The sequence below is a fragment of the Lagenorhynchus albirostris genome, chromosome 2, assembly GCF_949774975.1.
Source record: "Lagenorhynchus albirostris chromosome 2, mLagAlb1.1, whole genome shotgun sequence".
Classification (NCBI taxonomy): Eukaryota; Metazoa; Chordata; class Mammalia; order Artiodactyla; family Delphinidae; genus Lagenorhynchus; species Lagenorhynchus albirostris.
In genome coordinates this window covers 57,659,024-57,803,202 of record NC_083096.1, presented here as the reverse complement: position 1 = coordinate 57,803,202, position 144,179 = coordinate 57,659,024, and the positions used below count along the sequence as shown (strand labels likewise).

The window sequence follows — 144,179 nt, the reverse complement described above, 5'->3', positions numbered from 1 at the left end:
ATTTATACAGTTGTGCAGTGATCATTACAATCACCCAAAAAGTTCATTTGTGCCCATTTGCACCTATTTGTTCCCACCCCTACATGAGACAACTAATCTGATGTTGTTATTGAACCTAAATTTTGCACAGCAAAGCCAATCTACTGACGCAGGATTGTGGTGAAGGAAAGCACAACGTTATTGCAGGGGACCAAGCAAGGAGGGGCTTTTGTACCCAGGAGGGTCCCAAAGGGTCCTGCTCAGTTTCGATATCTGCCTCCACAGTTTTCTCTTTTTTAGAAATTTCATAAAAATAGAATCATATACTATATAGACTTTTGTGTCTGGCTTATTTCATTTAGCACAATGTTTTTGAGATTCATCAATGTCATTGTAGTTTTGAAACAGGAAGGAAGGGGCAGGGGACAACCTTTAAAAGAATGACATAGCCCAAGGACACAACATAAACTGATTAGAACCAAATAGGTCCAAGATGGCAGATGAGTCAACTTCCACTAGACCTTGAGCCTCAGTACACACTCATTGTAACACATCAGCAAGCTAAATGACTCACCCACAGGTGCCATGACAGTTCCAAGGCCAAACACAAAGGTCAAAAAGTGAGCCCAATTCCTGGAAATCCCCGTCCCTTCCCCAAAATAGCTGGAACATTCCTCCCACTCATTAGCCTATGAAATGACCTACCCCTATAAAAACTGACAACCCCATACCCTGGTTTCACTCTCACCTTCTGAGATGGCTAACACTCTGTGGAGTGTGTTTCTCTCTAAATAAATCCACTTCTTTTTTTTTCATATTTTTCTTATTTATTTATTTATTTTTAGCTGTGTTGGGTCTTCTTTGCTGGGCACAGGCTCTCTCTAGTTGCAGCAAGCAGGGGCTACTCTTCGTTGTTGTGCACGGGCTTCTCATTGCAGTAGCTTCTGTTGTTGCAGAGCACAGACTCTAGGCACGAGGGCTTCAGTAGTTGTGGCTCACAGGCTCTAGAGCGCAGGCTCAGTAGTTGTGGTGCACAGGCTTAGTTGCTCCACGGTATGTGGGATCTTCCCAGACCAGGGCTCGAACCCGTGTCCCTTGCATTGGAAGGCAGATTCTTAACAACTGCACCACCACAGAAGTCCAATAAATCCACTTCTTACCTATAACTTTGTCTCTCACTGAATTCATTCTGCAATGAGACATCAAGAACCTGAGCTGTATTAAGTCCTGAGACCAGGTGTGTGATCTCAATTAAAAGATCGTGGGTTCGAGCTTCCCTGGTTGCGCACTGGTTGAGAGTCCGCCTGCCGATGCGGGGGACACGGGTTACTGCCCCGGTCCGGGAGGATCCCACATGCCGCGGAGCAGCTGGGCCCGTGGGCCATGGCCGCTGAGCCTGCGCGTCCGGAGCCTGTGTTCCGCAACGGGAGAAGCCACAACAGTGAGAGGCCCGCGTACCGCAAAAAAAAAAAGGATCGTGGGTTCAAGTCCTAATCTGAGTTACAGTTTCTGTTTGTTCCTTTTTATTGCTGAGTAGCACTTGAAGGTGTGCATATAACACACATGTATCCATTCACCAGTCAATGGACATTTGGATTGTTTTCAGGTGGTGTCTATTATGAATATGGATGCTATTAACATTCATCTACAAGTCTTGGTGTGGACATTGTTTTATTTCTCTGGGGTAGAGAAGTGGAATTGCAAGGCCCTATGGTAAGTTCCTGTTTAACTGCAAAGTTCCTGTTAAAGAAACTGCAAAGTGGCTGTGTGATTTTACATTCCCACTAGAAATACATGAGACTTCCAGTTTCTATATACCCTCATCAATACTTGTTATTGTCTGATGAAATAAAATCCATATTTTATAGCAAGATGAGAAAATTTTAAACATAAAATTTTTCTTTGCCATTTCAGCCTCCTGTCTCCCCTTTAGTAGGTATTATGCCTCTGCATTAACCAGGACTCTTTAGGAGATAACATTCCTTCTTAATCTCAGCAAGGGTCACAACTCCTTAGGAGATAACATTTCCTGATCTTAAGAGGCCACCCACTACTTTGTACCTGTAGATCTGAATTGTGCAAACTGTCAATAATATGTCATTTAATGTACAGCCCTCTGTCTCAAAAACTTATATAACTGTGCTTTGACCTTTAATAGGCAGAACAGTCCTCAGATTTCTGAAAGACTTCTTCCCGGGTTACTATCCTCAAGTTGGCTCAAATAAAATTTTCCATTTCTTGCTTAGATCGACTGATTAATTTTTTCATGGACAGTCTGACTTTTTTATCTTATTTTAGTGGGTGTGTAATAGTATCTCTTTGTGGTTTTAATTTGCATTTCCCTAATGAATAATAATGTTGAGCATCTTTTCATTTTTATTTATTTATTTTTAATTTAGCTGTAGTTGAGTTAAAATACTGTGTTAGTTTCAGGTATACAGCTTCAGATTCTTTTCCATTATTGGTTATTACAAGATATTAAATATAGTTTCCTGTGTTTTACTGTAAACCATTGTTGTTTGTCTATTTTATATATAGCACTGTGTATCTATTAGTCCCATACTCCTAATTTATCTTTCTCCCTCCCCTTTCTCCTTTGGTAACCATAAGTTTCTTTTCTATGTCTGTAAATCTGCTTCTGTTTGTAAATTTGTATTATTTTTTTAGATTCCACATATAAGTGGTATCTTATAATATTTGTCTTTTTCTAACTTATTTCACTTAGTATAATAATCTCTAGGTCCATCCATGTTGCTGCAAATGGCAATATTTCATTCGTTTTATGGTGAGTGATATTCCATACCACATCTGTATCCATTCATCTGTCGATGGACATTTAGGTTGCTTCCATATTTTGGCTATTGTGAATAGTGCTGCATGTATCTTGTTGAATTATAGTTTTGTCTGGATATATTCCTGGGAGTGGGATCGCTGGCAACTCCATTTGTAGTTTTTTGAGGAACCTCCATACTGTTCTCCATAGTGGCTGCACCAATTTACATTAACAACAGTGTAGGAGGGTTCCCTTTTCTCCACACCCTCTCCAGCATTTGTTACTTGCAGACTTTTTTTTTTTTTTTTTTTTGGCCATGCTGTGCAGCTTGCAGTATCTTAGTTCCCTGACCAGGGATCAAATCCATGCTCCCTGCAGTGGAAGCAAACACACAGAGTCCTAACCACTGGACTGCCAGGGAATTCCCATTTGTAGACTTTTTAATGATGGCCATTCTGACCAGTGCAAGGTGGTACCTCATTGTAGTTTTGATTTGCATTTCTCTAATAATTAGCGAGGTGGAGTATCTTTTCATGTGCCTGTTGGCAATCAGATATACTTTTTATAATAGGGAAGAACAAGTCTGACTCCATATTGGATCTGTTTCTTTAACTTTTGTATTCTATCGCCCTGCAGCAAGTTAATCACTAAAGGAAGGCTGCCTATAGCTTAAAACATACATTAGGATTCATCTCCAGGAACCCTGCCCCCAAGCCTGAATATTAAGCTAAAACACTTTTGTTTAGCTCACAGAAAATATCCTGACCACACGCACCTGTAAATGGCTGCAGGAAAGAATATTAACACATCTCCTCTGGAGTCTGGTCAGAACCAGGAAATAAGTGCAGTAGCTTATTGCCTTTTTTACTTTACCTCATCACCTCCCCATCTCTGTACCATAAAAGAAACTAGCACTGAAACCCAGACAAGATGTTTCTTTAGGACATTAGTCTGCTATACAGATCTTGGTCTGCTGGTTTTCTGAATAAAGTCACTATTCCTCACCCCAAAACCTCATCTCTCCATTGATTGGCCTGTCATGTGATGGGCCATACAAGCTTGAACTCTGTAACATTGAAGGAGCAGGTGTTTTGGTTTTGTTTTTTCATATTTATTTATTTATTTATTTGGCTGTGCCAGGTCTTAGTTGTGGCATGCGGGTGGGATCTATTTCCTGACCAGAGATCAAACCTGGGTGCTCTGTATTGGAAGCATGGAGTCTTAACCACTGGACCACCAGGGAAGTCCTGGAGCAGGTGTTTTAATTCTGATTTTCTGGCATGAAAATAGATTCAATAGAGACACCGTTTTCTGATACAAAGCAGATAAGATAAAAATCAGATTTGAGAATGGGAAATTAGGGGTTCAATTTAAGTACTTTTGAGATGTTTGTGAATAAAAATACCTAGAGACAAATGACAATGAAAAAACGACAATCCAAAACCTATGAGATGCAGTAAAAGCAGTTCTAAGAGGGAAGTTTATAGCTATAAAAGCCTACCTCAAGAAACAAGAAAAATCTCAAATAAACAATCTAATCTTACACCTAAACTAACTAGAGAAAGAAAAACAAATAAAACCCAAAGTTAGTAGAAGGAAAGAAATCTTAAAGATCAGAGCAGAAATAAATGAAATAGAAACAAAGAAAACAATAACAAAGATCAATAAAACTAAAAGCTGGTTCTTTGAGAAGATAAACAAAACTGATAAACCATTAGCCAGGCTCATCAAGAAAAAGAGGGAGAGGATTCAAATCAATAAAATTAGAAATGAAAAAGGAGAAGTTACAACGGACACTGCAGAAATACAAAACATCGTAAGAGACTACTACAAGCAACACTGTGCCAATAAAATGGACAACCTGGAAGAAATGGACAAATTCTTAGAAAGGTATAACCTTCCAAGACTGAACCAGAAAGAAATAGAAAATATGAACAGACCAATCCCAAGTAATGAAATTGAAACTGTGATTAAAAATCTTCCAATAAACAAAAGTCCAGGCCCAGATGGATTCACAGGTGAATTCTATCAAACATTTAGAGAAGAGCTAACACCCATCCTTCTCAAACTCTTTGAAAAAGTTGCAGAGGAAGGAACACTTCCAAACTCATTCTACAAGGCCACCATCACCCTGATACCAAAGCCAGACAAAGATAATACAAAAAAAGAAAATTACAGACCAATATCACTTGTGAATATAGATGGAAAAATCCTCAACAAAATATTAGCATACAGAATCCAACAACACATTAAAAGATCATATACCATGATCAAGTGGGATTTGTCCCAGGGATGCAAGGATTCTTCACTATATGCAAATCAATCAATGTGATACACCATATTAACAAATTGAAGGAGAAAAACAATATGATCATCTCCATAGATGCAGAAAAAGCTTTTGACAAAATTCAACACCCATTTATGATAAAAACTCTCCAGAAAGTGGGCATAGAGGGAACCTACCTCAACATAATAAAGGCCATGTATGACAAAGTCACAGCAAACATCATTCTCAATGGTGAAAAGCTGAAAACATTTCCTCTAAGATCAGGAACAAGACAAGGATGTCCACTCTCACTACTACTATTCAACACAGTTTTGGAAGTCCTAGCTAAGGCAATCAGAGAAGAAAAAGAAATAAAAGGAATACAAATTAGAAAAGAAGAAGTAAAACTGTCACTGTTTGCAGATGACATGATACCATACATAGAGAATCCTAAAGATGCCACCAGAAAACTACTAGAGCTAATCAATGAATTTGGTAAAGTTGCAGGATACAAAATTAATACACAGAAATGTCTTGCATTCCTATACACTAATGATGAAAAATCTACAAGAGAAATTAAGGAAACACTCCCATTTACCATTGCAACAAAAAGAATAAAATACCTAGGAATAAACCTACGTAGGGAGACAAAAGACCTGTATGCGGAAAACTATAAGACACTGATGAAAGAAATTAAAGATGATACAAACAGATGGAGAGATATACCATGTTCTTGGATTGGAAGAATCAATATTGTGAAAATGACTATACTACCCAAAGCAATCTACAGATTCAATGCAATCCCTATCAAACTACCAATGGCATTTTTCACAGAACTAGAACAAAAAACCTTAAAATTTTTATGGAGACACAAAAGACCCCAAATAGCCAAAGCAGTCTTGAGGAAAAAAAACGGAGCTGGTGGAATCAGAGTCCCTGACTTCAGACTATACTACAAAGCTACAGTAATCAAGATAGTATGGTACTGGCACAAAAACAGAAATATAGATCAATGGAGCAGGATAGAAAGCCCAGAGATAAAGCCACACACCTATGGTCAACTTATCTATGACAAAGGAAGCAAGGATATACAATGGACAAAAGACAGTCTCTTCAATAAATGGTGCTGGGAAAACTGGACAGCTACATGGAAAAGAATGAAATTAGAACACTCCCTTACACCATAAACAAAAATAAACTCAAAATTGATTAGACACCTAAATGTAAGACCAGACACTATACAAATCTTAGAGGAAAACAGGAAGAACACTCCGTGACATAAATCACAGCAAGATCTTTTCTGACCCACCTCCTAGAATAATGGATATAAAAACAAAAATAAACTAATGGGACCTAATGAAACTTAAAACTTTTCGCACAGCAAAGGAAACTACAAACAAGATGAAAAGACAACCCTCAGAATGGGAGAAAATATTTGCAAACAAATCAACAAAGGATTAATCTCCATAATATATAAACTGCTCATGCAGCTCAATATTCAAAAACAAAAACCCAGTGCAAAAATGGGCAGAAGACCTGAATAGACATGTCTCCAAAGAAGACATACAGATGGTCAAGAAGCACATGAAAAGCTGCTCTACATCGCTAATTATTAGAGAAATGCAACTCAGAACTACAATGAAGTATCACCTCACACCAGTTAGAATGGGCATCATCAGAAAATCTACAAACAACAAATGCTGGAGAGGGTGCGGAGAAAAGGGAACCCTCTTGCTCTGTTGGTGGGAATGCAAATTGATACAGCCACTATGGAGAACAGTATGGAGGTTCCTTAAAAAACTAAAAATAGATTTACCATATCACCCAGCAATCCCACTACTGGGCATATACCCAGAGAAAACCATAATTCAAAAATACCCATGCAAAAAAAAAAAATACACATGCACCCCAATGTTCATTGCAGCACTATTTACAATAGCCAGGACATGGAAGTAACCTAAGTGCCCATTGACAGACGAATGGATAAAGAAGATGTGGTACATATATACAATGGAATATTACTCAGCCATAAAAAGGAACGAAATTGGGTCATTTGTAGAGACGTGGATGAATCTAGAGACTGTCATACAGAGTGAAATAAGTCAGAAAGAGAAAAACAAATATATTAACGCATATATGTGGAATCTAGAACAATGGTACAGATGAACCGGTTTGCAGGGCAGAAATAGAGACACAGATGTAGAGGACAAACCTATGGACACCAATGGGGGAAAGCAGCTAGGGGGGTGGTTGTGGTGGTGTGATGAATTGGGAGATTGGGATTGACATGTATACACTTATATGTATAAAATGGATAACTAATAAGAACCTGCTGTATAATAAAATATATAAAATAAAATTCAAAAATTCACACACACACAAAAAAACCCTTCAATGCCTTCCCATTTCACATAATGCCCTTGACCAGTATTTTGGAATATGTACATGGGGGAGGGAATCTGACATTATGAAGGTAGAGGGTCCCTAAAGATAAATGAGTTTATGGGAACACTGTGGGGAGGACAAATCACACTCTCACAAGTTACAACCTGGGATTTTCTCATTTCCTCTCAAAACCCTCACATTTCCTCCTCCCTTCCCATTTTCCATGCCCAAGGGAACTTGAACTTCTCAGGGCAAAGCTAGCCAGAACTGTTGAGTCAGTCCCAGTTCTTCTTCTTTCCCACCTCAATGAAAACCTGTGTCCCAGGCCAGAGTGCCTTCTATGAAAGCTCACCTGAGGCAGGATGTGTACAGAAAGATCCCTTTACTATACAAGCACTAAGGAAGCAATAGAGCCCAGTGGTTAGGAGCACAGTCTTCAGAGACCCATAGGTTAGCACTGGAGTCTTGACTTAACCACTTCCAAGCTGTTAATATATTTCTGAACCTCAGTTTCTCATCTGTAAAAGGATACAGGAGTACCTACTTGAGTTGCTATGATTTTTTTTTTTTTCCCACACTGCAGGTCATGTGGGATCTTAGTTCCCTGACCAGGGATCGAACCTGTGCCCGCTGCAGTGGAAGCGTGGAGTCCTAACCACTGGACCACCAGGGAATTCCCAGAGTTGCTGTGATAATTAAATGTGGCGTCTGACAATAGTGATGGCTCAATATTAGTATTAAAACCTTAATTTTAGAAGCTAGAAGTAAACCTCCTTCCTCCCCTCTCCCATACAAGGGAGTGAGCACAAACCTCATATTATTCTATTAGCCATGAAAAAATTCTAGATACAAATTAGATATAAATATAACAATAACTGTAATTCCCTACTGTTCTAGTTTGTGACTTTGTAACAGTGTACTTTCTGCTGGGCCACAACAACCTGTGGAAACAGTGGGGAGGACAGGGTTTCTGCTGTCTCTACCACTCCTACCCCCACTCTTTTCTTTTTTTTTCTTCTGTGCTCCGCCTTTTGTTTAACAAGGCCACTCTTTATTGGAGTATAATTGCTTTACAATGGTGTGTTAGTTTCTGCTGTATAACAAAGTGAATCAGCTATACATATACATATATCCCCATATCCCCTCCCTCTTGTGTCTCCCTCCCACCCTCCCTATCCCACCCCTCTAGGTGGTCACAAAGCACCGAGCTGATCTCCCTGTGCTATGCGGCTGCTTCCCACTAGCTATCTATTTTATATTTGGTAGTGTATATAGGTCCATGCCACTCTCTCACTTCGTCCCAGCTTACCCTTCCCCCTCCCCATGTCCTCAAGTCCATTCTTCATGTCTGTGTCTTTATTCCTGTCCTGCCCCTAGGTTCTTCAGAACTTTTTTGTTTTTTTAGATTCCATATATATGTGTTAGCATACAGTATCTGTTTTTCTCTTTCTACTTACTTCACTCTGTGTGACAGACTCTAGGTCCATCCACCTCACTACAAATAACTCAATTTCATTCCTTTTTATGGCTGTATATATGTGCCACATCTTCTTTATCCATTCATCCGATGATGGACACTAAGGTTGCTTCCATGTCCTGGCTATTGTAAATAGAGCTGCAATGAACACTGTGGTACACGACTCTTTTTGAATTATGGTTTTCTCAGGGTATATGCCCAGTAGTTACCCCCCACTCTTCATTCAGTCCCTGAACTCTTCCTTCCACACTGGGAATGTCCAGCCTAGTCCAAGCCCCTTGCTCTCTCTTGGAATCTTTAGGGGATGGTGGTAGCTCCCACCTTGTGTCCTCCCAAGACGGTCGTGCAGTTTCCCAGTCACTACAAATGGCCTCAACCTCCTGACTCCTGTGCATACACTTGGCTCCCTCCCCCATGGATCACCCGCTCCCCCCAACCACTGCTTCACAGGAACCTGACACCCCTACCCAAGTAGATTTTCTGCTTCCTTCCCTTCTGTTCCCCTCATGTCACTAGTCATTTTCATCACTGCTGGTGTCTGGCAGGGTGCTGGCCTTGCCTCCATTTTTCAGGCAGAGTCTAAGCCATTTCTCAGAGTTCTTCTCAGGAGTCTCAGCCTGGACCAGCTGCAGAGAATCCACTTCCTTCCCTCTTCCTGAGGTCCTGGGAGACCCACAAGTCACTTTGGCCCTTCAAACAAAATGAATGACCTCATCACATTCTAAGTGCCTGATGCACAGACACCACCCATCTGGGCTTTCCAAAGCACAGACACCACCCATCTGGGCTTTCCAAAGCAGTGTTAAGCAATAGTGTATAACCAAGTGTAACTTATTCTTCACAGACTTTTTATATACATAAGTTCAAAATTAAAGAAAAATATTTTTGGTCAAAGTATCTATTTTGATTTTGGGTTCCATATCTAGAAGAAACTATGTTGATTTCTGAGTGTGGGGCATGAATCGGGAACTGGAGAAGAGGGAAACAAGGATAAATATGAAAGATTGTTGTCTATAACAGAGTATATTGGCATTCACACACTTACTGAGAACCTATTAGGTTCAAGAACATGCTAAGAGATGGTTGTGGATATTGCACTTTTGAATATGAGGCTCCCTGGCATCTGAGAACTCATAAAATAATAAAGAAGACAGGTTACACAAATATCTGTAGTATACAGCTGGCCATGAGAAGTGCTACAATTATGCCAGTTTTTGTGAGTGATTAGAGAGGAAAGGGTTCCAATTCATTCTCCACACCGCCATTAAAATGAACTTTTTAAAATGGAAATTTCATCATGTCATTTTCTGGCTTTAAAAATCTCCAGTGACTCACCAAAACCCTCACAAAAAAGAACGGATTTGGCTTACGGTGTGTCTGTCTCATCTCCAAACTCTTTTAGCCATCAGCCATATCAAACCCATCGTTCTCAACTACTTACAAACATGCCAATTCTTTGAAGCCTCTAGGCATTTGCACTTTCATTTTGCTCACAGTCTCCATTTCCTCTTCTTCCTCAACTACCAGCATCTCCACTCTACCCAGCTTGGCCTAAATACAAATCATCTCTTGAGTCCAAATGAAGACCTGGTCAGGAAGTGTTCCTTGATCTTCTCAAACAGGGTTAAGTGCCCTTCCCGTGCACTCCCGCACGCACGCTCCACTAGATGTTCACTTATCATACTCTTACACTAAACTTTTTACGTACACAAAGACCATGATCCTGTCTTATTCATCTCTATGTCCTAAGTATCTTACCTTGCCTAGAACATAGTTATTCAATAATCACCTGTCAGAAAGCTGAGTATGGAAGTTCTTCATGATGAAATTCACTTAGCAGGCTTCAGCCCACATCAGCCTAAAATTTCTAAGAAGTGAGGCGCACAACTAACCATCTCAGGCCTTTAAATGCACAAGGCTCAGCATCCAGACCTCACCTCTGAACTTGAGACTCAGGAACTATGTAACTCAGAGTTGCATGGAGCAACTCTACAGTTGTTCAATCATACTAGGCATCAAACAGTTGGCTAAATTGGCTGGTTACCAAAATAGAGTCCCCCCAATACCCTCATTCCCATATTGCTCCACTGCTTCTTTCGCTACCATTCCTGTAGACTCTCTGTACCCTAACTCATAGAATGCTTCCTCAATCCCTTAGTCATAATTAAGACCTGACTCTGGTCCAAGACCACCAATTTCCTGCTGCCTAGCTGAGGTGGTTGACCATTTTCCCACCCTACGTACCTAAAGGTGGGTAAGTGAGGTTAATGTCTTCCTTACTCCCAATCGCACTTTCAGGCCTTCACTGTCCTTGAAGTATCACTGGTCCTGTGACAGTTGTTTTGTCTCTGACATCTACTTACTTTACATGCTCACATTCTTGAAATGCCTGGTAAATTGGCACCATCTTGGAAGGCCTACATGTCCCTTTGGATAATCCTTCTAATATTCTAGTTTTGTAGCATCTTGATACCTCAATAATGACTGTTTTTACTTCATTCAGGTTTCCATCCTTGTGATCATACCTGGACCTTGTTACCACCTGGAATTGTTCCATTGATTAGATTTTTAGCTATAATAATTCACTCTCTGACTGTGGACTCTCATCTTTTAAGCACCATTATTTCTGACTCTCACTAGACAGCCCTACCTTTTGACCTTTCATTTCTCTCAATCAGCCTTTTCCCCTTCTGAACCCAGGATACTCATGTAATTGATCATATGCACAATTCTTTCATGAAATCATCAATTCCAAGGCACACCTATCTTTACATTCTGGATTATCTTCTATGCCCATGATTATCTTCTTTGCTACAACATTGGGACAATAGGCAAAACTGGATAGAATGATACACATTGTATCATTGTATCATGATACACATGATACAGATGGAACCACTGTAAAAATTAATGATTTTCAGCCTCAACTGGGCCTTTTGTGATTTCTCTTATTTCCCCTTAAATATTATTCTAAACCTTAGCAAACTTTATCAATTCTCCTTTCCCCTCACTTTCAGCAAGTGATGTTTATCAGATTCCAACCAATTGACACATCTACAATTTTACCTAGATTCATTCTAATCCTCACTAACTTCCTTCCAATTTCAGAAGATGAGATATCCTTTCTTAACTGCATTCCCTCTTGCCTCAGGCAGAATGCTACCTCTTTCCTATATTACCAACCTCTTTATCACAGCTGACTCCTGGCCAGGGCAGAGGACAACAAACTTTTTCTGTAAAGGACTAGGTAGTAAATATTCTAGGTTTTGCAGGCCATATGGTCTCTGTCACAACTACTCAACTCTGCTCTTGTAGCATGAAGGCAACCATGGACAATACAAAATGAAAAAGCAGGGCTGTGTTCCAATAAAACTTTATTTATGGACAATGAAATTTGAATTTCACATGAAATATTATTCTTCTTTGGATTTTTTTCAACCATTTAAAAATGTAAAAACCACTGTTAGCTCATGCAAGATACAAAAAACAGGAGGTAGGCCATATTTTGCCAACCTCTGCCTTAGCCTATATATAACAGTGGTACTTAGAGTGTGGGCAGAACAGCATGAGCATCTCATGGGAATTTGTTAAAAATGCAAATTTTCCTGCTCCACCCCAGACCTACTGATCAGAAACTGTGACTACAACCTGCAATCTGTGGTTTAACAAGCCCTCCAGGTGATTCTGATATACAGTCAAGTTTGAGAACTACTAACCTCTAAACAAACTCTCTGTTTATATAAACAAGTCTCTCCCTCCAAAAAAAAAGTTCCCTGACCCTGCACCTCAAGCTCTTTTTCTCCTCTTTTCATCCAAAATTCCAAAGTGATCTGTCAATCCTTGTCGTCTCCATTTTCTCATACATTTATAAAATGAGGGTAAGAATACCACCGAGTAGTTGTAAGAACTACTGAAGATGATTGTTAGAGGTCATTCCACATTTCCACGGTGGGGGAAGGTGGGGAGGATTTCAACTTCACATCCCAGGAGAGAGAAGTATGGAAGGAACATCGCCTATGTCCCCAAACCCCCTCACTCACTCCTCCACGTGGAAGAAGAGAGTAAACTTACAGGTGAATCTGGGAGAGGGAATGGAGCCTGCTCTGCTCACATGGCCAGGTGGAACCTATATATCTCCTTTCTGCAAAGTCCAAAAAGGCATCTCCACAGGCGAGCACAGCCCTGGGGAACAAAGCTTGGTGACTGGAAGATACCCTGTGGGAACTAGAATAAGACACACCTTCTCCAGGTGGACAGAGCCCAGGACAGGGCCCCGAGGGCCACCGTCAAGCTCTGTTTGTTCAGCTCCTGATGGATTCATTCTTTTCAGTCTCTAAGTTATCAAGATCTGTTGATTCTTTAAGCCTCTATAAATATCCCCTCAGGGCTTCCCTGGTGGCTCAGTGGTTGAGGGTTCGCCTGCCGATGCAGGGGACACGGGTTTGTGCCCCCGTCCAGGAGGACCCCGCATGCCGCGGAGCGGCTGGGCCCGTGAGCCATGGCCGCTAAGCCTGCGCGTCCGGAGCCTGTGCTCCACAGCGGGAGAGGCCACAGCGGTGAGAGGCCCACGTACCGCAAAAAAAAAAAAATATATATATATATATATATATATATATATATATATATCCCCTCAGACTCAATGAAATCAGACAATCTTGATAGAAATTTTTAAATGGTCATAGGTGGACAGTGGGGCCCTGTACTTGCCCAGGACTGCCAGGACAACTTTCCCTATTCTTTCTATCTGCTGACCAACATCACAAGGGAAAAAGTGTTATGGGGTGTGTTGTTCTAAAACATAGGTGTTTAAATTTCCATCTTTCCTGGCTCCTAAGACCAGAAATGCAATATTTAATGCAGACAACAATCTTGCCTCCATCTTTGCTTTTGGAAAGAATTTTGCTTTTAAAAAAACAAGAACACACAAAGAATGTGCCAAGTCTGAGCTTTATTTAAAGTGCTGGTGAAGTGTCAGAGGAAGTAAGAGGATCATGGAAGTCCTCCCACATCAGTGAGAAATAAGTAGCATTTTTATAGGTGGATAAGGAGGGAAAGAAATCCTAAGTGAGGGAACAGTATGAGAAAAGTGAAAAAAGTGTGGAGTGCCTGGAGCATAGAAGAATTGAGAGTTAGCACAAAAGGTAGGCCTGAAATTCTGGCAAATTCTTGATATTTATATGCCTGCTAAGCCCCTTCAGGGCTAAAGCTATTTAACTCATCCCTTTTCTTTAACGGTTCTAATAGAGTGCTTTGCGCATAGCAGCAGATTATTAAATATTTGTTACATGAAAAAGCAAATGTGTGAAATTACATTTACTCACGCTTAGCTGAGTCAGGTGGCCTAACAAAGTATGAGGAGTCCCAGAAGACGGAGCAAGCTGAGAGTCAAGCTAGGAAATTTGCATATGAGTTATCCGATGAACTCATCAAATGAGTCAGAAACCATTTTCCCAATGTTCCTGTACAGTCAGATGGCAAAGGCAAACCTTATTTGCTTCCAATAGCTTTAAAAACAAACAAACAAACAAACAGTTATTTTCAAAAATTTGGGACATACCCAAAAATATATAATAAAGACAATTTAAATCCCTGTAATCTCACCAACTAATGATGTAATATTTTAGCAAGAACATTTTCTCATGTCATTAAAGATTCTTTGAAAGTATGGCTTTCATTAATATAATTTTCTATTAATGCACACATCAAAATATTTTCAATTTATTTAACCATTCCTCTATTATGGAACATGTAGTCTTCAAATATTTATTGCACTTGTGTAAATATATCTTTAAATACATCTCTAATGATTTCCATACCCAAGAGTCCTAAAAATAGTCTTACAAACCTTATTAAAGCATAAAAGAAGGCCAGAAAAGAAAGAATATCACATTCATGCTGAATAGTTTACCAGTAAAAATGTATAGTTTCTTCTAAAAGTAACATATACATTTAACATATTTTCAGTCAAAATTTCCAGCACAATTTTGAAAGGAATGTGACAAATTGATTCTAAAAAAGTATAAAGGAAAAAAAAGTACAAAGAATAGCTAAGGCACAGGTAGTTAAGGCAATTTTGAAAAAGAACAAAGATGGAGGACTTTTCTTACCAGATATTAAGATATACCACAAAGCTACAGCAACAAAAATAAGTTAATACTGGCATAAGAATAGACAAATGGATCAATGGAATAAAATAGGAATCCAGAAACAGACCCACATGTATATGGAAACTTTCTGTATGATAGAAGTGATATCTCTAATCAACAAAGATAGATTATTTAGGAAATGATACTAGGAGAGCTGACTCACTACATGGAGAAAAATACAGTTGGATTCCTACCTCATACTACATAGAAATGCTAACTGTAGTAGATTTTAGATACTTTAATCCGAAATGGAATCCAATAAAGATCAGAAAGTATAGAAAAATATTTTTCTGACCTTGAAATTAAGAAGGAATTAGTAAGGAAAGCCTAAAAACCACAAATCATCAGGGATGGGGGAGAATTTGTGGATTTCAGTATATTAAAAAAGGGATTTCTTTTCAAAGAAGGACATCATAGACAAAGTTAACAAATGACAGCCTAGAAGAATATATTTGCCACCTCTAAAACCCAAGGAATTAGTATGTAGAATATACAGAGAACTTCTGTATATCAACAAGTAAGAAGCGGGAAATTCAATAGAAAATTGGACAAGGAATTAGAATAGGCAAATCACAGAGGGAGGAATCTGAGTGTCTAACAAATCTATGAAAAGATGCTCAAACTCTCTATTAATCCAATAATGCAAGTTAAAATAACGAAATAGCACTTTATAAAAATTTTAAAGTTTCATATCAAGAATTGATAAGGGGCTTCCCTGGTGGCGCAGTGGTTGAGAGTCCGCCTGCTGATGCAGGGGACACGGGTTCCTGCCCCGGTCTGGGAAGATCCCACATGCCGCGGAGCAGCTAGGCCCATGAGCCATGGCCGCTGAGCCTGCGCGTCCGGAACCTGTGCTCCGCAACGGGAGAGGCCACAACGGTGAGAGGCCCGCGTACCGCAAAAAAAAAAAAAAAAAAAAAAGAATTGATAAGAATGGGACTTCCTGGTGGTGCAGTGGTTAAGAATCCGCCTGTCAATGTAGGGGACACGGGTTCAAGCCCTGGTCCGGGAAGATCCCGCATGCCGTGGAGCAACTAAGCCCATGCACCACAACTACTGAGCCTGTGCTCTAGAGTCCATGAGACACAACTACTGAGCCCGCGTGCCACAGCTACTAAAGCCCACGTGCCCAGAGCCTGTGCTGTGCAACAAGACAAGCCACTGCAATGAGAAACCAGCGCACTGAAACGAAGAGTTTCAGGCGAGCCCCCGCTCGCCTCAACTAGAGAAAGCCCGCACAACAAAGACCCAACGCAGCCAAAAATAAATAAATTTATTAAAAAAAAAAAAAAAAAGAATGTGGGGGAAGGTTACTCTCACATGCTATTGGTCTGCAACTATTAACTGAGGCAGCCACACTGGAGAGTGAATTACCAGTAGTTATACAGTTAAGTATGTCCCAGCATTCACACTCCTAGGTAGATACCCCACAGGAACATGCATGCAGGTCTTTATGTGGGAATCTGTAAGAGGATGTGCATCTCAGCATTGTTTGCAACATCAGGGAGTTAGAAGCCGCCTGGGGGCTAGTAGACAGGGATATAACTATCAGCTGTGCTGTATGGCAGCAGTCAGAATTAATGAAGAAGATACACATTTAGATCTACGGTTAGCACTTAAGACATAGTATCAACTGGGAAAAATGTAAGAAACAAAATAAAATGGATAGAACTGTAACAACGTAAATTTAAAACACTCTAAATAATATTTAAGTCTCAAGCATACTGGTGGATGCCTATGAGAGATAACAGAAGTAATGAGAATGGGGAGCAGAAATGAGGAGAAGAGAAGGCCTGGTGTAGACCTAAGATAACAGAGTGTGATTGATGCTATTCTTTCAGTTGTTCAGGGAAAAAAACAAACAAACTTGGAACTGTTAAAATAATCAAACAAAAAGGCCATTAGACTGAGCTGGATCCAGTGTCCCCATAGCCTAGGTAAGCAAACCTAAACCAGAGTCAATCCTGTGAATGCCTCAAGGTTAAGAAGAACAACAAATCACAAACAGCCAGCTAGGCTTTCCCAAATAACGCATCCCTTGAGTTAAAGCCATTCAAATAATTTCCTTGCTTCGCTTCCTTGTTTCCTCTACAAAAGCTTTGCCCCTAGTTCCTGCCAGTGGAGTGCTCTTAACCACTTCCAGTTTGGCACTGCCTGATTAAAATCAATGTCTGCTCAGATAAACATAAATATTTTCATATGCCACAGTTTATCTTTTAACAGAACTAGCCCTGATTTCTTTCTTTCTCTCACACCCCCACATTCCTTTCTCTCACACCCCCACATTCTCCCACATAAATCCTTTATCTTCCAAATATATGCAGAATTCAATCATTTGTCATTCTTTCCATCAATATCACCCTGGGCTTAGTCACCATCACCTCTGGCCTACTTTTGGCAACAGTCTCTTAACCAGTTTCTTTGCTTTTGCGTCTGCCAGCCTTTGGTCTATTTTCATTACAGCAACCAGAATGATCCAATTAAACAAGTCAGATCACATCAATTTCTGCTCTAGGTCTTCCGGTTTTCTGTCTCACTCAGAGTAAAAAAAAAGCAAAGTCCTAATGACCCACAAGGTCACATGAGCTGGACTCGGCCCCACTCACACACACCTGCGTCTCTGGCCTTATCTCTTAATCTCTCCCCTTGGCCACTCCCTCATGCCACACTAGCCTCCTGCTATTCTAGAACATACCAAGCACACCCATTATTTAGGGCCTTTGCAGGTAGGTGTTTATACTGCTTCCTGGAATGCTCTTTCCTTAGAGTTACAAACAGCTCATACCCTCACCTCTTTCAGATCTTTGTTTAGAAGTCTTAGTGAGACCTTCTCCAACAACACTTTTTAAAATTGCAACCCTCAAGTGGACAAAAGATCTGAACAAAGTGGGCAAAAGATCTGAACAGATACCTTTCCAAAGAAGATATGCCAATGGCAAGTAAGTACATGAAAAGATGCTCAACATCATGTCATTAAGGAAATGCAAATTAAAACAATGAGATACGATGACACACCTAGAATGGCTAAAATCCTAAAAAATGTTTATTGTATAAACATTTATACAATACTATTCTCTGATTCACAGTACATATTCGAGTAACATCGATTGTTCCAGCAGTGCCTTCTATAGATTTTTTTTTTTTCCTAATCCAGGGCGCAATCCAGGATTATGCATTGCTTAGTAGTCATGTATCTTTAGTCTCCTTTAATCTGGAACAGCTCCTCAGTCCTTTTTTTTTCTCTTTTTGGTCTTTCTTCACTTTGACATCTCTTAAGACCAGTTATTTTGTAGCTGTCCCTCAATTTGGGTTCGTCTAGTTCCTCATGATCAGATTCAGATGATGGGTTTTTGGCAGGAACACCGCAGAAGTGATGTGTCCTCAGAGACATGAGATGTTGGCCTGTGCCAAGGTTAGTGATGTTATCTCTTGCTTAAGGTGGCGTCCATCAAGTTTTTCCAAAAAGGGAATTTTGTAAGTTTCATTCACTGCTATATTTCCAAAGCCTAAAATGGTGCCTGGCACATAGGCACTCAAAAAGAATATGTTGAATGAATGACTAAATGACTTCAACTCTGTGGAGTTGAAAAGACAAAGACGAGGACGTGGAAGAGAAAGGAAGAGGAGGAAGAGAAGGAGGAACAGGGGAAAGCAGTACACTTACGGAACAGATCATCAGTATGCACATCTGAGGTTCATAATTATTCAAAGGATTTCCAGGGCATTTGTATTAATAATAATACCATCGATATTATGAAGTTTCCAGACCTATTATACTCTTGCTAGTATACCAAACACATTTTCTTTTTCTTAAAGAGTAATTATTGCTATTTATTTATTTATTTTAGATTTTTTTGGATGTGGACCATTTTTAAAGCCTTTATTGAATTTGTTACAATATTGCTTCTGTTTTATGTTTTTTGGGCCCCAAGGCATGTGGGATCTTAGTTCCCGACCAAAAAATCGAACTTGCACCCCCTGCATTGCAAGGCGAAGTCTTAACCACTGGACCGCCAGGGAAGTCCCCAAACATATTTTCTAATGTACTTCTTAATGATATAGATTTGTCCCCAGTAATTACTCATTTTAAGAATATCCTAATTCTAAAAGTATTCTCAACTCTTTCAGGAGGAAAATCTCCTAAATAATATAGTAGAGAAGCCTATTTCATAGATTATCAAATTTTATTATAGTAAGCAATCTATCTCTTATGTAAATATAATTTACTCTCAAGTCATCTCTAATTTGGTTCGTCTTGCAATTATAAAACAAGTAGTGTAAAAAAAAAAGGTCACATGTTCAAGCAATATGCTAAGAAGTATTGAAGGACATGAGAACACTATTCTCAAAAAGTTGATTTTGTCAATTTTTATTGACTAAACAAGCAAAAGTCAATTTTGATCAGCTCAATGTCCATAAACACTTACAAATAAGTGAAACAAAATTGTGTGAACCATTTTGTTTTAAATCGTATTTTAAAAGCAATCTTGAAAGTGAAAATTTTAAGCTTGATTTTTAACTATCAACATAATAGATTTTAGCCTGCATAAAGAAGGATTTTTTTTCTCTTCTGATTTTTAAAAAAGTTACTGAAAAACTTAAATCATCTCTGCTGTTAACAAGTTTTCCCCAGCTCCCCACAACGGGGGTGGGGCGGGGGGGGGAAGCCCTTATAAACAAGTGTGTGAAGTGGAGACTCTTTGAAAGTCAATCCTTCTAAAAAACAGTTTCCAGGCTAATTGCTTCAGTCCCTCAGGGTTAGAAAATTTGCGTGCAGTTATTTCCCATATACCTTTGGGACTTTATTATATAAACAGATAATGACACACTCACCAGACAATACTTAACTGAATGATGGGTATGTTTTCTCTTATTTGTAAGTTCTTTCATAAGAAAAATGCAATTCTCTTTGTTTGACATAAATTTGAACACCATAAAAATGAAGTCTATTTGATAATTGGATTAAAATTTTGGATCTAGCTTCCTAATTTTCTAAATGTTTCTTCATAACTCTTCAAATAAATTAATATTTAACAGGCAAAGTTATTTGTACCTAATATGATTAGAAAGGGAGTAAACTTGGAAGTGAAACATCTTCTAAAAAAAAATTAAAATTCAAAATATTTATGTGTGGGCATGATTAAAAGAGGAATTCCATTCGTGTTCAAACATCATCTAGAGAAAAAAAATTATCTGTACATGAAATAGTTTATACTCAATGGTGACATCTCACCTAAATGAATGATTTTACTCCCACCAAATACTCTGATATACACCAATTTAATCTCTTATGCTTCTAATCTGTGGTGTTGAGTCCGATTCTAACCTTTCAGGCAGTGTTCCTTTTTCTGTAATTAATCATTTTTTCGACCTAAATATTTCAGGAAAGTAATTTGTGCAGAATTATCAAAAGGAAGTGAAACACATTCAGAGCCAGAATGACTAGTGTTTCACTCCTGAAGGGGTTTTTCAAATCCCAGAGCAGAATCATGGTCTTCCACTAAAGGGCATGGACATTCGAGGCACTCTAATATCCAGGGATCTTCCTTTCTACATTTTCCTGAACAAAAAAAAAAAAGAAAGAAAAGAAGAGGAAAAAAAAAAAATTCAACCACTGCCATCCCAGTTAGACACAACAAGCACTAGTCTAACAATTCCAGCATGCCATTTTTATATACATGCAGCCCACAGGCAGCAGCACATAATAACATCCTCCTCCTCTCACCTCCCACTCCCTTCTGAGGGATGAAACACTGAAGAAAGTGAACAAGTGGATAAGCCAATTTAAGAAATTGTGGGTGAAGTTAGAAACCTGCTTGAGGATGCAAAAGCTTCCAAACTGTGAGACTCCAAAACCATGGAAAACCTTGGTTCTTATCTGAAATGTCATGGCACTTAGAATCTGTACTAGCCAGTTTGCACTTAACCATATTATTAACTGATATTGTTAGTTCTCTTTACATATAAATCTTCACATTTTCTCAGTCATTAAGAAAGAGGAAGATCTCACTTTGCAAAGTAATTTTTTTTCAGGAACATTTGTTTGTAAATTATATTTTCATAGATAAAACATAACTGAAATACACCATTGGACCTAACAATTTAAGGATTCTTGCAATACCTTTAATCATTCACTATTAAGTATTTAATTAGGTCCACTTGGTGCTTCGTACTCTGGTGTCTGAAAACCTCTTTATATTTGTTCACTTGTTTATTATCTGTTTCTCACACCAAAATAAAAGCTCAGTAACTTAAGGAACATTTTTTAGTCTTTTCCTCTGCTTGATCTACTGCACCTAGAACATAATAGGAGCTCAATAAATATTTATGGAGTGAACATGTGCCAGCACCTAGTGAAATGTTTTTTCTCCCTCTAGAAAGCCACCTGAGTGTCTCTCTGTCGGCCATAAAATCCCAAACTGCTGTTACCCGAGTCACTGTCACACTGCTTTATGGAATTTGAACAGCAGTTCACTAACAAACTGCCTCAAAGATACTCCCGAGACTACAATTTGCTTATGTCATCAAGGTTCTCCCTTGGGGTACTCATATTATTCCCTTTGTGCAAATCTGAGATACACAAGAATGAGTTTAGACTAGATGCTAACTCTTGGAAACTTTTACAAATTTTTAAATTTTGATGTTAAAACCAAGAACCCCCAGTTACTCTGACATAGATTGGGTTACCTCCAGTCCAAAAAGTGAGCATCAGCAGATGCACGGGGGAAGTGCTGAGCTAAGCTTGGCATTCCTCAGGCAGAGCCAAATAGGAATTTTCCATAGGTACAGACAATCCGGAAATGGAATTAGGCAAATTTTAACCCATCTATCTCACCCTCTGCTTGCACAGAGACTCACAGAAGCAGGAGCTGCTCTGGCAGCCAGTGATTAATGGAAAAATTGGTTCTTCTGTAGGTAACCTGTTCATAAGCACCAATCCTCTCTCTTGCCATCAATGCTTCTCCTGCTACCAACCTTACCCAGATTTCCGGGTGCTCCTTCTCTTCTCAGAGACTATCCCTGATATTATTTTGACTTGATTTCATTCAGATGGAAATGGCAAAAAGTGTTTTCCAAACTTGCCTGATCATAAGAATATCTGGAATATTTATTTTTAAATGTAGCTTCCAAGGGACTTCCAGAATAATTATAGCTGTGTAAATCAACATCATAAACCTCCTGGAAAGTATACAAAACAACGAGGAAAGCAATAATAAAACATAAAAACAAATATATAATTTGTGTACGCAAATGTTCATAGCAGCATTATCCACAGAGCCCCAAAGTGGAAACGACCCAAATGTCCATTAAAGAATGAATGGATAAACAGAATGTGGCATAATATACAATGAAATATTATTCAGCCTTAAAAAGGAATGAAACTGATACATGCTACAACATGGCTGAAACAAGCCAGATACAAAAGAACAGATATCGTATGATTCCACTTATATGAGTTACCTAGAGTAGTCAAACTTACAGAGACAGAAATTAGAACAGTAGGACATCTTCCTCTTGGGTGAGAGGAAGATGGAGAGTTAGTGTTTAATGGGTTAATAGAGTTTCAGCTTGGGATGATGAAAAAGTTCTGCAGATGCATAGTGGTGATTGTTGCACAACAATGTGAATGTACACAATGTCACTAAAATGTACATTTTAAAATGGTTAAAGGGGTTTCCCTGGTGGCGCAGTGGTTGAGAGTCCGCCTGCCGATGCAGTCCAGGAAGATCCCACATGCCGCAGAGCGGCTGGGCCTGTGAGCCATGGCCGCTGAGCCTGCGCGTCCGGAGCCTGTGCTCTGCAACGGGAGAGGCCACGACAGTGAGAGGCCCGCGTACCGTAAAATAAATAAATAATAAATAAACAAAATGGTTAAAAGGTTAAATTTTATGTGATATATATTTACCACAATTAAAAAACCCAACAAATACGTAAAAACACTCCACTTTTAGTGAGACCAGGTAACAGATATAATCTGCAGATTCCAAAACATGTCAGGGCAGCTAAAAGCAGCTGGGAAGGGACAAAATCCATGTGAGAGGAAGTGAAGAAGAGAAATTTGAAGGGTGGTGAAAAACCCTTATATTAGAGCTCAGAAAATAGCAGGAAAAATAATTCACTTTCTTAGGTGAAGAGCTCACTTTCAGCTAAAAGGCAATATCATTTCTTTGCAAAAACTCTTGTGGAAATTTGGGTGAGCAAGGCTCTAACCAGAAGCCTTCCTGGACACGGTATGGTCCACAAGAGAAGTATGGGTGGAGGGACTACCCAAAGAGTCACACAGCTAATTCAAATCTTTAGTAGTAGTATGCTTCTGTAGCAACAGAGAAGAGAGAACATTTGGGCTATAAAACATCAAAAGCCACCTTCCCCCACCTCTCTTGCTGTGCATAATCTGCAGGAAGGTGGTTTATGAAAATCGAACTCATTCATTATTAGGCAATAAAAAAAGGTTCTGGCACTCCTGGGTTTCAGCACCAAAAATAAAAAAAGGTAAAAGTTCTGGCACAGAACGATACATATATACTTTTTTTTTAATGTGGAAACATTACAAACTTATCAGTGGGCAAGTCATACTGACCAGGAGAAAAATAGCTATCAAGAAACATGAAATTTTAACCAAAATTTTCATCATGAATTCAAGAAATCTTAATGAAGTAATTGTATCTCTGGAAGACACCCACAAAGTGGAAAGGCGAGAATTCTGGAAAGAGATGATGAGACTATAATAGGAGATAAAATGTGAACAGAAAGAAGTACAGGAAAAAGCAAACCCAACAGAGATGAGGACGACACAGAGGGAACACAGGGAGAATAGACACAGAAGGAAAACACAGTAAGCATCACAGAGTATAAAAATAAGAAAAGTGATATAAAGACTTTAAAGGAGAGAGCATTATACAGGAAACAAGTAAAGAAGCACCAACACATGCATAATTTAAATCCTTGAAGAAGAAACCCAAAATAATGTCATAACAAATAGTTAAAGATATCCAGGAAAACTTTCCTGAAATAAATGAGGACATGAATGTACACTTTGGAAGAACATACTAAGTACCAGAGAAAATTCATCCGAAAAAGCTGTCAATGAAAAATTAATCAGTCGATCTAAAAAAGAAATGGAAAATTTTATTCGAGCCAAATTTGAGGAGTATAACCCAGGAAGAGCATTTCAGAAAGCTCTGTGAACTGTTTTGCCCAACAGAAGTCAAGGCACAGTTATGTAAGTTTTTTGAGACAGGGGGCTATACATCAAACGACGTATTATTGACAGTTTACATAATCCAGATCTAAGTGCCGTGGAAGGAATGCTATCTTTAAGGAATTGTCTTACTGATGCTAGGAGAATATTGCTCTTTATGGTTGAGCAGGTATTTTTGCCGATGGGGAAGTTTGGTTGATGCATAATGCAGATACATAACGCACAGTGGGGGAAGAGAGGAGGCCAAAGAGCAGGGAAATTTTTTATTTAAATTTTTCTTGTCTTGCCATAAAATATGAATTTTATTTCACAAGCATATCCTAGGAAAGTTATTGGACTGAAAATATAAATAAAGAATACTTTGGACAGCCAGGAAAAAGACTAAATCATTTATAAAGGAGAAAAAAATCAGGATGGCCCCAGATTTCTCCACAGCAATGTTCAATTCCAGAAGACGTTGGAGGTTTGATTGGAGCCAGATTTCTCTCTTTTTTAAAAATCTATAGGTAACATGGTACTGAATTTTTTTTAATATTTATTTTATTTATTTATTTGGTTGCACCAGGTCTTAGTTGTGGCCAGTGGGTTCCTTAGTTGTGGCATGCGAACTTTTAGTTGCGGCATGCATGTTGGATCTAGTTCCCTGACCAGGGATCAAACCCAGGCCCCCTGCATTGGGAGCAGGGAGTCTTAACCACTGCGTCACCAGGAAAGTCCCCCAGATTTCACTTCTTAAGGTTGTGGCTGGATTTGATAATTCACTGATTACTTAACTCAACAAACATTTAGAAACCATTCAATAAATGTTTGTATATTTGGACAATAGACGTATCATCTGACAACCTATAATTTTCCTGAGGATTAAAATCACATTCTAGGGACGTCCCTGGCAGTCCAGTGGTTGGGACTCTGGGCTTCCACTGCAGTGGGTGCCGGTTCAATCACTGGTAGGGGAAGTAAGATCCTGCATGCTGCACCGTGCTGCCAAAAAAACACAAAAGTCATTCTATTAGTTTATATGCCCTTGAGAATTTTAGAAGCTCACAGACTAATAGGAAAGACAAACAGGTAAATTATCACAATACAATTTGATAAGGGTCAAAAATCATGACAGGAACAATAGGAAAGTTGTGTTCAGATGGCAAGAATTTCAGGGAGAGGTGGAAGATAGCCTACTTTAGGGCCAGTTCATTATGAAATTTGACGTTAAATTATAGGTGACAGAAAGTCAATGAACGGTTTTAACTTTGGGAGTAATAAGGAGAAAGTGTGTGTCTCTCTGTGCTGTGTGTTCACATGTGTAGGGATAGGATTCTTATTGGACCTCAGATGCACAGGGATGAGTTAATCACTTGATAGGTCATGGCATAGTACCATTTTTTTTGGTCCTTTTATTCTCTTTTTATCCTCATATTCTTTTTCATTTCCCTTAACTCCTACCATATGTAATCATATTATGTTTAATGATATTTTTTGTTTTATGTGTTCTTACAAAATGTACATGTACTTTTAATTTCTGTAAATGATAGTTTGTCACACAGTTCATCTCTTTAGCTTTTTTTTTCTTCTTTTTGTTGGCTTTTTTTTAGTTTTTTTTTAAAGGGCCTTTTTAAAAATTTTATTTATTTATTTTTGGCTGCATTGGGTTTCGTTACTGTGCACCAGCTTTCTCTAGTTGCAGTAAGCAGGGTCTATTCTTTGTTGCAGTGCACGGGCTTCTCATTGCGGTGGCTTCTCTTGTTGCGGAGCACGGGCTATAGGCGTGCGGGCTTCAGTAGCTGTGGCACGTAGGCTCAGCAGTTGTGGCATGCAGGCTGTAGAGCACAGGCTCATTAGTTGTGGTGCACGGGCTTAGTTGCTCCTCGGCATGTGGGATCATCCCGGACCAGGGCTCGAACCCATGTCCCCTGTATTGGCAGGCAGATTCTTAACAACTGCGCTGCCAGGGAAGTCCTTTAGCATTTTTTTATGTTTATTTATTTTTGGCTGTGTGGGGTCTTAGTTGCGGCACGTGGGATTTTTCGTTGTGGCGCCCAGGCTTTTTCGTTGAGGCACGCAGGCTTTTCTCTAGTTATGACGTGCAGGCTTAGTTGCCCCTCGGCATGTAGGATCCTAGTTTCCTGACCAGGGATGGAACCACGTCCCCTGCATTGGAAGGTGGAGTCTTAACTGCTGGACCACCAAAGAAGTCCCTTTAGCATTTTTTTTTAACTAAACATTATGGTTTTAAAGTATACCTGTATGGCTCTGTGTATATCTAATCTGTTTATTGTAATTGCTATATAAGGGTGTGCATTCATCACATTTTACTATCCACTCTCCAAATGTTGAATGCTCAACTCCTCACTACCATACCAAAAAAAAAAAAAAGCTACAATGAACATCCTTTTATGTGTCCTGTTATACATCTGTATGATAATTCTTAATTTGACTAAATCATTCCAGGCTGCTCTCCAAAGCAGCTACACCGGTCTACATTTTCACCAGTAATGCATGAGGGTAAATTCCCTCACCTTGCTTAAACTTTCTAATATTTGCCAGTTTACTTGGTATAAACTATTTCATTGCTGTTTTCATTTGCATTTCTCTGATTACCAATGACCAGCTTCTACTCATAAATTCATTAGCTTTTCAAGTTTTCTCTTCTGTAAACATCTTTGGCCCTTTTTTTTTTTCTTTTTATCTTTAGCCCATTTTTTCATTGGGGTTGCTGTCTTTTGTAAGAATATTTTAAAATATTCTATATATTAATCCTCAGGTAGGTTTAGACATTACAAATTCTTTTTCCTATTCTTTCCTTTGTTAACATCATTTACAGAAATACTCAGTTTTGATATAATTGCCTTTGCCAATTTTTTTTCCTTACAGTTGAGGCTTCTGTTCTATTTTAAGAAGTCCCATCTGACCCGAAATCACAAATATATTCTCCTTCGTGTTCTTCTATTAACTTTGTCATTTAGCCTTTCACTTTTAGATCTTTAATCCATCCATAGCCCACTCTTCTATATGGTGTTAGGTGGGAAATAGGTTTTAATTTTCTCCATATGGTGAGCCAATTTCCCCCAAATTATCTTTTTAATAATCCATTCTTTCTCTCTATTGATTTGGGAGCAAATTTGTTTTTTTTTTTCTTGGAAGTTAACTGACTGGCAGTTCTGCAGAGAAGAAAGATTAGAAATAGGGATGTAAGGGAAGATATACTGCTACAATCCAGATAGAAATAAGAACTTGACCAAAGACAGTAGCATGAGGGTTGGGGGGAATGGATAGAGAGGAGTATCAGATTTGAGAGATATTTCTGGGTTGGAAATGTGGGATGAAGGAGAGAAAGGAGTCAGAAACAACTTCAGTTTTGAACCCAGCACATTCTGTGGCTAGAGATGCCACTACTGAGGTAAGGACAGGAATGGGAACAGGTTTTGAAGAGAAGAGAAGAACACAGTTGCAGAGGTGTTGAGGCTGGGGTGCCTGTAGATATGCTTTGGCTCTCACATTATTTAAAAAATAATATGTTAATTAAATAACATCATTTAATAACTGGGAGGTTTTATTTTTTATAAATCTATATTCAGCTTCTTTCAAAAGATCAGGACCACCGTAACACCAAAACTGCTTCTCTGTTTGGCTTCAGCTGAATGTAGCAGGAGCTCCACAGCTCCCCACAGTCTGCACTGGACCCTCAGTTCCTATAGGCATTTGGGATTGGGATCCTGGTGTATGCAAAGTGATGAGGTGGCACAAAAGTGTGGATGTTTTCCGTAAACAGACAATTTGAATCCAGGGTTCAGCCATTTACTTAACTGCTCTAAACCTGTATCTTCTTATCAAAAAATGGGCAGAGTACCCATCTTACACGGGTTTCTTAAGGGAGTTTAAAGAGAGAATGCATGTAAAGCTTAATAGTAATTGTTAGCAAATGACAGCTAGAAAAAAAATCCCATTAAAAATTGGAAATGCAATTCCAGAGCTGAGGAGAGAATCAGAGATATGAGCCATTGTGTATAGCTCTGTCCTACAATCTACAAATCATGACGTTTTTTGTTTTTTTTGTTATTTTGGCCATGCTGCAGGGGCATGCGGAATCTTAGTTCCCCAACCAGGGATCGAACCTGTGCCCCCTGCAGTGGAAGGACAGAGTCTTAACCACTGGACTGCCAGGGAAGCCCCATGACTTTCTTGATGATTGGAATGTCAGAACCTCTTCTCTATCACAACCCCATCTTCACTTCTTTAAATCCCTAAAAGTTGACACATAGAAAGAATTTCATAAACATTTGTGGAAAGAAGGGAGAGAGGAAGAATAGGTGAAGGATCTGGAAAAAAAAAAAAAGGCCTTTTCTTTCACTTGTAAAACAGAAGAAAAATCGAAGTTACCAACTTACCGACGTTTGTTCCTGCCAGCCCAGCCCCACCTCCCTGCAAATAAAAATGTTAACTAAGGTATACAGTTGCATTCTGTACTCCCAGTTCCCAGGAAAAGATTGCAAAAAGACACACAATTGGTCATGTTGGCTGCAAAATATATCTCTAAGCCTCCCTGAGTAAAATACTATTTGGACAGTATTTAAAAATTATTTCTTATATGTAATTAATAATACCAACAGAACCCAAAGAATACAAAGACATAACAATTAAGATTTCGTGAAGAAAGCTTCAAAGAAAAGATTGTGGGAATTGTTTTATCTTTTTCTGTTGTGACAAATATATATATTATATATGTATTTATATTATATATATATATATTTCTGAATTCTCCACAGCAACATTCAACTCTGTAAACACATTTTGCTCATGCTTCTGCTAAACAACCACAGTTACTTTGAATTCATTTCTTCAGGATATCCTGGTATTTGTTCTTTTTATAGTATGTAAAATTGCACTGTTAGTGTGGTCCTGATCTTACTCTTTGTAGCTAAGGAAAATAACCATGTTAAGTTTGAGAATGTGTTAACTCCCGTGGGGTGGGGGTGGGGACGAAAAAAAACTAGGCTCAATTAAATTATAAAGTTTTAATATGATATTTTTTTTCTTTATTTTGGCTGCGCTGGGTCTTAGTTGCAGCATGTGGCATCTTTGTTGAGGCATGCGAGATCATTTAGTTGCAGCGTGCAGACTTCTTAGGTGCTGCATGTGGACTCTTAGTTGTGGCATGCAGGCGGGATCTAGTTCCCCAACTAGGGATCAAACCCAGGCCCCCTGCATTAGGAGCATGGAGCCTTACCCACTGGACCACCAGGGAAGCCCCTAATATATTTTAGAATGTCATGAATTTTCGAAGCTAGAGCATAAATTATCTGACAACTAGGTCATCTTCCACTATAAATAAACATTACTGCCAGCTAATTCCAAAGATTCACCTAACATAAAAACTGTAGGGTAGGTTCTTGAATGCAATGATTTGGCTGGAAAACCCAGATTATCCTTGGAAAGAAATGAGCACCAGCAGAGAAAATAAAGGGTGATTAGCTAGGAAAGGAGTGCTATGAAGGGTATCCTATTATCAGATGAAGGAACAGGCATTTGGTGCCAAATCACCTGTTATTTTATGCAGATGTATATACAGTCCAATTGTTTTACACTGTCTCAACCAAAAGATCATTATGGTCATTATTCCCAAGAAGCTAGATTCAAAGACACTTAGAACTGGAAGGGGATTATTGAGATCATCCAGTTCAGTTTGCTCATTTTCCAATAAGGAAACTGAAGATCAGAAATGTGACTTGCTCTCAGTAACCAGATCATGTGCTCCTTTTGAACCCCCCTGCTTCAGCAGCAACTGCACCAAGCATAAGTTATTCAGTAAGTGGTGCTAAATTTGTATTCATGAGCAAAGCATGGGAAGGGTCATTTTCATGGTGCTTATATTCTAGCTGTGCTTTTGGAAGAAGGTTTGTCAACAGAAAGATTTCTAAAACAGGGAGAAGTAAGAATATGATGTAGAATGTGTCACTGAGAAAAACCTTTAAAGAATTTTTATTGTGGAAATTTTAAAAAATTAATGAAAAGAGAATACAATGTATCCCTAACCACCTTAAACAATTATTGACATTCTGCCATTCTTATTACATATGCATTTCCTCCATTTGTTTTTTTCTTTTTACTTTGTTTTGTTTGCCTAGAATATTTTTAAAGCAAAACTGAGACACTGTATCATTTTACCTATAAATATTTCTATATGTATCTCTAGGAGATGAGGATTTTTAAACAACATAACCACAGTAACATTATTATACCCTTAAACAGGCTAACATCTAGTCCAGGAGAAATTTAGTTCTATGAGAGTATTCAAGAATTGATCAAGATCTCAAGTTTTTCAATAAGGCTAAGAATTCAAAAGAGGAGAACTTCAAAACTAAAGATTGCAATCTCATTTTTTTCTTGTATTGCTCTGCAAATACAAATCTGGATACTCAGATTCCAGAAGAAGATAAAAATAGTCTATGAATCAAAACCACTAATCATATCCTGTTATTTTTAGTTATGTTTCTTCCTGATATTTTAATTCAAAATCAGTTTAATATATTTAATCACACTTTTTTTTCAGGGAAAAAGTATTTTAGGTTGAGGTAGAAAATTTTGACCAAAAGATATAAAGCTAAATTAGGGTGGTTGTCAGAGCCTATATCCATGACCTTGGATGAGGTGCTTACTTACTCACTTGGAAAGTCTCGTGTTAATAGTCTATTCTACGACTCAACTATCTGCCTCATAGAGATAGTACAAAAACACCCTCAAAAAACTCACACCCGGAAAGGTAAAAAATCACAAAAAATATATAAATGGTAATTGGGTGATAGGTCACATTACCCTCCATACTAAAAGCAGACACTAATAACAGGAATGTTGAGATAGCTTGTAAAAACATCTGGCTCTGCGTAAACTTAGAGTCAAAGTAAAGTACCAGAGTTTTACTTCTGTTGGAATATTTAGAAAGACCCCTCCATACACAGTAGATGCTCAATAATATTCACTGACTGGATTTAATGCTGGAACCAAACTTTTGCAACATAGCAACTATTAAATTTCCGATTATGTAAAATGTAATGGATATGTATTATTCTACATCCTGGAACTGAATAGGAGAAAACGTTTTTCTTATACATGCTTTTGCTCTGCACTCAGCACTTTTTCTGCTGTCCCAAACCTATACGTTCATATTCAGGGTTCATGCTGAATTTGTGTTTGTGTGGATGGAGACATCCAGCGTCTCTACTTCACCCCCATCCCCAAATTTCAGGGAAGCCAGAGGACTGTCCACAGAGTGAGTGATAATGGGGGCATTTTCTGGGCATTGATAGAAAGGTACTTACCAACACTTTATTTTTACACTAATTCTTCAGGATAGACAGCCTACTTGGTAAGGATATCAGACCTCTCCAGACAATTCTATTTCATCTTTTCCTGACCTAGAATTCACTAAACCTAAGTAGACTTTATATTATCATGTATGCTTCTAATTACATACCAGCTTATATATAAACACATTCTATCAGTCCACATATTTGTCTACCAGCACACTTTTACTCCCAACAGTAACATAAAAAAACAATAGCACTTGGCCTGTCTGTGAAGCCTTAGGCTGTATTTTGCAGGAGGGATGATATGGACAAATAAATTTATATTACCTAGAGCCAAAATCAAACCAACAAACAACAACAACAAAAACTGATATGGCTTGACTAAGTTTTCCTTATTAGCTATGCTCCTCTCCAGTCATCTTTGTGAATAGGAACAGTGCCTTCAGTATATTTGCTTTCTTAGAAGAGTTCATCAGAATCACATAAAGAATTTTTTAAAAACATGAGTCCCCAGGACCTTGCAGCCCTTTACCACAAATCCCAGAGTGTGAGACCCAAGAATTTATGATCTTAACAATTCCTCAGGTGCTTTTTCTGTGGCCAGCACCAAGAGTGTGTGAGAATCACTGCCCAGAATACCTAAAACAGCACTCTACACATAGTTATTTTATATAAATGTTTGATAACTGAATGAATGAATAAGTCAAGATTGTGGAAATTAGCAAATCCATGTGTTCTAACCACACCCAAGATCTACTGGTTTACGTACCTTCTAAGTGTCTTGCATCTTGCATAGTCTGGCTTAGATAGACACTGACTCAACTCTGATCTGTGTAATCTCACCCCCATTCTACCCTGAGCAGCCAGCAACAATCCCACTTAGCCAAGAAACAGTGATAAGAAAACTGCTTTATTTTTACCCCTTGACTGGTAAGGTAAACAGACTGAAATCATAAACCCTAGCCTCACAGAAATACCTCCTGGCATTCAATGGAACTACTTATTGGTTATCTACTATAGACTTTATATATGTCATGCACAGTATAAGATACAAAATGATTACAAGGCTTGATACATGTCCTTGAATATTTTACATTCAAAGTTGATAAGACAAAAGGATGTGTCACGTCCTGTGCTGGGAGCTTTTTGATATCATCTTATTCATTCCTCAGAGCAATTCTATGGAGGGAAAAGTATTATCTCTATGTTATAGGTGAAGAAATTGAGGCTTATAGAGGTTAAATACCATCTCAAGGTTATATATTGGCAGAGTTTGTATCTGAATTTCTCTTCTTTCTGACTCCAGAATTCAAGCTATTGCCCCAAAACTACTATGCACCGTGCAATGGAGATTACTATCCATTCAACATCCACTCCAGAAGTATGTAATAAGCATTTACTATACACTAGGTCCTGGCATAGATGCAGATCACACAGGGTCTCTGTCTTCATACAGTTTCTAGTTTAATTGGAAAGGCAGACATTTAACAGGAAACACAACAAGGATTATAAGGGAGAACTAGAACTAGAACTAGAACTATAAGGATGTTATACAGGAACCTGTAACCAGGAACTTATTTTGGTCTAAGGATTCAGGAAGTAGCTGAATCCATGTAAACCCAGGAACTCCACTTCCTAGCTGCACAGTTTGGGGAAAATGACAGTTCCTTATTTGCAAAATAATGACAACACCAGTTACAGGTTTTGTGAGGGTTAAGAGACACAATGTATACGGGCTTCCCTGGTGGTGCAGTGGTTAAGAATCTGACTGCTAATGCAGGGGACACGGGTTCGAGCCCTGGTCCGGGAAGATCCCACGTGCTGCGGAGCAACTAAGCCCGTGCACCACAACTACTGAGCCTGTGCTCTAGAGCCTGAGAGCCACAACTACTGATGCCCACGTGCCTAGAGCCCATGCTCCACAAGAAGAGAAGCCACCGCAATGAGAAGCCCGTGCACCGCAATGAAGAGTAGCCCCCGCTCACCACAGCTAGAGAAAGCCCACGCGCAGCAACGAAGACCCAATGCAGCCAAAAATAAATATATAAATAAATAAATATATTTAAAAAACCAGAAAGAGATACAATGTATGTAAAGCACAGACCTGACAAAATAACTACTCAATAATCATTAATTAGCAGTTATTTAAAATATTCATTCATATTTAAGAATATACAAAAGCAGGGGTAAAACAAAGAAAAGAGCAGTAGAGGGAGAAGGAAAATGCAGGGCAAAGGCCCTAAGGCAAGAGGGGCAAAGCATCACATAACTTGGTTTAAGATCCAGTCCTGCTGGCTAGAAAGTAGAGAGCTCTGCCAGAGAAAGCTGGAAAGGCAGGTGGGGGACCACAGCAAGCCTTCAGGTAAAGATTTTTATCTTTATACAGAGGCAACTGAAGCACTTAAAGGAACTTAAGACGAGGAAGAAACTTGTTGAGATTCAAATTTTAAAAGATTACCCCAAGGGAGGGTGGAGCAAATTTCTGTTTCCATTTTCTTATTGTACATATATACATATATATAATTTCCAACTAGCTTGCACATGCAGCTTTTGTAATTTAAAAAATAAGATCAGTGATGAAAATGTTACCTTGATTGTGGTAATAGTTTCATTTGACTACAGATGACTAAGGAATAATATACATTACACTGTATTCCATGTGCGATGCCAAGAAAATTCACCAATTTTACCTAGACTACATAATATCCCGGTGTATATTCATCCAAAGGCTCCTCTTGCCCCTGGGGTAGAATCCAGACTCAGTTTAGAAGGCTCTTTGCAGTCTGGTCTCTGATCACCTCTGCAGTTTTGCTTTTTACTTCTACTTCTCTTTCGCTTTAAGCAACAGAGCTACCAAGATACTTTCTTTTTTTTCAAGATTTTTTTGATGTGGACCATATTTAAAGTCTTTATTGAATCTGTTACAATATGACTTCTGTTTTATGTTTTGGTTTTTAGGCCATGAGGCATGTGGGAGCTTAGCTCCCCCACCAAGGATCAAACCCACACCCCCTGCACTGGAAGGTGAAGTCTTAACCACTGGACCACCAGGGAAGTCGTCCAAGATACTTTAAAATCCTCAAACATGCCATGTTCCCTTGGGTTTAGGGGTGTCTTTCCATATGATGCTTCCTCTGCCTGCACCATTCTTCACCCTTCTCTATATGCAAGCCAGCTGCCTCTCTTTCCCCAAACACTGTCCCACCAAATACTGCAATTACCTCCCCCATCACAGACACACACTCACTCTTAACATACACCCATATATGTAGCTAATTCCTATAAAATGTTAGGATCCATCTTCCCTGACCAGCCCTCTCTGCATATTTGGTTTAGGTGCCCATTCTTCTGGCTCACATGGTACCTTTTAATTCCCTCATCAGAGCATTTATCACCATTAGTTATAATTGCTTGTAATTTTTTTAACCTCACCCCTTTCTCATCCCACTTGATTATACACTCCCTGAGAGCAGGAGTTTAGACTGTCTTATTTGTTGAAGGAAAAAAGAAAAGTTAAGTATAACATATATAAAGTTAAATGTCCCATACTAAAATTAAAGCAAATAATACAGATTTATGATATACATCATGACATTTACAAATAGCAAATACAGTTTGAGTAATGTATTAAGAATTCCCCCCCCCAAAATAAAAAATGCTTATAGGGCTTCCCTGGTGGCGCAGTGGTTGAAAGTCCGCCTGCCGATGAAGGGGACACGGGTTCGTGCCCCAGTCTGGGAAGATCCCACATGCCGCGGAGCAGCTAGGCCCGTGAGCCATGGCCGCTAAGCCTGCGCGTCCGGAGCCTGTGCTCCGCAACGGGAGAGGCCACAACAGTTAGAGGCCTGCGTACCGAAAAAAAAAAAAAAAAAAAGAATTCCCATTCCATTTATTTTCTGCGATCCACTTCAAAAAAGGTAAATTCTTCCCCTGACATTAGGTCATCTCTGTGACCTAATAAAGTTCTATGCAATACTTATTAGCAAGACTGATGCCAATTCTTTAAAGCAAAATTCCCTCTAGGCTGATTTTTTTTTTTTTTGGTGGGGGGGCCACACCTCACGGCATGCAGAACTTCCCTGATCAAGGATCGAACCGGCGCCCCCTGCAGTGGAAGTGTGGAGTCTTAACCACTGGACCACCAGGGAAGTCCCCTCTAGGCTGATTTAAGGAAACTTTCTTCTAATACAAGGCAACAATAGTTATGATTTGTTAACAATACACTTCATCCTAATAAGCCCTTAAACCCTTAACCAGTACCATGGGCTGGCTGACCAGCCCAGAAGTCACACTGCTAGAGAACAGGCAACAGGCTGTTGCTCATTGTTTTTTTCTTCCACTGTTCCTGGAAAAAACTTACCTTTTGCAAATTTGGGTGCTGAACAAAAAGTAATAATAAAAATCTTGAGCCCAAATTTTCTTTCATTCTTCGACTTTAGATAAAGGTCAAAATGTTAAGCAAATAACTAGAACTTATATTTGCATGGTACCACGTAAGCGTAAATACTTTCTCACTACCTCCTCATTTCATAACATTGATAAAGTTGGATAATTAATGCATTGCTGAATTGTTGATTCAATTTGAATTTTAAGGAGAGTGACTGGGGATTTCACTCTAAATCAGTAATCTAGTTACTTTAGTGTTTTTAATTGTATCAGACCAAATTACTGATGATTTATTACTTAATGATTTTAAGCAACTGTATTTCTTGCTTTTGGTGTTAATCTTTTAACAATGGATAGTATTTGTTCATGCTTATTCTTTCTGTGCTTTTTAAAGAATCACTTTAAATCACCTTCTGTCATTGAGTTGAGGGAGATTTCACCAGCAATGGTCATGCAGCATAACGCTCTACCAGCAAGAAAAGAGCCTGATCCAGTTAACAGCATCAGTCACTGTACCTGAAGGTCACAGAGCAAGTGATGAAGAGATACAGTCCTTGAGTGAAGGGTCAGAGAAAGTATGCAAAGAACCTTCCAGACTGCATCAGCTTTGAAGTTAGACCTAAGTTCAAAACACCAACTCTAGCACCGATTAGCATTGTGAGCTTAAAGCAAGCCCCTTATCCTTTTTGAGCCCAGTTTTATGATCCGCATTGCAATTTGCCACGTAAAATGATATGTGTAAAGGACCCAGAACAGTGCTGGCCAGCAAGCATGTGATAATTTGCAGCTATAACAGTGTAGAAGAAGTTAATGCAGCACTAACAGTCCAGTGAGAACCACAGAACTGATGTGTTCAGTTGCTGCCAGGGGCTCCTAAGGCCTAACTTCTTGGTTTGCTGCAGCCTGGCTAACCCCTCAAGATTAAAAGAACCTTCTCTGGCATCAGAAAAGGCTCCCTTCCTGTTAGTGGTCTCCAGAAAGGGCATCTTCTCAGGCAGATTGTAGAGATCAAAAGGAGACTTTAATGTGGAAGAACTTTAGAACTAAGATCTATGGCTCCACTTCATTGCAGCCAGCATAGGGTGACCAACAATCCCACTTTGCCCTGAACTGAGAAGTTTTTTGGATCATGGGACCTTCAGTACTAACACCACGAAAGTCTCATGCAAACTGAGATGATTCATTATCCTAGCATTTTCCAAGGTTGGGCAGGTGGCCTGGTAACATGTAGCCTAATAGGTGGTACTATTTTATTAATCATGATTAACACTTTCCAAGTAAAAATCTCATACAGGTAATAATGAATATTGAAGAGTTTCATTTCACTGCAATTTACCCAGTCTGTTAAATACTTTGAGAAGCTTTTTCTCAATTCTCTTTCAATCACTATTCCTCTTTTCTTTTCTTCCTATCAAGACAGTGCCCTATAAAGTTAACAATGGTCCAATCCCTCGAGTATTGTGCTTACTATTAATTCCCATTTGAAGCAATTATCTCACTGATACTCTCAGCAACTCAAAGAAATATTTCTGAAATAACTGTTTAATTAACCCTAGCAGGAATAAAAATGGAGAATACAAAGAAATAAAATCTGAACTGCATGTGAACTACCGATACTCTGTAACACATGAAATTCTATTTTCCAATAGAAGCCTGAAAGTTATTCAAAATACCTAATCCCAGTGCTAACAAAGAAATGTACTATCATGAAATAATGCCATTTACAGCAACATGGATGGACCTAGAGATTATCATACTAAGTGAAATAAGTCAGATGGAGAAAGACAAATATCATATGATTTCACTTATATGTGGAATCAAAAAAATCTTCAAAAAATGATAAAAATGAACTTATTTACAAAACAGAAACAGACTCACAGACACAGAAAACAAACATGGTTACCAAAGGAGAAGTGATGGGGGAGGGATAAATTAGGAGCTTGGGATTAACAGATACACACTACTTTATATAAAATAGATAAACAACAAGGTCCTACATATCGCACGGGGAACTATATTCACTATCTTGTAATGACCTATAATGGAAAAGAATCTGAGAAAGCATATATATATACACATATATATATAATTTTTTTAACATCTTTATTAGAGTATAATTGCTTTATAATGGTGTGTGAGTTTCTGCTTTATAACAAACTGAATCAGTTATACCTATACATATATCCCCATATCTCTTCCCTATTACACCTCCCTCCCTCCCTATCCCACCCCAGTAGGTGGTCACAAAGCCCTGAGCTGATCTCCCTGTGCTATGCAGCTGCTTCCCACTAGCTATCTATTTTATGTTTGGTAGTGTATATATGTCCATGCCACTCTCTCACTTTGTCCCAGCTTACCCTTCCCCCTCCCCGTATCCTCAAGTCCATTCTCTAGTAGGTCTGCATCTTTATTTCCATCTTGCCCCTAGGTTCTTCTGACCATTTTCTTTTTTTTTTTTTAGATTCCATATATATGTGTTAGCATATGGTATTTGTTTTTCTCTTTCTGACTTACCTCACTCTGTACGACAGTCTCTAGGTCCATCCACCTCACTACAAATAACTCAGTTTCGTTCCTTTTTATGGCTAAGTAATATTCCATTGTATATATGTGCCACATCTTCTTTATCCATTCATCTGTTGATGGGCACTATATATAGTTTTTTTAAAAAAAGGGAAATGTACTACAACCTTACTTCTCTTAATTGCTATGTAGCAATAAATGATTTGAATTGGTGGCTTCACTTTTACATTTTACATACAATTGGTTGGGCAGCAAAAAAATTAAAAGTGACTTATACTTTGAGAAATGCTACAGGCAGCAGCCAAAGTTACAACTTTAGAGGTAATAATTGACTACTGTATTTACATCCATCAGCAATACATCAATTTTCTATTATCTGCCCTAAAACATTAAGAAATCACCTTTTCTGTGTCTTCAATTACCACCTGCCTAGTTTCCTTTGTAATCTTTTCTATTTTGCATTCCCTAGACCCACTCCCTTTCCTATTGGTCTCTGGATCCGTGCCCTTTATCATTACTCACTACCTGACTTGTAACTTCCAGCCTAAGGCAAAACTGTGAACCAGTAAGTCTCTCTCCTCTAGTTCCTTCCTCTTCCCCTCCTTTCTTCTCCATGATATTCTCTGTTCATTAATGACATTATACCCTCTTGATTTAAATCCACTGCTCCAAGAACTTAGTTTCTCCTCTTAGCTAAGAAAATTGTGGGGAAATTTTGGGTGGACAGTAGACTCCACTTAATTCAAATTTCTTTGACATATGACGTGATAAATGAACACTTTTAGCCAAAAATGCACCTTTTATTCCATTATAAAAAGGGGTTGCTGAGCAAATTAAGAATAGTCTGATAAATAATGAAGATCTTTATCCTTTACATATATTTTTATATAACATATATAGTAATATATTTAGTATATAACATCTTACAAGTTGGCAAAAGGTAATTTTTCAAAGCACTGGCAATATGTTTTCTTTATTAGCAAAATTACAATATCTGTTGAGGTTTATATAATGAGATTACATTTTCATACAGTATTTGGGTATTATGGTTTTCATTATATCAGGCTCATACTATTTCACAATTTTACTAATTAAGATTTGCTGGGCCATTGGTGAAAGGAAACCAAAATTGTCATGTGCACCTAAATATTTAAGAAACACTATTACTAATGAAGAATGATACCTTCATTGGTTCTTTTGTTTTTCACCTCATACCCCATAAATGTTCAGTACCTATGGGTTTATAGAATCAATCCCAATGAGAAGGGTAGAAACAATAAAACTGCTAGCAAATAAGCCTGGGCAATCACAAACAAAGTAGGTCATACTGTTTGGAGAATCCATTTGTTTTCAGTAAGAAACTAGGTTGCCCTATTTCATATATCAATTGGCAATTTGATGTTAACCTAAAATTAATGTTTAAAAAGCAGAACTGGAAATTAAATGCAAGTTTTCATTCAAACTGTCATGAAAACATTTTTGTTATGACAAATTTATCTACACTAAAAGCGTGTTAGGAGAGACGCAAATAATCCAAAACAAAATAAAATTTTTAAAGAGTATTATTTGGCTTTGAACACTGTACCAATATCTAGAGATTGCAGTGAGATTTTCCCCAAGATATTGGAAATAAGGATAATATGACTGCTTCCTGAAAGCTAAACTTTAAGATTATATACAATGCATATGAGCAGAAGTAGGCAAAGTCACCTTTAAAACACAAACTGGGGCTCACCCGGTGGCGCAGTGGTTGAGAGTCCGCCTGCCGATGCAGGGGATGCGGGTTCGTGCCCCGGTCCAGAGGGATCCCACATGCCGCGGAGCGGCTGGGCCCATGAGCCATGGCCGCTGAGCCTGTGTGTCCAGAGCCTGTGCTCCACAACTGGAGAGGCCACAACAGTGAGAGGCCCGTGTACCGGAAAAAAAAAAAAAAGAAAAACTGGCCTGACTTGATTGTAACTTGACTTTTAATGAAGAATATTGTTAAGAGGTTTGGGTAGCCATGGAAACAGAGAAAAGAGCATACAGGGTCACTTTAGGGTCAATGCCCATTCAAATGCTGTCAGGAGAGAAGGAGCCCAAATCAACAGTGCAGCAGGATGCCCCGACTATATTGGAGATCAATGTACAAAGTTGCAACCATTGGAAACTGAGTATTTCTATCTCTGGGACAAAACAGTCTGATCATGGAGTTAGATGAATCAAGAAGTGTCTGTATACACAACTCCACTTGTTCTGAACCTGTGCTCATCAAGCAACCTTCTGTTAATGCCTTTGGTTTCCTGAGTAGGTCTGTCTACATAGAAAATGCGCTGGCTTTGCAATCTTGAGTATTCAGGTATATAAACTACAGCTCTTGGAAATTAACAACTATTCTGGCCGTATACACCAGTCTTGTGACCTCAGTTAAGGTAAGTTCATCTGATGGCCGGAGCTGTTCTACATTGCTAATGAAAGATATTTCTGTTCTAAAATACTCTAGACAACATCCTAGAGTATTTTGGAAAATTCACCAAAGTTATGCTTCCCTGTCTGCCTGGGGACAGTCAGCAGGCCTTTCGCTGGCAATGACCCTATATCAGCCAAGCTTTTCCATTTCAAAAAACTATTGATTATCAGTGGGGTGGGGGTTGAGTGCCTGTGATTTACCTCTCTTTATTATTTTATTTATTCCAACATTGCTACGGTGACAATTTCATGACCACAGTGGTATAGAAGACAGCTCAGACCAGGAGAGGTGGTAGGTAACCTTTGGATATAAAATATACCATAAACAATTTATAAAGTGGACACAAGTTACCATCTACTACACATCCACCATATGTTTAAACACAGTATTATCATTACAGTCCCTCACTTACAGATATCCTTGCCTCCCTATGTTACACATGCCTGGTAAAACTCAGCATGGGTGAATCTTTCTACCTTTTCTGTAGCTGTACCAAAAGAGCTAACATTGCTGGAGAAATCATATGAATAAACTGAATGGCATATTTTAGATCCATAATCACAACTTCAAAAAATGCTCTCAGCAGATCATGCGAATCCTACTCTTCCTCACACTAGGTTTACTTTTTCACTCTCTGAGATAGCTTTTGAATCTCCTTCTCCTCAAACTCCGACATACCAAGCCCTCTCAACAGATTACTTTGCTCCCTACTTCGCTGAGAAAATAGAAGCCATCAATGGGACTTCCCTTATGCTCCCATCATCAAATCATCAATTGTCCCTAGAGCTGCAACTATCTTCTCCTCCATCAGTGCTCTGGACTCACCTCTTCACACCTTCTCATGGATTTCTCTCTTTTAGTTTCCCTCTCTCTATTACATAATTGCCACCTCTTCCCTCTTCTGGATTATTCCTATTATCATACAAACATGATCTATTGTCTCCAATGTTTTAAAATGACTCTCTTTACTCCACATCTCTCCAGCCACTACTTTCTTTCCCTGTCATGACAGAGTTCAAGTTCTGGAAAGAATGGTTTATCTATAGTCTCCACTTTCTCAACATCTATCTAATTTTTAGCTCACTACCATATGGCTTTCTGACCTCACTGCTCCACCAAAAATTCTTGTAAAAGATACCAGCAACCTCCATGTTGCCAAATACAACGGACACTTCTGGCTCCTTCTTCATAAGACTTGACCTCTCAGCAGCATTTAACATAGTCGATTGCTCACACTTTCTTACAACACTCTCCTCTCTTGGCTTCTGTGACATCATCCTCTTGGGTTTTCCAGTTCTCTGGCATCTGCTCAGTGTTCTTTGCTTAATCCTCCACCTCCACCTAACCTCCAAATGTTGTTGTTCTTTAGGTCTAGCCCTTTATTCTTTTGTTTCTCTAATCTCTCTCTCTGAGTTATCTTATCTCTTCCCACTGCTTGAAACACGTGAAGTACATATGAAACATGTCAATGAAGAGCAAATCTCTATCTCCAACCCCAACCTTCCCTCTGAGCCCAAGACATCCATGTCAACTGCATACTTTATCTACAGTTGGACACTATGTGAACACCTCAAATTTAACATGCCTAAAATCTAATTGTTCTCAATTTTTTCTTTTTAATATTTAATTTTTATTGCTCCACCAACCAAACTGCTTTCCTTCCCTCTCCCAACCCCATGGTCTCTATAAATGTCACTGTCATCCACCCAATTGTTCAAGCCATAAACCTATGTCATCGTTGTTTTTTTTTAATTTTTGGCCGCATTGTGCAGCATGCAGGATCTTAGGTCCCTGACCAGAGATGGAACCTGTGCCCCCTGCAGTGGAAGTGCAGAGTCTTAACCACTGGACTGCCAGGGAAGTCCCTAAATCTACGTCATCATTGATTCTTCTCTCTTCTTCACACCTTCCCCTCACTTAGAAGTGATCATCTCCCACAAGCAAATATATTCTAGCTCTAAAAATATATACCAAACCTGTCTACTTCTCTCCATCCCACAGCCTCTTATCCTACTCCAAGCTACTATCATTCTTCACTACTGTAATTACTTCATTACTGCCTAGTGGGGCTCCTTGCTTCTATTCTCACCTCCCTTTAATCCATTCTTCACACTCTTCACTCAGCAGTAACAGTGAGCTCCTTAAAATGGAAAATCAGACCATGTGACTCCCCTTCTTAAAATCTTCCAATGACTTTTCACTGTACCTGGAAGACATTCTGAACTCCTTACCCTGGCCTCCAAGGCCCCTCTAAGCCTAGCCCTTGTCTCTCCTTTTAGTTTCATCTTGTGCCACTCTCTCTTAACTAAGCTCCAGACAGACTCCTCCTAGTTCCTAGAACATTCCAAGCTCTTTCCCAAATCAGGGCACTTGTAATTGCAGTTCATTTGGTCCAGAGCACTTTTCCACCTACTCTATGCATTGCTGAGTAGGTCCCTACTCTTATCATTTAGGTCCCAGTTTAAATGGCACCTTCTCAGAAAGGTACTCACTGACCACATAAAGTAAATCTGGAGTGCCTGTCTTCCTGGTTATTCTTTTCTTCCTTCCTGTTTCCCTTCCTTCCTTCCCTCTGTCTTTCCTTCCTTCCTGACCTTCTTTTCTCTCCCTTTTTTTCCCAGTTATTCTTTACCTTAATATCCTGTTTGTTTCCTTCACTGCACATATCCGAATCTACTATGTGATCTGCATCACTACACTGTTTCATTAGGACCAAGATCTTAACTTTTCTTTACCTTTGTATCCCAGTACCTAGCACATATAGTAGGTGCTCAATAAATATTTGGTGAGTCAATAACACAAACTTGAGAAGTAGGTGTTATTATCTCCATTTTACAAAATGAGAAAACTGAATTTAAGGGATGTTAACTTATCCATACTACATAGTAATTAATTAGCAGAACTGTTCATTCATACCTGTTTGAGTCTTATTTTAAAGCCTAAAAAATATGTAATCCTTTCTGTATCTTAAACACAATGCTATATATACTTACATAAGCATGCACACTATATACACACATGTATGCACTATATATGTATACACACATTTATCATTTGTTTCTCATAACAATTTTATCACTCACAAAAATTTTTCTGATTGTAAAATCTGGAAATTACAGAAAGCCATGCATAAAATATTTTTAAACATCTGATGGCTCTAAGAAAACTATTGTTAAAGTATTTAGCATTATAAACATTTCAGAGTACTTTTTTTTTTTTTTTTTTGCGGTATGCGGGCCTCTCACTGTTGTGGCCTCTCCCATTGTGGCGCACAGGCTCCGGACGCGCAGGCTCAGCGGCCACGGCTCACGGGCCCAGCCGCTCCGCGGCATGTGGGATCTTCCCGGACCGGGTCACGAACCCGCCTCCCTTGCATCGGCAGGCGGACTCTCAACCACTGCGCCACCAGGGAAGCCCCAGAGTACATTTTAAAGTCTTTTTTTTTCTATGACTATTCATATATGTGTGTTTTTAATAGCATATTTAGGGCATAAGCGTATTATGGCTTAAGCATTCCCTTGTCCTTAAACATTATTCTGAATTTAATGGCTTCCAAATATTCCATAATATTGGTGTAACATAATGCATTTATCTCTGTATCTTTATTAACAAACAGGTTTTGGTATTATGAATACTGAGTATTGTGTATGTACATTTCTAGAAAATACCGATACTGCCAAATACCAAGGTTAAAGATTATGCATAGTTTTATTTTGATACACACTGCCAAAGTGTTGTTTTAACCAATTCACACAACTATCCAGCACCTACAAGAGTGCTCACTTCCGTGAGGCATAACAACCTGTAATGAGGTCTCTAAGAGTTCCTGGAGAGATCTCAGGCGAAATCTTCACCCTGCATCTTGAGCTCTGATCGCAGGAACTCCCTCGGTCCAGCAAGCGGCGCCGTCGCCTTCCGTCGAGGTTGGGTCGTCACGGAGACCTCACGTGATCCGGCCGTCTCTGCGCCGGGGGGCGGTCTTGCGGGGATTTGCCTTACGTACGCCGCCGCATGACGTCGTACGTAGGGGCTGGCTAGCCGCCATCTTGCTTCTTTTTCTCGCTCGCTATTTCCCTCTCGAGAAGGAGCGAAAGTGCTTTGGCGGTTTGTCCATCCGCAGCTTCGGCTCTCTGGGGCCCGGGGTCCTTACAGCCGCCCCCTACCCCTAATTTCCCCTTCCCCTTCCCCCTATCAGAGATCTGCGGAGCCCCTCGAAGCGCGCAGGCACACTCAGCTTGACACTCATCCTGGCCGGTAAGGAAAGCGAGGGCGTAGGAGCTGCGATCAAAGCGGGCCCTATCCGGGAGGGCTGGCGTGGGGCGGCCCGGGGCGTGGGAGCACACGCCGACCTGGCGCCCAGAGACGAGGGAGCCGCGTGGAGAGGGCCTTGGGTCCGGGCATCCTCTTTTTCTCTTTGGCTACCATCATCTCTGCTTCTGGGGGAGCCTCGGCCTCCTGCTTGGGGAGCGGGAAAAACCGGAGTCAGACCCGCCCCATGTGGTCTGCAGCGGGAGTTCCGGACCCGTCGGCCTCCTCCCACTCAGGCCCTGTAGGGGGATTACGCGCGTTGCCGGGTAAGGGAAGGGAGTTTCCTTCCCGCGGGATAGGCGGGTGCGCGGTCTCTTTTCCTAGTGTGGGTATGTGTCCCCCCAAACAACTCAGAGGCTCATCTAGGCTCTTTAATGCCTACCTCTTCTTCATGTTTAGTGAGGGTGAAAATTGCAATGAGTAGTGTGCGGGAGAGACCGGGTTAAAGGCCGGGCTCGGTGAGAGGCTCTTCGGGGAATGAGGACCAGTCCTACTTCCGCTAGGGACGTGCTTCCCCAACTCCAGAGGCGGGTTCGGATAGTCTTTTCTCACCCTAGGCCTCTGCATCCGCTAACCTGCTTGGTGAATCTCACTCCGCAGCTTTCTCTCTTTGAGATAGCATTAGTGTTGGTGTTACGGTAAAGGCCCCACTTTAGGGCTTGAAGAACAGGGCATAGGGGGCCAATAGGAGCACTGATAAATTCTTCCTTCCCTTGAGAGGAATGTGTCTAATTCCTTTAAAGGGATGTGTATATGTTTTGACTTGATCTGAGATTCTTTTGAGGTTTCCGACGTGTCTGATGTTTGCTGGCTTCTAAGGCTAGCCGGATTTCCGCATTGACCGATCTTCAGACTATGTCCATAGATTCATACCTCGCCAGGGTACTTAGAATTGTACAGTAGGCAACTGTGCTGTAAGATTTTCATTTGGAATGCCCCCAGAAGAATCGGGATTTTTGATTAAATGCTTGATAGCTTATTCCCGCAAATAAAAATGATAGGGTGATACTTAAACGCCCACTAAGCCCAACTCCAGCATTTGTTAGAAGTAGATTAACCTCCTCTGTTGGTAATTAAGATGCTGCTCAGACTGGAGCCATTTTTAGGTGTGTGTCATAAATGCACTGCAGCATCTTTTCTGGTTCACTTCAAATGCATTGATCCCCTAAAAAAAGGAATAGGTTGAATTTGAGTTTCTAGCATATAGTCAACGAGTAATTCTCTCCTTTTCCATAATGGAATTTTCAGAATATAGACTTTTTACTTTTGTGTTTCGGTATGTGGCTGTTTTCCCTCCACTAGTTGACCTTTTACCATGTACTGAGCACATAAATAAGCTCTTTACAGACATTCTCTTTGTTAATCCTACAGCAAGCCTTTGAGGGAGGTACTATCATCATCCCCATTTTACAGATGAGGAAATGAAATCTGAGAAATTAAAGTAGTTTGACCAAGGTCACACAGCAGTTATTGATGGTGCTGTATAGATTCAAACCCAGGTTGTCTAAACGCAAAGGGGATGCTCTAAGCTGTCGAACTGCCTCCCTGTTTCTTGTAATTTTGCAAACTATAGGACCTAAATAAGATACAGCATTATTAACCTAGTTTTTGTTTTCCTTGACTTAGTATAGAAACATGGTTGCATGTGAAGGTTAAAGTGTTCCAAGGTGTAAAAAATACATTATAGCTACTCTGGGGATAGAAAAGCCAGTCGAGTAAAACTCAAATGCTGTGGTATGACAGATAAGTTTTAAATTTTGATATCTGGCCTATATTATTGATAAAATATTTCCTCATCTGTAAAATGGAGATGATAATAGTAGTAACTCCTTCAAAGGCTTGCTGTAGGTTTATCACAGATAATGTATGTAAAGAGCTTATTACTGTGCTCAGTACATAGTAAAAGGTCAACTAGTAGTGGAAGGAGAATGACAGAATACTGGTAGAAGAAAATACTCTTCTTCCAAGCAGTGGGTAACCTGTATATTCTCAGAATGGAGTATACCTTTGGGAACTTAAGAAATAGTTTTCCTTTTTTTTTTTTTAAGGCTTTTTTGGACTTAAATATCTTTTTTTTCTTTTTTTTTACACTTATATATTGGGTTTTGTTTCTTAAAGATTTCTTCATGTTCTAGAGTCAGTACCCCTGTGATCAGTATATTGGGCATAGCTGAAAATACAGAAGTTCTGCCTCATTCAAAGTCCCTGTCTCCCCTCTACCCCTACCCCACCCCACCATCCTTATGGTAAAATGTCTTTGAAGATTATATTATGTCCTCCTCTCCCTCCAAGTGGTTTCCTTCTTCCCCCAGACCCCAAACACCACTTCAGTTTGTAATTCAGTTGAGGAACTCGTTTTTCAGATGCTATTTATGCCATATTTGTGTAAGGCACGAATTGATCATTCATAAAATGTTGACACAAACTGGTATAGAACCCTATTCTTACCATGAAGGAGATCCAAAAGTTGTGTCTGCCTGAGTTATGACTAATATACTTTCAGTAAAGCGAGCCTTGTCATCTTATGAATAGGCTGACACAATGAAAGCTTGTCTCAGTCTGTGTTAACTGTTGCTTCGAAGTCTTGAGAATTAATAACTTAGTTTTGAGTCATAACATTTAAAAATTCTCAATAATGCCATTGATGCATCAGTCAGGACATCTTTGGGGGTAAAAGTGTTCTCTAGAGAGGGTGATTTCAGTAAAGTTTTTATTGTATGTGTGTCCTCCCCCCTTCCCCAAAGGCTAAATGTAGTCTGACCCTTTTGCCAGTTATATTTCTAGTCATTATTTTGCTCTAGATTGACAGAATGCCTGTCACATTTTGGGGGCTTTGTGTGCACATATTTTCTGGCAAATCAGAACAAGGACTATTACTGAGTTTCAACAGTTGTCTAGTTGACAGAAACTTTTATGTGGTTAGCCTATACCTAGAGTTGAACACAAGATAGCAGTGGAATTATTACTGTTAATGTAATGTACTCACCCATGTGTGGTGCTGCTAGGTGCTCTACATTAAAGAAGAGCAGGGCATAATCAGCAATTGTGAAGCACATCTAGTATTAAAAAAACACTATTGGGTGTTTTTTTTTAATTTATTTAATTTTGGCTACGTTGGGTCTTTGTTGCTGCGCATGGGCTTTCTCTAGTTGCGGCGAGCGGGGGCTACTCGAGCGGGGGCTACTCTTCGTCGCGATGCACAGGCTTCTCATTGTGGTGGCTTCTCGTTGCAGAGCACGGGCTCTGGGCATGTGGGCTTCAGTAGTTGTGGCATGCGGGCTCAGTAGTTGTGGTTCACGGGCTCTAGAGCACAGGCTCAGTAGTTGTGGCACATGGGCGGCTTAGTTGCTCCGCGGCATGTGGGATCTTCCCGGACCAGGGCTTGAACCCGTGTCCCCTGCATTGGCAGGCATATTCTAAACCACTGCGCCAACCAGGGAAGCCCCAATACTGGGTATTATTTACATAACATTATGTAGTAGTTTTCTGTTTCTTGTCTGCCTTCTGATATTAGTCTGTTTTCCTTTACTAGACTGTTTCCGTGTCTTATCACTTTGTACAGTGGTTCGCATGTATCTAGAGTTTATTATATGTTATTGAATAAATGAGATTAGGAAACAGAAAGATTAGACCCACAACTAAGGTTCAACTGACAAATGCCTTAGTGGAGCAAAAGAATACCCCAGTCATTTTTCCCCCTTTATTTACCTATTAGAATAGTATCAGATGCTTTCAAATAGTTTGTGTTTACGTTCTGTACATTGTGAGATTTCTTTGCATCAGATTATCCTTACTAATTTTTAGATTTATTCAACAAACATTACAGATTCTTTTAATTTTGTAAGGCACAGTGCATGAGAGGAAAATGGCTTTTGGTTCGTACTGCCGAGATGTTCACAGTCTTAAGGATTAATATTAAAAGTTATCATGTGATCTTTGGATTCATACCAGAATATAAAAATAAAGATATACAGACAGGTAATGGAAATTTGGGGCAGAAAATTCATATATGGAAAATTGTCCATAGTATATAGGTCGAGTACCCAGTTGGTTACAAGTAAAGGCATGATGGCCAGGAGGGACTAAGAATAATTGTAATTATTAATATTTAGTGAGCACTTACCATGCCAGGCACTGAGCTAAGAACACTTTGAGGATTATCTCTTTCATTCCATACAATAAGCCTAGAATGTGGATTATTTTATTCCCATTACACAACTAGAAAACTGGATTTAAAGAGATGTAGTAATTTGTTCAAAGTTACTTAGCTAGAAGGTGAGATTCAGATTATTGACCCAGAGCCTGAGTGCTTAACTTCTATGCTACATAGATTTCCCAGTGGCCAGTGTTTCTCAAACTTCAGTCATTCACAATTTTTGCTTTATCTTCAAACCATCTGTCAATATTTTTGTTTAATTTAGCTTCCTATCTTTTAATTAAGTGAGTTTAAAAGAAAAATTTATGTGATTATTTGGTGTTAGAGTTTTTTCCCCCCAACATGTGTTAAACATGTAATTTTAAATATTCCTCTATGGACTACTTAAAATCATCTAATATACCATCAGTACTCATTTGTATCCTACCCTTTGGGACATAACTGCTATAAGAAATGGATACTGCATAGGATCAGGCAACAGTTGGAATTAATGAAGGCCAGAAGTGATGAAAGTCTAAAAATAGAATAGATTCATCAAACAGGAAATGGCAGCATTACAGGAGTAGAGATATAAATTAGAGCCTTAACTACATACTTGGGACGACCATTTCCAGGATGAACTGCAAAGTGGAGTGGGTTTATTTAGACAGAGAAATGTAACAGGATGTCTAAGATAATCTATGGCAAGAGAAGGAGAACAAGAATGACTAACTTAAGAAAGAAGTCACTACAGAAATCAGGGTGGAGAAGGAAAATCTCTAAAATAGGATTGTGACAGCCAAATGTAGCAGAGTTCAGAAAAATATGTGAGATAGGGCTCTTGGATTTGGCTTGAGTGATCCTTGGTGACCCTAAGAGAATTTAAGTCAATTAATGAGGCTGAAAGGTTATAAGCAGGGAGGAATAAGTAGTGAGACCTCTTGATTTTTAGGTGTGTTGAATACTCAAAATGAGCTCTGGACTAGGAGTTTGAAAATCTGGGGTTAATCCTTTTGTCACTTGGGGGCAAGTGACTTGGCTTCTTCAAGTTGTGGATACACTATTCATCTGGAAAATAAGGATAATATCGGTTTCCCCTATCTTAGAGGATTGTTACAAAGATCACATTAAATGTATTTCTTATACTTTTTGAGTTTAATATTCTTTGATATCACATGAGTCTTAACCACATTTAAAACAAAAGGGGCGCGTGAAAAGTAGAAAGTTGAATTACGGGAGGATAGGTTCTCAACGAGATTGGAAGATCTCCTCATGGTGCATATGTAGTTAGAGAATGGGTGTCTAGAGAGGTTAATAATCGATCTTCCTCCTTTCCTAATGAATAATCTGAAAGTGCAGGGCTGCTGTATATGGTTGTACCATTTGTGCACTGCACAAAGATGCCTGGCTGAAGGAGGCAACAAGGACTGAAATCTAGCCCTTGATCTGCTTTCAGAGTCCTGTGCCCTGGCTAGGCCTCCAGCAGAAATTGTGCCTCCACTTCTCTTCTCCCTCACAAGACATCAGCCCTCTCACCAAGATGAGTACTTGTATCTTCCCAGAGGGTGTGTTTTTCTATTTGCACAAAGGCCCTGTGGAGGCCAGTGCTCTGAAAGGCTCCTTAAGGAGACATATTAAGGATATGGGTTTAGAGCAACATCAAAAACATTTGGGAGACTGGAGAAATGGTCACTAGGAACAGAAAGCTTAGAACTTATTATGAAAATGGGTTAAGTAGTTGCCCAACAGCAAGTACAGAATTCTAGTTTATCCAGTGTATTTTAAAGATGGGCATTATAACTTATTAAGTGTTTCTAATAATTTGGAAACAAATGTTTATTAAAATATCATATGTAGATTATCAGCTTTCAAAGAGGAAAGAGAATATATGAATAAAACTATACTTAACATTTTAATCTTCAAAAAAACCACTTTATACTTTTTCAGTTGCAATTACAATTTATATTTTTGGCAATATGACTATTGTTGCTTGGCCTATATTTGTATATATTTTTAATGTTATTTATTTTGATGTTTGAACTTTTTTTTGGGGCTGTGTTGGGTCTTCATTGCTGCGTGCAGGCTTTCACTAGTTGTGGCGAGCGGGAGGTACTCTTCGTTGTGGTGCGCGGGCTTCTCATTGCGGTGGCTTCTCTTGTTGTGGAGCACAGGCTCTAGGTGCGTGGGCTTCAGTAGTTGTGGCATGAGGGCTCAGTAGCTGTGGCTCATGGGCTCTAGAGCTCAGGCTCAGTAGTTGTGGCATACAGGCTTAGTTGCTCCGCAGAATGTGGGATCTTCCCGGACCAGGGATCAAACCCGTGTCCCCTGCATTGACAGGTGGATTTCTTTTTTTTTTTTTTTAAACACCTTTATTGGAGTATAATTGCTTTACAACAGTGTGTTAGTTTCTGCTTTATAACAAAGTGAATCAGTTATACATATACATATGTTCCCATATCTCTTCCCTCTTGCGTCTCCCTCCCTCCCACCCTCCCTATCCCACCCACCCTCCCTATCCCACCCCTCTAGGTGGTCACAAAGCCCCGAGCTAATCTCCCTGTGCCATGCGGCTGCTTCCCACTAGCTATCTATTTTACGTTTGGTAGTGTATATATGTCCATGCCATTCTCTCACTTTGTCACAGCTTACCCTTCCCCCTCCCCATATCCTCAAGTCCATTCTCTAGTAGGTGTGTCTTTATTCCCGTCTTACCCCTAGGTTCTTCATGACCTTTTTTTTTTTTCCTTAGATTCCATATATATGTGTTAGCATACGGTATTTGTTTTTCTCTTTCTGACTTACTTCACTCTGTATGACAGACTCTAGGTCCAGGCAGGTGGATTCTTAACCACTGTGCCACCAGGGAAGTCCCTTGGCCTGTATTTTTAAGAAACTGGGGTTTTTTGTTTTGTTTTGTTTTGTTTTTTGTCGTCGTCGTTGTTTTTGCGGTATGCGGGCCTCTCACTGCTGTGGCCTCTCCCGTTGTGGAGCACAGGCTCCGGACGCACAGGCTCAGCGGCCATGGCTCACGGGCCCAGCCGCTCTGCGGCATGTGGGATCCTCCCGGACCGGGGCACGAACCTGTGTCCCCTGCATCAGTAGGCGGACTGTCAACCACTGCGCCACCAGGGAAGCCCTAAGTAACTGTTTTTAATGTTAGGTTTAAACTTTGTAGATCTTAATTGAACATAATATGAAGAATTACTTCTGAAATGGGACAGATAGAGAAATTTTATTTTAAAAGCAGGGAAAGGATGTTATTGAAATAAGCCTTTTGACAGAGATGTGGAAGGTTGGTTATATTGCTGTATAAGTGTTAAAATTTTGATTAAGAAAAATTGGATTTTTTGATATGTGTAGTTACATGTAGCCCACACCACAATTAGGATACAGAATGTAGAAAGATGAAATATCTCCCAACTGTAGAATCAGAGTCTTCTGACATTTTGGAGACACAAAATATCTCTCCTGATGAAGAAAGAGCTATTGAGTAAGGATTGAAAAGTCAAGAATAGCTTATATGTGCTGATTGCTTGATTTCCTGACCTGACCAAAAAATAAATAAATAAATTTCTTTGGTTGTATAGTTATATTTATGACAAATTTGAAAACATGGAAAAAAATGAAAGTAGAAAGTAGGAGAAAGAGATGGGTAGGTTAACATGTCTCAAGACAGATCGTTTTAATGGTAGAGGAATAGAGCCAGTGCTTGGTGGGGAGGGATGCTAACCCATTCTCTACACTTAAAAATTTAAACTTACAATTCCAACCCTTAAAGGCAGCCCTTTAGTTATATGAAAGGTTTAGAATAATTCATGATGTTGGATGAGCATCTTGAACAGAATGCTTCTCTTTTTCTCCCATAAAATCCAACATACGTGCCTTTAAAAAATAAAGTTGACTAAGAACTTATTTATGCATTAGTTTTTATTTACTGTCTATAAGTTTTGAAAATGTTATTACCGTTTATTAAGCTCATTATTAAGTACCAGACACCATCTAACAGCTTTATACACGCTTAAATCTCACAACAGAGTAGAAGATATAGCCAACAGATGAGGAAATAAAAATTCAGGATTATATTTAATGACTGGAAATGCTTATGCCATAAATATGTGTATGCCACAATTATGCTATAAAAACACGTCGCTACTAAATGTTAGAGCTGGGATTTAAACTGAATCTGTTGTAAGAGAAGTAATTGTGTAATACGAACAGTTTTCAAATACTACAAGTTGTCCAAAAGAGTGCTCTGGCAGTCACCTTATAGAGTAAGTGATAGACACACAGCTTTACTTTGCTGGGATAGTAATTTATAATACAGAAGATTTGATAGCTACATTTCTTTTCTGATAAGGCTTTCTTGGCCCCAGAAACTTAATTCACATATTTCCGTTTCTAAGAACAGTCTGAGCCCTTCTACCATTTTGATTAAAACTGCAACAGATTTATTGGTATTACACTTTGTTTTTAAAAATAACAATTTTTAATGCTTTTGCTGTAGTGCTATTTGTAGTAGAGGCAGTCAATGTGGTGATATTCTTAGCTTTACTATTATAATAGCAGATGATCTTAAAAATATTGGATGTCACTCTAACTTTATTTTTTTAATTTATTTTTTATTGAAGTGTGGTTGATTTACAATGTTGTATTAGTTTCAGGTGTATAGCAAAGTGACTCAGTTATACACATATATATATATTCTTTTTCAGATTTTTTTCCATTATGGGTTATTACAAGATGGTGAATATAGTTCCCTGTGCTGTACAGTAGATCCTTGTTGTTTCTCTTATATATATAGTAGTGTGTATCTGTTAATCCCAAACTCCTAATTTATCCCCCCACCCTTTCCTTGTTGGTAACCATGTTTGTTTTCTATGTCTGTGAGTCTTTCTCACAGAAAGTGATATCTCACATGTAAGTGATATCATATATTTGTCTTTGTCTGATTTACTTCACTTAGTATGATAATCTCTAGGTCCATCCATGTTGCTGCAAATAGTGTTATGTCACTCTGAATAACTAAGTGATTATAACAGTTAGCAATGGAAGTGACCTTAGAAGTTGACCAGTTCAACCTCTCACTCAAAGCAGAAGTTACCTTTTAAAATATTTTTGATAAAGGCTTATCTTGCTGTTGCTTGAACATATGTGGTGCCCAGGAAGACACTGTAGTCAACCTTTAACAGTCATTTTAAGATCTTCTAAATTTCCAAATATTTGAACACCATGATAGCATTCAAACCTCTTCACTTTCACTTGGCTTCCATCATCTGCACGAGGATTTGGCTTTCTTTTCAGAGCTCTTTTTTCCCCCACAAAGAAACAGTTATGTATCTCTTCACGAGAGTTACTGTTTCTTTAAAAAGCAAAACAAACTCTGGGGATGAGACAGCAGGAGAGATAGGGAGAGATGTCTAAGCTTATTTCCTAGAAGCATCCTTCTCTCACATACCTCATGGCATTGTGGCATTTTGTGCCTCAGGAAAATTACTTATCACTTCATTTCACAGCTCTTTGGGTTGCTTGGCTAATGGTGAAAGTAGAGAATGAGTTTAAGATATAACTTGTTTCCACCTATGGGTAAACTGAACAGTTACGAAATTTTTCTTTTGTATCCAATTTAGTTTGTTTTTAATGTTTGTCTTAATGAAGACCAGAATTGAGCGTAATGCTCTAAACAATGTGATAAACACAAGATTCAGTAGAACTGTCACAATTGTAGATTTGTGCATTAGATTTCTATCAAAGTAGCAATTTTTGTCAAGCAGTGCTGTCACACTACTAGCTGTTACTAACTGTCCTGTTTTATATGAACAGGCTGGGTCTGTATTCTGTATGAAATTCAGTTCTTGACCTATGACTACCTACCTATTCTTTTTTTTTTTTCTTTTTTTTGGTATGCGGGCCTCTCACTGTTGTGGCCTCTCCCGTTGCGGAGCACAGGCTCCGGATGCGCAGGCTCAGCGGCCATGGCTCACGGGCCCAGCCGCTCCGCGGCACGTGGGATCTTCCCGGACCGGGGCACGAACCTGTGTCCCCTGCATCGGCAGGTGGACTCTCAACCACTGCGCCACCAGGGAAGCCCACTACTTATTCTTAAATCCAATTTAATTTTATCCAGCATTCCAAGAAAGTCATTAAATCTTAAGAAAGTCGTTAAGCGCATTGTTACTCTTTCAGATGTTTGTGTCATATGTGGTGTCTACTTTCCAGGTCTTTATTCAAGTTTTTGGCAAAAGGCTTTGAAAAGGACAGGGTCCAATATATTAGTTTTTCTGGTCACATTACTTCATATTGACTTACTTGAATATAAAATAATTTTCAGCCTCAAATATTATATGATCCTATTTGTATTTAAGGAGGAGTGTATAAAGACTAGTACTTTGATTAATGTGTTTAAAGTCAAACTGCGGGGGGGGAGTTAGTCAAAAGTAAACTTTTTAGAAAGGTAATATTTTACATTATAAATCAACTATACTCCAATAAAAATTAATTTAAAAAATTTTTTTAGAAAGGTAATATTTTGTGAATGCTGATTGACCTGGAACTCAGAGGAGTGTGGTGAATGTCTTGACTTTTTATGTTAAATGAGTTAAAATTTGAGTTATAAAATGCTGTTTTCTGAAGTTAATACATCAATCCCCTCTATCTTTGTTAGCTACCATGAGAAAATACCATAGGCAAGGTGGCTTAAAAAACAAAGTTATTTTTCACAGTTCTGAAGGCTGGAAGTCCAAGATCACGGTGCCAGTGTAGTCGGGTTTGGCTGAATGCCTTCTAGCTGAGTCTTCGCATGGCTGAGTAGAGCTCTGATGTCTCTTCCTCTTATAAGAGAACTAATCCCATTATGAGGCCCCACGTTCATCACTTCATTTAACCCTAATTACCTCCCAAAGGTCCCAGCTCCAAATACTTTCTATTACATTGGTAGTTAGGGCTTCAACATATGAATTTTGGGGGGACACAGTTCAATTCATAGTAACCCCCTCTTTTACAGTCTATAGTGCATTGATTTTTATGCTTTTTACATTGTTACACTTCAAAATAATATTTCTACAACAGTTGGAATACATTCATTAATTGAGATATTACTATGTTTTGTTGCTTTAATTTTTTTATCCTTGATATTCAACTCTGTATTGTAACGGAGTAAGTTTTTTTTTTAATTAATTAATTTTTTGCCTGTGTTGGGTCTTCATTGCTGCTCGCGGGCTTTCTCTAGTTGCAGCAAGCAGGGGCTACTCTTCATTGCAGTGCACAGGCTTCTCATTGCGGTGGCTTCTCTTCTTGTGGAGCACAGGCTCTAGGTGCGTGGGCTTCAGAAGTTGTGGCACGTGGGCTCAGTAGTTGTGGCTGGTGGGCTCTAGAGCATAGGCTCAGTAGTTGTGGCACACTGGCTTAGTTGCTCCGTGGCATGTGGGATCTTCCCGGACCAGGGCTTGAACCCGTGTCCCCTGCATTGGCAGGAGGATTCTTAACCACTGCACCACCAGGGAAGTCCCCAGAGTAAGTTTTGATACGCAAAACTTGAATCTTTTAAAATCTCTTAACCTCAAATGACATGTTATTTATTATGTATTTTAAAGGTTTTATGCTTATCTCTTCTATAATGAAAATTGAGTTCTGATTTTCATACGGTGAGGTTATCTTGGTTACTGGCTTTGACAGTAATCTTGGCTCCATCACTTCCTAGCCTTATGAGTTTTACTTCTCTAAGGTTGTTTCTTCATTGGGTAAGATTTGGTGACTTGGGCTTTGAGCTCTTCTTATTTCCAGTCTGATATTTTTACATTCTAAATCTCTAGAGCTCAGATTTTAAAAAATTGGCTTCAAGAGACATTACAAAATTAGAATGTATAGAAATCGGATCCTTCTTTATGTTAGAAATGGGAGAAATAAATATAGAAGATTATTCAGGGTTTTAAACTAGAGGTTAGGGAAAATGGCTATGGTGAAATTGGGAAGAACATGTTTGGGAAAGCAGATAAGCTTTTAGACTTTTTTGGGGGTTGGATAGTCTTAATCTCAAAGAAATGTTGTAAAAATAATACAGAGAATTTCCATATTCGTTCATTCATATTCCCTGATTGTTAATAGTTTGCTGTATTTGTTTTACCATTCTCTGTGTGTACATGTACCTATGCACACACTCACACATATGTTCTTGACCTTTAATGTCTTGGTCTAAACCCTGTCATTACCTGAAACGTTACATTCAAATCACAAGCTCCTATGCCTCCACTTTTCATTCAGTACATTTTCTCCTGCTGTTTTTATTAAATGAACAGAGCAATCCATAGTAAGCTTGACTCAGCAAGCATTCAATAATCACTACTGTTAAGAGCTTTTATTCAATCTTTTTGAAATTTCCAGTTCCTTCTCCTCTCCTCCTTATTTTTTTCCAGCTTGTCTTACTTCACTCTCTGATTTAGACTTCCATGAAATGTTAATCTAACCATTCTCCTGGCAGTATCCTCATCTCCCTTGCTTTTCTTTACACCTGCCTGGTGCAACTCTAATTTCTTATTCGATCCAGCTGCTTTGTGCCTCCCACCACTCCCTACTCCTAGACATGCTGCTGGACATTGTTAACAGTCTTCAAACTGCACAGGCTTGGGAATACTGTATATTCCCGGTTTCCAGCTTCTACTCAGGTTTCAGTGCTGCCTGTCAATGCCTCATTTTACTAGTTGGCTGTCTTTTCTCCCAGTTCTTTGCAAATCTTTTCCAGCCTTCTCAAATCTCCACTCAGTTGATGAGATCAGCATGTCTCTTTTTCATTTGTTCCTAGTAGTGCCTGATTAGTAGGCACTGGGTAAATATTTTTTTTGCGTGGATGGCGGAATTAAACATTTTTAGTGCGTAGTTCTGTCAAGAAACTTAAGTGAAGATGTTTTGTTCTATACGCAATTAAAAATGAATGTCTAAAGATTGTAGCTTGAAGGAAGGATTTGGTTGGGAATTATCCTTACTGAAGCAGTGAACAGTAGATGAGATGGCTAAAGAGGTAAGCACATAGAGAAGAGAGCTGACAAAAGCAGCTAACATTTATGTAGAGGGATAGGAAAAAAAAATGAGGCAGATGTCAGTCACAGAAACCAGTGAAAATGGTTTACACAGAAGCTCTTTATTTTTATATTTGTATGTGATACTTGACTGTTATTAGTATATATTCTTCCTATATTTGTTCAATAAAACATTTGTTGAATGTGTCCAGCAGGCTCATCTGGAAATGGTTGCAGTTTCTTTTTAATGTTAACAATTTGAGTGGGACATTGTGCTGTGTTTCCCAGAGGAACTAAACAATCACCATAAGAATAAGGAGGAAAGAGGTAAACAGAGGCTGGATACCTAGAAGCCCATGGAGGCCAGAAAGATTATGATTCTGTCATTTAATTGAATTTTGCAAATTGGTGATTTGCAAAAGTATGAGGTTCCTCCCTCCCCCCCAAATATACTAGATTTTAAATACTAGATTTTAAATACTTAATATTTTTGGTATCAAATACTTTTAATTATTTTGTAATCGTAGGTGAGTCACCTTAGAATCTTACAATTTTTGGCACTGATGGAATTTTAGAGGTGGTACCTAATCTCCTCTTGATGTGGAAATCTCTTACAGATTTTTTTTCCCACAAATTTTCCGCCTACAATACCTATCCTTTCATGAAAACCATCTTTTTGTTACCACTGTTTGTTATTCTTTCATTTCAAAAAGTTGATGTTTATATTATGGTAAACTGCTGCCTTCCAAATTTCCCTTGGACCTTTTGGAAACAGTCTGTTGGCTTTAAAAGCACTGGCTTCCTTTTTTTTTTTTTTTCTTTTTTCTTCCTTTCTTCCATCTTAACTTTTTTTTTTTTGGTCAAAAAAGGTAATATGTATTTATTCAAAATTCGGAAAATGTAGGTGCATGTTTTGCTACATCTAATTTCAGTGAAAAAAATGCTAGTTTCTTACCAGCATTGCTCAGTTATAGAACCTTGAATTTAGAGAGATGTTTACTTTCTCTTTCCTTAAACAGAGAAAGAGGATGTGTTATTCAAAAAGCTTTATTTTGGAGACTGACCCTCAGCCCTTAATGATTTAGATTTTTTTAGGTACATAGTAGACAGGGTAGTAATATAAAAAATAGGTGTTTTTTTTGGCCATGCCGCACAGCTTGAGGGTTCTCAGTTCTCTGACCAGGAATTGAACCTGGGCCACAGCAGTGAAAGCCCAGAATCTTAACCACTAGGCCACCAGGGAACTCCCAGAATGCTATTTTTAAAACAAAGACAAGCCTTTGCTCAGAATTCAGTGGTTTCCCATTGTTTCAAAGATAAAGTTTTTAATCCTAATAGGCCCACCTCATCCAACCTTCTTTCTCTCCTTCAGCTGTCCCTTTCTTACTAGCTTCTGCTTCCCCATCTTTTTTGAACATGGTTAGCATATCAGGGCCGGAGGTCCTTTGCATTTGGTTTTTCTTCAACCTTGAAGCTGCCTGTTTGCCCTTTAGATCCAAGTCAGAAGCTCTGCCCTCAGAGAGGCCTTTAGTGATCAACTTATCTAAAGTAGTTCCACCCTTTCTAAAGTAGTTTCCACCCTTTCATGTTGTCCTGTTTGGTTTTATTTATGGCATTTGTCACCATCTGAAATGATTTTATTTACCTATTATTTGAATCACCAAACTAGAAAGTAAGACCGGAGAGAGCAGATTCTTACCCCTTGTATCTCCAGTGCACAGAATAGCATACATAGTAGGTGTTCAGTAAATGTTTCAAAATATGGATCACTTAATGACTGACATAGATTATAAATAAATTTTACCACATACCATATTGTAGTGAATATCCTTACGTGTATGTGTATTTTGCACGCATTAGTATTTTTTTAGGATAGATTCTTAGACTTTGTTTTAAGCTATGCTGCTGGGTTCTAAACCAGTCTTAGCTCTCTACCCAAGCCTTACAAAACAGACCACAGACTGGATTTGGCCATAGGCCTTAGTTTGCCAAAGCCTGCCTTTAGTTCATTGTAAATAGCATGTGAATTGTCTCTGTTTAATGTCAGAATTCCCTTGTGAAATCACCTGGGCCAGACACTTCGGGGGTGGGCAGCTTTTGGACAACTTTTTTTCCCCATTGTTTTTACCTGTTTATTTTGAGCCAAATCTGGTAATTTCTGTTTTCCTAGAAAACCCTTATTTCAAAGCCTTCTCTTCATGTGTGTATTTTATATCATCTTTATCATTCTTAGTGTTAACTTAAAATTAGAGTGATTCAGCTAATTTATATATATTTTTTCCAAAAGAGCCAGCTCTTGAATTTATCAGTAGTTATTATTTTTTTTTTAATTTGATTTTTCTTTTCTGCTTTTTTTTGGGTAACTTTTAAAATGAAAGTCCTTAAGAGCATTCCTTTGAATTATATGATTCTGCGCTTTATGGTTTGATAAGAGGTGTGTTTGTTTTTCACTTTCAGTTGATTTTCTTCTACATTTCTAGTTTTGTCTATTAACTTTGTAGCCACAGGAATATTAAACTACTGTCTTATCAATCCCAGGAACAAAAACAGTTTGTTGATTCCTTGTTTATGATGTTCTGACATTTTTTTTTTCTGCTCTGGTATGAGCTGTATTATTACATTGTTCTTCATTACTCCTTCTCAGAGCTACTGATTTCTCCAATTTCATATCTTGCCAGCCTGTTTCCCTCCCTGCCATCCCTGCCCTCTTCCCTTGTACAAATGAAAAACACTACTGTAGGGACTTCCCTGGTGGGGCAGTGGTTAAGAATCCGCCTGCCAATTCAGGGGACATGGGTTCAATCCCTAGTCCAAGAAGATCCCACATGCCGTGGAGCAACTAAGCTTGTGTGCCACAACTGCTGAGCCTGCGCTCTGGAGCCTGTGAGCCACAACTACTGAGCCTGCGAGCCACAACTGCTGAAGCCCGCACACCTAGAGCCCATGCTCCGCAGCAAGAGAAGCCACCGGAATGAGAAGCTCACGCACTGCAGCAAAGAGTAGCCCCCACTCACCTCAACTAGAGAAAGCCCGCACACAGCAACGAAGACCAAATGCAGCCAAAAAAAAAAAACAAAAGAAAAAAACCACTATTGTATATCTCCTATATTAATATTCTACTTTACTTCTGACATTTCTGGTCACCACGTGGAGGGCAGGGTTCCCCACACCAAGCAGTTAGATTCTCCAGCCACTGTCTGGGTGTCCTGAAATTTAACTCAATTCTGATCTAACTACCCAGAGATAGCATTATATCCCAGAGATTAATAAGGGCTCAGTCCCACAAGACTGTCCCCTCAAATACTTCAGATGCCAGTTGAAAGTCCAGATTGTTAACGATTGTTAACCATGCTGCTAGCTAACTGGCTGGCTGGCTGTAAATCATGTTTGATTAATTTGCTAGAGCAGTTCACAGAACTCAGGAAAACAATTTACTTGCTAGATTACTGGTTTATTACAAAGATATTAAAGTATGGGAGTGAATGAAAAGATGTACAGGGCAAGGTCCAGAAGAGTCCCAAGCACATGAGTTTTTGTTCCTGTGTAGTTTATGGAACTCCATCCTCCAGGAAGTGCTCCCAACCTTAATGGAGGCATGAATAATTAAATCTTTGGCCAATGGTGATTAATTCAACCTCCAGCTCCTCTCCCTACCCTGGAGGAGAGGAGGATGGTGTTGAAAGTGCCAGCCCTCTAATCACTTGGTTGATTCCCCTGGTAACCAGCCCTCACCCCTAGAGGCCTTCCTGGAGTCACTACACTAACTTATCCTCAGGTGTGGTTGTAAGGGGCTTGTTATGAATAACAAAAGATACCTTTATCTCCTATTATTTAGGAAATTCCAAGGGTTTTAGCCCTGTGTCAGGAGTGGGGCTGAAGACCAAGTATAATTTTCTTATAAATCACAATATCATACCTTGCAGTCTACACTCCACTTACAATAAATTTGTGTAAATATCTGTAATAACTTCATTTCTAATCCCTCTTGTTTGCTTGGAATCTAGGGGTCCTTGATCTTTTTAAAAATATTTTTTATTGACATAAAATAAACTGCACATACTTAAAGTATACTGTTTGATGCTTTGCATATACACATCATGAAACTCTTACCACAGTCAAGATAATGAACATATCAAGAAAAATTTCCTTCTGTTCCTCCCAGTTCCTATCCATAGGCAATCACTGATCTGCTTCCTGTACCATAGATACATTTGCATTTTGTAGTGTCGACTGAAAAAAAAGCACAACCTAAAAGTTGAGAATTACGTTTTATTTGGCGGACAAAACTGAAGACTTAAGCCTGGAAGTTAGCCTTTCAGATGGCTCTTAGGGACTAGTCCAGAGAGGTAAGGGAGGAGCCAGGATATATAGAAGTTTTGCAACAAAACCCAGGTAGTTGGAACATCAAAAAAGGTTAAGGTTAATTAAAGAAAACCAGATGTCTCAAGTTAATGAATTTAGCTCTTTTCTAGTATGGGAAGATGCAAGGGTCTGGGCTTATTGAAATCATTCCTTTGATATGCACCTTTTTCTCCAACCTGGATCCCCTCAGGGTGCACAGTTGGCGGTGGCTGCTGTAGCTACTGGCTTGTTGGCCTGCGGCAACATCCTTTGTTTACTGATATGGGAGGCAACATTTTTCATCCACAGTTGAATTCAGTATATAGTGTATATGTTGGGAGTCTAGCTTCTTTCCTTCACCATAATGACTTTGAGATTTATGCATGTTGTTACATTTATCAGTAGTTCATTCTTTTTTATTACTTGGGTATTCATTCCATTTATGTATATACCACAATATGGTTATCCAGTAACCTGTTCGTGAACAGTTGGGTTGTTTCCAGTGCTTGCCTATTACAAATAAAACTATGAACCAGAGTACAAGTCTGAGTCTTCATATGGACATATATTTTCATTTTCTTGTATAAACATTGGGAATGGAATTGGGATTGTACGGTTTGGGGATTTTTTTCCTTTTAAAGAAGCTGCCAAACTGTTTTCCCAAGTGGTTATACCATTTTACATTCCCACGAGCAGGCTATGAGAGTTCCAGTTCTTCCACATCCTTGTCGACACTTGGTATAATTATTCCATAGTTTTAGCCAATACGGTAGAAGTATGGAGTTATCTTACTGTGGTCTAAATTTGCATTTCCCAAATACTAATGGTGCTGAAATGCTGAATATCTTTACACGTGTTTATTTGCCACTTGTGTATCTCTGGTGAAGTGTCACATCCTGTGCCCTTTAAAAATAATTGAGTCATGTGTTTTATTATCGAGTTCTGAGAGTTTTGTACATATTCTGGATAAAAGTGTTTCGTCAGATACATGATCTGCAGATGTTTTTTCCCAGACAGTAGATTGTGTTTTCATTGTCAACCGTGAGAACTTTCAAAAGGCAAAAGTCTAGTTTAAAAATTTCATCTTTTATGGATTGTGAGCCCCGCCCCCACCCCCACCAGCATGCGGCTTGCAGGATCTTAGTTCCCCAGCCAGGGACTGAACCCACCCCTTTGGCAGTGAAAGCTCTGAGTCCTAACCACTGGACTGCCAGGGAATTCCCTATGAATTGTGTTTTTAGTGTACTATCTAAGAAGTCTTTATATTTAACCCAGGGTCACAAAGATTTTCTCCTATGGTTTCTCTAGAAGTTTTTATAGTTTCAGGTTTTACCTTTTGTCTGTGGTCCTTTTTAAAAAATTTGAGGTATTTTTAACATATGGTGTCATATAAGTTTAAGGTGTATTTTGTGCATTTATATATTGCAGTGTGATTAATTATGCACGTGATGTGTGGAGGTTAAGCATTAGCTTAAACCTCCACACATCACGTGCATAATTATCATTTAAGATCTTAGCTCGAAAAATCTACAAACAGTAAATGCTGGAGAGGGTGTGGAGAAAAGGGAACCCTCTTGCACTGTTGGGGGGAATGTAAATTGATTCAGCCACTATGGAGAACAGTATGGAGGTTCCTTTAAAAACTGCAAATAGAACTACCATACGACCCAGCAATCCCACTACTGGGCATATAACCCGAGAAAACTATATTTCAAAAAGAGTCATGTACCACAGTGTTCATTGAAGTTCCGTTTACAATAGCCAGGTCATGGAAGCAACCTAAGTGTCCATCGACAGATGAATGGATAAAGATGTGGCACATATATACAATGGAATATTACTCAGCCACAGAAAGAAACGAAATTGAGTTATTTGTAGTGAGGTGGATGGACCTAGAGACTATCATACAGAGGGAAGTAAGAAAGAGAAAAACAAATACCATATGCTAACATATATATATGAAATCTAAAATAAAAAGGTTCTGAAGAACTTAGAGGTGGGATAGGAATAAAGACGCAGACATAGAGAGTGGACTTGAGGACATCGGAAGGGGGTAGGGTAAGCTGGGACGAAGTGAGAGTGGCATGGACTTATATATACTACCAAATATAAAATAGATGGCTAGTGGGAAGCAGCCACATAGCACAGGGAGATCAGCTCGGAGCTTTGTGACCACCTAGAGGGGTGGGATAGGGAGGGTGGGAGGGAAACGCAAGAGGGAGGAGATATGGGGATATATGTATATGTATAGCTGGTTCACTTTGTTATAAAGCAGAAACTAACACACCATTTTAAAGCAATTATACTCCAATAAAGATGTTTAAAAAAAAAAAGATCTTAGCAGCTTCGAAATACATATACAATGTTGTTGACCATACTCATAATACTGTACATTAGGTCTCCAGAACTTACCCCATCTTCTAACTGCAAGTTTGTACCCTTTGCTATGGTCCATTTTGCATTGAGTTTTGTATATTTTTGTATTCATTCATTCATTCAGCTAGCTAGCTGCACTGGGTCTTAGTTGCGGCATATGGGATCTTTGTTGTGGCATGTGGGATCTAGTTCCCTGAACAGGGATGGAACCCTGGGCCCCCTGCATTGGGGGCACGGAATCTCATCCACTGGACCACCAGGGAAGTCCCAAGTTTTGTATATCTTTCTATATTCTGTTCTGTTGATCTGTTTTACACTGTTATTACAGTGTCTTCATTGCTGCTTTATAAGTCTTGAAATCAGGTGACATTGGCCCTCCAACATTATTTTTCTTTTTAAAATTCTTTTGCTTATCGTAGAAAAACTCCCTCTGAGGTTTTGTTTGGGATTGCTTTGAATCTGCAGATAAACTTGGCAAGAATTGACATATTATTGGGTCTTTTGACCCACAGATATGGCCTATCTCCATTTATCTAGGTCTTCTTTAGTGTTTTGTAGTTTTCAGTATACAAATATTGCACAATTTTTGTCAGATATATCCCTAAGTATTTCCTAGTTTTAATTGCTGTTATAAGTTGTACTTTAATTTCTGATTGTTTGTTGCTACTATGCACTGATATAATTGATTTTTATATGTTGATCTTGTATACAACCTTGCTTAACTCTCTTCTTAGTTCTAGTAGCTTTTTTTAGACTTAGTCAGATTTTCTACGTATATGATCATGTCAGCAAATAGACAGTTTTATTTCATCCTTCCCCATCTGACTTCCTTCCCCCACCCTTGTCTTACTGCACTGGCTTAGAAATTCTAGAACAGTGTTGAACAGAAGTGGTGAGAGTTGATAGCCTTTCTTTGTTCTTTAGAACATGGGTTAAGCATTCAGTCTTTTACCATTAAGTATGATGTTGCTATAGGTTTTTGTTTTTTATTAGTAGACTATTTTTTTTAAATAGGTTGTAATAGATGCCCTTTATCAGGCTGAGTCTTAATTTCCTGAGAAGATTTTATCAGAAATGGGTGTTGTGTTTTGTGAGATACTTTTTCGGCATATATTGAGATAATTGTGTGTGTGTTTTAGTTTACTATATGGTGAACTGTGGCTTCTCCCGCTGCGGAGCCTGATGCACAGGCTCAGCGGCCATGGCTCACGGGCCCAGCCACTCCGCGGCATGTGGGATCTTCCCGGACCGGGGCACGAACCCATGTCCCCTGCATTGGCAGGCGGACTCTCAACCACTGCGCCACCAGGGAAGCCCCTGTTGGTCATTTCTGAAAGTATTTTTGCTGGATATGGAATTCTAGGTTATCAGTTTTTTCTTTCTAAGTATGTGGCTGCAACATTTTCTCACTTGCATGGTTTCCAACAAGGATTCTGCTCAAATTTTGTTGTTGTTGTTGTTAAACCTCTTAGTTCCTCTTAGTTTAAACCAGGGATTGAACCCGCACCCTTGGCAGTGAAAACGCAGAGTCCTAACCACTGGCCACCAGGGAATTAATTCCCTCTGCTCTAACTCTTATGTTTGTTTCTCTTATTGCTTTTCAGATTTTCTCTTTATCACTAGTTTTGAACAATTTTATTATGATGTGCTTTGGTATGGTTTAGTTCATATTTCTTATGCTTGGACTTCGTTGAGTCTTTTGCATCTGTATTTATAGTTTTCATCAGATTTTGTAAGATTCTGGCCATTATTTTTTCTTTCACCCCACCTCCTTGAGCGACTCCAGTTACACATAGATTAGGCTGTCTAACTCTGTCTCAGGGCTTATCTTTCATGTCTCTGTATTTAATCTTTTTACTTGTTGAACATATAGAATGCAGTTATATAAAATAACTTAACATTTTTGTCCACTAATTCTGATACCTAGGTCAGCTAGATTGGTTTCAGTTGATTGATTCTTCTCTTCAATAAGGTTCATATTTTCCTGCTTCTTTGCCTGCGTAGTTTTTAATTAAATTGTTCAATGTGGATTTTGCCTTCTTGGATGCTGGATATTTTTCCATTTTTTAAAATAAACATTCTTTAGATTTGCTTGGGACTCAGTTACCAGAAACAGTGTGATTTAAAGTCTAGCATGTGAGAATTGGTGCTATTCCCAGTCCTTCCTGAGCAACAGGCACTGTTCCCTCTGATTATTTCAGATGGTTCTTTCCTGGCTTTGGGTGGTTTCCTCACACACGTACATATTGATACTCTGCTGAATACACAGGGGGGAACAGATCCTCTGCAGATCTGTAGCATTTTCTCTTTGTATACCTCTCTTCTTTCCAGTATTATATTCTAGCTACCTTGGTCATCCTGAATGCCCAGCTTCATTTCTTCAACTTAGGGAGTCTCCCAGCTTCCACTTGGATTCTATTCTGAGTTCCCTTCTCAGTGCCATGACCTGGGAGCTCTCCAGGCAATAAGCTCAGGAAACCATAGGGCTCACTTCATTTCTTTCCTCTCTGTTAGGGATCACATCAATTCAGTATCTTAAGTTCTTGTTTTATTTATATATAAGTAAAATTATACACACCTACCTGCACTGGACAGTATATATAAACACATTACATATGCATGTGTACAAAGTGATTCAGATTTTTTATATATATATATATAAATTCTTTTTCCTACTCTTTTCCATTATGGTTTATTAGTTCCCTGTGCTATACAGTAGGACCTTGTTGTTTATCTATTTTATATATAGTAGTTTGTATCTGCTCATCCCAAACTCCTAGTCTATCCCTCTCCACCCCTCTTACCCCTTTGGTGAAACCACAAGTTTGTTCTCTATGTTTGAGTCTGTTTCTGTTTTGTAAATAAGTTCATTTGTATCATTTTAGATTCTACATGTAAGTGATATCATATGGTGTATGTCGTTCTCTTTCTGATTTCACTTAGTATGATAATCTCCAGGTCCATCCATGTAGCTGCAAATGGCATTATTTCATTCTTTTTTATGACTGAGTAGTATTCCATTGTGATACATACCACATCTTTATCCATTCATCTGTCGATGGACACTTAGGTTGCTTCCATGTCTTGGCTATTGTAAATAGTGCTGCTATGAACATAGGGGTGGGGTGCATGTATCTTTTCATATTAGAGATTTCTCTGCATATAGGCCCAGGGGTGGGATTTCTGAAAGTGCCCACATATAACTGGCAAACCATTAGAGTGCAATTGGCTTTTCTGATTTATCCAGTCTTACTGTTTATGGCTTTAAATTCTTTGTCTTTAGAAATGCATGATCTTTTATAGAAATAGGTACATTGTGATAGTTTGTTCTTATCTTTGATTGAATTATCTTTTGAATGCATTTGTACTAGCTTCAATCATGTATTTATTATTTACTTTTGGAGGGGGGTAGTAGGTACTATAAAGTCTTCTTGGGTTTTATACTGGAAAGGCTCATAGGATATGAAAGAATAAATTTATTCTCTATTCTAATGGCCTGAGAAGCTGACTCCCTGGCCATATTTCTTACCTCAGAATATACCCAGTATGTATTTTGTTTATCTGTTTGGTGAAAGAGCATGTACTGAAGGGCATACCATATAGGCAGTCGTTTATTAATAGGGGAAGGAGAAACTTTGTACAGAATTTTGAACCTTAAAAAGAACTACTCAAACTTGAATTTTATTATATATTTACAGGAATTTTCTCTTTTTTTTTGTATTTGGAAATTCCTTATAATTTAAAGGAAATTTTTTAGTTTATTTAACTCTTAAGTAGGAAAATTAAGGTTCATTTTGTGATTATTTCCAGGCTCTAATGTTTTGTGATGGCTGAGTTGAATTAGATATTGTGTCACCCTACAGTTAAATTGTGTTATGTTAACTTTGTTTTCCTTGTGTAAGCCTATGGACAAGCTGAACTGCCCTATCTTGTTAATTTTGTTTATTTATAAAATTGAACATTTTAATACATTTGCTTAGTGGTATTTCTCTATAGTGAATTGTTTGTTACATATAGCATTAATATTTGGGTTTCTGCAAGTTTTTTTCTTCAATTTGTTGACTTCTTACATAACATTTGCATTTTGTCAAATGTTGAGGTATTTTCCCTGTTGACTCTCAACTTAATATTTTTAACTACAGTTTTCCTCTCGTGATTTGTGAATATTCGGTAGGTTTGCTTCTGAAACGTTTAATGTGAAATACATGCCTGTGTTGTAGGTAAAGTTGAAACTTTATTCAAAACAAAGGAGAAATGTAAACAGGAAGTAGAATTATGTAGGAACACAGAGTTCTGGGCTGGAGATATAAATTTGGCATGATCGGTTGGTAGTTGAAGCCTTAGAATTGGATGAGATTTCCTACAGAGATGAATTTAGAAGGAGAAAGAAGGTGAGGACAGGATGGGTAGCACAGAAGGAAGGATTGGCCTTAGATGGAATGGGAGGAAAGATACACTTCCTTTATTGCAGTGGTTCTGAAGACTGCTTACATATTAGAATTGACTGAGGAGCATTTTCAAAATAAGGATTGATGATGAGATCCCACCTCACATGCCTAGAAACTTTTTTTTTTTAATAAATTTATTTATTTTTGGCTGCATTGGGTCTTCCTTGCTGCACGCAGGCTTTCTCTAGTTGCAGTAAGCAGGGGCTACTCTTCGATGTGGTGCGTGGGCTTCTCATTGCAGTGGCTTCTCTTTGTTGCAGAGTATGGGCTCTAGGTGCACAGACTTCAGTAGTTGTGGCATGCAGGCTCAGTAGTTGTGGCTCACAGGCTCTAGAGCGCAGGTTCAGTAGTTGTGGCGCACGGGCCTAGTTGCTCCATGGCATGTGGGATCTTCCCAGACCAGGGCTCGAACCTGTGTCGCCTGCATTGGCAGGCAGATCCTTAACCACTGTGCCACCAGGGAAGTCGCAAACTGGTATGTTTTAAATCCCCAGGTGATTTTAATGTGTGGCAAGAGTTAAGGACCGACCACTGCTTAGCATATATCTGTTTGTAGTAAGTCAGTGAGTCTTGAACTTTTGTGTTTTTCAGAATCACTGGGAGGGCTTTCTAAGGCACAATGGTTGGCCCCATCCTCAGTTTGATTCAGTAGGTATGGGTTGGAGCCTGAGAATTTGCATTTCTAACAAGTTTCTAGATGATGCTGAGAACCACTGTAACAGTAGGTGAAGGAAAGGAAACCCTTAGGAAAGATGGATGTAGATGCTGGTGGGCTTGTAGTTTTGCCCCTAGGAAGTTTAAGGAGTTTCTTTCTTAACGTTGCGTTGTTTATGATGTAAGCACGTTAGGGTCTCCACTAAGAGTGCTGCATGAGTAGTTGTAGTGTTAAGAGGGGTTTGAGGATTCTTAGGTGTTAAAATTGCCATCAAATGAGGGTGAAAGAACAAGTTGACTTTTTATTATATGTCAGTTAATTTTTTTTCACCTTGAAGAAAGATCTCCTTGAATCTTAGTTCTGTCGTCTAATGAATATGCACTGTCCTCTTTTGTCACTGGAGCTGAATATTCTTCCTGTATATCTTTGTCCATGTTATTGGTGAAAATATGTCAACAGGATAGATTCTCGGAGTATATAGATAGCTCTCTTCACACCGTCATCGTTAGCACCCTTGGGATAAAATTAATTATATACATTCTGCCACATATGATTGTAAGCCATCTTATATTCATTAATGTAGTTCTTTTGGTTTCAGATGAGTCGTTTTCACAATTTATTTCAAGGAAAGATGGTCTATCGTAAATGTATACTTGGAGAAGCTAAGTGATTACAGTTACATGGGGAGGAGGCAGCATGGTGTAAATGGACTGACCCAGAAGCCTTGATTTCAAATCCAATCTTGTTTACCTATGAACATCAGTTTCCTTATCTGTAAAATCAGAATACTAACTGTATCATAAAGTTACTAGACTGAAATGAGATAACAGATGTGAAAATTATTGATAAATTTTATGGAACGCCATAAATATTGTGGCAGGTGATAGGAATATAAAATCACGTCTCTGCAGGTGATGCTTATTCTGCAATTGACAAATGTAAAACCAGTACATAAAATGATTTTTATGATGGTAGGGTCTACACAGGCATTCCTTGACTTTGAATGCTTTTTGCATTATATACTACTCTGTGTTATCTTTAGCTCCCATGCTTTTAGCTGTTGATGGTTTATTGGTAGAATTCACCGCCTCCTGTCCTACGTCCACCCTGAAAACAAAATAAACAAAACAAACAGAAAAAATCCAACTCCTAAGGTTGATAATGTACACCTCACTAAATTGAAGGGAAATAGTATGAGAGCTAATTTGTGTCTTTTGCCCTGTTTATTAATAAACTAGTTTTTAATTGAGTACATGAGTTCCAAAGATGAACATTCTCTTTGTATATGAATGTTCATTAAAATACTATGTACTTCTAATAACTTCTTATATATACAGAGATTTGTTTTGACAAGTGTACACCATTTCTTGAACACTTACTCCATAGCCATGAAATAGAATATTGTTTTTGTGTACTTTGGGTTTATAAAGAAGTATCTACCCTTTGCAGAACATCGAGAAAATAGAATGTTCTTTCTATTCTAAACTGTTAAACTAATAGATCTTTGTTAGACACATACTGCCTGAAAACACAGGCACGCAGTTAATAGGGAAATGATGTTATCCTTCTGTCATGTTTGGATTCCATATGTGTAAGCTGATCATGCCAGTCATCTCAACCCTATTAAGTTGAATGATATTTGTTTATTAAATAGAAAGACATTATCCATAGATTCACTGTATTTGAACTGTTCATCTCAGTATGGATTGAAACCCTTATTCTCTATAGTGTAGTTAAATGGTTACAAATCATAAACAATATACTCACCAAGCACATGGAAGTTTATTTTGATTAATTTTGTCACATTTTGGATGTTGGAATTTTACAGGCTCTTGAAATTATTGTTGATGTGAGTTATTGAAGATTGACTTAATTTCTCATGTTTTTATTTTTCAGAATTTCTGTGAACATTTGAATTTACTAACAGCATTTAGTAAACTAATTCTAAAGTTTTCCTCCTTGTTTTTCTTTCTTATGTGCATCTTAAAGACTGGTTTTAAGGGGTGTGGCAGGACGTTCTGGACTCGATGAGTTTCCACTGAAATGTCGGAGAAGTCAGGCCAGAACACAAAAGCAAAGGATGGGAAAAAGTATGCGACACTCAGTTTATTTAATACTTACAAGGGTAAATCATTAGAAACTCAGAAAACCACAGGTGAGTAAAATCAAGTGGCATTTATATTTTTTATAGTTTTCATGGTTTTGTTTTATTACTGTAAATGACACACTAGGGCTATTGCTATTAGGATCTAGGGCAAACATATGTTAATGCAGCCCTGTTTACATTGGGCTTTTTATATACGTACACATCTTTGAAGGGATATGAATTTTTTTAGGCTGAAAATTTATAAGTGTTATAAAATATGGTTTTTTTTCCTGTTTGTTTTCATCAGAAAATAAATAAAACTATGTGGTTCCAAAAGGGAGACTTGGTCAATGAAATTAATAGGCATAAATATTAGTGGATTTATTCTACCACTTTTAGTTATGGACTAGAGAGTCCTGTGGTTCTTAGTTTTGTTTTGTTTTTTAATACCTGAACCCAGTGTTTACAGTGAAGAGTGAAAACTGGACCATGTACACATGATAGCTATATGGTGCATTAACAGTGTTCATTATGTACATAAAGGTAGCATATTTCTTCTTTTCTAAAATTTATTCAAGTATAGTTGATTTACAGTAGTGTTAATTTCTGCTGTACAGAAAAGTGATTCAGTTATACATATACATACAATCTTTTCATATTATTTTCCATTATGGTTTATCACAGGATATTGAATACAGTAGCTCCTTGTTGTTTATCCATTCTGTATTTAATAGTTTGCATCTGCTAACCCCAAACTCCCAGTTCACCCCCCCCACTCCCCTCCCCCTTGGCAACCATGAGTCTGTCCTCTATGTCTGTGAGTCTGTTTCATATCATGTTTATTCTTTAACGTACGAAGTTTCGAGTTTAAAATCGATTCCCTGGAAAAATTAAAAAACAGCATTGTCAGTGTTTTCTTTTTCATAGTTTATAGAGTTGGTTCAGTTGTTAGAATTTTCTTTTTTTAATGTATGTTCTATTTTATTTATTTTCTGTATACTCTATTTTATTTATTTATTTATTTTTGGCTGCCTTGGGTCTTTGTTGCTGCGCGCGGGCTTTCTCTAGTTGTGGCGAGCGGGGTCTACTCTTCATTGTGGTTCCCAGGCTTCTCATTGCGGTGACTTCTCTTGTTGCAGAGCATGGGCTCTAGGTGCACGGGCTTCAGTAGTTGTGGTGCGTGGGCTCAGTAGTTGTAGCTCATGGGCTTAGTTGCTCTGCGACATGTGGGATCTTCCTGGACCAGGGCTTGAACCCGTGTCCCGTGCATCGGCAGGTGGATTCTTAACCACTGCGCCACCAGGGAAGCCCAGAAGCGTGGAGTCTTAACCACCGGACTGCCAGGGAAGTCCCAGTTATTAGAATTTTTAAAGCATCTGCTCAGTGGCTTGATAGTTAATTTTAGTATAATTTCTACATTGGGTTATGTTGCAGGTGTGTGGCTTAGTTTTAATTTTTTCATTTTAAAATAGAAAATAATAATTCAAGATCCCGTTAATTCCTATTGTCTTTTTATTTTGTTTTAAGAATAAAATAGTTACTAAGAAAGTTGATGTTACTGATCTTTAGTTGCAGCTCGACATGGATTGCAGAGTCTTGGAAAAGTTGGTATTTCACGGCGTATGCCTCCACCTGCTAACCTCCCAAGTCTCAAAGCGGAAAACAAAGGCAATGATCCTAATGTGAACATCGTACCTAAAGATGGCACAGGATGGGCATCAAAACAAGAGCAACACGAAGAAGAAAAGTGAGTCAAAGTCTGTTAAAGAATGAAATCATTCCCCTTTCTTTGTGGGAACTTATGTTTGAGTTCGTTACGTGCTAGGTGTTGTGCTATGCCCTTTTTTATATAGTCAACTTTTGTGTAATTTTTCCTATGCGTGGGTTTAGTGGCAGTATTTTTATGTGTCAGGGTAGAACAGTTGACAGAATTGCTAATCACAGTTTTCCTTGTATCATACACTGTCGGGCTCCCTCCTATCCCATCCTCACCAAATCAGGCATTCTCTTTCTAAAATGATTTAAGAGTTGATTCTGTTAACTACTTTTCATGAAGCTAAGAGTTTCTGTCTGCCTGATTCATTGAAACTATACCTGATGCACATCATAGGTGCTCAAGTAATATTATTTGAATGAATAAAGAATTCACAAGAAAGCTGGCGTGGAATTAGTAATATCCCGCTTAATCATCATTCATTCAATAAATATTTAGCATTCTGTGTCATGGATTATTCAGGGCTCTTGGTTTATTAAATGACCAATCTAAGTAGTGGTAGTTTTTAAAAATAACACAAGAACATGAATACTTAATGCTTTTTGCCTATATCTGTTACTAAATTTCTATATTCTGGTTTGGGGAGCTTTATATAATAAATACAACTGCTTGGGTGAAGCTCACTAAAGACTTATTGTTCTCTACTTCTTAGTTGTTATAGAATTATTTTATAGTAGCAAGTCAGTTTTAGATCTAAGTATACCAGCAATATATTGCATTTCTTAAGCCTGTTAACTGCCTTTTTCATTTTTAAGCCTTAACTCATTACAAGAATTGAATAAAACTGTAGACCCCTTTAAAACACCTTTTACTCATGGGGATGCATCAGGCAGGTTGCTGTTACCTCTTTTGATTAACAGTAATATGTACAGTCGTGAAACTGTGGACTGCCAAATGGAGAGCTTGCTTAGCCTTAGCCCTTGGTTAATCCCACCAATCCAGACTGTATGTATGACTATAATGTTATTCCTAATTATAAATGTTCACTTCTTCAAAACAAATTTTTGGTAGCTATGTTCAATAATGAGTGCTTCTTTTTTATCTTTCTTTCTCTTCTTTCCTTCCTTCCTTCTTCCCCTCCTCCCCTCCTCCCTCCCTCCCTTCCTCCCCTTTTCTTTCCAAAGTTAAAAACAAAGCTGTCATCTCCTTGGGTTATTCATGGGTAGAAATGAAAGGAGACAAAATTTAAAGGAATGTTGCAGAGGGAAAACATGGTGGCGTGCATCTGAGTAAATATGTAGCCAAAATAATTTGTATACAAATTTAGCTTAAATGCAATATTTATTTTATTTAAACATATAATATCTGAAATAATGGAGTCATATTTTTTTTAAGAGCACCAGAAGTTCCACCAGCACAACCAAAACCTGGGGTTGCAGCTCCCCCAGAAGTAGCACCTGCTCCCAAATCATGGGCCAGTAACAAGCAAGGTGGGCAAGGAGATGGTAAGTGGACATTAGCTGGGGAAACTGGTTAGGCTTGATAGTTACTGAACAGCCATGCAGGAGATAAGGGGCGAATTATGGTGTTTTGGCAGGGGTAGAGAACACTGTCAAAAGGTATTATCAGGCCCTGAAAAAAAGGGTCTTGTAAAAATTCTCTTGGGCTACTTAAGTTTCAGTGTTAAGAGCCATGTATGAGCCAATAATAGAGATTAAAGAAGGAGCCTTTAAGGTACCTTGTGCCCCACATTACTCTGTCTTTACCCTACATGACCAGAAAAAATCTTGTGCCTTCAGCTCTGAGACATAAAAGTACCCAGACGTTATGTTGATTGCTAGAAACCATTTTATTTTCCATCTGTGCCCCTAAACCTCTTCTGTTTCAAATATGCTGTTCACGATTTCCGTGGTAGAGAAGACCTAGAGAGTAGCCATAAAGCACAGTAGCTGTAATACTTCCCTCCCTACTAGAAATGATTGGAATCCCCAACAAAACTTAATTTTCCCACTTGCAAAACATATCTATAAAACATTGTATGGAAAAACCCATCTGGGCCCTCAAGCTAATAAAATCAGCTCTTTTAAATATATGGAGGTATAAAAATAAATAGGCGGGCAGGTAGGTAGATAGGTGAATGAGTGAATAGTGAGGTGCAATCAGTATCTCTGCAATAAATTAAAATGAAGCATTTTAGTCTCACCATGATACTTGTAGTGTTGATTCATAAATTCTATTTTAGCAGTATTATTTGAACTGATTCTTAGAGCTATTTATTAGTAAAGGAATTTTACTTATGTTGAAAATGAAAGGAGTCATAATAAAAGAGAAACAGAAGTGAAATTATCCTTACTTTCCTCATTATCTTTAATGAGTCCACTGGAACAATGTCTGGCAGATTCCTTTCTTAGATTTTTATTTCCTCATGGCTGTTCATTAACTTTCCAAGGGATTCTAATTCTAGATAAATTTAAAAGTTTTATGGATACAAACAGTCATCATTGAAATGTGGAATAACTTATCAAAAAAAGACAGAGCTCTATCCTGGGAGGGTTTTTGAATTATCTTCAGTATAAAAGTTACATGTAAGGTTTTTTTAAAAATATCCATAGGAATCCAGGTGAATAGTCATTTTCAGCAAGAATTTCCCAGCCTGCAGGCAGCTGGGGATCAAGAAAAAAAAGAAAAAGAATCAGTTGATGACAGCTATGGACCTGGACCCAGTTTACGCCCACCAAGTAAGAATACTTTCTATTTAATAAAAATACAGAATGAGATTATATTTGTGTTTTATCTTGTGATATAACCTCCTGTCTGCTATTGTTGTATGTATGATGACTCACCTAGTTTGAAAAGGCAGATAGTAACTGTAGTTGCTTGCCACTCAAGTATGGTTTTTACATGAACAGCATCAGTTTAACTTGAGAACTTGTTGGAAGTATATGTCTTGGGCCTCACACCCAACCTACTAAATCAAAAGTCAGCATTTTAACAAGATGCCTAGGTGACTTGGTTGCACATCAATATTTGGTCATTTTTACAATAGTAAAATTTTTTAGCACACCTCCCCAATATGCAAATATTTGTTTATAATTTATATCCATTCGTTTGCTTTCTGTTAATATTCTGAAATCAAACCGAGGAACCAGTCAATTTGGATAGTAAGAGATACTCATATTATGTACATTATAAAGCAGAAACTAAAAGTAGAAATATAAAATCTTTGAGAGATTTTAAAACATCTTATTAATTATATTGGATTCATAGTGTTGTCACCAAATATCTCAAAGAACCCTGTACCATGTACAGGGAAGTTCCTATTTACAGTAATGATTACAAATTCATGTTTTTGATAACCTAATACATTTTCTATCTCTTTGACTCATTTCTTGCCAGGTCTGGGTAAATCACCTTTTTTAATTTTTATTTTTAATTACTGTAATGTGGTTGATGAGTTTGTATTAGGAATAGATGTGTCAGCTCCACTGTTCTCTTGTTTAGTTTCTTTTCACCAGTTACCTGTTGCTGTGTAACAAATTTGGCAGCTTAAAAAGACAAACTGAACTGGGCTTACCATTTCACACAGTATCTGAGGGTCAGGAATCTGGGAGCCACTTAGCTGGGGGTTCTAGCTCAGGTTTTGTTGGTTCTCTGTCAGCAGAATTGCAGTGAAACTGTCATCCGATGCTGACTTGACTAGGGCTGCTGTTTTAAGCTCTCTCATGGTGGCTCATTTGTATGTGGGCGGCTCACAACGGATTTCCTCAGAAAAAATAAGGAGGGACAGACAGACATCTCCACCTGAGATGGAACCCCTAGGCTTTCATAGCCTGTTCTCAGAGAAGACAGCCAACACTCCTGCCTTATTCTACAGGTTACACAGACCAATCCTGGTACACTGCTGAGAGGGGACTACACAGGGTGTGAATAGCAGGAGGTAGAGACCATTCGAACCAAACAAGGTTTCCTTGTAAAACCATTTATCTCTTTTATTTGGTTAAGTGTAGTTGAATCAGGTAATGCAGTCACTAAATCTGCTCACTTGGGCACATGTAACTAGCAATAGTAGACTGAAAACGAATGAGAGCATGCATCACTGTCAATCCTTCTGGGTTATGGAACTCCCTCTGCCCTTCTTCAGGACACCTCAGGTATAACAGTGATTTTAATCTCTGTATCAAAAATTGGTGAAGCTTAATAGGGAAGTTCTAATATTTTCTTCCCTGACCCCAGTATTTGCTTTTGGTGGTACCCTCTGAGGCAGGGGTCCCCAACCCTTGGGCCGCAGACCAGTACCAGTCCACAGCCTGTTAGGAACCAGGCCACACAGCAGAAGGTGAGCGGCTGGCGAGTGAGGGAGCTTCATCTGCCGCTCCCCATCACTCGCATTACCACCTGAACCATTTACCCCCCTCCCCCTGTTTGTGGAAAAATTGTCTTCCATGAAACCGGTCCCTGGTGGCAAAAAGGTTGGGGACCGCTGCTCTGAGGTACATCCTCTCTGCTTTGGAAGCCACTGCTCTTGACTACCTAAACACCTTCAAAGTCTAAATTTCTAGTACAGCCTAGATTAGACTTTCACTATTCCTTCACTATGCTTACTTGCTTAACTCCTCTTGAAATGTGCCTAGTTTGGTTTCACTCTGTTCCATTTTCAGATTTTTTTCTTATTTTTTCTCTCTCTTCATACCAGATGTTGCTTGTTGGAGAGATGGTGGTAAATCTGCTAGTTCGCCTTTAACATCTGACCAAGATGAAAAGTCTGGCCAGGATGAAAGCACGACTGGAACATCAGAGCAAAATGATATCCTCAAAGTGGTGGAAAAGAGGATAGCTTGTGGTCCTCCACAGGCTAAACTGAATGGACAACAGCCTGCCCTTGCTTCTCAATACAGAGCTATGATGCCTTCTTACGTGAGTATTGTTGAATCAGCAAGTGGTTAAAAAAGAGGTTTTTGATCTGGATTCCAAGGAAAGAATTGGAATGGGAAAAAGTTGAAGTCTTTATTTTCATTAACATCTAACTAAAAATTAAAATTTTCTTTGATTATGAATTTAGGAATCAAATCACAGAAAGTATCAGTACCCAAGTTTTATCCTTAGGGATCATAGGTATTTTCATATCACATTACATTGTTTTTAGGTATTGCAAATATTGTTTATACTCAGCATTCCTTCAAAATAGTTATTAGTGTTATTTAATGAAGCACATACATTACTGTATCACAAATTTGTTTTTTAAATATTGTGGTAACAGAATTTTAGTATAATTGTTTCCTTAGTAATACTGTGTTTTTAATTATACATTTAAAAACATTTCTGTGAGAAGAGGTCCGTAAGATTTATCAGACTGCCAGAGGGGTTGTTCATGGCACAAGAAAAGGATAATACCTGCTTTAGTTCTAAAGTTTTTATTAGTATACCTTGAATTTTTTTAAAAAACTTTTTATAATGGAATATTTTTAACATTCAAAAATAGAAATGATAAAAGAAAGCGTGAGCTTTCTTCCTCCCATAACTACCATACATCTTCAATGGTTATCGATTTGTGGTCCATCTTTTTTACCTGTTTCTCACCACCTGGGATTATTAAAATCCTAGATATATCATCTCATCCATATATATTTTAGGTTATATTTTAAAAGATAAAGACTAGGGAAACGTCCACAGTGCCATTACCACACCTAAAAAGAAGTTCTTATTTATTCATTTAATTTTTTTTTTTTTGGCTGCATGGGGTCTTCGTTGCTGCGTGTGGGCTTTCTCTAGTTGTGGTGAGCGGGAGCTACTCTTTGTTGAGGTGCATGGGCTTCTCATTGCAGTGGCTTCTCTTGTTGTGGAACACAGGCTCTAGGCTTGCAGGCTTCAGTAGTTGCGGCATGTGAGCTCAGTAGTTGTGGCATGTGAACTCAGTAGTTGTGGCTTGCAGGCTCTAGAGCGCAGGCTCAGTAATTGTGGCACACAGGCTTAATTGCTCCGCGGCATGTGGGATCTTCTTGGACCAGGGATCGAACCCGTGTCCCCTGCATTGGCAGGTGGATTCTTAACCACTGTGCCACCAGGGAAGTCCCTGAAAATTCTTTTTAAAATACCAAGTCAATATTCTAGTTTCCCTGATTATCTCATAATTAGGATCCAGGTAACATCTATTCTTGAGATGGTTTATATTTTTGTTAGTAATCTTGTTATCTATGGGTACCTCTTTTCCTTTATCGCTTGTTTTCTTTGGAGCATATCTATTACAATTTATTTGTTTTCCTGTGCAGTTTCTCATAGTCTGGATTTTGCTGATTCCATCTTTGTAGTTTCATTTAATATATACTTCTGAGGGGAATTCCCTGGCAGTCCAGTGGTTAAGACTCCACACTCGCAATACAGGCACGGGTTCGATCCCTGGTCAGGGAACTAAGATCCTGCATGCCACACGGTGCAGCCAAAAAGAAAAAAAGAAAAAAGAAACAAAACTTAATAGTGGTTGCTTCTTGGGCAGGGGAAATTTAAAAAATAAACAAATATATATATATATATATATATACACACACAGACACACACACACACACACACACACATATACACGCACACACATATATATATACTTTTGACCCCCATATTTCCTATAAATTAGTAGTTAGATTTGGTGCCCTCATTCATTCGTTTGCTCTCAGTCTACTGTGAAATTATATGGCAAGTTACACGTGCTCAAGTAAATAACTTTACATTTTTTGAGAAAACCATTAATCTCAAAGGAAAGAACAATCTAGTTCATACATTTATTTTTCTTATTACTTAACTCCTAAGTAGTCAAGGTCCATCCATATTTTCTATTTTTTCTTTGTATCATTATTACTTAACCATTCTAAGGTAGAGGGAAATAAATTATTAAATACAATTACTTGTTAAATATTTTCTTAAAAATTTGGAGTGTATGATAAAACAGTCTTATGTGCTAACCTGACCTTGAATAATGATTTGCATCCAAATACTTGTCTCCTAAGATTTTTCAAATTGTGCTTCCAAGGACCCCTGCCTGAATTTCCGGGCGTAGGGGTGGAATGGGATAAGGGGGAAAGGTGAGACCAAGTGAGCTTTGTTCCCAATTTCATCAATGAGTTTATTCAAATAAAACGTTTCACTAAACAAAAACATTTAAAACACCATTATTATGTGTTGAGAACTTATAGTTGTTTCTGCATTTTTTTTTTTTTTTTTCTGGCTGTGTTGGGTCTTCGTTGCTGCGCGCGGGCTTTCTCTAGTTGCGCGAGCATGGGCTACTCTTCGTTGCAGTGTGTGGGCTTCTAATTGCGGTGGCTTCTCGTTGCGGAGCACAGGCTCTAGGCGTGTGGGCTTCAGTAGTTGCGGCATGCAGGTCCTAGAGCACATGGGCTTCAGTAGTTGCGGCATGCAGGCTCAGTAGTTGCAGCGTACGGGCTCTAGGGCACGCAGGCTTCTGTAGTTGTGGCTCGCAGGCTCTAAAAAGTTGGCGTGTATGTAACTCTAGTGCAGGCTCAGTAGTTGGGGTGCAGGGCTTAGTTGCTCTGTGGCATGTGGGATCTTCCAAGACTAGGAATCAAACCCATGTGCCCTGCATTGGCAGGCGGGTTCTTAACCACTGCTTCTTGTTGCGGAGCACAGGCTCTAGGCACGGGCTTCAGTAGTTGCGGCACGTGGGCCCTAGAGTGCATGGGATTCAGTAGTTGCGGCGTGCGGGCTCTAGGGCACGCAGGCTTCAGTAGTTGTGGCTCGCAGGCTCTAAAAAGTTGGGGTGTATGCAACTCTAGTGCAGGCTCAGTAGTGTGGCACACGGGCTTAGTTACTCTGTGGCATGTGGGATCTTCCAGGACTAGGAATCAAACCCGTGTCCCCTGCATTGGCAGGCGGATTCTTAACCACTGCACCACCAGGGGAGTCCCCTGTTTATGCAGTTTTTGTGGCAAATTCCTAAATTTCAAACATTTATTAATACCACATGAAATTAATACCTATGCCTAAATAATCAGAAAGATCTAATGCAACTTATCCTATGAACATTTGCCTCCAATAGTGTATTTGCTAATTTCAGTGTAAAGTGTGATGCAACCGAAAATTCTGCAGAGTGTTCCCCAAACAAAAAGCGTCTCCTGTTGTGTTTCAGCTGTTGCTTATCTTAATTAACTTTTGCTCCAACCCTGCTTAGAAATTTCTTGTTTACACAGCACAATCATATAAACATAGCCTTTCTTCTAGTATAAAGTAATTCCCACATCAGTTTTTTTAAAGAAAAACTAAACTATTTCAGGATATAAATTATGTATTTAAGATAATACAATTTCATTTTTTTAAACATAATTTAACCTGGATATAAGCAAATAGTAAATAATCAAGCACTCCTTGACACTTCTTCCCTTCCAAATCATAGGATGAATCCTTTGGTGTTATTATTTGTCTTCATAATCTTAGAATTCTCCTAAAGTCAGATTCTCAAAGCCAAGTTCCCGTGGAGAGCATCATCTTTGCGCCTCTGTATATAATTACTATCTGTGTAATGACTCAGAATCCACCTATGCCCCACCCATAGAAAATCTCTCAATTAGCTCCCTACCCACTTCCTCCTTCAACTCTGTTGGGTTATGGACTATCCTTTTATCTGAACTGAGTTCCTCTTTATCAGCAAATCTGCAAATCTACTCTTGCATTAGGATGAGGTCTCACATTATATCATGTCAAGTATTGATATTTGAACTTGGTTAAGAAACTGAAGTTTTCTGGGGTGCATGCATGTCGTCGTTTTTACTTTTTCATTTCAGTACACAGTCATTTTTATGTAACTTAATTAATGGGATAACAGAAGTTCTTAATAAGATGTGTCCTAGTTATTACCTGTATTTGTAATGACTTGTTGGAGGCAGTAGATATTTAAATGGCTTGTTATTGAGGGTGAATGATCATCTATACCAGTAGATAAAATTATTTATTGACAGTACTGTTTATTTTAATCATTTCTATAAATTATAATTTCAGGCTTAGTCAGGGTGATCTTTTTTTAAAAAAATAACTGGGTAGCTAGATTTTATCAATTTTTGTTTCTTTTATACAGATGTTTCAGCAGTATCCAAGGATGGCCTATCCTCCTCTACATGGTCCCATGAGGTTTCCACCTTCTTTAACTGAAACAAACAAGTAAGACTATTAAATGATTAAAGTTTGCAGGGTATATGTATACTTGTTAAGATTTTCTGGAGGTTGAGTGGATTATGGGGATTTATTTTTCTGTCCTCAAGGTGCATTTGCCATTAACAAGTAATTGGCTAACTTTCGTAAGACAGAACAAAATACTTTATTCTTCTAAAACTTTAAATCAGCTGACATAAAATTCTAAAAACTGAAAATTGTGGCCCCAAAAATGTATGGCACTTGTTTACTCCTTCCTTCCATGATGTTGATAACCCCCATTCTCTTTTTTTTTTGCTTAGTGTATTTTGAGATTAGTATTAGTCTTAGCCATATCATCCTTTAACATATATTTGTTTTATTTTACATGTTTGAAAACTTTGCTATTAAATATCTGCATAAGAAATATAATTATGTATTATCTTAAATTTCTTTGTTAATTTTATAATCTCTTCATGCATGTCAGGTGCAAAATATTTTGTATATCACGGTATAGAAAACTAATGCTGAATTGAAATGAACTAAATTCCAGTCTTTTAATATTTTCCTAATTTAGTATCATTAAAACTTAGTATCCTTTTCTCTCATAACCTGTCACTGGTTAGAGGCCTTCGAGGAAGAGGCCCACCTCCTTCATGGGCCTCTGAGCCTGAACGCCCCTCCATCCTTAGTGCATCAGAACTGAAGGAGCTTGATAAATTTGATAATCTAGATGCTGAAGCTGATGAAGGTTGGGCAGGTAAGAGGCAAGATTAATTAAGCACTTTTAGTTTTTAGATGCTTTGAAACAGTCAATCTGAGTTCTCCTTAATTTAATAGGTGCTCAGATGGAAGTAGATTATACAGAACAGCTGAATTTCAGTGATGATGATGAGCAGGGAAGTAGTAGTCCTAAAGAAAACAACAGGTAAGTTGTGATATCTCTTACTAATAATAGTATGAATTTGTTGATGTGACATGAGCCATTTACGCAGAGAGGTTTCATTAATAGGTATTTGTTCCCCGCTTACAGAATTTCTACATTCTACCCCAAGGAGTTTTACTGAGTGGGAAGGCGATTAATGAGCCAAATTTTAAAAGTACAGATAATCAAGGAATTAAGAGTTTGATGTTTCTAAAGAAAATACATATTTTTAAAAAGAAGCTATTTAGATGCTTGTCATCTAATTGGAAATATTTTGAGAAACCGTATTTGGGACCATTTAAAACTTGTTACTTACTTGACCTGATCCATATTTATAAAATTGGAGAAAAATTACTTGGGTTACAACAGCTGCTTCAAGTCTTTGATTTTTTTTAAACTTAGCAAGGAGCAATAAGGTCTTTGAAAATAGGAGCTTTTTCTCTTTTTTTCTGGAATATAGGGACATCAGAGTCAGGAATATATGGGTTATGTAACATAAAAATTGGGCTCTTAAGATAAACAGGAGTTTGCATGCACATATTGGTATAATTTTTCAGCCATAGTGTTATAATACACTGCTGTTTCGTGATCAGTTGTGAGATGCCTACTAAAAATACTGTAGTTTGATTTCTCTTTTCCATTAAATCAGAACAAATTAGAATACATTAATTAATTAATTATCTGGAATATTAGTTGTGTTCAGATGAGAGTTTTGGGTGGGGGTAATAGAAAATGATGGAATCATATTGTGTGTCAGGTGTGAGTGTCCGTATTTGATTAAGTACTATATCGCATCTTGTATCTTGTGATAAATCTGGCCAAGCCCAGGCCCCATCACATTATGGATATATAGCATATATTTCTTGAATGAATAAATTAACACTGCTAGGTTACAACACCATCTCATTCCTTGATACATTTTCCCCCTGAAATTGTATGGAAATAATGTCTTTTTTACGTTGAGAAAATGCATTTACTTATGGTACATTCTGTCCACTCTATTTTTTATTTCACCTGGATTTTGATTCTTCAGTGAGGATCAAGGTTCAAAAGCCTCTGTAAACACTGAAAACCGAAAAGAAGCAGATGAAGTTTTCAACACTAAGTCATCTTCTCAGATACCTGCCCATCCATCAGTAGCAAAAGGTCCCTATGGGAAAGGACCTCCACTTAATCAGGTTTGTTGGACTCATGGAGATTCTTGTCACTGCAGACAAGTGACAAGGATGAATTAATCATAATCATAGAGTTAGTTGGAAAAAGACCTAGGGAATGGAAACTATATATTTTTTCTTAAATAGCTCTAGACCTAAACCATAATTTTATTCCATACCAACAGGAATTATCAATGCAGTAGCTAAAATTATAAAGTAGAAACTAAAGTTTCACTCTTCCTTCTTAGAGCAGCTTGGGCATGTCAGAGTGGAGGGATAAATTGTTTTTCCAAACTAACATAACTGAAGTGCTTTATAGTTTACTGAATGCTTTGTAAATCCTAGTTAGTATTCATGTGTGAAATTGTATGTTATCTGAGTAGGGAAATCACACTAGGGAGTAGAGCAGTCTATGTAGTCTGAGCCATTTTGAAGAATGTTGTTAAAAAGGGGGAAGTATGTGGGCAACAGATACACTTGATCCTACCTCAAAGATGTAGCAAGAACTGCACTGCAAAGTGAGAATTTAACAGGGCTATCTTCCAGAGAGCCTACTTAAGTAATTCATAGTATACTCAGCATGTATTTGTTGAATTCATACCAAACAGATGGAGGAATCGGTGCCTTCAGGGAGGTAAAAGTAAGTAGCTAACAGTGCCGTGATAGGGTGCACATAGTTCTTAGAAAATTCTATGTAATACATTTCACAAAAGACTTGATACTTGAAGCAAGAATTAGCCAGTAAACAGAGGGAAGAGGGTGCTTCCAAGCAGTGGGAACATGTTCAGGGTAGAGAAGTATAGTAAAGCATGGCCTAATCAAGAAGTCCCCAACAGTTTGACGTGGGAGAGGAGTAAGAGAGCTATGTAAGAACTAGTAGTTAAGTCTTGTATGCTATACAAGAGGTTTGAATTTTATTCTTAAGGCATTGGTTAGCCATTGGAAAATAAATTTGTGAATTCTGGAAAAGAAGGATTTTTAAAGTAATTTTTAAATAAAATCTGTTGTTTTGTGTGATTTTTAACTTACTGGCATAATGGGGAATGATAAAAGAATAGAAAAATATAGACCATATCTTGATGTTTTGATTTGCATGCGTGTGACACTGATATGTATAATAACAAGTGAATAGTCTATATATATCTGGTTCCAATGTTTTAGATGTTTCTTTTCCTTATATAAATTTGAAAGGTTTAGTTTGCCATTAGAAAAAATATTGGGTTTATGTAAATAAAAATTTGAAATTAGAGGCATACTTCTTCACAGCCAGATTACCTGGGCTAAAATTCTAGAATTTGTACACTAAGATTCTACTCTTAACAAAGTTAATTTGAGATTGTAACCTTAATTAAAGTGGCTGAGTGATTGTATAGAACATAAAGTTATTTTGTAGAGACTGATGTACTTTTATTTAAAAAGAGAAAAGGATAAAGATGTTTTACTTTTTGCGGTCTTTTGGTCTCACTGAAAAACATTGCAATCAGAAATATTTCAAGTAGATATTTTTTTATCTTACTTTGTAAAAATCCTTTTCTTTATAATAGGAACGTGGACCATCTTCACACTTGCCACCACCTCCAAAGTTGCTTGCACAGCAGGTAAATTTTAACTAAATGCTTGTTAATGGTCTGTGTGTATTATTCGCCCTATTTGTTTTAATGGAAACGTCCTCTGTGTGTTTCTTATTTATAATTTTTATGAAACAGTTGTTGACTTTACTTTGTAGCTCCTGCACGTCTTCCTCTTTAGCCTGTCCCTCTTCCTTCTCAGCTGATAAGCATATTCCTAATTTTTCTAAGAAAATAAGAAGCAGCTCTTCTTCCCATTTGAGTACCCTTCCTGGTCTGACTTCTTTCCTGTTGCCCTTGCTCCTGAGGACGACCCTTCTACTTGTTCTCTGGATCCCATCTTCTATCAGTTACCAGTAATATTCTCTCTCATCTTTAAAAAAAAGTTTTAAACACCAACCCTTCTTTAACTCCCACTACACTCCATTTCCCCAGTTTCCTACCTGTATCTCTGTTCCCCTTCATGGCAAAATTGTTTTAGTGAGCTGTTTACACTTATTGGCTTCACTTTGTCTCTCATTAACCCTCTCCACTTATGTTCTCATCTCCCCACTATACCTTTGAAACTGTTAGTATCAAGGTTAGTAATGACTGTTGCATCTTGCCAAATACAGTTCTCTTGTATTCATTTACAAGATTACTCATCTCAGCAGCAGTTGACATAGTTAATCTTTTCATCCCTCCATCCTTCTTAAAACTTTTTGAAAACTTGCTTTTGAGACATCATACTGTTTTGTTCTCTTTTTAAAATTTATATTCCTTTTGGACCTCCTATACTTAAACCTTTGGGTGTCGGAGGGCTCAGGGCTGTGTTCTCATTTCTTTTTCTAACTATATTCTTTCCCTGGGGGATCATCTGATGGCACTCAGTAAGTTTCTTGAGCCCTTAAAGCTCTATCCTGACTTCGAAAGTCATGTATTCAACAGTCGGCTCAGCATTTCCACTTGGATCTCTGGTAGATATCTGACAGTTAATAGTCCAAACCATAACAACCCCCACCCACACTTAGGCAGTTCAGCTACTGTCTTCCCTATCTTAGATAATGACATTGCTGAGGTTAAAACGTGGAAGTCACTCTTAAATCTTTCTTCTTTTTTACCTTACATCCAACCTAATCTATCAGCAAATTGTCACCTCTACCTTTAGAATATATTCCTATACTGAGTACTTGCTGCCACCAGATATATTTCATTTGGACTTAACAGGTCGTCTTGTTTTCCTGTCTTGCTGCCTTCTCACCCACTACGTCCACCCCGAATTCTCCTATAGCAGATATAACTTTAAATATGTATATATTTATATATCTTATATTACATGTATATGTTTTACATACACACACAGACACACACATACATACATACATACATACATATATACATACATACATACACTAGGTCAGTTATTCCTTGCTCAGGTTCTTTTCATGGTCTTTAAAGTTTCTGTCTCCTTTTCTGACTTCATCTACTTTTCTCCCTCTCTGTTCTTACCACACAAGCTTTATTGCTCTTGTGTTAATTTTACCCTCAAGACATTTTATTTGCTGTTGCCTCTAACCAGAAGACTCTTTCCGAGGTTCTTGCTGTGGTCGAGTTCTTTGCTCAGGTGTCAACAATGCACAGGCCTTCCCTGATCACTGTACAATGACAGTGCACATACCATCACCATCACCATCACCGTCATCTCCACCAGTCATTTTCCTTTTAACCACTGAATGCTCTTTGTAGCATTTCTATACACATAGAAGCTAAAACTAAAACATCTAGCAGAAAATGTAGAAGAAAGTCTTTATGAACTTGGGCCAACAAAAATGTCTTAGATAAGACAAAAAATTCAAGAATTAGAAAGAAAAAGGAAATCGATCAGTTGGACTTTGAAATACATCTCTAAGGCGAAGAAAAGATATCACAGGAAAAATATTAATACATCTGACGAAGAACTTGTATGGGGGTGTGTGTGTATTTAAAAGCCCTTACAAGTCAATAATAAGACAAAAAGTCCAACAAAATGATTTGGACATTCACTTCATAAAATAAGATATACAAATGGCCAATAAGCACATGAAAAGATGTTCAGTATCTTTAGTCAGCAGGAAAATGGAAAGTAAAACCACATTGAAATTCTGTTACACATCCAGAATTTAAAAGGCTGATGACACCAAATATTGGGGAGGATGCAGAGCAGGTGACACCCTCATATATTGCTCATGGAGCTGTAAAACCTTGTAATCAATTTGGAAAACAGTTTGGCAGTTTCTTATAAAGTGAAACACATAGTTACTATATGACTTGGCAGTTCCACTCTTAGGTACTCATCTAAGAGGAATGAAAACATACATTTACACAAAGACTTAGGCATGAATGACCATAGCTGTCTTATATCTAGTTAAAAAAAAACTAGAAGCGGGCTCCCCTGGTGGCGCAGTGGTTGAGAGTCCGCCTGCCGATGCAGGGGACACAGGTTCATGCCCCGGTCCGGGAAGATCCCACATGCCGCGGGGCGGCTAGGCCCGTGAGCCGTGGCCGCTGAGCCTGCGCATCTGGAGCCTGTGCTCTGCAACAGGAGAGGCCACAACAGTGAGAGGCCCGTGTACCGCAAAAAACAACAACAACAACAACAAAAAAACTAGAAGCAATCCGTATGTTCATCCACAGATGAAACAATATGCCTGTGATGCCATACTATGCAGCAATAGAATGGAGTAAACTCCTGCTACACACAGTGACCTCAGAACCATTACCCTGCATGCAAGAAGCCAGATACAAAACAGTATATAACTTGATGTATCCATTTTTGTGAAATTTTAGGAAAGGCAGATCTACTCTATACTGCCAGAAGTAGATTGCTGGTTGCTTGAGGTCAGGGATGCAGGCAGAGGACTGATGAAAATGCTCTATATGTTGATTGGGGCAGTAGTTACCTAAGTTTATCATTTGTCCAAACTCATCAAACTATACAGTTAAAATATATATATCACATTTTATGTAAATTATACTTCAGTGAAGTTGCTTTTTAAAAAATGCTTACTCTCTGAGTTTACAGTGTAAATTAGGTGTTTTTATATAATTACTTTGTTTTTGCAGCTTGTCTTTCAAGCTATAGATGAAGTAACTAAATACCAGAGAGATTAAACGGTTTGCCTAAGACAGCACTGTTAGTAAATGGTAGTCTGGATTCATGGTTTGTTTGGGTTTTTTGTTTTGTATTCAGTCCAGTGTTTTCACCATATCATTATTTTCTCTTTTGTAGGGATTCTGACTAATGGCTTTTAAGGTTTCTTCACCCTAATACTATTAAAAATCTTTTTTGTGGCTGCGTCACTGAGCACGGGCTTCTCATTGCAGTGGCTTCTCTTGTTGCGGAGAACGGGCTCTAGGTGCTCAGGCTTCAGTAGTTACAGCACATGGACTCAGTAGTTGTGGCACGTGGGCCCTAGAGCACGTGCACTTCAGTAGTTGCGGTGTGTGGGCTCATAGTTGCGGCATGTGGGCTCTAGAGTGCAAGCTCAGTAGCTGTGGCGCATGGGCTTAGTTGCTCCACAGCATGTGGGATCTTCCCAGACCATGGCTCAAACCTGTGTCCCCTGCATTGACAGGCAGATTCTTAGCTGCTGCGCCACCACAGAAGTCTCCAAAATCAATATTTTTTAAACAAATTTTTTAGTTCCTTGATATTGCAGCTCTTCATGTGCTTTTTTCATCCTGCTTGTCTTTGCAAAGTTGCTGGCATTTTTAGGCTTTGTAGTAATTGTTTTAGAACACGTTAGTTGAAAATTAAATCATTAATACTCAGCCTCTCAGGTCATCCTCCCATTCTTCACCATGGGATCTAGATACGCCTTTCTGGATCTTTCAGTTTAAAGATAGAATTCTCTCTACCCAAGCTGCTTTTTAGGAATTTCCTCTCCTTTGGCATGTCAGCAGCAGCAATGTCTCCATGTCCTTTACTTAGCATCTTTGACTGTGTGCTCTTTCCTTGTAACTGTATCTCAACATTCTCAGGGCTCATGTGGTGCCATGTTGCATCTTTATGGACTTCTTTTCTCCCTCTTTAGGCATTCCATCTCTGGAAGTTCCTGCTAAAGCACTCACATTCTAAATTTCCTTTGTCTCTAAATATAGATTTTGAAATTCATGTTGTGGCAATTTCTAATTTTATTCAACAAATACTGAGTGAGCAGTAATGTCTGGCACAGTAAATAGGTACACTCTCAGTAAATATTTATTAGATGGCTGGATTAATTATTCTCGAAAATTAACTAGATTTACTATTTTCCCCACATTGTTACTTGTTTACATTTTAACGTGTATGTTTTTCAGGAAAATTTCTGACACACTGGAGAATTTTGCTCCTGCTCCGTGTCTGTGATATATCCTTTGTTGTCATACTCATCTGATAATTTATCTTAATGTTTCAGCACCCTCCTCCAGACCGACAGGCAGTACCTGGAAGACCAGGCCCTTTCCCCCCTAAGCAGCAGGTTCCGGATGAAGATGAAATATGGAAGCAAAGAAGAAGACAACAGTCAGAACTTTCTGCAGCAGTGGAACGTGCTCGTAAACGGCGTGAAGAGGAAGAGCGAAGAATGGAAGAGCAAAGGAAAGCAGCATGTGCAGAGAAGCTTAAACGATTAGATGAAAAGCTTGGTATAGTGGACAAACAACCCTCTCCAGAGGAAATTAGAGAAAGGGAGCGAGAAAAAGAACGAGAAAAGGAACGGGAACGTGAGAAAGAACTTGAAAAAGAACAAGAATGGGAGCGAGAGAAGGAGCGGGAAAAAGAAAGGGAAAGGCAACAGGAGAAGGAAAAAGAACTGGAGCGAGAGCAGGAAATACAGAGAGAAATGGAGAAGGAAAGAAAGCAAGAAAAAGAGAAAGAACTAGAACGGCAGCAAGAAAAGGAAAAAGAACTGCAGAAGATGAAAGAACAGGAAAAGGAATGTGAGTTGGAGAAGAAAGAAAGGGAGAAGGTGGAGGAAAAAATTGAACACAAAGAACCTACTTTAGAGCCTATGGTAGAAAAACCAGAAAGTGAAAACAGCTGTAACAAAGGTATGACAGTCTTGTTTGTCTTTATATAAGCTTTACAAAAGGCTTCATGTTACATGTGGATATTGGATATTTTTGTATTTTTAAAATATGTAATCCGAATAAAAGTGATTAGTGTTTTTTGGATAAGGTTGAATTTTATTGGATACTTTAAAATATTTTTTTCTGTAATTTTTTTTATTATGATAAAATACATGTAACATAAAGTTTAGCATCTTAACCATTTTTAGGTGTACAGTTCAGTGGTATTAAAAACATTCATAATGAACCATCACTACCATCCATCTCCCGACCTCTTTTCATCTTTTTTTTTTTTTTTTTTTGCGGTACACGAGCCTCTCACTGTTGTGGCCTCTCCTGTTGCGGAGCACAGGCTCCAGACGCGCAGGCTCAGCGGCCATGGCTCACGGGCCCAGCCGCTCCATGGCATGTGGGATCTTCCTGGACCGGGGCACGAACCCACGTCCCCTGCATCGGCAGGCGGACTCTCAACCGCTGCGCCACCAGGGAGGCCCCTCTTTTCATCTTCTTAAATTGAAATTCTGTATCCATTAAACAGTAACTCTCCCCAGCCCCTCCCTGGATGGTGATTCTACTTTCTTTCTGTGTAAGTTTGACTATTCTCAGTACCTCACGTAAGTGGAATCATACAGTATTTGTCATTTTGTAACTGGCTTTTTTTGCTTAGCATAATGTCCTTAAGTTTCGTCCATTGTAGCATATTACAGAATTTCCTTCCTTTTTAAGGCTACTAAATCATCATATAAATACACACACACACCACATTTTGCTTACCTAATCTGTTGATGGACACTTGGGTTGATTCCATTTTAAATAACACTGATGTGACTGTGAGTGTACAGATATCTCTTTGAGACCTTGCTTTCATTTATTTTGAGCACAGGCATACCTCAGAGATGTTGCAGGTTAGGTACCAGACCATTGCAATAAAGCAGATATGGCAATAAAGCAAGTCACATGAATTTTTTGGTTTTCCAGTGCATATAAAAGTTATGTTTACACTATTCTATAGACTATTAAGTGTGCAGTAGCATTCTGTCTAAAAATACATATATGCTGTATGTACATACCTTAACTTAAAAATACTTTATTGCTAAAAATGCTAACCATCAATGAGCCTTCAGTGAGCCATGATCTTTTTGCTGTGGGGGTGAGGGAGGGTCTTGCCTCAGTGTTGATGGCTGCTGACTGATCAGGGTGCTGAGGTGGGGGCGCTGTGGCAATGTCTTAAAATAAGACAACAGTGAAGTTTGCTACATCGATTGACTCTTCCTTCCACAAATGATTTCTTTGTAACGTCCGTTCTGTTTGATAGCATTTATCCACAGTAGATCTTCTTTCAAAATTGGAGTCAATCCTCTCAAACCCTGCCAATGCTTCACCAACTAAGTTTATGTAATAATGTTCTAAATCCTTGGTTGTCATTTCAACAGGCTTCACAGCATCTTCACTAGGAGTAGATTCCATCTCAAGAAAGCACTTTCTTTGCTCATCTATTGGAAGCAGCTCCTTATCCATTCAAGTTTTATTGTAATATTGCAGCAATTCCACCATATCTCAGGCTCCACTTCTAATTCTAGTTCTCTTGTTGTTTCCACCACATCTGCAGTTACTTCCTCCACTGCAGTGTTGAATCCCTCAAAATTATCCAGTACTAAGTTGAATAAAAGTGGCAAAAGGAGGCACCCTTGTCTTGTTCCTCATCCTACAAAAAAAGCTTTGTCTGTCAACATTGAGTGTGGTATTAGCTGTGGGTTTCTCATAAGTGGATTTTATTCTGTTGAGGTAGTTTCCTTCTGTTCCTAGTTTGAGTATTTTTATCATAAAAATGTGTTGAATTTCATTGAATCCTTTTCTGTGTTAATTGTGATGATCATGTGTTATTTTCCCTTCATTCTGTCAGCGTATAATATATTGATTGATTTTTGTATGTTAAACCATCCTTGCATCCCAGGAATATATCCCACTTGGGAAACGGTGTATAACACTTTCAGTATACTGCTAAATTCTGTTTTCTAGTATTGTGTCGAGAATTTTTGCATCAGTGTTCATAAGAGATATTTGTCTGTAGTTTTCTTGTAGTGTTCTTGTTTGGCTTTGGTATCAAGGTGATGCTGGCCTTATAAATGAGTTAGGAAGTGTTCCCTCCTCTTCAGTTTTTTGGAAAAGTTTGAGAATAATTGATGTTATTTGTTTAAATGTTTGGTGGAATTCGCCAGTGAAGCCATCAGGTCCAGGGCTTTTCTTTGTCGTGAGAATTTTGATTACCAAGTCAGTCTCCTTACTAGTTAAAAGTCTATTCACATTTTCTATTTCTTTGTGACTTAGTCTTGGTAGATTTTTTGTTTTTAGGAATTTGTACATTTCATCTAGGTTATCCAGTTTGTTGGTGTACAATTGTCCATAATTCTCTCATAATCCTTTTTATTTCTGTAGAATTGGTAGTATTGTCCCCATTTTCACTTCTAATTTTAGTAACTTGAGTCTCCTTTTTTCCTTAGTTCACCCCCTCCCCACCCCAGCTAAAGATTTGTCAATTTTGTTGATCTTGTCAACGAGCTAACTTTTGTTTTCATTGATTTTTCTCTGTTTTTCTATTCTCTTATTTTCTTGATCTCTGCTGTGATTTTTATTTCCTTCTAGTAACCTTGGGTTTAGTTTGTTCTTCTTATTCTCATTCCTTAAGTCGTAACTCTAGGTTACTGATTTGAGAGCTTTCCTGTTTTTTAATGTAAGCATTTATAGCTATAAATTTCCCTCTTTGCTTTGCTTTTGCTGCATCCCAGAAGTTTTGGTATGTTGTGCTTTTGTTTTCATTCATCTCATAGGTATTTTCCAATTTCCCTTGCACTTTCTTTTTTGATCTTTTGGCTGTTAAAGAGTGTATTGTTTAATTTCCACAGATCTGTGAATTGTTCAGGTTTACTTCTGGTGATTTCTAACTTCATTCCATTGTGGTTACAGAAAATATTTTATGTGATGTCTATCTTTTTAACTCTTGAGAGATGATTTGTGGCCTAATGTGATCTGTCTTGGAAATGTCCCTCAAGAAAAATGTGTATGCTGTTTTGGGGTAGAGTGTTCTGTATATGTCTGTTGGATCTAGTTGGTTTATTAAGTCCTCTTTCCTTATTTATCTTCTGTGTGGCTATTTTAGCCATTATTGGGATTGGAATGTTGAAGCCACTATTTTTTTATATATATAAATTTGTTTGTTTGTTTATTTTTGGTTGCGTTGGGTCTTCGTTGCTGCACACGGGCTTTCTCTAGTTGCAGCAAGCTTGTGGGTACTCTTCGTTGCAGTGCGCAGGCTTCTCACTGTGATGGCTTCTCTTGTTGTGGAGCACAGGCTCTAGGCACATGGGCTCAGTAGTTGTGGTTCACGGGCTCTAGAGCGCAGGCTCAGTAGTTGTGACACATGGGCTTAGTTGCTCTGCAGCATGCGGGATCTTCCTGGACCAGGGCTCGAAGCTGTGTCCCCTGCACTGGCAGGTGGATTCTTAACCACTGAACCACCAGGGAAGACCGAAGCCTCTGACTGTTAATGTGCAACTATTTATCCCCTTAATTCTGTCAGTATTTTGCTTCATACGTTTTGATGGTCTGTTACTAGGTGTATAAGTGTTTTATAATTGTTGTATCTTGCAGTATTGAACCTTTTATTAGTATTTAATGACTTTCTTTATCTCTTGTAAAACTTCTTTGATTTAAAGTCAATTTTGGGGCTTCCCTGGTGGCGCAGTGGTTGAGAGTCCGCCTGCCGATGCAGGGGACGCGGGTTCGTGCCCCGGTCCAGGAAGATCCCACATGCCGTGGAGCGGCTGGGCCCGTGAGCCATGGCCGCTGAGCCTGCACGTCGGGAGCCTGTGCTCCACAACGGGAGAGACCACAACAGTGAGAGGCCCGCGTACCACAAAAAAAATAAAAAAAAAATAAAGTCAATTTTGTCTCACGTTAGTGTAGCCACCCTGCTCTCTTTTGGTTACTGTTTCCATGGACTATCTTTGTCCATCTTTTCATTTTCAATTTATTTACATATTTGGATCTAAAGTGAGTTTATTGTAGATACCATATAGTTAGATGACCTTTAATTCTATTTTGTCTGCAAAATTGTATTAGCATCATAGTTAGGAGATGCTGATTCTTCTACTCTTTTCTGATTCCAAGACATTTAACTACTAAATAAAATCTCATTTGTTCACATGTGTTAATACCTCTAAAACTTAAGTTGAATAGAGGTTAATGGGAATTTTGGATTGTCATAATTAAATGACTGTACTCTGTTCATAATTTCATATTTGTTTTTCTACCAGTGGGAATAGAAAAGCTTCCACAGGTCATTTATAAGCTTACCAGACAGTAATTATGCTTTTTGAAAAGAGCCTTTGCTGGACTTTCCTGGCAGTCCAGTGGTTAAGACTCTGCGCTTCTACCTCAGGGGGCATGGGTTCAACCCCTGACTGGGGAACTAAGGTCCTGCAAGCCACACAGCGCTGCCCAAAAAAACCCAAAGCCTTTGTTAGCTATAATCAGCTTTTTTGTTCTTTCCCAACTTAGCTTATAAACTCTAATTAATAAAACTTTGCTCCAAACTTGCTGTAAAATTCAGTCTTAATGAATAGCTTGAGTTAACAGTGATTTAAAATAGAAATAGTTTTATTTCAGTATATTTTCTGTTACGGAAATACTGAAATTTTTTTTACCTCAAAACCAATGCTCTTTCTATAAGACCCTGCTGCTTGAAGTTATAAAGCTGTTTAAAGTTTTGCTTTAAGTTTTTATCTATATTCTGGGTTACCTTCAAACTTGGTCCTTAATGTAACTATAAAAAGAGTAAGAGTGTTTTATCTCAATTTTTAAAAAAAAATAAGATACAGCCCATGTGGATTATTTGTTTAGTTACCAGATTTCACAAATTTTTATATTAAGCAGTCTAGAGATAAGTTGATATTGATAATGGGCTTTTATTATATATCTTAAGCACTTTGCTCAAAACACTCAAAAAAGGTAAAGTAAAATTTCTCACCACAGAAATGAAAAACATTTGTATACTTTAAAATTGATGAATTCTGAAAGAGAACAACCTCAGGGAATCTCATTCACAGTTAATGAGAAAGGACCATGGATTAGAAATAAGGAAATGCATTTTAGTCCTAGTTCTGCCAGTGAATACATGTAATGACCCTGATTAATTAATTTAACCATCAGCAGCCACTATATATACTTTAATTATGCTTTTGTTTTTAATAATCGTTATTTAGTGACACGTTTATTTTCATTCACATTTTATATGTCTTCTGATGGCAGTTTAATTTTAGCTGGGTTTATCATGAGATGTACCCATTTCATTTTTAAATGTTGCACCTACTTGGCTCTCTTTTCTCGCTAATATTTTATTTTTTTAGCATTTTTAATATTGAATGTAATACAGACAAAATGTGATTTGTGATTCTTTACTGCATCGTTTTACCATTGGCATTACATTAGCTTTCCCATTAAAATCCACCCCTAATTATCTGAGAAAAGAATTTATAGTATGCATGGCTTTGTAGTTGTGACAAATAGCATTCTCTAGAATGTATATATGGCTCTGGTTTTCTTTGGGATGAGAACATTTTTTGTGTGTGGGGGATATGTGTGATTCTCCTTCTCGTGTATCATAATTGATACCCTTTACATAAAATAATGATTTTAAACTCTGATGACAACAGAGTGATCACCATCTATCTTCAGATATATCACAGAATAATGATTTATATATTTGAAGATAGCTGGTGATCACTGTTGTCATCAGACTTAGATTCATTAGTTTTCTTTATAGATAACATCCCCTGATCAAAAAAATTTTTAAGTAAACCAGTATGTTCTATTTTAAGTATTTATAGGCCATTTATGTTTTCACCTAAGTCCTAGAGGACCCCAAGTAAATTTTGACAGTAGTGTTAATATTTAGTGAAACAGTGCAAAATAGGTAGTATTTGAAATGGTTTATTATCACAAAATATCAAATACAGACATTTGTATGGTAAAGCATTTGGGCATGTGATTTCTGTCTTAAGAATCCAGCTTTGAGAAGGTCTAGGGTTTTGTTAATCTAATGTTACCTCATTGATGGTTACCAATATTAAAATACAAAAGTGTTTTAGAGTAAGGATGCTTTCTTCCTTGTTAACTTTTTAAATATATCAATCTAATTATTTCACTCCAGTACAAACAACATGTATTTGTCAAGTGTCGTTGATGAGTATAATTATCTTTCACCTTTTCTTTGGGCAGAGGATGACCCAGTTTTCAGTAGACAAGATAACAATCGCAGTGAAAAAGAGACCACACAAGCAGCACATGAAACAGAACCAGAGTCAGGGTCTCAGCCTCGGCCTGCTATATTATCTGGCTATTTTAAACAGTTTCAGAAGTCTTTACCACCACGATTCCAGCGGCAGCAGGTAACAATAAAAACATTTTATCTTGTATGTGTGATTAAAAAGGTTTATTGTTCAGTAGTATAAGAAATAATTTGACATAAAACTCAAAATACACAAAGCATACAAATTTTCCCTGAAAAATTTCCTCCTTTTAAATTAGTAAAAGTTTGTTGATAAGGGCTTTACTGTGAAACTTCTGTGTCGTTCCTTTTTTCCATCTGCCTCATTTATAGAAACCATCTTCCGTTCTAGGAAGTGGTTTCTGCAGTATAATTAATGAGTGATTAGTTGCTTAAGTCACGTGTAAGGCAAAATGTCATAACTTATTCTTTGTTCTTTTGTCTTGCCACCTCTCACTGTCAAATGTGTTTGGAATTCTTTTCCCTCAAGGTTTCAAAAAAGCCTGTTTTCTGATTGATTGTATTAATTTATCACATGGAACTAAAGTCTCAGATGTAGGGTCCTGCTTTTTTTAGGAACAGATGAAACAGCAGCAGTGGCAGCAGCAGCAGCAGCAGCAAGGTGTACTTCCACAAACGGTTCCTTCACAGCCATCCAGTGGTGCTGTCCCTCCACCACCACACAGACCTCTTTACCAGGCCATGCAGCCTCACCCTCAGCATTTGGCTTCTATGGGTTTTGATCCAAGGTGGCTCATGATGCAGTCATACATGGATCCGCGAATGATATCAGGTAGACCTGCTATGGATATTCCACCCATTCATCCTGGTAAGTTTAAGTTGGCATTGTCTCATGGCTCACTTGCAGTTTTGCAAGTTCAAAGTTTTTCATTTTCCCCACGTTTTTAGTCTTAATTCCTTTGAGAGTTATAATCTAGTCAGAACTTAAGTAGGACTTTTTAATCATAAAATTATGTGTCTTCTCTCAGCACAGGGTAGTTAAATGCCAGGTACTGTACCAACAGTGTGGTAAGACCAAAGAGAAAATATATTTTCTCTCTTACAAATACTATTTTAAAATTTTCAGGTGGAAAATTGCTATCTTAGTTATAATATCTGTTATTCGCTACATTGTTTTTATTCTTTCAGGTGTTTCAACATTTGAATTTTGTCCATATATTATATATTACAGCTTTTCAATTTTCTCTGTCATTTGCCAGCCTAACACTTGGATTTCCTAATAGTTTAGCTAAAAACAAATAAAATAGCAGTCTTTATCAGAATAAATCCAGATAATCCAGTACCAAGACAGTCTAGAGGAAAATTTAGAGGTGACAAAAATATGATCAAGAATCACATCTTTATTTTAAAATTTACACTGAAAATTTTAAATTTAAGAGGCATAATTTATAGCATATTGATCAACTAAACTAGATTAATGGGATTTTCTATAGAAAATGTTTTTCTGAAAATTTATCACTTGGTGTAATTGTCATAATGTTTAACATGCGTAGAGTCACGGTGCTTGTTATCTGATTTTTATAGGCATTATCTTTTCTTTCCTTTAAAGTAAAATAGGCTGTTCTTATGGTTTTGCTTGCTTTGCTTCCTCAATTTTTAAATCTATTTAAAAGCAACGATAAAAATCTCATTCACAGAAAAACTCAATATAATTTTCACTGATTATTTTTTTGAATTAATCAGTTTTACTTGCCAGAAGTATTTCTTTGGTTTAAATATAGAATGTCCAAATAGTAATTAAGTAATAATGTAGATTCTACGTCTATAATGATTTTGTTTCCTTCGTTCTCCTAACCCCACCCCCCAATCTTTTTCTGATCTTTTGTATAGGAATGATGCCTCCTAAGCCATTAATGAGAAGAGACCAGATGGAAGGGTCATCGAGCAGCTCTGAGTCATTTGAGCATATAGCTCGCTCTGCAAGAGATCATGCAATTTCCCTTTCTGAGCCTCGTATGATGTGGGGGTCAGATCCCTATCCTCATACTGAGCCTCAGCAGGCCACCACTCCCAAGGCAACAGAAGAACCTGAGGATATAAGGTAATTATTAAAATTATTAGTAGACCAATAGAATATTGTGGGGAAACGAAAACTGTGTAGTCTCTCTGAAGATCTTTCTGATTTAGGACTGAGCCACCGATCTGATTTTCTCCCATTTTAGTATGCCTTATTTCATTCTAGGACGTATTTTCCTTTTTCTGGCATTTCTGTATTGATTTGGGCATTTTGTAACGTAGTTCTGTACACTTAGTTAAATGCTGAAATTCAGTGGTAGATGTTAAAATTGGCAAGATTCTGCTGTTGATTAAGTACTTGACATGTAATGTGGCTAAAGTGTGGATGTAGTTCTTCCACTAACGAGAAATATGGTAGACATTTAATTATCGATATCTTATGGAAGTTTTCTAAGGCTGAGTTGAGGACAAACACTAATTTACAGAGTTACTATGAAGTGTCAGACAATTGGTGATCTCTAACAGTTTATAACCATGAAGTTAGAACTTCTGCCCTTTTAAGGAGTATGTTATGGTGTTTTAAAATTCTGATTCAGTGGGAAAGATGGACCTACTCTAGTGCACTCTCGTTATAAGTGGAAATGACTAGTTTCGGTCTTAAAAATTCACATCAGCATGGTCTAAACTTCCTCTTAAGGAATGAGCTTCATTTGTTTTTAATTGTGGGGGTAGAAACATAGCATATCTGCCCTCCTATCAGAATTTTAAGTGTGTAGTATAAGCATAATGTTGTACAACAGATCTCTAGAACTTTTTAATCTTGCACAACTGAAATTTTTTACCCATTTAATCATACTCATTTCCGCCTTCCTCTTAGTCCCTGGCAATCGCCTTCTGTGTGGATGAGTTTGATTACATTATATAGTATATATAAGTGGAATCATGCAGTATTTGTCCTTCTGTGACTGGTTTATTTCACTTAGTGTAATGTCCTCATCCATGACATAGCATATAGCAGGATTTTCTTTCTTTTTTTAATACTAAACAACATTCTATTGTATGCATTTACCACATTTTCTTAAGCCATTCATCTGTCGGTAGGCATTTAGGTTGTTTCTATCTGTTGGCTATTATGAATAATGTTGCACTAAACTTTTTATAGAGACATATAAAGCTCTTTATGATTAGAATCCATTTTTTTCTTTTTAAATTAGAGGGGTTATTTTGCTGTACATGTACCTGTGAGAAAGATTTTTGCCTTGATGGCTGTTATTTCTTTGAATTCTCCTTATCATAGGCCTGAAGCCCCATTGGATCAGGAACAGATAACTGCTGCTTATCCAGTAGAACATAGTCAGTTAGAGGCTCATTCAAAAGCAGACTTTGTCAGAGAATCAAGTGAGACAGAAGTACAGAAGTTTTTAAGCAGATCAGTGGAAGACATTAGACCTCATCATACTGACACAAATAATCAGCCTGCTTGTTTTGATGTACCTGATCAAAAGACTGTATCCACTCAAGAAGAGCGAATTTCAGCTGGAGAAAGTCAGCCTGCCCGGAAAAGAAGTGTTTCCCATGGATCTAACCATACTCAAAAATCAGAGGAGCAGAGAAATGAGCCATCTGCAAGCATTCCTAAAGTAACTAGCAGATGCATTGATTCAAAAGAACCAGCAGAAAGGTCAGAGGAAAAACCAAAAAAAGAGGGCTTTATACGATCTTCTGAAGGACCAAAACCTGAAAAACTGTATAAATCTAAATCGGAAACTCGTTGGGGCCCAAGGCCTAGCTCCAACAGAAGAGAAGAAGGTAATGATAGGCCTGTGAGAAGATCAGGTCCTATTAAAAAACCTATACTTAGAGATATGAAAGAAGAACGAGAGCAAAGGAAGGAGAAAGAAGGAGAAAAGGGAGAAAAGGTCACCGAAAAAATGGCAAAACCTGAAAAGACAGAAAAGAAAGAGCCTCTTCCTCCACCCCCACCACCTGTAACACCGCTTCAGCCACAGTCGGTTCCACTGCCACCTCAACCAGAACCAGAGAAATTTCCTTCAGTAGAAACTTCACCTTCAACTTTGGTGCAAAAGCCACCTCAGGATACTGAGAAGCCTTTGGAACCTGTAAGTAGTGTTGAGGTAGAGCCTGCAGCTAAAACTGTAAACCAGCAAACTGTCCCAGCACCAACAGTCAAGGAAGAAAAGCAACCTGAGAAAGTCATCAGCAAAGACCTTGTTACAGAGAGGTCTCGACCAGATTTAAGACCAACCGCTAAGAAAGAATCAGCTTTACCCCCTAGGGCCTATTGGAAAGAAGCTAGAGATAGAGATTGGTTTCCAGATCAAGGGTACAGAGGTCGAGGCCGAGGTGAATATTACTCCAGGGGGCGAAGCTATAGAGGCTCTTATGGAGGGCGTGGCCGGGGTGGTAGAGGACACACTCGAGACTATCCTCAGTATAGAGACAGTAAGCCACGAGCAGAGCATGTGCCCCCAGGGCCCCTCAGACAGCGAGAAGAAAGTGAAACACGAAGTGAGAGCTCTGATTTTGAAGTAGTTCCCAAAAGAAGAAGACAGCGAGGTTCAGAGACTGACACGGACAGTGAAATTCATGAAAGTGCAAGTGACAAGGATAGTTTAAGCAAAGGTAAACTTCCCAAAAGAGAGGAACGGTCTGAAAACAAAAAACCTGTAAAGCCTCCATCTTCTTTCAAGCCTGAAAATCATGTCCGAATAGATAGTAGACCTCTAGAAAAACCTTTTGTAAGGGATGATGATAAATCTAAACCAGGCTTCCTTCCTAAAGGAGAGCCTACAAGGCGAGGCAGAGGGGGAACATTCAGACGTGGTGGAAGGGATCCTGGAGGTCGCCCGTCACGCCCTTCCACTTTACGAAGACCTGCTTATCGGGACAATCAGTGGAACCCAAGGCAGGCAGAAGCTCCTAAACCAGATGATGGAGAGCCACCAAGAAGACATGAGCAGTTTATTCCTATGCCAGCAGATAAACGGCCTCCAAAATTTGAGCGAAAATTTGACCCAGCTAGAGAGAGGCCCCGAAGGCAGCGTCCTACCCGACCACCGAGGCAAGATAAACCTCCCCGATTTAGACGGCTAAGAGAGAGGGAGGCTGCTTCAAAAACCAATGAGGTGGCAGTGCCCACAAATGGCACAGTTAGTAATGTGGTTCAAGAACCAGTTAATACTGCAGGGGATGTTTCTGGAAATAAGACACCAGACTTATCTAATCAGAACTCTTCAGATCAGGCAAATGAAGAATGGGAAACAGCTTCTGAAAGCAGTGATTTCAATGAGAGGCGTGAAAGGGATGAAAAAAAAAATGCTGATTTGAATGCACAAGTGGTTGTGAAGGCTGGAGAGAATGTTTTACCTCCAAAAAGGGAAATAGCAAAGAGAAGTTTTTCTAGTCAGAGACCTGGCATAGATCGCCAGAATCGGCGTGGCAACAATGGTCCACCCAAATCCGGAAGGAATTTCTCAGGTCCTAGGAATGAAAGAAGAAGTGGCCCACCATCAAAAAGTGGAAAACGAGGGTGAGTATTTTGTGTTAGATATAATTACTTACGCAACTTCTCTTTTTTTTTTTTTGGCCGCCATGCGGCTTGTGGGATCTTAGTTCCCTGACCAGGGATTGAACCTGGGCCCTCGGCAGTGAAAGCACAGAGTCCTAACCACTGGACCACCAGGGAATTCCCTAGTTTTGTACCTTTAGCGAAGCTAAAAGTATACTTCTTGGTTGAACTGTGCAAAGGAACTAGTCTATAGAGGGCCAAGACATTCTTCTCCTAGAATTTTTTTCTATTCTAAAAGTGTAAGGGTGCTTGAGAAAGAGGTTAGTGTGTCTCAGGAGTCTGCCTGTTGTTACGTTACATTTCCCAAAAGAGTCCTGTTAGGAATTTGTAGGTTTGGGAAAATCTACACACCTAGGGCAGGACCTATACAGTGTCTTCCATTTGGTAAATCATCTTACTGATGATGAGCAGCCTGCCTTTCTTTCTTGGTTTCTCTTTGGAAAACTGGTGCTCACAGGTGTCCTCTGGGACTTAAATTAATATGTTGTAACCATATACAGTCACTCTGTACTGGTTTCTAGAGAGTGAATGTTGAAAGTTAAGGATAAATTATATTCCTCACTCAAGTTGCAAACCTACAATAAATGATCCAGCTTAGAGAGAGGCCTAGAAAGCAAAGTCCTGCCCAACCACCAAGGCCACCAGTAACATAAATACCATGTCATTGGTGGTGTTTTTAAAAGAATTTTTCTCAGCTATGCTAAACTTCGTCTGTTTTTTTAAATATTAAAATGTTGGTTATAGTAAATTATTATTATTATGTTTAGTATTAGGAAACATTATAAAGTAGCGTTATTCCTAGTTTTAAATCTAGACTCTGGTATTTACTAGTGGTATAAACTCTGCTTCCTCACCAGTAAAAGGGGGAGAAAGTAATAGTACTTATAAAAATGTGTGAAGATTTAGTGACATGATATTTGTGAAACACTTAATGTAACACCTGGTATATAGTAAGCAACTATTATTATGGCCTGCCCGTTTGTTCTTTTTTTTTAAAACCAATTCCCAGATTTGCAGCCTGAGCTGGTAGGAAATTTATTCAGGCAAAGTATCTTAATCTGCATTGGTTAGTTACTGACACTTAGCATTTCAGGTTACTATACCAGTCAGCGAAAATATTTTTGCTTTCTGATAATTTAGACGAAGTTCCAGGGAAATACTACTACCAGTTGTGTTTGAGTACCTGCTTAACACAGAATTTAAATCTCCCTTTAAAAGTCAAAAGAATAGGATAACATATAAGTTAAAATAACAACGTATCAATAGTTGTTGACTGTAACCAAACTATTAGAATTTCAAGTAATAATACTCAAGGGAAAAATTGATCAGATTTGTATGCACTGTAGATCTCAACTACTTAGCAAGACTTTTGTGCTATGTAGATGATAACAACTTTGAACCTGCAGAAATAGCAGTTACTGGCTGTAGTGAAATGAATGTTTTGCAAGAGTCCCATTTAGAAGAAATGAATTCATTCTTCACCTGCTTGAGGTCATGCTTTTTGTCAGACTCTTGTTAAGCTTTTATCTTGAGTAATACTATAGACTGAGCTGGAAATGAATTGGTAAGGCCATTTTTCATGGTGTATTTTCATGAAGTTTTTATAAAATGAACCCAAGAAAAGAATCTGTTAGGTAAAAAAAAAACCCTGTAGAAATACCTTTGGTTTTGTGACGTGAATCGTTTCCATATTAAAACTGGTTTTTAAAATGTTTACATGTATATAAATCTGATTGAACTTTTAAAAAAAAAACATACTTGTAGTATAAGCATAGAATTCTTTAAAAAGACATTTTCATATGCTGCCCTCTTGTGGAGAAGATCCACTAGTGAATACTTGGGACTAGCTTGGATCACAGAAATTTTCTGCTGTAAACAATGTTGATAGCTCATTTATCACATGATAGACACAGTAAGAATAGACACGATAAGAACCTTCAGAGGATAATTAGAATTCTAGAATTTAATTGCTGGAAAGAATCCTAAGGAGCTTGTCTTATCTCCTTTACTGGGAAGCTCCATCTTAGTGAAGTTGTACCCAACCAAAGTCACTAAAGCTTGTTGGTTTTAGAGTTAGGGTCTTCTATCCCACTGTTATTTCTTCTTAGATTGAACTTTAGAAACTGCCACTAAGAGCATTTTTCTTTTGTTCGGATATGTAGAGGTAGTAATAAAATCTCAAATTATTATTTTGTAGGCCATTTGATGACCAGTCGGCAGGCACAGCTGGTGCTGATCCTGTCAATGGCAGCTCTGCACACCACCAGGAAGGAGCCCCTAATGGTACAGGACAAAAGAACTCCAAAGATTCTACTGGGAAAAAAAGAGAAGAGCCCAAACCAGGCCCTAAAAAACCCAAAGAGAAAGTGGATGCACTATCACAGTTTGATCTCAACAACTATGCAAGTGCGTCTCAGGTCCCTTTTATATATCTATCTGTTTATCTATTTGTTACATTTAAATAGATACTGTAAATAAAGAAGTCATCAAAAAAGAAAGAGTTGGACTTCAAGGTAGAGATAGAGACTGGTTATGAATCACCGGTATAGCTTTAACTGAAATAACACCAGCTTTTAGCATAGGCTTGAGTGCTTGATAAAATTCTTGTTAAAGATAATCCACAGAGTTTCACTGTTCTTCTTTAAAAAAAAAAAAAAAGGAGGAAATTAACCACGCTACCTTGCTAGACAGGTGTGGGGAAGCACAGAAAACCAAATGTGAAGGTGCTTAGTTATATCTGTACATATTCTGTGTCTGAAAGGAAAGAAATATTAACCTCAGTGAGTTATGACCTTGATAAAATTGGCATCTAAGATACGATAAATAGAGAATAAATAATAGGATGGGAGGTAGTGTTGCTATGGATAAATGCTTTCAGAAAGCCACAGAGTGATAGGATATCAAATATGAAGGACAACACAGCAAGAAGGAGATATTTGATGAAGAAGTTAACAAGGAATCTCTATGAGTAGACACTTATATTGATACATGTAAAAATGTGCTATTTGCCATTCATTCAGATGAGACTTAAGCTGGAAATACTGAATAAGATTGAGAGATTTACTAAGTTAAGACCAGATAGTAGTAATGGGAAACTTGGGTTAGGTACTTTTGTTATATCAGTATTAGAGATGTAGATGAGAGTTTTCTTTCATCTAGTTAATACTTATTTATACATACTAAATTTGATTTGGGCCCAGGACTTTGGCATTATTATTTCTAGACCAGCGGTTCTCAAAGCGTGGTCCTCAGACCATCAACATCACTTGGAAATTTGTGAGAAATACAGAATCTTGGGCCCTACCCCAGACCTGCTGTATTAGAAACTCTTGGAGCGTGAAGCAATCTGTGTTTTAACAAGTTCTCCAGGTGATTCCAATGCACGCAAACTTTTGAGAGCTAATTCTAGACTACCATTTTAGGATTCACATGGGAAAGAAATAAACTTATCTTAATTGCACGTTTTAAGAATTTTTAGAACTGTGGTTCTTAACAGGGATGGTTCTGCATTTGGCAATCTCTGGAGATATTTTTTGTGTCAAAACTGGTGGCCGGATGCTGCTGACATCTTAGTGGGTATAGGCCAGGAATGCTGCTAAACATCCTACCCTGCACAGGACAGCTAGCGCAAAATGTTAATACTGCTAAAGTTGGAAAGTTCTGATTTAGAGAGGGCGATTAAAGTAAATCCATAGGAAGCTTGGATGCTAATCTTATTGTGGTCCATGAGAAGAGATTAACATCCATCTAAACACTACATTTGGAAAATGACAAGTGAAGATTACAAAAGTCCACAGAACATGGCAGACTTCTCAAATATTTGTTTACTAGTTTCTCTTTTTCCAAACAACTTCTGGAGTAGAAATTTTGCAAAGTATTATATTATTGGATTAACACAATATAAAAAGGTAAGAAGTCAAATTATTTCTGAATTGATAATGGAAATTGAGCTATTAGTTTTAACTTGTTGAAGTTAATTTTAAGAGTCATCTTTAGGTTCTTTTCCTAAAAATGTTCTATAATTTCCTAAAAATGGTCTTCCTAATAATGTCCCATTAGCCCAAAACGTTGCAAAGCACCAGGCAAGAACAGGGTGTTGAGAACAAAGTATTGTTCACATGTCCGTAAATGCTTCATGTAATTGAGTGAACTATTCAAAAGGTTTCTAACGGAGCCCTTAGGCAAGAAAATTAAAATAATGAGTGATGGGGCTTCCCTGGTGGCGCAGTGGTTGGGAGTCCGCCTGCCGATGCAGGGGACACGGATTCGTGCCCTGGTCCGGGAGGATCCCACATGCCGCGGAGCGGCTAGGCCCGTGAGCCATGGCTGCTGAGCCTGCACGTCTGGAGCCTGTGCCCCACAGCGGGAGAGGCCACAAATGAGAGGCCCGCGTACCGCAAAAAAAAATAATAATGAGTGATGACATGACTATGAAGATGAGCTTTAAACACACACACTTTTTAGTTTAAGTGAAAACCCGAGATGAATTTAGAATTATGAAGAGGTCTCTTCACAAGTCTGAAATACTGGAGTGCATGACATCCTTAGAAATGTTGGACTAAAACCTTGCATTGAGATGAGCATATGCTCCCATTTTACACAGTTAATTTCTTTTTTTTTCTTTTGACATCTTTATTGGAGTATAATTGCTTTACAGTGTTGTGTTATACACAGTTAATTTCTTAAAGGATTTAGAACACAAGTAGAAGCGTCATAGATAAATCAGAATCAATTGGCTTTTTCCTTTGAAATTAAACTTTTATTAGAAAAACAGTAACAGTAATAGGTTTATAAAGAGTGAAAGCCAGTCTTAGTATTTATTTTTTGTTTCCCTGTCAGTGTTTCTATAAATGCAAATTTTTAGCTATTTAAAAGGAACTGTTTGCCAGTAGATTCTCTATGATCCACTCCATGGTCATATTCTCTTGCCAGGCCCCGCAAGTTATCACCATTCTGAATTGTATATGTATCATTCCCAAGCGAGTATCTATTTTTATTATGTGTTTCCCGATCAGAACATATTATATATTTATATTTGCAAAATTAAAATAATTTATTTGAATTGCCTCACCCTTTTCTTATATTTATTGTGCAAACATTATGCCTACAACCCAAAATCACATCACCTGGACTATTTTTATTTTTCTTCTAAGTATTAGTTAATGGATCTAGATTTCTTATACTCACTGGAATATAGAATTTTTTTTTTTTTTTTTGCTGTACGGGGGGCCTCTCACCGTTTTGGCCTCTCCCGTCGCGGAGCACAGGCTCCGGACGCGCAGGCTCAGCGGCCATGGCTCACGGGCCCAGCCGCTCCGCGGCATGTGGGATCCTCCCGGACCGGGGCACGAACCCGCGTCCCCCGCATCGGCAGGCGGACTCTCAACCACTGCGCCACCAGGGAAGCCCTAGAATAATTTAACAAGATAGCCAGAATAATTGTTAGAGAATGAGTTGAAAGTATATCTTGAATTATTCTTCCACTGGGTTATTATGATGTATGTACATCTATGCCACTTTACATTCACATGGAACTTTAACATGTATTTCATGGTTTTTAACAGCTCCACATTATAGACAATAGTCTACGTAAACTAGAGGCATTAAGAATTATAAGACCAGCTTAGTTGTTCAACACCGCGTTGTTAGCACATCAGCCTCTCAGAGCTTATTACATACATCCTTTGAAAAGGGGAAACAATAGTAATACCCACCTCTTAGAATGGTTAGATGCAAATGAGATAAAGTACTATGTAGATCTTTAATAGCACAGCACACATCTTGAGGCTGGGAGAGGTAGAGTTTAAGTGATTTGACTACGATAAGACAATTTTGATTTTTCTTTCTTTTTTTTTTTTATAAATTTATTTATTTTTGGTTGCGTTGGGTCTTCGTTGCTGCATGCGGGCTTTCTCTAGTTACGGAGAGCGGAGGCTACTCTTTGTTGTGGTGCGTGGGCTTCCCATTGCGGTGGTTTGTCTTGTTGCGGAGCACGGGCTCTAGGTGCCCGGGCTTCAGTAGCTGTGGCTCACGGGCTCTAGAGCGCAGGCTCAGTAGTTGTGGAGCACAGGTTTTGTTGCTCCACGGCATGTGGGATCTTCCCGAACCAGGTCTCGAACCTGTGTCCCCTGCATTGGCAGGCGGATTCTTAACCACTGTGCCACCAGGGAAGCCCTTGATTTTTATTTTAAAAAACAAGGCACTACCACTATATTGCTTAAGAAAAAAGGATGTATAATATATCATTCAAAGTAGATAGTCTCAGGACTTTTAACCTGTTTATGAAATTTTTTCATATAGCTATGAAATCTTTTCAAATTTTGCTGCTAAATGGCCATTTTATGGTGTGGGAAATGACTTATATACTATGAGTTATGAGAACTAGATCTTTGCCATATCTTTTATTTTTTAATCACTACTGGACTAAACATTTCTATTTATCTTTTCAGTTGCAAAAAAATATCATTTTAAATCTTTTTGTATATCTGTAGGTGTTGTTATAATTGATGACCATCCTGAAGTAACAGTAGTTGAAGACCCCCAGTCAAATTTGAATGATGATGGTTTTACTGAAGTTGTATCCAAAAAACAACAGAAACGTTTACAGGATGAAGAACGCCGAAAGAAGGAAGAACAAATCATTCAGGTATAGCGTTTCAATTTGTTACTAGTTATTTAGATTGTTGCCCAAAATATACTAGGAAATGGTCAAGGTTTCTGTCTACCTATAAGGTCAGGGCTGCAGTTATTATTCAAGTTTTGAGAATGACCTGATTTTTCACAACTTTAAACTTTTTAACCAGAATGAGGTAAATTTTAAGTAGAATGTAATCACTAGCTCACCATTTGCCTTAGAGAAGACCATCTTTACTTTATTTCAAAATATATCTTATTTGCCCCATCATACTTCATTGCAGAGTTAGGGTTAATTTTAAATCATCTTGGAAACTTAATGAATACAGCTGCCATGATCTCTAATAACTTGCAGATTCTTGACCTATACAAGTTTCTGTTGTAATCTAAATTAGTTCTTTGAAATACATAGTATGAATCATGATACATTATTTCCTTTAGATCAACCCAATACCCATTTTACTAAATGCTGACAGAGGATAAAAATAAATAGAGCACATAGGTCATACCGATAAAGAGCCCTAACAGGTGAGAGGCTTAAAAGCAGGAAACACTGTAAAAATCCTATGTGGTTGGTAATATTGAGTTTAATTGGATATAATTCTTGGGACTAGATATTTTCAGAAGTCATTTATTTGTTATTATTGTTTAGGAAGATACATTGGTGCGTATTTTATATAGCATAATACCTAGCAACACTCCCAGGATTAATGCTTCTGTGGCAAACATGAGTTGAGTGAAGTCAGTAATTTTTTGTCAGGTGGGGTCAGATTTTGCTGCCAAATGAATTTAGTGCGAATTTCCTTAATTTCTTTAACTTCAGAATAGTGGAAAAGAGATTGTGGACCTGTATGTCAAGAATATATAATACATATTTGTCTTTTTTCCCCTATAGCATCTTGTAATTTAAAATCTCATTGGCAACCTTGATGTTTTTATTCTATCAAGTAGCTATTTTGTAAAGTAAAGGAGCTAAATTAGCAGTAGATAGCTTTGTTGGAATGTCTGTGTATGAACTATTACTTTCAGCTGTGTTACTGACACAAATGATTCCTGCAAATTTTTTAAGGTCTGGAATAAAAAGAATGCAAATGAAAAAGGAAGAAGTCAGACTTCTAAGCTCCCGCCAAGATTTGCCAAAAAACAGGCTACGGGAACCCAGCAAGCACAGCTTCCAGCTTTGGCTCTAGCCTCAGCTCCAGGTCCAGGTTCAGCCTCAGCTCCAGGTTCAGCCACAACCTCAGCTCCAGTTCCAGCCTCAACCCCAGCTCCAGTTTTAGCGTCACCCTCGGCTCCAGTTCCAGCCCCATCTGCAGTCCCAGTCTTTACCTCCACCTCAGCTCCACTCCCAACCTTAGCCTCAGCCTCAGCTCCAGTTCCAGCCTCCACCTCAACTACAGCCACAGCCTCTTCTCCAGCTCCAGCTCCAACCCCAATCCTTGCCTCTGCTTCCACCCCAGCCTCTGTCCCCATCCTTGCCTCAGCCTCAATTCCTATCCTTGCTTCAGCTCTATCACCAGCTTCAGCTCCACCTCCAGCCACCTCAGCCCCAGCTGCCCCCACCTCAGCCCCGACTGTCCCTGCCTCAATCCCAGCCCCAACCCCTGCCCTAGTCCAAGTCTCAGTCCCAGCCCCTACTGCCCCAGCCCAGACTCAGGGACAGACTCACAAACCAGTCCAGAGTCCACTACAGACTACAACACAGTCTTCAAAACAGCCACCTCCTTCAATTAGACTGCCTTCAGCTCAGACACCTAATGGCACAGATTATGTAGCCACAGGAAAACCCATCCAGACCCCACAGTCACATGGCACTCTTACAACTGAATTATGGGATAACAAGGTGGCCCCACCAGCTGTGTTGAATGACATCTCTAAGAAATGTAAGTGTGCAACAGGAAGTGAGGGGTGGGATATGGCATGGGAATTGGGGGTTTGTTTTCAATTTTATTTATATACTCAGTATGTTTTTTCCTAGGCATTTCTTTTTTGTCAGTAGGAAGCAGTAACAGTAATCTTTTCTTAGCTTCCTTTCTTAACACCTTTGTTTCTAAGACAAGTGTGTTATATTTTTAACAGCCATATTTTATGGACACAACTTTGTGTTGATAAAACAATGGTACAATGTTTTGGAGGAGATAATATTTATTTTGGTATGCAAGAATCTCTTTAAGTATTATATACCATGTGAAAAGTCATTGTTTTATTATCTAGCTACCATTAAAAGAAAGGGTTAAGGGCTTCCCTGGTGGCGCAGTGGTTGAGAGTCCGCCTGCCGATGCAGGGGACACAGGTTCGTGCCCCGGTCTGGGAAGATCCCACATGCCGCGGAGCGGCTGGGCCCGTGAGCCACGGCCACTGAGCCTGTGCGTCCGGAGCCTGTGCTCCGCAACGGGAGAGGCCACAACAGTGAGAGGCCCGCGTACCGCAAAAAAAAAAAAAAAAAAAAAAAAGAAAGGGTTAAATGGATTAAAGATTATTAGCCTCTAAATTTTAATGGTCATATTTCCTGTGGCTTCTCCTTCTCAGTAGGTCCCATTAGTCCACCGCAGCCACCTTCAGTCAGTGCATGGAATAAGCCCCTAACATCATTTGGATCAGCTACTTCATCAGAGGTAGGAACAGACTTAATAATGGCTTTTGTGGGGTTAGTGTGGCAGAGTTTCCTTAAAACAGTTTTTCAAACTTTGGCATGCATCAGAATCACCTGGAGAGCTTATTAAAGTAGATTGCTGGGACCCATGCCCAGAGTTTCTGATTCATTAGTTCTGGGCTAAGGCCTGAGTACATTTCTTATAAGTTCCCAAGTGATGTTAATGTTACTGAATCTCAACAGTTATAAGCTGCTTCTCACCTTTAGACATATTAAGGTTAACATTTTAAAAGTTCTAGCTTTGTGACACAGAGTATAAGTGCAATTACTATTTTCTGGACTGTTCTATGTTTTTAATGATAAGCACGTTTGAATAATCAGTATAATTACCTAGAAGCAGAGTTTCCGGGAGGTTGTTCTAACGTAATTTCTCAAACACGCAGTATTGGTAATTGACTATTTAGGCCAGCAATTCTTCATTCATTGAACAAACATTTATTGAGCACTTGTGATGGTATCAGGCACTGTCCTAACCTGTGGCCTTAGAAAAAGTGGGTGGTGGTGTGAAAACAGAATAAAAACCCTGTGCTCATGGGGCTTCCATTGTAGTTGGGGAGAACCAACAATAAATAACACATAGAATGTTAAATGGTGATCAGTGCTGAGGAGAAAAGCAAAAGCAAGGAAGGTGTATAAGGAATTTCCCAGGCGGTGTGGAGACAGCTTAAAATAGGGTGGCCAGAAAAGACTACTTAGGTGACACTTGAATTAAAGACTTGAAGGAGGTAAGAGAGCATGCTATTCAGTTGTCTGAGGAAAAGTGAATTCCTGGTTCAGAGAATAGTAAATACAAAATCCTAACACAGGAGCATGCCTGGTGTGTTTGAAGAGGTCCATATGGCTGGATTGAAGTAGGGATGAAAAGAGAACAGATGAGGTTGGAAAGATAATAGGTGGAGGATCCGGTAGGGACTTCGGGCATGGTAGGAAGACAGTAGATAGTTTTGAGAAAAAGAGTGACAGCATCTGACTTTTTAAAAGACTATTCTAAGTAGTCTGTTAAGAACAGTCTGTGGGAGCAAAGAATAGATGGTAAGATGCTGTTGCAATAATCAAATGATGATAGCTTAAACCAGGGAAGTGACATTAAAAGTGATCAGAAATGGTTGGTTTCTGGGTATTTGAAGATAGAGCTCATAAATTTACTGATGAATTAAATGTGATATGTGAGAAAAGGGAGTCAGTTATCTCCAAAGCTTTTGACTTGAGCAACAAAAGGGATAGAGTTCCCATCAGTTGAGATTGGGAAGCTGTAAAATGAATCATCATTGGGGAAGAAGATCAGGGAATTCAGTTTTGAACTTGTTAGATTTAAGATGTTTATTACACATCTAAGTGGAAATGTCAAGTAGGTAGTTGAATATAAGAATTTGTAGGGCTTCCGTGGTGGCACAGTGGTTGGGAGTCCGCCTGCCGATGTGGCGGACACTGGTTTGTGCCCCGGTCTGGGAGGATCCCACATGCCACGCAGCGGCTAGGCCCGTAGGCCATGGCCGCTGGGCCTGCATGTCCAGAGCCTGTGCTCTGCGGCGGGAGAGGCCACAGCAATGAGAGGCCCGCGTACCACAAAAAAAAAAAAAGAATTTGTAGTTCAGAGAAGATAGTCTAGTTTGACTACATAAATTTGTAAGTCATTAGATGGTGCTTAAGTGATGACGTTGGTTGAGGTCACGAAGGGAGAATGAGTTATAAAAGTAGTTAGAAAAAGAGAAGAGAAACAAAAACCGAGTCCCAACTCAGGGAGTTGCGGGAGATGGAGAAGTTAAGTGATGAGAAAAGTGTCCTGGAATCCAAATGAAAGATGAGTTTAAAGAGGGATAAATCAAGTGTGTCAAATGCTGCTGGAAAGTCAAGTAAGACAGACCCTGAGAATTGACAGTTGGCATTAACAATGTGGAGGTCACTGGTGACTTTGACAAAAAAAATGTTGGTGGAGCACTTGGTGCAAAAGCCTGGTTAGTGTGAATTTAAGAGAAAATGGGAGAAAAGATGAGTACAGTCGTCCCTCAGTATCGCAGCGGGATTGGTTCTAAGATCCCCCACGGATACCAGAGTCGAATGATGCTCAAGTCTCTTGTATAAAATGGCACGGTGTTTGCATATATTTATCTCTAGATTACTTGTAATACCTAATACGATGTAAACGCTATGTAAGTAGTTGCCGGTGTGCAGCAAATTCAAGTTTCACTTTTTGGAACTTTCTCGGGTGTTTTTTTGGTTTTTTTAATCCAGGGGCAGTGGAGCCCATGGATGCTGAGGCAAGGCTGACTGTGTAGAGAACCTAGAGTAGTTTTGCCATAAAAGGGGAGCAGAGAAATGTCAAGGAAGATACAGTTAAGAGATTTTGTTTTTCTTCTTTTTTCCTTTCAGGGAAGTCTTCCTATTGTTCCCTACCCCCAGTTCAGCTTTCTGACTTAGGTCTGGAGTAGGCCTCATCATCTGTTTTGATTTTTTTAAGTTCTACAGAGAACTCTTTGTAAAAATAGAATTAAGAATCACTGGATTCTGTATCTGAGATGCCCAGTTTAATCGTTTTTCCTCTGCCTATTTGTTTTGACATTATGATTAATTAGAACATTTCTTGTATAGAAAGTTGATTTTTCATTACTAATGAGAAGGATGGAGTAGAAAGTTTCTTTTCTTTGTTTTGGATGAGTGTACTGGTTTAATAATTTTATTAAAATGTTTGGTCCAGGTTTTTAAGTTGACATTAAAGTACAGGGACCATAGTCTCTCAGCTGCAAGATTTTTGTTGTAGACATTCCACTACAAGTTGATAATACTAGAAGGATGCTTACATTCTTCTTCAGCCTCTTGGAGCACCAGGATATTTTGTTGGTATCTCATTTTTCTCATGCATATTTTTCTTCATCCTCTTTATGTTCTTTATATTTTCTGGATAGAATGATTTTATCATCTCTCCTTGTCTTATCTATATTTTATAGACATTTTTTGTTTCAAAGAATATAATATTGTCTAACGTTCTCTAAGTCCCATTAACTATTTTAACTAGTCCCATTAACTATATTCCTATTCATTTAACTATTTATAAGTTCTTAATTGTTTTGTACATAAAATCAAGAGCTTTCAGTTATTAAGTACTGCACCATTCTCTCTTCTAAGATTAATTGTACATTTATATTGAACTGACTAGAAAATTTCAACATTGACTAAAACAGAGATGTTTATTCTAAGTTATATCAGTACTGTTTGTAGTTGAAAGTGAATGTTCAGATATTAAAAATAGATCTGAATGACATGCCTTATTCCTACTGTTGACATTGTTATACTGATAAATATAACAATAACCTTACACAGTAATTGCCACACTTAATTCAGGGGTACCAAAAATGATATGAAATAGTGATATGATTATAAGACCAAGGCCTGAAGTTTAACTTTGTCCCTAGTTTTGTCTTTTTGTTTGTTCTTCCATGAAAAGGTTAAGTACAGTTTTTGTGGTTTCAGTTAACTGCAGTCAACCACAGCCTGAAAATATTAAATGGAAAATTCCAGGAAAAAACAGTTCATAAGTTTTAAATTGTGCACACCCTTCTGAATAATAGCGTCATGAAATCCAGTGTTCCCACCCACCCATTAGTCATTTAGTAGCCATCTTGGTTATCAAGTTGGTCGTTTTGGTGTGTTTGTGTTCACATAACCCTTAACGTAACTTAATAGTGGCCCCAAAGCGCAAAAATAGTGTGACTGGCAATTTGGCTGTTCTCTTACTGTGCTTAATTTGTAAATTAAACTTTATCATCAGTGTGTATGTATAGGGAAAAAAACACAGTATGTGCACTGTTGAGTACTATCTGTGGTTTTGAATGTCCACTGGGGGACATTGTTATAAACATCCTCAGGCTTACAAAACCCCATGTCATCTAACCTTCTGCTTGTCCATCTTCTGCCACTGTTCCTAATACCTGCTGTGTTCCAGCCTCACTAGGTTTTTTTTTTTTTTTTTTTTTTAATTCCTGACCTTTACACTAGATGTTTGCTCTGCCAGAAACACCTTCCACTAATCCTATAGTTTAGATTCAGTTTCAGTATGACCTCCTAGGGCCTTTTTCTAAGTGGTTTAACCATATTTTAATTTTTGCATATCCCTTATCTAACTTTTTAGTTGTTTATTTTCTTCATCCATTATAATGCAAGTTAGATAGGTAGTGTCTGCCTGGATCAGCGCCTAGCACAAAGAAGGTATTACATAAAGTAGCAGTTTAATTGATGAATGAATTTCTGATGTGTGTGCACGCCATTACCAATCACGAAGTACTTTCATGTGTATTAATTCATTTTATTTTCAAAGCAAAAGTGGGTGACACTGGAATTCCTATCTTTTTTCTGCTCCATTAATTCATTCCTTTATCTCTTGCTGGTGGTGCCTTTCTGTATTTGTTTTACATTTGTTTTAAATGATGTTTTACATTTGTTTTAACTTGAGGCTGTGATTTGCCCTTCAACCCAGGGCACTTAAAGCCAGGACTTTAAAACTTAAGTCTTGTCCTAGTTTTTATTTTATCTGTTGTTTTCTAATACAAATCAGTAGGGTTAAGGGAGTGTTCTCCTAAAACATAAACCAAGGTCAGTTAATCTCAGCTGGATGTAGATTGCTTCAGACCTTCTATTGTACTTTTAAAATGTGTGCTATTACATAAATCATTCAAATTTGAATTCTGCTTTGAAGCAAGTATTTTTTTAAAGTTTTTATCATTATAAAACCAGAGGGGTTTTTTTTTAATATCTTTATTGGAGTATAATTGCTTTACAATGGTGTGTTAGTTTCTGCTGTATAACAAAGTGAATCAGCTATACATAAACATATATCTCCATACCTTCTCCTGCTTGCTTCTCCCTCCCACCCTCCCTATCCCACCCCTCTAGATGGTAACAAAGCACAGAGCTGATCTCCCTGTGCTATGTGGCTGCTTCCCACTACTAGCTAGCTGTTTTACATTTGGTAGTGTATATATGTCCATGCCACTCTCTCACATCTGAAGCAAGTTTTTAAATGTTCTCTTACTAGGGAACAAAGAATAGTCAAGAAAGTGGAGTTGAAATTGGAATTGACACAATTCAGTTTGGTGCTCCAGCTTCAAACGGGGGTGAAAATGAAATTGTTCCTGTGCTTTCGGAAAAAACTACTGACAAAATATCTGAACCTAAAGAACAACGGCAGAAGCAGCCACGGGCAGGCCCTATCAAAGCCCAGAAGGTAAATATAGTTCATGTTCCAGATATAATTGTATGAAAGCCACTAACACTTAAGGAGAATAAATAAGTTTCAAAATTGGATTAGTTTTCAATGAATGTCTTTGATCATGATGTGTTTTTGTCATAAACATTGAATTTAGCTTCCAGATTTGAGTCCAGTAGAAAACAAAGAACATAAACCTGGTCCTATTGGAAAGGAACGTTCATTAAAAAATAGAAAAGTAAAAGATGCCCAACAGGTGGAGCCGGAAGGACAAGAGAAATCAAGCCCTGCTACAGTCAGAAGTACAGATCCTGTGGCAACAAAGGAAACCAAAGCAGTTTCAGAAATGTCTACTGAAATAGGAACAATGATCTCAGTATCGTCCCCAGAATATGGCACTAACGTGAAGGTAAGCAATGTGCAATGATTACCAGTTCAGTTGATGCAAATCACGTCTAAAATGAATGGGGAAAGCAACAACAAAATACTTTTTTTTTTTCTTGAGGCATATAATTCTATAGCTTATAAGGGTTATTATTTCTTACAGAGAAGATTTTATTTCATGGTATGCATATGTGATCTAAAGAAATTCCTTACAGTAAATTATTTTTCTATGGCAACTTAATTCTGGACTATTGAGTAGTTCAAAGTGAAAAAATATTTACCGAAGATTAGAATGCTTTTCAGCGTGTTTATAGACTTTGAAAGAATTGCTCTATATTACTTTTTATTTTGTTAATGGAGTTACAGTGGACCCCTCCTTATCTTGCACACTAGTGAGATTCTGAAGTCAGGAAAGATAAACTAAAAGATAAACTTTTAGTAACTCCAGTATAGCCAGTTTTCTTTCAGGGTTGGAACAGATCATGTTTCATTGGTTGAGCACCAGAGGAATGGTTGACTTGCATTTAGGAACTACATTGAATGAAAGATGCATATCTTTAGAAATAGTCATTAAGGCAAGATACACTGAGTGACTTTATGGGGACTGACACTTGTGGGAGTAGCAAATTTATATCTGCCATTTGGTGTTCACTCCGGAACATGTATTCATGGAGAAGAAAGGTAGATGGAGTCTTTCGTATTACTTGAATATTTTTCTCTTTTTAATTGCCATACAACTCAGTGCATAGAAGTGAAAAGCTTGTGTGATCTAACTCTGCCATGTTTAAAGAAGAGATTCATGATGATAAACAAGGAGTTTATCCTAAAACCTAATTAATTGTGACAACTAAGATCTTGACATTCGTTTATCCATGTTTTATTTTGAAGAAAATAAAAAATCAATAGTTGAAAGTAAGCTATAGATTGAGTATAAGAACCACACAGAGTTCTTTTAGAAATCCATAGAAATAACTATTTGACACTGTTGACAACCTCCTAGTACTATACAGTATATTTTTTAAATGTATAGGACCCCAGCAGTGGTTGGAATGTGGTAGGTCCATGTTTGTTTTATCCCACTTTTGGTCTTTAAGATTTGAGTCTTAAGATCTGCTCTTCTCTCCTGCTTTCTTCCAAACAACTTTACAACTGTTAGGCTGTTATTAGAAAGTGACTCTTTAATTCAGTTTAAAACGTATTTTTTTCTATTACCACTCCACAGGAGTCTGTAACAGACTATACTACACCTTCTTCCTCTCTGCCTAACACTGTGGCTACTAATAATGCAAAGATGGAGGATACTTTGGTTAATAATGTAAGTAATCAACCTGAGATGTGGCAAGTTTGAATAGGAACCTGGCTATTGTTATCTAATACACACTTTATAACCAATATTTAACTCTTCTTAGGGAAAAAGTTGATAGTAAGTTTGTATTTAGGAGCACTGTAATATAATTAGGGGAAATAGTCAAAGCTGAGTTGTTGCTTTTCCCCTGAAAGTCATCAGCTTTATGTTTAATATACAGGCTTGTGATGCTGAGGCTTGGTTTCATAAGTACTAATCCTATTAACCTGGTTTGGTAAGAATTTTTGTTCTTAGCTTTCACATTCTACAGATTCGGCATTTATTTGGTTGGTAATTTTGTTCTTAAATGACACCTTTTTATAATGCAGTGAAAGGTCATTCACTTAAAAAGACAATTAGATTATTACCAAAGATTTATGTGTTTCTTTTTGAATTTAAATTATACTGAACGTTAACAACTTCATTCCTCTTGTGAAGATTGAGCTATAATGTATATCTTCATATAGCCTTAAATGCTCTATTAACACATTATGGACCAGGGGATTTTTGCAGAAACTAACGCCTGTGGCCGTAATATGTCTCCGTTCAAAAATGTGTTAAAAGATGACAGTAAGTTATGTAAATTTAGCTCTAGTATCCCAAAGCAACCATGTTATAATTCAAGACTGTTAAAAACCAGTAAAGTCCAGTATTTGGCCTAGTTCACTAACTGACAGGTGAAAAATTGTGAGCCAAAAAAAAGTTAGGTAACCTCCCATGGAAGAAGAAGAGCATTTTAGAAGTTACGTGTATGGCTCTTGTTTTGGAGAGCAGGTATGGTGGAAATTCATCTGGTCTCTTTTTTAAATATAGCCTTCTATATTAAACAAAGGCTTCTTTTAAAAAAATAACCTTTACAGATATATTTAAAGATCTCTTAAAAAGCTTTAACTCTATTATTTTAGAATAAAAATCTCAATTATCTTTTATTACAATGTCTTTCCCATGTTTTCTGTTTTTCTCTCTAGCATCAGGTATATAGACTTTTAGGTGAGATGCATTAGGGATCATTTAATCCAACTTTTGTAGTCCAGCTGAAGGAAAAAGGAGAGAAAGGAGGAAGACACACATTTTCTCTTTGTGATAAGAGAACACTTTTGGAACTGATTAATGTAATTTGTCCAACTTATGTTATGAAGCTTCACTTCATATGCCAAATCCTCTTCCCCTGACCTTTTGGAGAAAGGTTTATTTAACCTCTTATAGCAAGTAATAGAAAACTTGGGAAGGGCAGAAAGACTTTCTGTCAATTTACTTCCTGATGTCACTACATGGATTCTCAAATATTGAATTAGTAACATTTCAGTAAGGTTTAATTATACTTGAATCATGCTGTCTTTTCTCACTTTAGAAAAATGTAGAGTATGTTACCTTTTCCAGAAAGTATATGATGCTTTCTGCCAAACAACTCTTTTCTAAAAATACAATTTATAAAATATGAATATGGAAGGGAAGATCATTATTCTCAGAACCCTTAAAACTCATTGAAAATATCCATATTAGCATTTTAATGGTTTCTGTCTAATCTGCAAGGCTAATTAACATAGTGACTTGTACACAGAGGACTACTGAAGGGAAGACGCCCAGTCTTGGGTTTAAGTAAATAGTCTATATTTGATTTTTAGCAGTGTATCCAGAGTATATTTGAAAACAAGATCAGTTTGGGTCAGGGAGCATTATAAAAGGTGATAAGTTTGGAATGATTTCACAGTGTTGCTTATTTGTGCCAAGTTTGGTGGTGATTCTGAGCTTAACGTAGTGTTAAAAACAAACGTCCTACATGGGAAAAAATTTTAGGACCTTTTGAAATGTCCCTTTCTAATTCATTAGTCTGGGGGCTCCATTTTATGCATAGAACTTTTGTCTTTTTAAAAATTAAACTGGGGAATTCCCTGGTGGTCCAGTGGTTGGGACTCTGCACTTCCATTGCAGGGAGCACGGGTTTGATCCCTGGTTGGGGAACTAGGATCCCACAAGCTATCTGGCGTGGCCAAAAAATTAAAAATTAAAATTAAACTGAAAAAAAGCCTTATTTCCCGAGGCTTAACGCACTTTTTAAGGATCTTAGCTAATATTTATTGGTTGTAGTACCTTATATTACAATTGTTTGGAATCTTGAATGTCTTGAAGATTTAAATGCAGGTGGTGTTTTGATTATTATGGCACAGCTATTTTAAAGATTTATAAAGTAATCTCCATTAGATTGTCCATAGTACCACAAAGTGATTATCTTAAACCCCCCCCAACAACTCAGTCATTGTGTTTAAACAACTGACTGAACCATCATGTAGTAGTACAAATCAATCATATAGTAGTACATAATAAACTCTCAAGATCCAGAGACTTAGAGGAAGAAAAGAGATATGAGTAGTGAATTTCTAGTATCTTCAAGTTTCTAACAGTACTTGCCATAATCATGTCTTACTATAGCAAAGCAATTTGGTTAGTGTAATGAGGTGGGGGTGATACTATATATTTTCCTCTCAACATTACTTTTGTTCTTGAATCTAGTTATAAGTTGACTAGGTTGCTGTAAAGAGAATAATTTCTTATACTTACCCTATCATGTTAAATGCTTCTCATAGAACCTGTGGGCCCTGTAAATGGTGGAAATTATATTACTTAGAGCTTTGCTATACAGCGTATGGTCCAGGGACCAGTAGCATCAGCATCACCTGGGAGCTTGTTTGAAAGGCAGAATTTCAGGCCTTCCCCAGGCCAAGTGAATCAGAATCTGCATTTAACAACACCCCCAGGTGTTTTGTATATATATTAAAATATAGGAAGCATGACCTTTGAGTTTTTACCTTGTGTTTGCGACAGATTCTTTTTCTGTCAATTTATGCATAAATAAGCAGATAGTATTTCTTCTCAGAAGTTTTATCTAAGATGTCCAGAATTATCAGTTACTATAAATACAGTGTAACTAAGCAGTCAAATATTCCTCTTGGCTCTGATGAAAATAGCCTTAGAATACATTAGCATTATCTTTAATGGGGCTTTTGTAGCAGACTTAGTTAGATTATAATATGTGTTGCCTACCTTTTCAGGTGCCCCTGCCCAACACCCTCCCCCTCCCTAAGAGGGAGACTATACAACAGAGCTCCAGCCTAACTTCAGTTCCTCCCACTACTTTCAGCCTCACCTTCAAGGTATGTACTACATCCATTTCTAAAGGTCCTTGATTATTGCATGCAAGGGGACATAAGTTAACAATACTCTTGGTATTTTTACTAGTTTTGTGTGAAAAGCAGCAACACTAAGCTGAAGAAATGATGTCAAATTATACCTTAAAATTGTATTCGTTTCTAATACCACATAGCAGTGACTTGATATCCTCATATTTAAAGTGAGGCGTATTATGCTTGTGAATTTTGTCTTAAAAATACAGGAGAGCATTTTATATTTCATGTTTGTACTGAGTTCCTCTTAGAGATCTTAATAGTTATTGGATACATAAGTTGTATAGAAAACAACTAACTTGGTGTTGCATGTTTTTTTATCCTAAGTACTAATAATGGTAAGAATGCTAATTTTCTGTCTTTCCTCTAAGTCATGTGTGAATTGAATGAATGTAATGTAATTAAGAATATTTTATGAAGATGTAATTGATTAGATTAATACAAGTGATTTTGATTTGATTTTTGTTGGATAATTTTTGAGTAACGGTCCAAAAGAGTTTTACACAACACATGTTTTTTGATGTCAAGAAGTTTAGGCTTTTTTTTTTTAAATCTCCTATTCTTATAATTTTGAGCTATGTTACTAATACTTTTTTTTACAATTGAGTTATTTGAGAGTATTTTAAATCAGTTGTTCACCTCAAGATTAGTCAGTGGTTAAAAAGTACAGATGTGGAATTAAGTGAGGATTTTTTTTTTAACTGCATTTATTTATCTCTTTGGTGCTGTTTGTTTAGTTTCATAACCTGGGCAAGTATTTATCCTCTACTGTAGCAGGGCTTTCTAATGCTACACTGGTTGCCAGTGAATCTTTTTGATGATCTTCAGGAGAGGGAGTAACTAAGTTTTTTTTAATAATGTGACCAGTGTTTATTTCTAGACTCTTTCTGTTTGATTCTCCAGCCTCCTGACCACTTGTCCCCTTGCCCCCCCCCAACTTTTTTTTAATACCCCCAACTTCTTTTTAAGAAGCTGCTTAAATACAAGTTTGAGACTATAAGATTTTACAAGACAACCGCTTCTGCTTTGTGTCATCTCCATCTTTACCCAGTTCTTACTGTTTACTGCCAGTTCCTACTCAGCCTTTTTTGTTGTTTTTCCACCTGAATGACTGTCTTAACCTGTGTTTCATACTATATCTTACATGTGGTTTTTACCGTTATTCTGCTTAAGGCAGTCTCATTTCGCATAAGCAAATACAATATCATCATTAATTATTCTTCAGGCCAGTTGTTGATTCTTCAGAAAGCCTTTCCTCATTGCCTTTCACTTAATGTTTTTAACACCCCAAAAAGAAATAATATGCATTTGAATTAAAGTAAATTTAAATTAAATTGTATTAGCTTAAGGCTTTTTCTGGTTTATTTTTACTTTTTTTTAATTTAATTTTTATTTTATATTGGGGTATAGTTGATTTACAATGTTTTGTTAGTTTTGGGTGTCGAGCAAAGTGATTCAGTTATACCTATACATATATCCATTCTTTTTCAGATTCTTTTCCCATATAAGTTATTACAGAATGTTGAGTAGAGTTCCCTGTGCTATACAGTAGGTCCTTGTCAATTATTTTCACTTTTTTTTGGACACCTTTATTTGAGTAATTTATGAAGTATGGAAATTTCTATTATATGGGTATTGTCAACAGTATACTTGCCAAAAGGAAAAATGAATGTAGTTAAGTAATTATACTTTTTAGTTTCCTTGAATTTCCAAAATTAGAATCTAAATTTTCATGCTGCTTAAGAAATGAAATGAAACCACTGTATATGGCTTAAGTATTATGTAAGATTGATAACCTATAATTTATGTATTTCCCATACAACAAAACTGGTTGTAAAGGCATTGTAGTCTATAACATTGCTCTAAGCTATAAAATCTCAGACTGTACAAGCAAATTGCATTTTGTCTAACTTGCTAAGTGGTGGTGTGGGGGTTTTTTGTTTTTGTTTCTTACCCCCTAAGACTTTTGTTTTAAAATAAAATACATTTGAAACCAGCAAGGTGATTGTGAGGAAAAGGAAAGAGTCAAGTAAACCTAAAAGTGTCCTATGTTTTGAATTTGTAGTAATGATATTAGCCATCAAGAAGAGGTTATATTATATATAGTGTGTGTTTTAACAGGAAAGTAGGGAGATATGTGATACTTCTCAAATACTTAAAATCAGGTTGAAATTTTTAAAGTTGGTACTTCAGAGACCTACAAACTTCCCAACAGTGGTATTTTTAAATCTTATTTGTGAAAAGTACCCTGGTGTAAGTCATTGCAGCTGAATTTTATAGGTTATCTTAGATTTTTCCTCTCAGCTCAGTATTTTGACTAGTAGAACTAAAAACTTCAGAATCTCTCTGTTTGTTCCTTTCCTGTTCAAGGAGCCTCAGGATAGTTGAGGATCTACATCTGTGCTCTCCAGTTCAGTATCCACAAGCCACATGTAGTTATTGAGCACTTGAATGTGGCTAATCCAAGTTGAGGTGTGTGCTGTAAGTTTAAAATTAAATAGATGGTGGATCTGAAATGTTAATTTTTTTAATTAAAACATCTCAATGTTTATATTGATTATAGGTTTTAATTATTATTGTAGATATATTGGGTTGAATAACATATGTTACCAAAATTAGTTTTACCTCTTTATTTTTATTTTTTAAAGTGTGGCTACTAGAAAATTTAAAATTATATGTGGCTTGCATTTGTCTGTCTGTTGAATAGCTCTAGATAGATTAAACTAAGCCTACAGGTAAAACCAGCAGCCACAAAGACAAATGGTGGCAGTCAGAACCCAAAATGCTTGATGGGGTCTGGAGGTGAAACAAGAAGTGTTTCTACTGTACCCAAGCCTAAAACCTGTCTGGTTACACTGCCTTTTAAAACACTGAGCATAAAACAGCCAAACAAAAGGTACCTGTCACTTGCCATTTGAGAACTGTTGGTTTAAAAAGAAAGACTGGAGAGAATGGATATTTATTTAATGGAGGGCCTTTAGTGTCTTTCCTACTAGAATCAGAGCCTTATGTCAGTCCTAAAGGGACATGGTATTTCCATTTCCTTATTCACTGGTAGGAATAGGGACTCAGGTTTAGATGATACAAGAGCTGTGACTATATTTCACTGACCTGTTTGCCAAAGCTTTCAACAAGTTCTCTATAGAGACATAATTAAAGCCCACTGCCTCCAATTTGAGTAAAGGAGTAGAGATAAAGGAGAACATGAAAGCTTTGAAAGCCTTATGGTCCTAATCTTTATATGTGGTTTTTGAAAGGTTATAGTTGGAACACATTTATGTATATGTATTTGTTTATATATGTGTATTAGTTTTGTTAGCATAGTGATTTTCTTTTTTTTTTTGGCTTTAAAAAATGTTCATTTGGTTGCAGATGGAGTCTGCACGTAAGGCATGGGAAAATTCTCCAAATGTTAGGGAAAAGGGATCTCCAGTAACTTCCACAGCACCTCCAATCGCAAGTGGAGTCAGCAGTAGTGCCAGTGGACCAAGCACTGCTAATTACAATTCATTCTCAAGTGCATCGATGCCTCAGATTCCTGTTGCTTCAGTCACTCCCACAACTTCACTATCAGGTAGAGGTCTTGTACCTTTTCTTTAAATATCTTAAATTATTTAAAGTTTCTTATGATCTTTTCCTGTTTACTATCCCTCAAAGTATTATTTGTAAAAGACAGAAGATTGCACATGAGATAATTATCAGCTGGTTTATAAACTTCTTCCCTCCCTCCCCTCTCTTGCCCTCTCCCAGTTTTAATTTGGCAAATATTTAATGATGGCTTACTAAAATACTTCGCTTGACCCTCTCTTCTTCCCACCCCAACTCCCAATACACATACGGGTAAGGAATTGGTGGGAAATTTTCTGTCTTGTTCCTCTAAATTTTTCTGTAAATTTCACCTTTTAATTTTTATTATTTAACTCATAGAGCTAATTAGACCAACTCGGAAATAACACAGAATCACAAAGCTTTTAAGTTTTGTGTGATCTGTATCTAATTTGAAGGAGCTCTTGGCCTAAGTCTGTTGGTTTAACATATTTTCTGGGGAAGAGTTACAGGTAGAGAATTTCCAGTCTGTGTTATTTGAGTAAATGATATCCATTAGTTTCGGGGTTTTGTTTTTGTTTTTGTTTTTTAAAGGAAAGTCCATCAGCATCCCAAGTTAAAAGGTGTTTTTCTTTCTTAAATGTTTCTCTAGTGTGTAATCCTTTCATTGAACTATATTTCATGTGGGGCTTTATCATTCTTAAAGAACCAGAGATGTTTCTGAAATATTTGACTCTAAGAAGGTATACCCTTTTACCATATGTATAACCATGTTTCTTCTACTGAAAATAGAAATTCGTTTTAAGCTTTCCTAATACTCTCTAATGTTTCCAAAACAGTCGGGAAACTCCTTTCCAATACATGTAAAATATATACAGCACAGAATTTACTTGCTTTGGCTAGTTCTCATTTAATGAATGCAGTAATGATTTTCAGTATTCTGGCTTTCTGTGCTATTTTCAAGCACCAAAAGGACTGAGGTTGTACTATAGTTATTTTGACATTATCTGGAATCAGGTATATGTATTAAGACAAGCCCAGATATTCAAATCAAAAGAGAGTATTCCAACTGTACTTCTTCCCTCTTTAAACCCTTTCAGGCACTCCCCATCACCCATTTCCAAGGCATCTTCATTATGCTTACCAGCTTGGGCCCCAGACTACTTGGGTGGATAGGGGGTGAGGCTATAAAGGAACCAGGAGGAGCGTATGGTAGGAAGATTAGGAAATAAAGGGACTAGGGAGGTTCCTAGTTTTTTCTTTGGAACCCAACTACTTCCTTTCCTTTGGGTCTAGTTTCCCCACATTCCCGTCAACTAGGATAAACTTCTAACAAGGACCTTCTTGGCTAGTCATCCTACTGGTAGATTCAAGTGCAAGAACAGAGGTACCTCAGTCTTGCTCCTCTCTTAGAACATCATTTGATATCTGAAAATAATAACTACTACATCACACTTTTGAATCAAATACCTATATTGTCATTTGCTCTAGTATTATTAATAGTTTGTCTTGTTTTTAACGTATCACTAAATACCAGTTTTTGCTGGTATATATACAAGGAGAGACAGGAATAGTCTTATGTTTATATGACTTTTTAGGAGCAATTTACATTAAATTTTTATATTACATTAATAATTATTCTTAAGGCACTTTATCCTTCTGTGTTTTTATGTCTATGCCTGGCCTTTAATAGATGTTCAAATATTTATTTATAAATAAGTGAACTTCTAAAGATTATCCTTAAGGTATTTTGCCAGAAAGAGGAAAAAAATTCTAACCTTAAGTTTATGTGACTTTTTAGGAGCAATTGTGATCTCTCAAGGCCCATTTTGTGCTAATATTTATGCCTCACCATAAATGAATGAAGCTCTTGATTATCCTTTGTGATGATTAAAAAACTAAATATTAGTTTGAGGCTAAACTATAACAATGTTGTAGGCTCTCAGCCTCCTTATTTTGTGAGTTTATTTTTAAATTTTCTCCTCATTTTAATCTTGTATTTATATTTCTCCAGATTTTATAGTCTTATTTGCATCTGATAAATGTGTCTTCCTTTTACAAGCCCCCTCATATCCACTTGTTGCCTGAGGTACCGTATATAAGCGCCTAATAAGTACACAGTGGGCATAAATATTAATTTTCCAGTTTCTGGTTGGTGCTTGAGTTTACTGTGAACATCAGTGGTACTTTAAAATATGCTACATTTCACCCTTATTTTATCCCTCCCCCGAATGTAGGAGCTGGTACCTATACTACCTCTTCTTTAAGTACAAAATCTACAACCACGTCAGACCCTCCTAATATTTGTAAAGTGAAACCCCAACAATTACAGACAAGCAGCCTGCCTTCTGCAAGTCATTTTTCACAGTTAAGCTGTATGCCTTCCCTTATTGCCCAGCAGCAACAGAGTCCACAAGTCTATGTGTCTCAGTCTGCAGCAGGTAAGATGTTTGAATATAAGGAATTTAGAAAATGAAGACGTTTTAATGCTTTTTTTTCTCTCTTCCCTTACCTTTCAAGTTTAAATATTTTTTGATCTGCTTTGCAAATTTGTTTCCTCATAGAATTGAGTGCTGTCTCTCCTTGGCAAGCATTCTGGGGTGTGTGGCAGTTGTTTCTTACACATATGTTATATATATAATAGACATATTAGTGTCCAGTACAGTCTATATCCATGGATTCCGAGTCTACGATTTAACCAACTGTGGATTGAAAGTAATTCGAAAAAAATGTTCACAAAGTTCTAAAAAACAAAACTTGTATTTTCTGCACACAGGTAACTATTTACATAGCACTTACATTGTATTAGGTATTGTAAGTAATCTAGAGATGATTTAAAGTATATGAGAGGGGACTTCCCTGGTGGCGCAGTGGTTAAGAATCTGCCTGCCCTGGTCCAGGAAGATCCCACATGCCGCAGAACAACTAAGCCCGTGTGCCACAACTACTGAGCCTGTGCTCTAGAGCCCACGTGCCTAGAACCCGTGCTCCGCAACAAGAGAAGCCACTGCAATGAGAAGCCCACGCACCACAACAAAGAGTAGCCCCTGCTCTCTGCAACTAGAGAAAGCCTGCGCGCAGCAACAAAGACCCAGTGCAGCCAAAAATAAATAAATAAACAAATTGGAAATAATTAAAAAATGAAGTATATGAGAGGATGTGCTTAGGTTATATGCAAATGATATACCCCATTTTACATTTGCAGGTTTTGGTATCTGGGGGGTGGTCCTAGAACCAACCCTCTACAGATAACTGGAGTTTGTTATCTGAAACCTGACAAATTGATGATAAAGTTCATGAGGAAGAATAAACCTAAGAACAGCAAAGAAGAGAAAAAAATATTTATTGGCAGGGGGTAACTTGTCCTACTAAATGTCACAATGTTAATCTGAGTTAAATAGTAAATAAGCATTTGAAAAATATTCAAGCTCACTAATGATTTAAATTCAAAGTAAAAGGACAGTGAGGCTATTTTTTGTCTTTCCATGTGGGAAATATTAGGAAGATTGATAATACCCAGCATATTTAATACCCACTATCGATAAGGATCCACAGGTATTATTAATAGGCTCTTAAAAGTACATTGCTGGGCTTCCCTGGTGGCCCAGTGGTTGAGAGTCCGCCTGCCGATGCAGGGGACATGGGTTTGTGCCCCGGTCCGGGAAGATCCCACATGCCACGGAGCGGCTGGGCCCGTGAGCCATGGCCTTTGAGCCTGCAGGTCCGGAGCCTGTGCTCTGCAACGGGAGAGGCCACAACAGTAAGATGCCCACGTACCGCAAAAAAAATTAAAAATAATAATAAAAAAAAGTACATTGCTAGTGAGCATATAAATTGGCAGAATTCTTTTAGAAAAGTATCTCAGGATATTTTATGTGTACATAGTCACTGTAGTAGCAGTTTCATAGTTGGGAATCTTATTGTACTGGTAAACTTACTTATTAATCAGAGATATATGTATCAGGGTGTTCATTCATTGCAGTATTGTTTATAATGATAATAAATTAAAAACAACATGGGAAGTTCTCCCAAACATACTATTATATAGAAACAGCATAATACAAAGTAGTGAGTATAAACATAGAGAAGAAATCTGTTAAGAATCTATACCAAATTCTTTCAATTATTAAATGTCAATTCTTTTGAAATACTTTGCTAAATTCTAGCTGGTAGATTTAAAATTGGAGTGGATTTGCTGGTAAACAGGTAGGTTCATTTTCAGTTTTAGTGGATTATGTAAAATTTTACTAGTTTATACTGCAGTGGCGGCACTGTATGAAAGTGTCTATTTTCGTCTGCCTTCACAAGTTCTAGAGTTTCATTGTTTTAATTTTGCATATACCTGTCTGAAAGAAGTTTTACATCTTTTTGCATTTGTATCTTTCCACATTTCTAGTTGTTCCTTGGCTGTATTAATTTTCAGAGGGCTCACTTTATTTGAAATCCGCTTTTTGGGTTTTCTGTTACTATTTGGAAAATTCTGAAGTTTAGACACTCATCGCTGCTTGTTTTTCCTGCCAATCTAGCTCAAATCCCAGCTTTCTATATGGACACAAGTCATTTATTCAATACCCAACATGCACGATTGGCTCCACCATCCTTGGCTCAGCAACAAGGCTTCCAACCAGGTCTCTCTCAGGTAAGTATCACAGGCTTCTTCCATTCTGTATTTGTTTCTTTGCATTTTTGTGGTGTGATAGTATTTGGGGGCTCAATGTAGAACTAGTAATGTATTGAAAAGAAATTTTAGATGTTTACATTTGGTTTTGTTTTAAAAAGGAACTGATACATAGCATTAATCTTTTGTTTCATATCTCGAATGTTTATTTTCCAGGTGTTGTCATTTGTGTATATGGTGTTCATATATTGTTTTTTTCATTGCATTGCAGCCAACTTCAGTTCAGCAGATTCCAATCCCTATTTATGCACCACTGCAAGGGCAGCATCAAGCCCAGCTAAGTTTGGGTGCTGGACCTGCTGTTTCCCAGGCTCAGGAACTATTCAGTTCTTCACTTCAACCATATAGGTAAAAGCCTTAAAATTATGTCTGTGATGTTGGAAACAATGTAATTGCTGAGCCTTCTTGCCATATCCTTTCTACTCCCTCCTTCCCCTCCAAAACTCAATGACCCTCTTACAAACTACATTAAATAATTGTGTTGAGTATATGTCATGAACTTCAGCCTCTGGTAATTTCTGTCAGTCTTTATTGAACAAAGTGAATCGTCAAAGCATCTTGAAGAAGAGGCTAACAGCAGTCCTATAACAATTAGAAATCACAGAAAATAGCTGCTAAAGGACCTGAAAGTTTGAGTGCCATCTCGCTGCTAACAGCTCTAAATCCAGACCTGCTCTGTGTAAGAGCTGAGGCATGGCAGATATCATTACAGTATGTAAGGGGGCAGAGGCCAGGGTGAAATATAATAAAAGCGAGAGAGTAGAGTGTCAAAGAATAGAAGTAGTGGTGATGAGTGGTGATGCTCTGTAGTGTAGAAGAAACCATTGTTTTGAAAGATTCACTACTGTAAGTTATCTTTGCAGTTAAGCAAGTAATGAAAACTGATCTTTATTGAACTTCTTTATATATGATAGTTATTCAGCCCTTTACATACACTAATTTATTTAGTTTTCACAAAACCATATAAGGTAGATTAAGTCATCCCCATTTGACATTCGAAGAAGTTGTGGGGGTTTTTTTTTGTTTTGTTTTTGGATTCTTTGGTATTTTATCCTAATGTTACACTGAAAATAAGTGGCAGAGCCTGGATTTAACCCAGGTGTCTCTCATCTCCAACTTAATGAGAGTGGAAGGGTGGGGTAAGAGTTGAATGACAGCAGTGATCATGGCATAACTCAGTCATCATCATGGTATACCTGTCATTGATACTCATGGTAATGGCCCTAAACCATCAAAAAGAAAAATAAGGGACTTCCCTGGTGGCGCAGTGGATAAGACTCCACGCTCCCAGTGCAGGGGCCCGGGTTCGATCCCTGGTCAGGGAGCTAGATCCCACATGCATGCTGCAACTAAGAGTTCGCATGACACAACTAAGGAGCCCGCCTGCCGCAACTAAGGAGCCCGTGAGCTGCAAATAAGGAGCCTGCCTTCTGCAACTAAGACCTGGTGCAACCAAATAAATATATAAGTAAATAAATATTTAAAAAAAAGAAAAATTCCTTTCAGGACATTTACTGTAAAGAAGGTTGCAAAACTAGGCATTTCCTTTTGGAATTTTGCTTTTTAAGTGGTTCAGGTAGAATTTCCATACTTTATAGATTAAACTTGGCATCAATTGATACAGCTCATTTCTTTCAGATTACGTTTTACTCCTAAAGAAGCTAGGCTCAGCTAATCAAACTTTCTCAAAGGAATGGAGTTATTAGTAAACTTAATAAATGTGGCTCTCACTTCATTTTTTATTAAAGATTATTCAGTAGAATTTAGTACATCTGTATAATTATATAGTATGTTTTATTTTCTGGTATTATTCTGTCATACCAGAGTAATGGTATAGTATGACAGTTTGGGTTTGGTTATTCCAAGAAATTCTCTCTCACTACAAGTAAAATTATTTACCCCAACTGGAATTATAGGCAATCTCTTTCATGTTATTAAATTTGAGGTTATCTTGAAATTTGTGGTAAAAATTAAAATTTTAAGGCTTCCCTGGTGGCGCAGTGGTTGGGAATCTGCCTGCCAGTGCAGGGGACGTGGGTTCGAGCCCTGGTCTGGGAAGATCCCACATGCCGTGGAGCAACTAAGCCTGTGAGCCACAACTACTGAGCCTGCACGTCTGGAGCCTGTGCTCCGCAACGGGAGAGGCCGTGACAGTGAGAGGCCCGCGCACCGCGATGAAGAGTGGCCCCTGCTCTCCGCAACTGGAGAAAGCCCTCGCACGGAAACGAAGACCCAACACAGCCAAAAATAAATAAATAAATTTATTTTTTAAAAAAAAAATTAAAATTTTAAAACTTCAGTAGATTTAGATATAGCAAATAGATTTAATCTCAGAACTAATCTCCTTTTAATTGGTACTGGCTGTTTGAAACATTGTTGAAAAGTTTGCTACTTTTCAGCTCTGTTAAAAAGAGTTTAGTAATTAATAGTAAGGTCTTCCATAGCCATGGGAGATGGATTAGCAATGCAATTCTGTATTTGTAACCCCCATTTTAACAATTGCCTTGGAAGATGTACTTTTTTTTTTTTCAGTACGCGGGCCTCTTACTGTTGTGGCCCCTCCCGTTGCGGAGCACAGGCTCCGGATGCGCAGGCTCAGCAGCCATGGCTCACGGGCCCAGCTGCTCCGCGGCATGTGGGATCTTCCCAAACCGGGGCACGAACCCATGTCCCCCTGCATTGGCAGGCGGACTCCCAACCACTGCGCCACCAGGGAAGCCCCAGAAGATGTACTTTTTAAGACCAGACCTGTTCAATAGAAATATAAGCTGTATATGTAATTGTGGCAAATGGCTACTTGGAAGGCACCAGTTTCAACTTTGAAAGTAGTTGTTTGTATCCCTACCGCATCATTCTGCTGTTTCTTGTTCTGAACGTAACTAGCATAGTGTTTATTAACAGGGAATCCTTGAATTAATTTCTGCCAGGACCAGGGTAGTTTTAACAGTATGCTTATGTTTTACATTTTATATTTGAAACAGATTATAAGTGGACATTGTAAAGAATACTTGTGACCCTAGACTAGTGCTCCTGCTTAATGGGTTTTGTTCCTGTCACATGTGTAAAGATTGGATGCCTCCATCCCAGAAATAATAGGGCAGTCTGAGGTTAGATTTCAGCATTGTATTTTTTTTGAAACCTTTCAAATGTGCAGTACAGTATTATTAACTATAGTCACCATGCTGTACATTACATCCCCATGACTTATTTTATAATGGGAGGTTTATACCCTTTGACCATAATAGTGTGTTGCATATCTGAACATTGCTAAGAGAACAGATCTTAAAAAGTTCTCATCACAAGGAAGAAAAAAATGTGTAACTGTGTGGTGACAGATGTTAACTAGACTCATTGTGATCATTTTGCATACATACAAATACCAAATCATTATGTTGTACACCCGAAACTAGTGTAATGTTATAAGTCCCTTATACCTCAATTAACAAAACAAAATTTTGTGGGTAATCTTGTTGCTAACTACTACTCTGCTTCATTCCATAGAGGTCTTGGAGACCTCTTAGAGGAAAAATATATGTACATATATATGTATGTATGTATATACACACACATATATGTGGAAGTAATGAAATACGAATAACGAAAGTCAGAGCTATTGGGGTCTATAAATTTGCATAGAATGTCAATACCAAAGAGAAAAACAGCAGATTTGGTTCTGAGCTGGCTAATGAACACATGAAAAGAGAATTATTCTCATTGTTAAAGAGAAGGAAATCTTACCATTTCCTCAGGAAGAGCAAGCCTTTTCCCAGAACTTTTACATGGGGAGCTTTGCTGTATACAGGGCTCTAAATCTTGAAACAAGTGCTTTAGACACACTCTGCCTCTTTAATTGTGCTGATTAGAGTATTTGGTCATTTGAGATACTCATTCTTAAGATTCCAGATAGAATTAACTTCTAACACAAGCCTTTTCTCTTTAATACTTCTGTAGATCTCAGCCAGCCTTCATGCAAAGCAGTCTATCCCAGCCATCTGTGGTACTTTCTGGTACTGCCATCCACAACTTCCCAGCTGTCCAACACCAGGAACTTGCCAAGGCACAGTCGGGTCTTGCCTTTCAGCAAACTTCAAATACTCAGCCTATTCCTATACTGTATGAACATCAGTTGGGTCAGGCATCAGGACTAGGGGGTTCCCAACTGATTGATACACATCTTCTCCAGGTAAGGCAGGAGCTAGAATCATGCACTGTCTTTGTATTCCTATGCAGCAAATTATTTAAGAAAACAGTTTTGAAAGAAAAAATGTTAAATGGCGCAGTGGAAAAAACAAGATCTTCCTTTCTATCTAATGCTAAAATTCTTAGAGCTTACTTTGAAGTCATGATCTTGATATCTGAACTGAAAAATATTTCAATCTTACTTCTTACAAAATATTTTCTAGGCTAGAGCGAATCTTACCCAGGCTTCAAATCTTTATTCTGGACAAGTACAACAGCCTGGTCAGACAAATTTTTATAACACTGCCCAGTCACCAAGTGCTCTCCAGCAGGTAAACTATGGCATGGTAAATTTCCTCAATTTTCTTTACTATTATTGTTGTTGTTGCTGCTGTTGCTGTTGCTGTTGCTTTTGTTATTGTTGGGGAATTTAAATAGAACCAAGATGGGGAAGTGGTGCAGTGGTTTCAGACTTCTCTCTGAGATGTCTCGGAATTCCATGGGGTCCACTAGTAGTGGGACATGTTTCAGTCCTATACCACCCCTCTTCTCACCCCCACTTCAATCCATTATGTTTTTTACCTCTTTTTAAAATGGATTTCTGTGTAATCATTTATTTTAACAAAAGATTCCACAAATGTAAAAATTTGAAAACCATTGTCCAGGATATGCAGTTACATGTAAGTGTGATAAATGCTTTACCCATTCGTGCTAGAGGTGAAGGAAGACCCTGAAGACCACCACACCGGTTAATATAATACATAGGACTGTGTGGCAGAGTTATGACAGTAAAAATGACAAACACATTTCTTAAGTATATGAATGTAATAACAATTTTCAGTGAAAAATGTATATTTTTATGAAACTATCTCCTCTGGCAATGTCATTAATCAGCTTACTCTTTGAAGTTGGTAGAGGGCTGGAGGAGAGAGGCAAGCCATTAGTCATTTTCTCATAACTATTTTTGGTGGCTATTTTAGGGGGTGAGAATTCAAAAAATATCACCACATTGACGTTCAAATTAAATATTATTTGTATGAAAACTGAAAGACTATTTTTTTGTCAAAGCTCATTTTGACCACACCTGAAAACAGTATAAAAATGTCTGTTATAAAAATGAAAGTTGTAACTGCTTTCTTAAATTGTATATTCATAATTTTATTGTATTTTGTGGTTATTAGGCATGTACTATGGGTTAATTCAAAGATAGTCATAATTATTTTATATGTATAGTTTCTCTACTGCTAATCTGTTTTATTGTTGCACATTTAATAAAAGAATGGAGATAGTCACTAAGCAAACTATTTATATGTGAAATATAGTAATAGATTGAAGTATTCTGTTTAAAACATTACTCAAAAGTATTTGAAGAGTCATGTATAATATACAGTAAAAGGGATATACAACAGGTCTAAGCAAATAGTTACAGTTTCTGTTTGCTTATTTTGTAGGTTACAGTACCTTTACCAGCCTCCCAGCTTTCCTTGCCTAATTTTGGATCCACCGGGCAGCCTTTAATTGCTCTGCCTCAGACTCTTCAGCCCCCATTACAGCATACCACCCCACAAGCACAGGCCCAGAGCATGAGTCGTCCTGCACAAGTAAGCCAGCCTTTCAGGGGATTAATCCCTGCTGGAACACAGCACAGCATGATCGCAACCACAGGAAAAGTAAGTGAAGAGAAATTTACGCAGTTTCTTTGAGAATTTAAGGCCATGAGTTTAGATGTGCATCTGTGTAGTATATAAAAATAAAATGCATCAGTTTTTACCACCCTCCAAGAAATGTCAAACTCAATATACTTATTTTTTATCTACTCTCTGTTAATGTGTTTGGTCCCCTCTGGTTTTTACCTAATAACAAAGAATTCATAAATTTTGTGGAGGAATTTTGTACTAAGGTTCTTTGCACTTTGCCAGATGAAGTTATCATATATAGAATACTAAACACAGCACTTTAGTTTATGGAATTGCAGAAATACTAAGTTTACTTTATGCTCTTTCTCAGATGTCTGAAATGGAACTAAAAGCCTTTGGAAGTGGCATTGATATAAAACCAGGCACACCTCCAATCAGCGGTAGAAGCACCACACCAACGTCTAGTCCTTTCCGGTAAAATGGGCCTTTAAATTTGCTTATAGAATATCCGAATAACTGAGCACCATTTGTTTGTTAGATACTTAATGCCACTTTTCCTATAGTAAGTATAAGACATTCTGATAGTTTTACCAAAATGTTAAGCTATTAAGTTATTAAGAATGTATTTGCTGTACTCTATTTTAAGAAAAAAAAAAATTAACCCAGGGAAAATCTAGCTAGTGTGCTTTCTCACATCTGCACCTCCAGTGTCTCTTCATTACCACCATAATGTTTGGTAACTCACCTTGGTAAATTTGCATCAACTACCAAGTATGATGAATCTACCAAGAGCAATGTCTCTAAAAATCTAACAGCATCATTTATGTGGCACTACCGTACTGACCAGTGATGGCTTCTTTCCAAGGGCTACTTCCACAAGTCCGAACAGCCAGTCCAGCAAAATGAACAGCATTGTCTATCAGAAGCAGTTCCAGTCAGCCCCTGCCACTGTGAGAATGACACAACCTTTTCCTACACAGTTTGCACCCCAGGTGGGCAGATATAAGTGAGAAATGAGTATTATTTACTTGCAGGTGATTGCTAATCTGGCTAATTCTCTGATTTAATAATCTTGCCGTATTATAACCAGTTTAGAAACAGTTTTTAGTAAATTTATGACATTCAAATATATTCTTTACAATCTTTAGCTAGACACAAGTAGTAACCATATAGTTCTAAAGCAGACAATTGAAATATAGTCATAAGATTCCCCACACAGCTCTGATCATTCATTTCAGTCCTGATCCTTTTATCTTTTTGAAGATGACTTTTCAGAGAAGGGTCCCAGTGCTTAACGTTTTCTAGTTTTAAAGTTGGGGGGTGGGGGGGTTGGTTTTTGTTTTTTTAAGATAACTATATGTAGTTGAGCTGGAAATTCAAAAAGGTGTTCTATTGTATGTGTAAAAATGTTGGCTTCCCTTTGCTAATCATATGGAAGGACTAACTAAAGTTAATAAGCACTCTCATATATTTGTTGAATTAGTATTATTTTCATTTATCTTCAGATTATATTTGGTATAGGTATGTGCCTTTTCTGCAGTTATATCTTTTTTTAAAGATATCCTAATTAATAGCCTTTCTGTCTCCCCTTCAGAATTTGTAGCTGAAATGCTAGAACCAACTGAAGTGCCATAGCATGCTTTGCCTAATTTTTCGGTTAGATTCTCCAAGCATGGCCCATTTGTTCTTGGTCCTTGTAATAGAATGGCACAAACCCATACACTTCCTTTCACTGACAGAATGGGCACAGATTTACTCTGGGATAAGCCAACCTGGTCTAGTTGGCAAATTTTTTCTTTTTTTAACAGTTCAATGTTGTATGTTTTGTTTTTTTCACTCAGATTCTCTCTCAGCCTAACCTGGTCCCTCCATTGGTAAGAGCCCCACATACTAACACCTTCCCAGCGCCTGTTCAGAGGCCACCAATGGCACTGGCCAGTCAGATGCCTCCTCCGCTGACCACAGGCCTCATGAGCCATGCTCGTTTGCCACATGTAGCCAGGGGTCCTTGTGGATCACTATCTGGAGTCAGAGGTAATCAGGCCCAGGCTGCGTTGAAGGCTGAACAAGACATGAAGGTTAGTACAGTGTTAACAGCCAACAGAGCAAGAATCTGTCTCTGAACCATGTCTTAAGATGCCTCTGGACCCATAACTGCATATCCAGGCATTCATTGTCTTAGCAGACTTTTAACCAAACTAACTACTTTTATTCATCCTACCCCGCCCCCCTTTTTTAATTTCTTTTTTTTCTCCCTACCCTCCCCACACTTTTTTCTTTCTTTTTTTTAATGTTTTTGTTGTTTTTTGTTTTTTGCAGCTATAGTCAGCAAACAAGTTAACATTTTAAACTCTGTGGCCAAATGAATTGCTTACAAAATAAATATTTGAGGGAGATCTAAGTTTAGCTACTACATTTTTTGGAAGAGCAAATAAGTAATATGAATAATTATAGGCTTCCCCATTTTCTTTTTTTTTTTCTCCCTTTCCACCCCACCCCCATCCCCCCATCCCAAGATATAAATCATGGTTATGTGAAAACTCTGGAATGGGTGAGGCATTTACCTATCTTGATTTTTCTTCCTTCATGAGTCATCCAAGTATAGTTTTCTTCTCAAACTGGTTTCATACCCTTTTTTTTGCCTGCCACCTGAGGCAGCCATATTCCACAACAGATTGTATAGTGTAGATGAAGAACTCAAAAAGCACTTTGGGATCCTTCGTGATAAAAGGCGCTGATAAACTTGAGGTTTGCTAATGCAGAAGGGTGCCTTTAGGAGTCTGTGTGGGGACAGTTTTTATAGCATAAACCTTACCTGTCTGCCTGTACAGCTAGCTGAATCAGTTTATTTCTGTTTCTACACTTAACCTCAGAGGTCTTAATAATTTTGCCAGTTTTGTCACTTTATATATCAGGTCAGACAAGAACAAAGAAAAGCTTACTGCTTTCAAATGGGAAATGTCCATAGTAAATGCTTTACTCTGAATTAGAAACATGTTTGTGACAATCCTGCTAGAAAATTCGGTTGACTGAGTAAAGTTTCTTTCTGGGTGGATATCCCTTGTTTCTGATGCTGAGTAATCAGATTTAAAGACTGCCCTGCAGTGAAATGCTTGTTAAATGTTACCCATTTTAAAATAGGCTGTGTGCCTAGGATTTCCATCCATTCATAACTATTAAAAATACTAGTATGTGTAGAAATCTTTGGAAACCATTTGGCCTTGGTTTCCAGTTCTCTTGCCTTCTTGGCACTTGATTTTCATACATCCCCATGTTGGAAATGACATTAGAGCTTAATAATGAATGGGCTGGGGAAGGATACAGATTTCATGAAAATTGCTTCAGATCTTTGAATATAGTACAGGTTACCTATAGAACATGAAGGGCTTTTGTTATATGCAAGAGGTGTAGAAACTTTAGTTTTAATTGTGTATGTTATACAATGGTATAATTTACAGATTGACGTAAGTATATTCTGTGGGGGCACAGAGTCAATAAAACTAGGAAATTATTTTACCAGCTCAGAATGTGGTAGGAGCTATCAGAACTTAGTGATCAAGTGAAGTTGTAGTTACTAATTTCTGATGCTCTTCCCCTGCAGAAGAGAGCTGTGGGAAGAGGACTCAGCCACAAGACATTTGGTCCTAGGTGTTGGTAATGCCACAATATAAGTGCTTCCTTTTCATTTTATTGTAGACCACATATTGATAACTAGAAGTTTTAAGTATTACATATATGTTTTCAAATTTGCAAGCAGCCTCCCTAAATAAAATTTAATATCAATAAGCTTTGTTCCAGAAAAGATACAAACCAACAACAATTTCTATTTTATTATTTTATAAAAGGGCAAACTTTGAAAAGATGGTGGGAGGTGGTCCTGTTCTTTTTATATTTTTTTTTATTATTTTTTTAAATCACATGGAATGTTTTCAAAAACAGGAAGAAATCTATCCATTAAAAGCCAAAAGATCAGTGAGGTACTTTGGGGCCAAACCAACATGGGGAAAACTGATTTGTGATTGGTAAAAGAATTTGAACTGAGCTTGATTGTCAAGCTTTGGTAATACTGTAGCATTTTCAGTTGTTGTTTCTCATTTTTTAAGGCAAAGCAGAGAGCAGAGGTTCTTCAGTCCACGCAGCGGTTCTTCTCTGAACAGCAACAGAACAAACAGATAGGAGGCAAAGCCCAGAAAGTGGACAATGATTCAAGTAAACCTCCTGAAACACTGACCGACCCTCCTGGTGTCTGTCAGGAAAAAGTAGAAGAAAAGCCACCCCCTGCACCCACCATAGCCACCAAACCTGTTAGAACTGGACCAATCAAACCTCAGGCAATCAAAACCGAAGAAACAAAATCCTAAAGGCTGTGGGCTGTTGCAGGGGGTTGGGGGAAGGGAGAGGGGAAAGAGGGAGGATGAAGTCAGATAATGCCAGCAGCCAAAGGGGTAAAATGGTCTCTGACGTTATCCTGTCCAGAGCTTGGAGGTGCACAAGGGACATAGGAGCAATTTACACTGACACACAGCTGCTGCACCAGTAAAAATGAGGCTTTGCCAGCTTGCACCTACTATATAACATGCATTCTGTTGATGGCCATGCATCTTCAGTCAGAAATTTATATACGAATATGTGCACACATTCCTTGAGTGCATATAATTTAGAACTAAAATCCTTATGGTTAGATGAAACACCAGAAATGTGAGGGCAGTAACATCACAGAGGAATAGCTCAGCCTGAACAATGCAATGATCCCAGCTAAGACATCAGACGTGGTTTCTTTGCTCCGTTATGTTCTTTGGATATGGTTATAGCATTTATAGGCTTGGTGGTGAAGAACAGAAGATAACTGGTGCTGGATAGAGGAGCCTTATTTTTTATTATGGCAGCTTGCTATTTTTGTAACGTGGTGATTGAGTTGAACACAATCAAAGTACAGTAACTGATCTCCCCTTCTTCCTGAATGAGTGAGCAGATGATGAAATATTGTCGTCAGCATCCTTGAACATATCCAGGTGGGCAGTGTTTGGCTACTGCTTCTGTTTGAAAAGATGCTGTGTTTTGGTTGTGGCCCAAAGGTTTGATGTGCTACTTGGCATTTTCTTTCTTCCGTGGAGCTCTTACGGTTCAGACACAACAGAGTTGGTCAAATACTAGTTAGGTTGAATCTTGCTTGCCTCTACTCAGTCATCTTTGTATGAATCCATTAGTTTTTTTTATTTTTTAAAACGGTTTTTAGCTGATGTTCATGAAGATCAGTGAGTACCTAGAACTGTGCCACTAAAGAAAGGAAATCCTATCTAAGAAGGTGCATTTCTGCACTAGAGCTGTGTTATAACCATCCTTTGGGCCCTCTGCTGGAAAAGTAGAATCAAGTCTCAAATAATGCCTTTTTAATTATATCCTCTAGTATTATAGATGTAGGACAGTACTGTATCATACCTCTGTGAATGTAAAATATCTTGTACCTGCTTTATGATACGTAGTAGTGACCGTGCTTTATCAGATCTGTTTTTAATGACGTTATTCTAGAATGTTTTCTTTCCAGATGATAATTGAGAAGCTAATTAAAAAAAAAAAAATGGTGCCAGGTACCACAACAGTAACAGAATTTGCTGTTTTCTGAGGTTTTGTTTTTTACTTTTTTTTTTAATGGAGTGCGCTGGATGTCTCTATAATTTTGTTCAGATGACTGCAGAACCTGGAAAAGCTGTTGCTGCTATTGATGCATAACATACTGCTATTGGTCTTTTTATATAAATAAATAAATCTATCTATATATATATATATATACATATATATATAATTTGAATTTTTGGAAACTTTAGCTGTGCTGTCAACTTTGGAGAAGTATCCCAGTTGTACCGTGTTGGGTTGGCATTGTACAGAAATCAACAGCCATATTGGTCTAGAAACATTAAACATAATTTTTTCCATTTGTACAGGGGTAACGCACTGTATTAAATATGTAAGGTCTTATCTACATGGGTTTGATTACAGAAACTAATAAAGTATTCTCTAAATAATGAGTCTTGGAGCTTCTTATCCATTCCTAAAATCTGAAGCAAGAAGGCTTGTCACATACCAAAAAGAGTGATCAAGACTACATTATGCTCTAGGAAAAAAGTCATCATCCCAAGACTTGATTTCTAACTTTCAAAAACTCTAAAGCTTATTCAATCAAAGTAAAGATTGTTTCAGAGGATAATGTTTATGGCTCCTGTTCTCAAGGTAGCCATACTCCTGTTGAAAGCAGTCTGCCAAGGAGGAGGAGAAGAGAAGTCTTTCTTGATGATGCAAAGTGCTGAATGTAGAAAATAGAATCGCCATGCTTCTGGCTGGAAATGGAAGGACCCAAAATAGATCTCAGTACTTATATTTGTATTTTTCTTATTTTTGCTAGCACATTCATAGCCATTATCACCCACACAAGCAGACAGTAAGGGAGTTTGTTTTATCATTCACTCAATTTGTGAAGTGAAGTACTGAGGGATTTCAATTGCCTAAAATCCTGTATCCAGAACGTGTGGCTTCCAGATCCAGCTTTAGGAAAACTAGTAAATTCAGTTACTAACAACCTGTGTGCCTTTTTTACTCATAGATGCTGTGATTCTTAAACATTGAAAGTATGCAAGTACTAATAAACCCTACCTTGATGTCCAAGCTTTCCAGTCTCAGGTTTTTCTCTAAATGTGCTCTAATTTGGTATGATGGAGAAGGCTGGGAACACAAGCCTCTACCAAAATGCTGTAGTCACTACTTCACATATGTGCCTTCTCACTCACTTCCATTACCACTCTTTCATATTCTCATCCTTAAGTTCAGTCCTCCTAAATTTTAGGACTTTTAGGACTTACAGAGTGACCAACCAGCTGTATAGTGTGCACCGTCTTCACTTACAAGCCACCAAGTATGTGCTGTTCAGTTGGTTGTGTTAATTTGAAACCATTAATACCTTAGGCCCTTTATTAGCTAGGATCTACAGTGGAAAAAATGACAATGAAAGTATAGCCAATGAAAGAAAGATATTTGTATAAGTTCTTCTCCACAGTTTGGTCA

General features: G+C 38.1%; 1 protein-coding gene and 1 non-coding gene across 4 annotated transcripts; one reads left to right on the top strand and one right to left on the bottom strand.

Annotated features, from left to right (window-relative positions):
* The first annotated feature begins 44,844 nt into the window (after positions 1-44,844).
* Positions 44,845-143,146, top strand: PRRC2C (proline rich coiled-coil 2C). Of its 3 annotated transcripts, none has more exons than XM_060133283.1 (35): positions 44,845-45,138; positions 72,145-72,310; positions 73,811-73,988; positions 75,351-75,460; positions 76,568-76,693; positions 78,649-78,869; positions 83,029-83,111; positions 83,708-83,841; positions 83,922-84,009; positions 85,040-85,184; positions 86,705-86,758; positions 91,144-91,777; positions 98,072-98,241; positions 98,697-98,949; positions 99,972-100,182; positions 101,395-103,647; positions 105,884-106,092; positions 110,178-110,332; positions 111,389-112,202; positions 112,849-112,934; positions 118,002-118,190; positions 118,330-118,581; positions 119,779-119,871; positions 122,952-123,053; positions 126,456-126,657; positions 128,867-129,070; positions 131,156-131,268; positions 131,519-131,655; positions 135,259-135,490; positions 135,711-135,818; positions 136,938-137,156; positions 137,494-137,597; positions 137,989-138,115; positions 138,965-139,201; positions 141,227-143,146. In XM_060133283.1, exons 2-35 carry the CDS (start codon positions 72,199-72,201, stop codon positions 141,482-141,484), a joined length of 8,613 nt encoding a protein of 2,870 aa, XP_059989266.1. In that variant the 5' UTR covers positions 44,845-45,138; positions 72,145-72,198; the 3' UTR covers positions 141,485-143,146. The 3 variants fall into 3 exon arrangements, with proteins under 3 accessions (XP_059989266.1, XP_059989256.1, XP_059989276.1); XM_060133273.1 differs by having other exon boundaries at positions 135,711-135,833; XM_060133293.1 differs by lacking the exon at positions 138,965-139,201 and having other exon boundaries at positions 44,846-45,138.
* TRNAE-UUC (transfer RNA glutamic acid (anticodon UUC)) lies at positions 103,731-103,803 on the bottom strand. Its single transcript has one exon. It is a non-coding gene; the product is annotated as a tRNA-Glu (tRNA).
* Positions 143,147-144,179: the final 1,033 nt, after the last annotated feature.

What these genes read in the sequence shown, in the direction of transcription:
- PRRC2C (XM_060133273.1), top strand. Translation starts at nt 72,199, where the DNA reads ATGTCGGAGAAGTCAGGCCAGAACACAAAAGCAAAGGATGGGAAAAAG. An exon ending in AAGGACCTCCACTTAATCAG is followed by an intron (nt 85,185 to 86,704) that starts GTTTGTTGGACT and finishes TCTTTATAATAG; the next exon opens with GAACGTGGACCATCTTCACA. An exon ending in TATTCCACCCATTCATCCTG is followed by an intron (nt 98,950 to 99,971) that starts GTAAGTTTAAGT and finishes TCTTTTGTATAG; the next exon opens with GAATGATGCCTCCTAAGCCA.